The sequence below is a fragment of the Melanotaenia boesemani genome, chromosome 1, assembly GCF_017639745.1.
Source record: "Melanotaenia boesemani isolate fMelBoe1 chromosome 1, fMelBoe1.pri, whole genome shotgun sequence".
Classification (NCBI taxonomy): domain Eukaryota; kingdom Metazoa; phylum Chordata; class Actinopteri; order Atheriniformes; family Melanotaeniidae; genus Melanotaenia; species Melanotaenia boesemani.
In genome coordinates, this window is record NC_055682.1 from 2,394,511 (window position 1) to 2,536,972 (window position 142,462).

Here is a 142,462-nt window from a genome sequence, read left to right on the forward strand (position 1 = left end):
AGCATGTCCCTGAATGTCCCAGAATGTCCCTGAATGCCTCAGCATGTCCCTGAATGTCCCAGAATGTCCCTGAATGCATCAGCATGTCCCTGAATGTCCCAGAATGTCCCTGAATGTCCCAGAATGTCCCAGAATGTCCCTGAATGCATCAGCATGTCCCAGGTTGTCCCAGGATCAGCTGACGGAGGTGAACATGGAGAAGTTTTTGGAAGAGACTGGTAGGAAGTTCTGGGTAACCCGCTCGCAGTGAGGATGTGAAACTTAAACACAAATCTAAAATATCCGAGTCAGCGTATAAAACTGATTCCCGTTTCACTTCCTGGTGTCTCTGCAGCCTTCTGTGACATCTGGACAGAAATGGAAGCTTGTTTTTCTGTTTATCTTCCAAATGAAGCTTCACCTCTTCTAACTGGAATCATGAAACGTCTACACGACCTCTTTAAAACTTCACCGTTCCAGTAAACATATAATTATTATTATTATTAAAACACGGCATCAGTTTTCATCTTCATCAGGAACAGCAACTAAATATTACACCAGAATATAAAACTGGTTCTAAATGATTTAAATCCTTATTAAACAAATGAAAGGAAATAAAATGATTCAGAAACGTCGTCTGTGACCAGAATTACATCTAACAATCAAACAATGTGTTAAAGTAAAGACCACTGGACTCCTGTCTGCAGGCTGGTTCAGATCGCGGTCTGGCAGCACGCGTGCATAAACTTATTAAATCACAGCTTTAATAAACATTCGTCCCAACAGATTTTTATATGTTTATGAGTCTGCAGGCCTCACACTGGCCGGTCTCACGCCCTCCACATCAGGTGCACGGTGTAGAAACTTATAGCTGACACATTCAGTTATATTTAGCACATTTCTCTCCAGTTATGCTATAGGCATCTCCGTCCTGGTAAACGTTCTGTACTTTTATATTTACCCAAAGTGCTTTACATCACATTCACACACTCATTCACACACTGATGGTGGAAGGATCAACCACGACCCATCAGGAGCAATTAGGGGTTCGTTGTCTTGCTCAAGGACATGAGATCCCAGCCAGGAGAGAAATAAGCTCTCCTGGTTGGGATTGAACCGGCAACCCTCGGGCAACAGGACGACCACCCACTGAGCCCCATAAAGGTCACAGAGGTAACGCTGCTTTAACACACCTGAATGAAACCACTTGCTCGTTAATGGGCTGCAAAGAGCTTGATAAGGAGGGTCATTCATCTGAACCAGGTGTGTTAGAGTAGGATCAGGTCTAAGACAGGTAGGGCAGGGGTCCTGAGGACCTGGACTGAGAAACGCTGCTTTAAACAGCTGTAGCCACAGATTTACAGCTCAAACATAACCTGAGATCTAAATCTGAAACCTGATCTCGCTCTAAACACTTGACATTAAATGTAAATAAACCTGAATGTTTGAATCTAAAGACTATAACAGCTGAGTTCCTATTCTCCACAGCGACGGACCGGCGCGACGTCTCAGCTCTGCTGCACGTTCGGCTCCATGGCCGGTTTATCTCTTCATCACATTCATGGACAAGACAAGTCAAAGAGCTTCAGTCTGGAGTTTAGGTTACATGTCTTTGAGGTTCGAAGGCTTTTAGAAGAACTTCCTCTACAGAGAAAATGTGATGTTTTTAACAAGTTTTCTCTGAAGGCAGAAAAACCCTGAATGAGAGAGAAAAGAGAAGCAGCAGCGGAGGAGGAAGAGGAGGAAGCAGTTGTTTCTTAGAACTGGACTCAGTGTGAACGAGATGATGTGGAGCTGTGAGCTGTATATAAACCCAGCAGGTCAGACCAGTCCTGCACACTTCAGACCATCATCATCCATCCATCAGAAACCATGAAGACTCTGGTGATTCTCGGGCTCTTGACCTTCATCTGCCTCCTGGGTGGCAGCTCTGCCAGTAAGTGAATCATCTGGTTTCATCCGTCAGGAAGCGTGAGTCCAAGCTGTGTGTGCTGAGCTGTGTGTGCTGAGCTGTGTGTGCTGAGCTGTGTGTGCTGAGGTGTGTTTTCATCCACAGGTCCACTCGGTCCGCAGCTGATGTTCAGGGAAGGATGCTGCAACACATTCAAACGCATACCAGTTCCTCGGGACAATGTGAAGCACGTGGCCACATCACCGAGCGACTGCAGACACAAAGCAATCATGTGAGTCCACACAGGAGGCCGCACACACACACGTTGCATCCACACAGAAAATATCACCATAGCAACCTGAGAAATCTTCCATCATGGCTGCCCCATCAGCTCTGCATGGTCTCAGACAGAACCGATCCAGCAGGAGCATTAATGAGAGCTTCTGGAGGTCTTACCTTCTACGTTGTTTGTTTTCTGCAGAATCACGGCTGTTAGCGGCAGGAAGTTCTGCACTGATCCCACCTGGAGCTGGGCCACGAAACTACTGGAAGACTTCCAGAAACCTTCACACCCCTCAAACACTGAAGTCCCAGAGCTTCACAGAAACCAGACCAGAAACCTTCCATAGAAAAGATGTTGTATTGACTTTAATGAGAACGAATGATGGAAATGTTTCTTCTTCTTGCCTCAGTGTGTTGGTGAGAAACATGTTGCTGTAATATTTCAGACAACCATCATTCCTCTTTGTCCTCGTGTGCTGTACAGTTCCCACTTTCTGAATAAAAACTCTATTTTTCTACTTCTTGTTTTGGACTATATTTATGTTGACAATAAAGTTCTGATATTTAAAAATGCTTTGAACTCGTTTACATTTTGTGCCACTGATTGAAAGTTTTATGCTCCCGTCTGCTGCCAATAACCCAAAATGAGAAAATAAAACTAGCAAACAGCAGAGCAGCATCTCCAGGTGGAAACATGACAAATACTGGTCAGGAAAAAAGTCTCCAAACGGTGGAAGAGTTATTAACCCTTTAAGTGCCAGAGTTTTTAAGGTTTTTAAGGTAAACTGCCAGTAAGAAAAAAATATGAAAGTTTCATGGCAGTAAAATCTCTCTCTCTCTCTATATATATATAAAATCATTGCCCAGCACTAATATATATATATATATATATATATATATATATATATATATATATATATATATATATATATATATATATATATATATATATATATATATATTAGTGCTGGGCAATGATTAAAATTTTTTTATCGCGATTAATCGCATTGTTACGTGCAAAATGTCTCTTTCCTTTAAAAGAAGGCCTACAGTTATATAAAGGAAATGCAGTAAATTATGGTTTACTAACACGACATCAAGGGTCTGTAACCTGCGACTCTGGACCTTCCACAATGCCTCTAAATACGTGGCTAAATATATTTTTTAAATCAATCTTGTCATTCGGTTAGAAACCAGAGACTTTTTTTTTTCTTTTAAATCATTTTCCACAAATATCTACATCCCTTGGAAGAAAGTCTGTCTATCCTCTTTTTATAAATGTTTTATGTTTTTCTTTATTTTAAAACCTTAAAAACAGAAATAAAAATGTGGTTCTTTAAAAAAAATTACAAACATCCTTTGGTGGCTCTTTATTAAAAATATATATTAAGTTTCCTTTTTGAAAAGTCTGGTAACATCTGCGTCTCTAAAGGAGTTTTATTTAGCTGGCTGAGGGAAAAATGGCTCTTTGGATTGGAAAGGCTGCAGACCCCTGCACTAAACACATAAACAGGTTTAGCAGCAGTTTTCTCTTTAAACACTAACAGTTAAAATATTTCTTCATATATAAAACCACATATTTATGAGAAGGAAGAATGAAATGTTCAGGATTTACTAACTAAAAAGGTAAAAAGTCAGCAGGATGGATTTAAAGCTGTGAAGCTGCTTCCTTCTAAACACAGAAGGAACAATATGTGATGAATATCAGCATCAGGTGAACAGACAGAAAGCAGGATGAGAATCTCACAGCTTCTAGATGGTGAGGAGAGAGAAATATTCACAATATGCACAATAACTTCCATCCATGCACCTTCACTGCTTCATTATCCACATTTCTGGCCTATAAGTGTAATGGTTTCTCCTGAAGACCCGGAAATTCAGCCTCACACAGATCTTAGTTTGAACAGAGTATGGTTTATTAAACCAGGAGGAGTCATAGAGAGAGACTGGAGCAGTCTGATGGAATATGGCAAGAGGATCTGGGCAGACTGTGTGTTGCCGTATTCTGAAAGAACTCCAGGCGTTACAGCATGCATCCAATATCCAAAAACATGGTCAAGAGGGCAGGCAATGGTCATACACAAAAAGGCAGATATCAGGCTACTTATCGAAGGGGGCAGGCAAAAACTCCGTGGTCATTCCAAGCAGGGGGTGAATATCCAGGCAGGCAACCAGCAGGGAGAACAATCCGACGTGGGCAGGACAGGAGCAAAATCCAGGAACGTGACCGGGTCAAAAAAGGGGAGGTCTGCAAATACAGGGAAGCTCAAGAACAAGACAAGGTTAGATGACCATCTGGCAGGGAAGCAGAGACTGGAGTGTGTTTAAGTAAGGTGGGGAGCAGGTGTGGAGAATGGGCAATCAGGGCAGGTGGAGCAGATGAGCTTGATTGCAGTGCTGCAGCAGAGCAGCAAACATGACAATAAGTTCTCTAAACTTTCATTCTTAGCTTGACTGTTTAGCTTCACCTCTGCACCTGCAGCCTCCGCTACCGGGAGTTAAGGGTTAACATCTCGTTTCCGGGTGTAGCATCAGGTCTGTAGATGTAACTATAAACATGTGTGGTATCCACAGAAAGTCCAGAATCTCAGCTACCAGGGTTAGGGTTATATCTCATGTATTTATATTAAAATAAGTGAACGTGTAGTTAAGATATGTTTTGCTGCCATTTATATTTATATTTATAAGTACTTTATTGGGTCTTTATTAACCATAATGAACTTTAGATAAAGGGGGTACGGCTCTGTAGGTTTGACTCCACACAGAGGAACCTGGAAAGAATAGAAATGAGTTGTTGGAAATCAAACTTAGAAATAAACTGCAGAACTTTTATTTTCTTGTCCTTTGCGGTGCTGCAGCATCTGTCCCAGTAGGGGTGCAGTTTGGATCCTGAACGGGTTCCAGATGGGAAGGGTTCATCTCGCTGGGTTGCCAGTGAAACCAGAGGGGTTGAGTTGTCATGGAGATGTGGTCAGACTGTTGCCCCAGGATGCCAGTAACACAGCTGAACACCGGACGGAGCGAGGCCTCTGTGGGATTTACTGTTTAACAAGGCTGGTTTATGGTCACTGGAGAAATCTGGTTTCATCCTGTCTAGTCCAGGACGGAGGCAGGACCAGACAAGGCGGGAACCTGGAGATCTGCTCTTCGCTGGACACTCATACAGCGCAGCAAGGTTAAAGAGCTGCTCTTCAAAATGACGCATAAATATTGTAACGTCCTGCTGGACGTGTAAAGGACAGGTGGAAATTTCTCCGAGAATGACAGCTTTATTGCTCTGAATAACGGTTACTGTTGGCCGTAACCATGCCGTACACCCAAAACCCAGAGAGAGAAAAAAAAAGAAAACTACTCCCCCTCCTTTTCCCCTCAAACATTCTAACACCTGTAACATTAGCTAGAACCATGGGCAAATAACACTGCTCTTAACATTAGTGGGATCACTATGGGACCGCTACACTGCCTCCCCTCTAGAAAGCCCCTCGCCCCGGGGGGGTCACGTAAAAAAGTCTCTCAGTGTCCTGGGGGTGTCCTCCGTCTTCTAGGCCGTCTCGGAGAGGACGCCGATGGCTGTGGGTGCAGAGCGGCCGGTTGCTGAATTGGGGATGAGATGGGGGTTGGGAGAATATGAGGGGTCCCTGCATGGTTAGCAGTTGGTGACTCCTGGCGTGCATACACCTCCGAAAGCTGGAGCCGCAACGCAAAGCCCGGGCGCTGACTCTGCCGGGCAACGCCCCTATATGGGGCCAATCTGTCCCTGTGGAGAACCACTCGCCTCCCCCCAGCTGACAGCTGAACTCTGTACACCACCTCGCCAAGCTTCTCTAAAATCTCACAGGGCCCTAGCCAGTGGCAGTCCAACTTAGGGCATCGGCCCTTCTTCTACTTTGGGCTATACACCCACACTAGGTCTCCAGCTTTGAAGTCCTTCCCTCTGGCCCTCACATCGTAGTTTCTTTTCTGTCTCATGCCAGCTTTCTGCAGCTGACCACGGGCGAAGGCATGTGCTGTTTCCATACCTGGCATTCTCAGCTCCCGTCCTAACATGAGAAGGGCAGGCGTACATGCCGTAGAATCCTGCACCGCTGATCTGTACGCCAGCAGGATAAGGGGAAGGTGACTGTCCCAGTCCTGCTGGTGCTCCATGCTGAGGATGGCAAGCTGCTTTGCCAGCATCCTGTTGAACCGTTTAATGAGCCCGTCACTCTGGGGGTGAAAAGGTGTGGTCCGGGTCTTTTGCATGCCCATACGTTCACACATGGCAGTAAACACTAGGGATGCACGATATATCGGCATTAATATCGGTATCGGCCGATGTTAGTCATTTTTTAACATATGCATATGCATATGCAAGAAGCAATTTCAGCTGTGTGGTAATTTTTCATGGTGTAAAAAGAAGGTACTCGAAAAGCAGTATGCAATATCCGCAAAGTCGAAGTAATGCGAGGAGGATGCCGTGTCAACTCGTTCAGCACCACAAATTTGATATGTCATCCAAAAAACTGCCATCCAGAACTTCACAAACAATGGTGGGAAGCTAACACCCCTAATGTTTGCTTTATTTTCACTTTGTACAGAATTTGATAATCTTAAATCTTTTAAAACAAAATATATGTATCGACATCGGTAAATATTGGTTATCGGCCATAACAACAATGTTAATATCGGATATCGGTATCTGCCAAAATTTTCATATCGGTGCATCCCTAGTAAACACTCTCGACTCAAAATTTCTGCCTTGGTCGCTATGGATGGTCTCCGCCGCTCCGAATCTGGAAAACATGCCCTCCACCAGGGCATCTGCAATAGTCTCGGCCTCCTGGTTTGGTATAGCGTAGGCTTCCGGCCATTTAGTGAAGTAATCCATGGCGGCTAGCACGTAGCGGTTCCCCTTGTTTGTACACGGGAATGGACCCATTGTGTCCACAGCCACCTTTCCATCAGGGCCCCCACCGGCAGTTGTTGGAGTTGGCCGCGAGACTGATCCGGGGGCCCTTTGTGAGCGGTGCAGAAGTCATCTCTCCAGAGCTGCCCCCAATAAAAGCTTTGCCGGAGGCACCGAAGTGTTTTTGAGACACCGAAATGTCCTGCCCCGGTAGCCCCGTGTGCGGTTTTTAACACTGCTTCTCTCATTGTTTTGGGGACCACTACCTGCCACCTTTTTTCGCCAGTAGCTGGTTCCTTCCAGGCTCGCTGCAGTTCTCCATCCTCCACCCGCAGGGTCTCAAATTTTGCAACCAGTCCCTTAGTGACAGGAGAATGCCCAGTGGCTTCGTTCCATTGCGGCTTATGTGTTGACTCCACCCACCGTAGCACTGGTCCTATGTCAGCATCCTGCTCCTGCTGTGCTCTCCAACCGGGTGAGTCCATAACCTGCACTCCTTTGCAGACCAGTCCCTATCCCTCTCTGCGGAGCTTCTTCTCCCGGAGCTCCGGGATCGCACAGGTGGTATTTAAAGTGGCTGATCGCTCTCACTATCACTAGAAGCTCCCTGCGTTTCACACGATAACGGCGCTCAGTCTTATTGAGAGTCTTACTGAAATACGCCACCACTTTTTCCCCTTCCGGACTGACCTGGCTGAGCACTGCTTCCATGCCAACGTCGCTCGCATCTGTGTCAAAGATGAACGGCAGCTTGGGGTTTAGTGGGGCAAGAACCAGGGACTCTGTCAGAGCCGCCTTTAAAGTGTCAAAGGCCCGCTCGCACTCAGGTGTCCACACAAAAGCACTGTCTCTGCGCTGAGGGTGGAACAATGGCACAGCTATACAAGAAAAGCCACGCACAAACCACCTGTAGTAGGAGGCCAGCCCGATGAAGCTCTTTAGCTCCCGTAGATTGGTGGCGACAGGCCAGTCCCTCACGGCCCGCACCTTTTCCTCCAACGTGCTGATGCCCCCCCAACCCCACACTGTGCCCCAGAAAGTCCAGTTCTTTTCTCAAGAAACAGCGCTTATCAGGGTGGAGCTTGAGGCCAGCTGCTGCGATTCTCTGCGGGACCCTCCGCAGGGCCCCCAACGCTGCCTCAAAAGAGTCCCCGTGGACCAGGATGTCATCCAAGTATACCAAACATTCCTGTCGGGGGATGTCAGCTAGCACCTTTTCCATCAGCCATTCGAAAGTGGCCGGGGCATTGCACAGTCCAAAACAGAGGACACGAAACTGCCACAGCCCCCTGCCAGTGCACAACCCAGTCTTCGGTCTAGCTTCTGGGCTAAGGGGCACCTGCCAATACCTGCTGCCCAGATCCAAGGAGGAGAACCAGGACAACCCAGACACCAAGTCCAGGGACTCGTCGATGCGGGGTAGGGGGTACTCATCTTTCTTGGTCACGCTGTTCAGCGGTCTGTAATCCACACAAAATATTATCTTTTGGCTGTTTTTCTTGTTGGCCATCACAACCCCGGAGGCCCAGGGGCTGTCAGAGGGCTCGATGATGCCACACTCCAACATCTCCTCGACTGCGTTGTCAACAGCCCCCTGATGTGCCAGGGGGAGACGCCGGGGGCGCAACTTAATGGGCTGCGCATCCCTCGTGTCGATTTCATGCTGCACCAGGTACGTCAGACCCACTTCACCTTCTGTGAGAGCAAAAACATCTTTAAATTCCACCAACAACCGCCATAGCGCTTCTTGTTGTGCAGGTTCCAAGTTATCACAGCTACGTTTCCACATCTCTCTGATCGGCACCAGCCTGTCCACCCCTGTTGTCGTGGGCTGCTGGACTGGTGCCGGCGACTGCACATCCACCGTAGCCTGCAGCGAGGGGGGTAAAGTGGGAGGGGCCAGCTCTTGGAGCGGGGAGTCAGTTCCATGTTTAGTGACTGTGGTCCTCAAGGTTAGTAAACTTGAGGCCTGTGAAGGGTGCACCATTTTGACTGCTTGACCACAACGCAAGACCAGCGTGTTCCCCCCCAGGTCCAGTACACACTGGGAAGCCTGCAGGAAGTCCAGCCCTAGTATACAGGGGTCCTGCACCGCTACAACCCACACTATGAAATTTATCAACAACCCCCCCACCCCAATGGTCACCTCTCCCCTACCAAGCATAGGGGCTAACTCCCCAGTCACTGTTCGTAGCTTTACCTCAGTCGGTTCCAACCGGACTACTCATCAGGGTGGCGGTGGAGCCAGTGTCGACAAGTGCGGTGCAGGAAGCCCCCTCCAGGGTGATAGGCACATGACAGAAGTCTTCCACATGAGTCCAGCCAACTACTCCCATTGTCTCCGTCTCTGATGAAAGCGGGGCACTGAGTCTCTTATTGCACGGCTGAGCCCCATCTACTGAAACTACTGCAGCGTGGGACACTGGAGCAGGGGCCTGTGTTGTCCCATTTACACAGATCCCGGGGCGTTTCCCTGCGTGCTAGCACACTTGGGGCACCAAACGCTAATATGGCCAACCTGCCCACATGGCTAGCACATTGGGGGGCCTTCCCGAGGACGGGCGTTGCCGCGTGAAGGCTGCAGTGAAATGGCACGAATCAATTCGGTTATTTCTGCGGCCCATGCCTGCCTATCCTGGCCCATGTGTTCCTGTGTTACAGCCCTCACAACAGGGCTGTCATCCATGTGAGTGCTGACTGTGTTTCCAGCTCCTACCACCTCACGTTCCACAGCCAGCTCCAGTGCATCTTTCAGCATACGAGGACGCTGCAGGCCTGTCACGTGATGCAGCCGCAGGGGTTTCTGGGTAAAACAGCTGCTGGGGAGGAAGAGGTCCAGCATCAGAGTCGCGGTTCATTAAAGTTCAGCTTCAGCTGTTAAACTGAGAGAAAGTTTCACTTCAGCTTTAAAGTATTTTATAGTTGCGTAAAATTTTATTATTGTTGGATTTTTATTGTCATGAATAATAAAAATATTTATTGAAAGTTTTAATATAAAATATTAAAATGAATAAAATAAAATAAAATAAATAAATTAAATATTATTTAGTGAATTTTTTCATTAGCACTAAAAATAATATAATTTAGTACATGTTTAAAATTTAAAATATGTGAATAATTTAATTATTCATTATTTGATTGATTATTATTTGATTTATTAATGATAATAAATATAAAAATAATAGTAGCAATAATAATCATCTTAATAAATATTCAATAGTCACAAAATCTCAATCAATCAATCAATCAATTAATCAATCAATCAATCAATCAATCAATCATCTCCTTCCACGATGTTTCCAGAGCTTGTTTGAAACTAGAGGAGAGAAACATGAACTTAGAGGAAAATGCTTCTTTAGGAAATTCAGAGTCAGGATGGAGGTAAAACATGTTTATCTGTTGGAGACGTGGAGTCTATCCCAGCAGTTAGCAGCTACACCTGGACCGCTACACCTGGACCGCTACACCTGGACCGCTACACCTGGACCGCTACACCTGGACAGCTACATCTGGACCGCTACACCTGGACAGCTACGCCTGGACAGCTACATCTGGACCGCTACACCTGGACCGCTACACCTGGACAGCTACACCTGTTGCTACACCTGGACAGCTACACCTGGACTGCTACACCTGGACCGCTACACCTGGACAGCTACACCTGGACCGCTACACCTAGACCGCTACACCTGGACCGCTACACCTGGACAGTTATACCTGGACAGCTACACCTGTTGCTACACCTGGACAGCTATACCTTGACCACTACACCTGTTGCTACACCTGGACAGCTACACCTGGACAGCTACACCTGGACCGCTACACCTGGACAGCTACACCTGGACCGCTACACCTGTTGCTACACCTGGACAGCTACACCTGGACCGCTACACCTGGACAGCTACACCTGGACCGCTACACCTAGACCGCTACACCTGGACCGCTACACCTGGACAGCTATACCTGGACCGCTACACCTGTTGCTACACCTGGACAGCTACACCTGGACCGCTACACCTGGACAGCTACACCTGGACATGTACATGAATGTCCCTGAATGTCCCTGAATGTCTCAGGATGTCCCTGAATGTCCCAGGATGTCCCTGAATGCCTATAGCATAACTGGAGAGAAATGTGCTAAATATAACTGAATGTGTCAGCTATAAGTTTCTACACCGTGCACCTGATGTGGAGGGCGTGAGACCGGCCAGTGTGAGGCCTGCAGACTCATAAACATATAAAAATCTGTTGGGACGAATGTTTATTAAAGCTGTGATTTAATAAGTTTATGCACGCGTGCTGCCAGACCGCGATCTGAACCAGCCTGCAGACAGGAGTCCAGTGGTCTTTACTTTAACACATTGTTTGATTGTTAGATGTAATTCTGGTCACAGACGACGTTTCTGAATCATTTTATTTCCTTTCATTTGTTTAATAAGGATTTAAATCATTTAGAACCAGTTTTATATTCTGGTGTAATATTTAGTTGCTGTTCCTGATGAAGATGAAAACTGATGCCGTGTTTTAATAATAATAATAATTATATGTTTACTGGAACGGTGAAGTTTTAAAGAGGTCGTGTAGACGTTTCATGATTCCAGTTAGAAGAGGTGAAGCTTCATTTGGAAGATAAACAGAAAAACAAGCTTCCATTTCTGTCCAGATGTCACAGAAGGCTGCAGAGACACCAGGAAGTGAAACGGGAATCAGTTTTATACGCTGACTCGGATATTTTAGATTTGTGTTTAAGTTTCACATCCTCACTGCGAGCGGGTTACCCAGAACTTCCTACCAGTCTCTTCCAAAAACTTCTCCATGTTCACCTCCGTCAGCTGATCCTGGGACAACCTGGGACATGCTGATGCATTCAGGGACATTCTGGGACATTCTGGGACATTCAGGGACATTCTGGGACATTCAGGGACATGCTGATGCATTCAGGGACATTCTGGGACATTCAGGGACATGCTGAGGCATTCAGGGACATTCTGGGACATTCAGGGACATGCTGAGGCATTCAGGGACATTCTGGGACATTCAGGGACATGCTGAGGCATTCAGGGACATTCTGGGACATTCAGGGACATGCTGAGGCATTCAGGGACATTCTGGGACATTTAGAGAAATTCAGGGACATTCATGTACATGTCCGGGTGTAGCTGTCCAGGTGTAGCGGTCCAGGTGTAGCTGTCCAGGTGTAGCTGTCCAGGTTTAGCGGTCCAGGTGTAGCTGTCCAGGTGTAGCTGCTAACTGCTGGGATAGACTCCACGTCTCCAACAGATAAACATGTTTTACCTCCATCCTGACTCTGAATTTCCTAAAGAAGCATTTTCCTCTAAGTTCATGTTTCTCTCCTCTAGTTTCAAACAAGCTCTGGAAACATCATGGAAGGAGATGATTGATTGATTGATTGATTGATTGATTGATTGATTGATTGAGATTTTGTGACTATTGAATATTTATTAAGATGATTATTATTATTGCTACTATTATTTTTATATTTATTATCATTAATAAATCAAATAATAATCAATCAAATAATGAATAATTAAATTATTCACATATTTTAAATTTTAAACATGTACTAAATTATATTATTATTAGTGCTAATGAAATAATCACTAAATAATATTTAATTTATTTATTTTATTTTATTTTATTTTATTTATTTTAATATTTTATATTAAAACTTTCAATAAATATTTTTATTATTCATGACAATAAAAATCCAACAATAATAAAATTTTACGCAACCATAAAATACTTTAAAGCTGAAGTGAAACTTTCTCTCAGTTTAACAGCTGAAGCTGAACTTTAATGAACCGCGACTCTGATGCTGGACCTCTTCCTCCCCAGCAGCTGTTTTACCCAGAAACCCCTGCGGCTGCATCACGTGACAGGCCTGCAGCGCCGAGCCAACATGGCGGCTGCAGATCAGCAGCGTTAACACTGCAGAGGAAAATGATTCAAAACAAACAAAGAGCAGCACGAGATGCAAAGAGAACAGACTGAAGACAAAAAAATAAAGAAAAGAAGCAAGAAGCTCAGAAAGTAAACGAGCAGGAAACAAGAAAAATAACGATGAAGAAATAAAAAACTTTATTGTCCCTCCTGAGATGTTCTGCTTCATGTTTCAGAATCCATTCAGACTTTAGGTTCAGGAGATGATGATGATGATGATGATGCTGCTCATGAAAAGTCAGAGGCTCAGTGTCGCCACCTGCTGGACACAAAACTTCACTGTTGAACTCGTCATAAAGACTTGGGTGTAATTTTTTTCTTTCCTTTATTGAGTGTTTCCAAACAGAATGTTTACAATTTAAAACAAGTACAACATGCAAAATATAATCACACAACGATCAGAAACAAGAACATAGAAACAGAAAGAGAAAATGAACAGAACAGAGCTCAATGAGATATTTAGAAAGTTTGCAGATGAGCGGTTTCAGGCAGCTTTAAGTTATTTCAACGCTCAGACTTTTTAAAGGGAGAAAAAGAGGATTTCATTTCATGTGTGTAAAACTTTCATTAAGTCATCAGTAAGTTGATGTTAAATGATTCCTTCTTAGTGGAGTCAGAGTTTCTAAATCTAAGGTCAGACTCAGAAACCCTCCCTCAGATGTTTCTTCAGATCTATCTGAAAGTCGGAGCAGAAGTCAGACACATGCACACATCAGACGTTCCACACTTTCAGTCATTTAGGAAAAAATTGCACTTTTCACTTAAACCAGGATGTATTTATAAATGAGACAGTTAAGAGAATATTGTAGCGGTTCCATAGTGGTTATGTTAAGAGCAGTGTTATTTGCCCATGGTTCTAGCTAATGTTACAGGTGTTAGAATGTTTGAGGGGAAAAGGAGGGGGAGTAGTTTTCTTTTTTTTTCTCTCTCTGGGTTTTGGGTGTACGGCATGGTTACGGCCAACAGTAACCGTTATTCAGAGCAATAAAGCTGTCATTCTCGGAGAAATTTCCACCTGTCCTTTACACGTCCAGCAGGACGTTACAATATTTATGCGTCATTTTGAAGAGCAGCTCTTTAACCTTGCTGCGCTGTATGAGTGTCCAGCGAAGAGCAGATCTCCAGGTTCCCGCCTTGTCTGGTCCTGCCTCCGTCCTGGACTAGACAGGATGAAACCAGATTTCTCCAGTGACCATAAACCAGCCTTGTTAAACAGTAAATCCCACAGAGGCCTCGCTCCGTCCGGTGTTCAGCTGTGTTACTGGCATCCTGGGGCAACAGTCTGACCACGTCTCCATGACAACTCAACCCCTCTGGTTTCACTGGCAACCCAGCGAGATGAACCCTTCCCATCTGGAACCCGTTCAGGATCCAAACTGCACCCCTACTGGGACAGATGCTGCAGCACCGCAAAGGACAAGAAAATAAAAGTTCTGCAGTTTATTTCTAAGTTTGATTTCCAACAACTCATTTCTATTCTTTCCAGGTTCCTCTGTGTGGAGTCAAACCTACAGAGCCGTACCCCCTTTATCTAAAGTTCATTATGGTTAATAAAGACCCAATAAAGTACTTATAAATATAAATATAAATGGCAGCAAAACATATCTTAACTACACATTCACTTATTTTAATATAAATACATGAGATATAACCCTAACCCTGGTAGCTGAGATTCTGGACTTTCTGTGGATACCACACATGTTTATAGTTACATCTACAGACCTGATGCTACACCCGGAAACCAGATGTTAACCCTTAACTCCCGGTAGCGGAGGCTGCAGGTGCAGAGGTGAAGCTAAACAGTCAAGCTAAGAATGAAAGTTTAGAGAATTTATATCCAGAAATGTGGATAATGAAGCAGTGAAGCTGCATGGATGGAAGTTATTGTGCATATTGTGAATATTTCTCTCTCCTCACCATCTAGAAGCTGTGAGATTCTCATCCTGCTTTCTGTCTGTTCACCTGATGCTGATATTCATCACATATTGTTCCTTCTGTGTTTAGAAGGAAGCAGCTTCACAGCTTTAAATCCATCCTGCTGACTTTTTACCTTTTTAGTTAGTAAATCCTGAACATTTCTTCTTTCTCATAAATATGTGGTTTTATACATGAAGAAATATTTTAACTGTTAGCGTTTAAAGAGAAAACTGCTGCTAAACCTGTTTATGTGTTTAGTGCAGGGGTCTGCAGCCTTTCCAATCCAAAGAGACATTTTTCCCTCAGCCAGCTAAATAAAACTCCTTTAGAGACGCAGATGTTACCAGACTTTTCAAAAAGGAAACTTAATATATATTTTTAATAAAGAGCCACCAAAGGATGTTTGTAATTTTTTAAAGAACCACATTTTTATTTCTGTTTTTAAGGTAAAGCAGGATGAATTTAAAGCTGTGAAGCTGCTTCCTTCTAAACACAGAAGGAACAATATGTGATGAATATCAGCATCAGGTGAACAGACAGAAAGCAGGATGAGAATCTCACAGCTTCTAGATGGTGAGGAGAGAGAAATATTCACAATATGCACAATAACTTCCATCCATGCACCTTCACTGCTTCATTATCCACATTTCTGGATATAAATTCTCTAAACTTTCATTCTTAGCTTGACTGTTTAGCTTCACCTCTGCACCTGCAGCCTCCGCTACCGGGAGTTAAGGGTTAACATCTCGTTTCCGGGTGTAGCGTCAGGTCTGTAGATGTAACTATAAACATGTGTGGTATCCACAGAAAGTCCAGAATCTCAGCTACCAGCTCAGTAAAACCATTTCTATCACCAACAAACACAGTTAGGACAACAATAATTAACACGAAAACACATGTAAACACAGATGAATACGAACAAACGGCTCCTCTACTGAAAGCTCACATCTCACAGATTCCACAGCTGGAAGTTTCATCTTAATATGACCAAGATTCACCGAACCAGAGGCAGAAGAAGACCCGGTTTATGCTGCACATTTGTAAAAGTCAGAAAACATGTCTTACCTTTGCTGTCTTGCCTAAATTAAAACCGCATTTATTAAAAAACAAACAAATAAATTAAAAGTTTCTCTTTGTGTTTTGGGAGCAGTTTCGCTTCCAAAAATCACGATGTTCAGCTATCTGCATTTTGACAAAGAGAAACTTTGGTTCTTCTTTTTTTGAGACCAGACAGACAGAAATCGTCTCTTCATGTTAATAAACCTGCTCTCTCCTGGTTATATCAGACGCAGATACATGTATATATATGTATATATATATATATACATATATATATATATATATATATATATATATATATATATATATATTCTCTCTTGCTATTACTGGACATTTTCATTTTTCAAATGAGGAAATTATAGCTGTGTCCCAATTCAGGGTCTACACACTTCGAAGTCTGCTTAACGTTGGTGAAATGGGACAGCCTACCTAGTCTACAAGAATTTCCCATAGCAACAACACAGGACGTTGAATCACTTAAACCTCAGAAATTACTCGTAGGAAACGTCAGTAGACGCTGAACACGGAGCGGCAACACCAACAGTAAAAAAAAAAAAAAAAACGGTTTGAGGCTCTGTTGTTTTCCAGCCGGTACACACTTCATTAATCCCTTAAAAGTAACTGAATATCAAATATTACCGAATTGTAATGTCACCATTTAACAAACATGCTTTAAATGTACTTGGTTTTGTAACGTTTATACTAAAGTGTAGTTAAAAAAAACGAACTTTTTTTTTTAAATAAAACTTTATTTAAACTTAATACGACTCTTCTGAGGTTGCTGATTCGCCACCGTCCTGTGCGCAACGAATTGTGGGAGAAAAGAGGCCGCGAAGGATGCATCACCAGCAGCCTTCGTTTGGGGCCAAACAAAGTGTGGATTTGAAGGGTGGATTCGGAGGGTCCTTCAAATTCTGTGAAATGGGACAGTACTTCGCGCACCGCGATGACGTATGTGGCCGACGAATCCGCACTTCGAAGTGTGCAGACCGAGAGGCGCGCAAGATGGCGCTGTGAGCAGAGGTGTTTTTGCGTAGCTGAGGACGGGCATGAGGAAATCTCGAAAACTCTTAATTCTTTAATCACCGTTGCACAGCAAAACAAAGGTAAATGATATTCAGATGAACATTTATATAACTTAAATTATTAACGGATCGTCCCTGGCCAAAAAACTCAACTCTTCAACTGCTATCAAGTTTTCATCGGCGCTGCTAGCTAAAATGTTTTCACAAGATATGCTTGCTGCTGTGGAAGACATGGAGTCAGACCTCGCAAAAGAAAAGAGAAGAATCAATGAAACTCATTCATACGCTTGTAAAGCGACAAACGGAGGAGATTGTGAGTCTTATCCGAACACTCCCAGTAAAAATCAAAGCGCTAAGAAAATGAAAAGTTCATGTGCAAACACCTGCTCTCCCGCCATTAAAGAGCCGAGCCTGAGTGAGGTGCAAAACAACATCGTACAGATCCTCTCTGGAAAAATCAACGAAAGGGCTGATCAGCTTGAAAAGATGGTTATGAAAAACTCAGCCGAAATTAAAAACATAAGCGAAGCTCTTCATTCAATCCATAATGAAGTTATGGAACTGAAGAAAGACAACGATGCGCTGAAAAAAGAAAACATGGAAATAAAAAAGAAGACAGAAGATTTAGAATCAAAAGTTAATGAACAGGAAAGATACAGCCGAAGATGGTGCCTACGCCTACACGGAGTAGCTGAAAACTCAATGGAGAACGTAAGAGTCAAAGTCAGAGAAATCTGCAATGCAGTGGTCCCAGAAGCGGAGAGGAGCGAGGTGACTGCAGCAGTGGACATCGCTCACCGGCTTGGTCGTCTTAAGATGGGAGAAGGAAGAATCACAAATCCACGGCCGATCATCATCAGATTTATATCGAGAGCAGCCAGAGATCTTACATGGAAACACTCAAAACAAAATGACTTTTTGAAGAGCCGTGGTTACTACCTCAAGGAAGATCTCACCGCCAGTGATAAAGCAGCAAGAAGCCTCCTATGGCCAACAGTGGAGAAGGCGAGAAAGGAAGGAAAGTCTGCTTTCTTCAGCGGTGCAAGAGCTTTTATCGATGGCAAAGAGGTGCAACCTGGCCAGAAGTAAATGTATAAAAGTACAAAACATGTTTCGTTTAAATCACAGCAGTTAGAAATTCCGTTAAATATGCTGTGCAATTGTTATTGTTAAACATACAATTGGCGAGATCCTTATTGCCCTTACAGTAAGATTACTCTTTATCCTAACAAACCCGATTCATATTACTTTTTCCTCTTCGTTCTTTAATGTCTCTTTCTATGTGTTCTATTAATGCCAGGGGTTTACAAAACTTAATTAAAAGAAAAGCAGTTTTTCTCTATTGTAAAGGAAAAAACGCAGACTTTTATTTTATTTAGGAAACACATGCAGATTCAAAGGATGAATCTTTTTGGAGAAATCAGTGGGGTAATGAAATATGGTTCTCTAATAGCAGTAATCGATCAGCAGGGGTCGCCATCCTCAAGGATAGATTTAAAGGTCAGATTTTACACAGTATGAAAGATACATCAGGAAGATGGATTATCTTAGTGGTTGATCTTGAGCATAGCCAGTTTATTTTGATCAACATTTATGCCACCAACATACAAACACAATACTTTTTCAAGATATAGAGTCAAAAGTTAATCAGCTGTACTCAATCTATCCATCAGCTAAAATAATTTGGGGAGGAGATTTTAATACTGTCTTGGATGAAGGTGCAGACAGAAAGAACACAAACACAGACGGTGCCCTCAACCATTCATGTTTACGAATGGGGCTTGTGGACATTTGGAGAAAGAAAGACCCTCAGCAAAACATATACACTTGGAACAATAAGAGCTTCTCCTCACAATCACGGATTGACTTTTGGCTTATTTCTAAGGACCTTAATGATCTGATCACAGATGTTTTGATAGAACCAGCTGTTTTAACAGATCATAAAGCTATCTCTATCAAACTTGGCCTTACAACAAATTGTAGAGTCAAATATAACACTGGTTATTGGAAACTCAACAACTCATTACTGAAAAATGAAGATCTTAAATTAGAATTAAGCAGTATTATAGACAAATATTGGAGTCTAGCTTATAATTCAGGTTCTTATGGCCACTTTTGGGAGCTAATGAAATATGAAATTTGTGTAACTACTATTAGAAAAGGTAAACAGTTGGCAAAATTAAAAAGAGAGAAGGAAGATAAAGTTATCAAAACAATTGTAAAACTACAAATGGAATCAAATGGAGCTTTGACTAATCAAGAAATATTAAACATGAATTTATTACAAAATCAATTAGATAAAATTTATGAGGACAAAACTCGAGGGGCGTTTATTAGATCACGACGTAAATGGATTGAGCAAGGGGAAAAAACACAAAATACTTTTTTAATCTAGAGAAAAGAAACGCTGAATATACAACACTGGGCGGGTTACTAATTAATGGTATATTAACGGATAACCCTAAATTAATTTCTCAGCATGTTGCACAATTTTATAAAAAATTACACTCTTCATCCCACGTCACTTCTCCCATTGAACCTTTCTTACAAAATATATCACCACATACTAATAAAATAGATGATACATTCAAAAAGTCCTGTGATAAACTTATATCTTTACCTGAAATACTTGATTGTATTAGCAGTCTTAAAGAAAATAAATCCCCCGGAAATGATGGTTTGACAGGTGAATTTTATAAAACCTTTTCTTCCAAACTTAGCCCTTTCTTATTAAACATGTTTAAAGAATCAATTGAAAAGGGTGAATTTCCAAACACACTAAAGCAAGGTGTAATTACATTAATCCCAAAACCAAACAAAGACAGATTACACATAGAAAACTGGAGACCTATTAGTTTGCTTAACAATGATGCCAAACTATTTGCCTTAATTTTTGCTAAAAGATTAAAACAAGACTTACATCAAATAATAGATGAAGAACAATCTGGTTTCATGCAGAAAAGACATATTAGTAATAATATTCGTCTGATACTGGATATGATGGATTATAATAACTTAATACCCGATAAAAGCTTTATTTTGTTTATTGACTTTTACAAGGCTTTTGACACAATTGAACATCATTTCATCCATAAAGCCATCTCTTTTTTTGGGTTTGGAAATTATTTCCAAAAAGCTATTCAAACACTATATAACAACTGTAGTAGTTCAGTTAAGTTAATGCATGGTACATCAGAAAGATTTAATATACGACGTGGTATTAGACAAGGCTGCCCAGTGTCCCCTTTCTTATTTCTGTTAGTTACCCAAATAATGGCTTCTCATATTAAACAGTCTCCTTTATTAGGAATTAAGGCCGTCGGTAAAGAATTCAAAATTTGTCAACTGGCAGATGATACTGCAATTTTTCTGAGGGATAAAAATCAGATTTCCAAAGCCATAACAATTATAAATGAATTTACTAATGTTTCAGGTTTAAAAATGAATTTAGACAAATCTGTTTTATTTCCAGTTAAATCTTGCAATCTGTCTGTTTATTGTGGGATCCCAGTTAAAGAAAAAATTACTTATCTAGGTGTTGTTATTTGCAAAGATATAAAACAGCGACACATGCTTAATTTTAATCCCATTATTGATAAAACAAAGCAGAAATTAAATTCGTGGTTGAGGAGAGATGTCTCTATATATGGTAGGGTGTTACTATCTAAAGCTGAGGGTATTTCTAGATCTGTTTATATCTCACTATCACTATGTGTCCCAACACAGGTTATTAAAGAGTTAGACAAGATACTATACAATTATATTTGGAGGAAAAAGCCCCATTACCTTAAAAAAGAAGTTATCAGAGGGAACAGAGATCAGGGTGGACTGGAGGTCCTAGACTTTAATATATGGAACAACACATTCAAAATTAAATGGATTATACAGCTCTTAAAGAACCCCAATAGCGTCTGGAATGCTTTTCCTATATATTTATTTAACTCAGTTGGTGGCATTAACTTCTTGTTGAAATGTAATTTTTGCATGGACAAAATCCCCATTAAATTAGCTGACTTTCATAGACAGGCTCTCTTAGCTTGGTCTTTGTTATACAAACATAACTTTAGCCCCCTCAGGTATTATATATGGAACAACAAAGATATATTGTACAAAAATAAATCACTATTTAATCACTCGTGGCTTAACAATGGAATTTTGCTGGTAGGTCAACTTGTGAATAAAAATGGCTTGTTGCTATCGTACTCAGAATTTCTGGATAAGTTTAGGATACCAACCACACCAAAGGAATATGCTATTACTTTTGATGCTATTCCCACTGGTGCCCTTCAGTTTTTTAGAAACTGTAATATCACAGACATTAATGTTAGACAAACCAATCAAATTTTTATTGTAGATGTTGACATTATTTCTAAACAATGTAGCAACAGACTAATAAGAAATTCTTTGAACTGTTATACACTTTCCGCAGCAAAATTCTTTTGGTCTTCCATTGTTAATGAATTATATTGGGAAAAAGCTTGTGGTATTCTTAACAATAAATATGTATTAACAATAAAGTGAAAGAAGTATGTTTTAAAATTTTACATCGAATTTACCCTGTCAAAGAAGTTTTAGAAAGATTTAAATTAAATATAGATTATACGTGTGATCTCTGCAAACTAAACAAAGAAACCATTTTCCACCTTTTTTTCCATTGTACACATTCTCTCTATTTTTGGTATAACATGCAATCCTTTATAAATAAAAAATTAAATATTAATGTACTATTTAATGTATTTGATGTATTACTATACTATGTAAATGATAATCTTGACAAAAATGCCATCCATGCAATACAGATTCTCATAATTCTTGGAAAATACCATATTCACAAATCTAAGTGGTCTGGATCAAAATCCTCCTTTGAACATTTCACCTCTGAACTGTATCAATACGGACTCATTCTGAGAGACGTGGAGAACCGAAAAGCAGCAAGGACTTTTAACATCCTAAAAGAACTCACCTGTATATAAACTGTTTAAACTGTATATCTTCCCCCTGACAGTTATGTTATGTTCAATGTATTGTACGATATGTTAAATCATAATAAAAAAAAAATAAATAAAAAAAAAAGTGTGTAGACCCTGGATTGTGACACACCTAGTGTTTGCCTGTATAAAATGTTTTCACTTGTAATAACTCTGAAAAAGGAAAAATGCACAAAGAGCCATAACAGACTTTTATTTCTTATTTATTTAATGATTAGTAGGCAAAAACAAAAAGGTTTTGTTAGTTCATCCATCCATTCTCTTAGTCCATTTTGGCTGGAGCCTATCCCATTTTTAACAGGTGAGAGGCAGGTACACCTGGACAAGTCACCAGTCCATCACAGGGCCAACACAAAATGAGACACACACACACACAGACAAAGCTAGGGAGAATTTAGAGTGACCAGTTAACCTAACATCATGTCTTTGTATGGTGGGAGGAAGCTGGAGAACCCTCGCATGCACGGGGAGAACATGCAACCTCCACACAGAAAGGCCACCACCCTCCAGGTTCAAACCGCCCCCCAGCCGAGGCTCGAACCAGCAACCTTCTTGCTGAGAGGCTGTGTTGCTAACCAATGAGGTCATTTAAACAAGTTTTTAATAAACTTTGAACCAGGCCGGCCCTCAACTTGTTCCAGTTTTTTCATTTTAGCCTGCCGTGTGTGTGGTTTGACCCCCTGCCCTATTGTTTATAGTAGCTGGACATAATTTAGCTTAGTTAGCTCTGATGACCTGGGGGAAACGTTTATAGCTAAATATCTAATGTTTCCAGACTGCGTGGTAAAACTGGGTGTGTTTTCGAAGTCACAGTTAAGTAAGGAATAATGCCCGACGAGGTGTCCATGATCATAAATTAATGGACGACGCGGAGGCGTGAACCGTCCAACTGTTCAATTTTTTCTTTGATCGCTGGTTTCAGAGACAAAAACAGCCTGAACAACATCATTAAAACATTTTCCAGGATTATTGGTGTCCAGCTGAAAGATTTAGAAGCTCTGCATTGAACTAATGAACAAATGCATCATTGGTCAGCGTGATCATATTCTGTCACCGGGTTTTATGACACACAGCAGAGTTAAACGTGGTAAATGACACATTTTTATGGCTGTTTATTTCACATTTATAAACTCCAGTTATAAGTTTTGGGAAACTTTCCCATTAAATCCGTTGGGAAAGTTGACATAAAGTTTCATCTTTCTTGGAACTACAATTATAAATCTCACAAATACTGAACATTAATTAATTTTTTCCATTTGGACGTTTATCAGCTGCAGACCTCAGACTGACCCGTCCTGATGTCCTCGGAGCGCTCAGCAGGATCGTTCATGAGAATAAAGCAGGAAGTGAAAGTAGACGTCATTCACTAACTTCCTCCACAACCAGCAGAATCCCAGATCTGCTTCCATGTGCTCTGCTCTGGAACTGAACGAGGGAGTTTCTTGGTCTCTGTGCTCCAGTGGTTTTGCTTTCAGACTTGGTCCAGTTCCAGCAGAAAGATTTCAGATCATCTCCGTAACATCAGAGTCTCTGAAGGTGACGCTGCTCCTGAAGCCAGGCAGCAATTCCCAGCTGGAAAGAAGGAAAATCTGTTGGTATCTGACTCACTTCATCCAGACACACCATGAATATCTCTCACCATGAAGTCCATTGTGGTCACATGACCCTCCACCAGCTGTCCATGGCTGCCTGAATCAAATTCTCGGTGCCCAAGGGTTGCTGGTTCGATCCCGGCCCGGAGAGCTCATGTCGAGGTGTCCCTGAGCAAGACACCAAAGCCCTAATTGCTCCTGGTGGGTTGTGGTTAGCGCCTTGTACGGCAGCTTCCACCATCAGTGTGTGAATGTGTGACTGTGACATACATGTAAAGAGCTATATGAATACACACCTTTTACCATTCAGGTCCCTGATGCTGCGTTTCTTTGAGGTTCGAAGGCTTTTAGAAGAACTTCCTCTACAGAGAAAATGTGATGTTTTTAACAAGTTTTCTCTGAAGGCAGAAAAACCCTGAATGAGAGAGAAAAGAGAAGCAGCAGCGGAGGAGGAAGAGGAGGAGGAAGAGGAGGAGGAAGCAGTTGTTTCTTAGAACTGGACTCAGTGTGAATGAGATGATGTGGAGCTGTGAGCTGTATATAAACCCAGCAGGTCAGACCAGTCCTGCACACTTCAGACCATCATTATCCATCCATCAGAAACCATGAAGACTCTGGTGATTCTCGGGCTCTTGACCTTCATCTGCCTCCTGGGTGGCAGCTCTGCCGGTGAGTGAATCATCTGGTTTCATCCGTCAGGAAGCGTGAGTCCAAGCTGTGTGTGCTGAGCTGTGTGTGCTGAGCTGTGTGTGCTGAGGTGTGTTTTCATCCACAGCTCCACCCGGTCTGCAGCTGATGTTCAGGGAAGGATGCTGCAACACATTCAAACGCATACCAGTTCCTCGGGACAATGTGAAGCACGTGGCCACATCACCGAGCGACTGCAGACACAAAGCAATCATGTGAGTCCACACAGGAGGCCGCACACACACACGTTGCATCCACACAGAAAATATCACCATAGCAACCTGAGAAATCTTCCATCATGGCTGCCCCATCAGCTCTGCATGGTCTCAGACAGAACCGATCCAGCAGGAGCATTAATGAGAGCTTCTGGAGGTCTTACCTTCTACGTTGTTTGTTTTCTGCAGAATCACGGCTGTTAGCGGCAGGAAGTTCTGCACTGATCCCACCTGGAGCTGGGCCACGAAACTACTGGAAGACTTCCAGAAACCTTCACACCCCTCAAACACTGAAGTCCCAGAGCTTCACAGAAACCAGACCAGAAACCTTCCATAGAAAAGATGTTGTATTGACTTTAATGAGAACGAATGATGGAAATGTTTCTTCTTCTTGCCTCAGTGTGTTGGTGAGAAACATGTTGCTGTAATATTTCAGACAACCATCATTCCTCTTTGTCCTCATGTGCTTTACAGTTCCCACTTTCTGAATAAAAACTCTATTTTTCTACTTCTTGTTTTGGACTATATTTATGTTGACAATAAAGTTCTGATATTTAAAAATGCTTTGAACTCGTTTACATTTTGTGCCACTGATTGAAAGTTTAATGCTCCCGTCTGCTGCCAATAACCCAAAATGAGAAAATTAAAAGGTTCACATAAACTTTAAAGCAACACGATATAATTTTCTGACCTTAAAAAGGTGTTTCTGACTCATTGTGATGGGACAGTGACATTTATTATGTAACTGGTACATATTAAGGGAGGTTTGTTGTTTATCTGGTGAGAAGTTTGACCTGAAACCAGCAGGACTTCAGACAATTACAATGAAAGCATCTCTGAAGGCTCCTGACTCTCATCCAGATATGAATAAATTTCTGACGCCCGAGCTGCTGTCATTCCTTCATGCTGCTGCAGGTGAATATACAGAGAACGTCTCCACAGCGGAGCAGCATCTCCAGGCTCAGTGGAAACCGCATGTTGGCACACATCACCAGCAGAGGGCGCTGAAACTCCACCACATGGAGGGGTTTCATCTCAGACCTTCAGTTCATATATGGGGTGTAAAATGTAAACATTTAGATTTAAATTTATCATATAAAGCCTTTAGTTCAGTTCAGTTCAGTTTATTTGCCATTTGCAGTATTAGAAAAAAACCACATTGGAAAACAGTTGCAAGAAGCTCAAGCATTTTCCACATATAAACAGACAAAACATAAAACACAAGCCTAAATAGACACACATAGCTTGATCATAAGAACACATAGATGCCAGTAATATAATAAAACAACAAAAAACTGAATAAATAAGTAGCAATAAAAAGGCAATAAAAGCAATACAATAAGGTGCTTGTTCGAGGTATTCAAGGTGCATTGTTCAAAGCCTCCACAGCTTGTGGAAAAAAGCTGTTAGCATGGCGAGATGTAGTGCATTTAACAGAGGGGAGGAGGTTAAACATCTCGGAAGCAGGGTGGCCAGAGGGATCCCTGATGATCTGCAAAGCCCTGGTTAAAAGTCTGAACTTGTAGGAGACCTCTAGGACTGGTAGGTCACAGCCAATTGTCCTGCGAGCAGAGCGAACCACTTTGTTTAAAATTTTCTTCTCTTTCACAGTGAGATTACCGAACCACACAGTAATAGAGCTGGTAAGAAGACTCTCAATACCACACCGATAAAAGTTTAAAAGAATAGTTTTGTTTGGAGTAAACTCCCTTAGTTTCCGTAAAAAGAAAAGACGCTGGCGAGCCTTTTTAGCAATGTTAGCGGTGTTTGAATGCCAGCTTAGATCCCTGGAGAGAGTCACACCCAAAAACTTACATTTCTCAACCATTTCTACCTCCGAATCATAGATGACAATGGGCAAATTGTTTTTGCCAAGACTGAAATCAATAACCAGTTCACAGGTTTTTTAAATGTTCAGAACAAGGTTATTTTCTTCACTCCAACGAACAATGTTTTCTACCTCTGCACGGTAATGTGATTCATCATTAGAATTAATAAGTCCAATAAAAGTGGTGTCATCTGCATATTTAACAATCAGATTGTTGGGGTGGGTAGCAGTACAGTCGTATGTATACAGAGTAAAAAGCAAGGGACTTAAAATACAACCCTGAGGAGAGCCAGTGCTCACACAAAGTTTTTCAGAGACACAGTCATTGATTCTGACCTTCTGTGGTCTACAAGTTAAAAAGTTTAAAATCCATTTACACATGGCATCGCCCAGTCCGAGAAATTTCAATTTGTGAATGAGCTTCACAGGAACAAGAGAATTAAAAGCAGAACTGTAATCTATAAAAAGCTTTCTCGCATAAGATTTTCCTTTATCCAAATGATCATAAACGGAGTTCAAAGCAAAAGAAATAGCGTCTTCAACGCTCCTGTTTTGTCTGTATGTAAACTGGAATGGATCCACAGACACAGGAATCTGACCTTTAACGTAGTCCAACACCAGACGCTCGAAGGTTTTCATTAAGACGGAGGTTAGGGCCACAGGCCGATAGTCATTAAGGCTTGTCACAGGTGTCTTCTTAGGCACAGGTATTATCACAGACTTCTTAAAACTGTGTGGCACTGTGCAGTACCTGAGTGACATGTTAAAAAGACGAGTTAAGACAGGAGCAAGTTGCTCTGAGCACAGCTCAAGAACACGAGGAAGGATGCCGTCCGGGCCAGGGGCTTTCCTCACCTTGGTCCTGGACAAGACTCTCACAACATCCTGCTGAACAACAGTAAAACAATTCTGCTCAAAGCAGAGAGAGGAAAGGACAGCACACTCATTATTTTCAGTTTCAAATCTGCAATAAAACTGAATTAGTTCATTTGGGAGAGAGGGGTCAGAAGCAGTACTGTTCCCTCCTTTTGTTTTCCAGGAGGTGATGGTGTTCAGACCCATCCACATGCGGCGAGGGTCGTCCTCTTTAAAGTATCCCTCTATCTTGTCCCCATAAGTACGTTTTGCAGCTTTGATTGACCGCTCCAATGAATATCTGGCCTGCCTGTAGGCAGCAACATCACCAGATTTAAAGGCCACAGCTCGTTCCTTTAGTTTCGTTTTCACATCATGGTTAATCCAGGGTTTTTGACTGGAATGTTTTTTAATAACCTTCTGTGAGATACAACAGTCTGTACAAAAGTTTATATATCCAGTCAAGACATCACAGTATTCATCCAGGTCTTCTGACTGGAAGACAGACCAATCTGTGGCATCAAAACAACCTTGTAGTTGAATTTCACTCTCTGTAGTCCAGCACTGTACAGTACTTGTTGTTGGCTTTATTTGTCTGCTCCTCTGGATGTATGTAGGAAGGAGAAGAACAGAAGAGTGATCAGATTTGCCAAACGCTGGTCTGAGAGTGGAATGATAAGCTGACAGTGATCTAAAATCCGTGATCCTCTGGTAGGGTATTTCACATGCTGGTAATATATGGGGAAGACATTCTTAAAATTACTGTTATTAAAATCACCCGCTACTACAACCGCTGCATTAGGATGAGAGCTCTCATATCTGTGTAAGATGTCACTTAAGTCATTGAGAGCAGTTGAAGTGTCAGCCCGTGGATGTATGTATACCGCACATAAAATCAACAATGAAAACTCTCGAGAGAGGTAAAAGGGGCGGCCGAACCTGACAGGGAGATAGAGGAAGAGAGAGAGAGAGAAAAAAAAAAAAAAAAAAAAAAAAGGGAGAAAAGGACAGGATTAAAATGTGGAAATAACAGTTGTCTATGCTGCCCAGAACATATCACAAAAAAAAAAACAACAACATAAACTACCACAGTACTACATGATACCGAAAGAAAGATAGAATGATGATAATATAAAAAATTACAATAGTCATCAAACGTACCTGCAGATGAAGGTACCAACACACAAACATCAGCTACATCTAGTGAGAAGCGGATGGAGAGACGAGCACGTTTGTGAGCATGCACGTGTTAATATGCATGTGTGGCCATACAACAAGGAGGAAATGTGTACCCGCAAGGGGGCCGCGATCACGCCGCACCCCGAAGCATCAGCGGGGGACAGGGGGAGCCCGAGGCCCCAAAGGCCAAGCAGATCCACAGAGTACCAAGCCCGGGACAGCCAAAGCAGACAGAGCAGCGGCCCACCCGGACCAGAGCAGAGGGGTCCCCAGACCGGAACCCCCGGCGCGACGGGGCAGGGGCACCGGGCAGCCCAGGGCGATGGCGAGCAGGCCCAGCGGGCGCCGGGCACTGTGGAGCGGGCCGCACGGAGGGCAGGCGCCCCACAGGCCCAAGGGCCACCCTTTCCCCCCAGCAAAGCCCCACCCAGGAACCCGACGGGGCCCGACCACCCCAGGCAAAACCACCGTGGGCCACGCCAACCCAACACCAAGGCTAGGCACCCCAGGGACAAGAACATGTCCGCAGGTCCCCCCCCCCCCCCCCCCCCCCCCCCCAAATAAAAAAATAAAATAAAAAAAATAAAAAAATAACCCTCTTTACCCCAACCCTTACCTATTCACTACCCCCCCCGCCCCCACCAGGGGCACCCCAGGGAGTCTGGTGGGCCCCAGACCCGACCCTCTCCACATACACACACCCACACAACCACATACATTCTCCCCGGGGTCTCACCAGCCCCCCGATGCGGCACCGAGGGCAGCCCCCAGGGCAGATGGTGCCCAGCAGCACCCCACACAGGACTCCAGGCAGGCACCGAACCTCCACCCCCCGCAGCCCCGAGTGCATCCCGGGATACGAGGGCGTAGGAAGACCCCGGCCCCCCTGCCCCCCAGCCTGAGTTGTGTGTGCATGAGTATGGGCTATTTATAATGCAATTAAAAACTGGAAGGAGCCATAAGATGGTGATGGGTCCCACTGCTGCCAGGCAGCAGGACCCCCTCAGGACTCCCTCAGTGTGTGTGAGTGTGTGTTATGTGTGTAGTGCAGTACTGTTAAATGTGGTAGTGTCTAACATGTAAATAAAATCGGGGGGAGAGAGGTCACAAAGGGAGGGGATGGAGGAAGGGCCACCTCGGTGGCTCCTTTCCGCCCATCCACAGCCCATGTGCCCATCCCCCCGAGGCCCTAAATGTATATTGATGTCTAGGTTGTGATTAAAATCTAGTGGGGCGGGCAGTCACAGGGGTCCACCGGGGGATCCCGCAATGGGGACCCCCCAGCCAAACCCACCGCTTCCACCCGCCCCACAGTGCCCTATGTGTAGTGTGTGTGATGTGGGGTGGCGGGGGAGGAGAGGGGCTCGGGGAGGGGCACAACTGGGAGAGAGATCCCCGTCCCAGGCAGCCAACTCCCCAGCTGGCCGCTGTAGGCGCCCCCGCCCCCCCAAGACCACCCGAAGGAAGAGGGGCAAAGTACCCGGCCCCGCCAAGAGCCCAGAGCATGAGCGCCCCGGACGCCCACCCACCCCCGGCAGCCCACGCCACCACACCAGGGGACCAGAGAGCCCCAGGCCGCACACACGCATCCTGGTTGGGTCCAAGGCACAGCGCCCCCATCCTCCCCGAAGGAGCCCCCGGCGGGAGGGGAGAGAGCGAGAAGGAGAGCAGACTCCATCCCCACTGCCCACCAGGACTCCCGCCGCCCCCCTTCCCCCTACCCCCTACCCCTCCCTTAGACCCAACGGACACATTGTAATCCCAAGGGTACCTGCCCGGCATCGGATCAGCCCAACCCCGATGGCATGCCCAGGGCGACCAAGCCCCCCCCGAGGCCCAGGAAGGGCCCACTGAGCTGGAGGGAGGCAGCCCCCAGACCCAGAGTTAACTGATTGGTGTTTAATGGATGCCGATACAGACTCTAGACTGATGTGATCCAACAGGAGATTTCTGTACTGGTTAATATTTAGATTGTTTTTAGACTTCCAGTTCACTAGAATAGTTTTCTTTGCGATACATAAGGCTGTGAGGACCATATGTGCTTTGTTAGTGTCTATATTAATGTCACTTAGGTCACCCAGTAAACAAAGTTTTGGACATGCCGGAATGTTACATCTAACCCATGTTGATAAATCCTCACAGACCTTATTCCAGAACTTCTGGACAGGTGCACAAAGCCATAAAGCGTGTAAGTAATCATCTGCTGTGTTACCTGTGCACTGTGTGCAGATATCGGAGTGATTAAGACCCATCTTGAACATCCTTTGTCCTGTATAATGCGTTCTATGGAGGACTTTGTATTGTATAAGTTGTAAATTTGGGCTGTCTGTCATATTAAAGGCATTAAGACATATTTGTAACCAAAATGGTTGACTAGGATTGATGGATAAATCTATCTCCCATTTTGAAGTAGGTAGGGAATTTGAGTCATCTATTTTTAACATTAATCTGTATATTTTTGAAAGTAATTTGGGGGTACAGAGGTCCATAAAATCTGCTACTATTGGAGGAAGTTCCAGGTCTGTTCGATGAAGGGGGAATTTTGTGTGTATTACGGTTTTGAGCTGTTGATATTCTAAGAATCTGTTGCTGTTAATCCCATATTGTGATGAGAGTGTATTAAAAGATAAAATGTTTCTGTTATGGATAATATGTTCAAAGTATTTAATTCCTTGGTTAATCCATTGGTTAAAGTTTAGCATATTTTTGTTTAGTAGAATATCAGGATTGTTCCAGATGGGTGTGAGTTTACATGGTATTATTGAGGAGTTGGTTTTATTGAGAAATTCCCACCAGGCTGTCAGAGAAGTGCTGATGTTGACACTTTTAAAGCACTTTTGCTTTTTTATACTTAAACTGAAAAAAGGAAGATCAGAAATTTCCAAATTGTCACAAAATGTTTGTTCTATGTCTATCCACAGGTCATCTAGTGGACTAGGTTTGAGCCATTTTAGGACATATTGCAATCTATTAGCTAGGAAGTAATGTTGAAAGTTAGGCAAGTCTAATCCTCCTCTATCTTTCGGCTTCTGTAAAGTTTTTAAACTGATCCGGGGTGGTTTATTTTTCCAGAGAAATCGGGAGATGTGTGATTCTAGCGATTTAAACCAGGTAGAGGGGGGTTTCATAGGAATCATAGAAAACAAATAGTTGATTTTGGGTAGAACCATCATTTTTATGGTGGCGACTCTCCCCATGAGTGAAATGGGTAGAGATTTCCAGCAAGCAAGATCATCTTCTATAGTCTTGAGAAGGTGAGTGTGATTAAGTTTTGTTAGTTCTGAGAGCCTGGAGGGAATATTTACACCTAGGTATCTAATGTTACCTGATTTTAAGGTGATGCTGGGTAGATTTTGAAAGCTACAGTTGATGGGTAGAACTGTACTCTTAGACCAGTTAACGGAGTAGTCCGACAGTGATGAGAATTTATTAATTAGTGAGATTGTTTCAGATAGAGAGGTTTGTGAGTTCTGGAGGAATAGTAAAACGTCATCAGCATAAAGACTTATTTTATGAAATATATTTTTGGACTGAATGCCTTTAATAGCTTTATTTTGTCTAATTGCAGCGGCTAGCGGTTCAATAAATATAGCAAAAAGTGAGGGAGATAGTGGACAACCTTGTCTGGTACCCCTTTGTAGATTAAAACTTGGAGAGGTCTGGTCATTTGTTCTAACACTGGCATTAGGAGAACTGTATAAGATTTTAATCCAGTTAATGAAAGATGGGCCAAAGCCCAATCTGTTTAGAGTAGCTAGTAAATATTTCCAGTTAACACGATCAAAAGCTTTCTCTGCATCTAAAGAAACTATTATTGTTTCCAGGTTATTGATGGTAGAATAATCTATTATATTAATTAGTCTCCGCATGTTAACAGTGGAATATCTGCCCTTTATAAAGCCTGTTTGATCAGGGTGTATAATGAGAGGAGTTACTTTCTCTAACCTTCCAGCTAATGCTTTGCAAATTATTTTAAGGTCTGCATTTATCAGTGATATGGGTCTGTAGCTAGATGGTATTGTGGGGTCTTTACCTGGTTTTAATAGTACAGTAATGGTGGCAGAGTTTATGTTTGGGGGTAAGTAACCATTTTCCTTTATTTGTGTCACCATTTTGAAAAATGTTGGGGCCAGTATTGACCAGAATTCTTTATAGAACTCTGCTGGGAAGCCATCCGGACCTGGGGCTTTTTTACAGGGCATATGTTTAAGGGCTTCATGTAGCTCCTCCACTGTGAGGGGGGAATCTAAGGCCGCGACTTGTTCCTGCTGTAAACCTGGAAGATCTATGTTGTTAAGAAAATGATGGATATCATTGTCTGATGGATCTAAGTGTGATATATACAGAGTTTTATAGAAATCTCTAAAGATGTTGTTTATTGCATCTGGGTCATGCGTAATATTACCTATTGAATCTTTAACAGCCGATATGGTAGATTTTTCCTTATTTATTTTTAACTGGTTAGCTAAAAATCTTCCGGATTTATTACTGTGTTCAAATGTCTCCAAGCGTAATCTTTGCACCAGAAATTCTGTTCTCTTGTTGATTATTTCATTTAATTCCAGTCTAGCCTTCCTTATTTGGTTCATCGTTGGTTCATCTGGTGAAGCACTGTAGGCGTCCTCTAATGATTTAATTCTTATTTCTAATTCTAATATTTTTGAGTTTTCGTTCTTTTTTTTATGTGACGCAAAAGAGATGATTTTGCCTCGCATTACCGCTTTCCCTGCTTCCCACAGAACACATGCTGAGACTCCTGGTTTGTCATTGTTTTCTAAGTATATAGCCCATTCTTTTGTGAAGTAGCTGATAAAGTCGGGATCTTTAAGCAACGCTGTATTAAATCTCCAGCTTTTAGTCGGTAGTGTGATTCTCGTGTTCCTCAAAGTAAAGGAAACTGGGGCATGGTCGCTGATAGTGATGGGGTGAATCTGGGTCTCTGAAATCTCACTCACCAAAGAGCTGCTAACCAGAAAATAATCTAGCCTAGAGTATGAATGGTGAACTGAGGAAAAGAAGGTGTACTCTCTGATTTTAGGGTGATAAGATCGCCATATATCGCAAAGTCCAAAATCTTCCATATATTGTTTTACAGTGTTTGTGGATTGCCAGTTTCGATGATTTACAGTGTTACTAGATCTATCAGCTGAGCCCAGAACCATGTTAAAATCCCCTCCTGCGATCAGTGTGCTATCTGTGTGTTCAGAAAGTGATGTGAAGAAACAGTGAAAGAAGGAGGGATCGTCAATATTTGGGCCATATAAGTTAGCTAAGCATAACTTCATATTTTGAATAGATAATTTTACTATGATGAATCTCCCTTCTGGAGACGCTTAACATTTAAATTTAGGCTCAAAATATGTTTCCTCTTTAACCTCCTATTCTCTTAGCCAACCGGCTCTGTTGACAGCATGATTCTCAACATAGTTCCTCCTTACAAGCTCCATCACTACTGAAAAGTACATGGAGGCTTTAGAGCAACATCTGCTCCCATCCAGACAACGTCTCTTTCAGGGAAGACCTTGCAGATTTCAGCAAGACAATGCTGAACCACATCCTGCATCCATCACAGCAGCATGGCTTCACAGAAGAAGAGTCCAGCTGCTGAACTGGCCTGCCTGCAGTCCAGACCTTTCACCAGTACACAACATCTGGAGCATCATGGAAGCAGAAATCCAGCAACCAAGGTCCAGGACTGTTGACCAGCTAGAATCCTGCATCAGACCAGAATGGGACAACATTCCTCTCCTAAAACTCCAGCAACTGGTCTCCTCACTTCCCAGATGTTTCCAGACATGTTAGAAGAAGAGATACTACACCATGCTGAACACCTCCCTGGAACTACTTTTTACACCATGCTGAACATCACCCTGGAACTACTTTTTACACCATGCTGAACATCACCCTGGAACTACTTTTTACACCATGCTGAACACCACCCTGGAACTACTTTTTCCACCGTGCTGAACACCACCCTGGAACTACTTTTTACACCGTGCTGAACATCACCCTGGAACTACTTTTTACACCATGCCGAACATCACCCTGGAACTGCTTTTTACACCATGCCGAACATCACCCTGGAACTACTATTTACACCATGCCGAACATCACCCTGGAACTACTATTTACACCATGCCGAACATCACCCTGGAACTACTATTTACACCGTGACGAACGTCACCCTGGAACTACTTTTTACACCGTGCCGAACATCACCCTGGAACTACTTTTTACACCGTGCCGAACATCACCCTGGAACTACTTTTTACATCGTGCCGAACATCACCCTGGAACTACTTTTTACACAGTGCCGAACATCACCCTGGAACTACTTTTTACAACGTGCCGAACATCACCCTGGAACTACTTTTTACACAGTGCCGAACATCACCCTGGAACTACTTTTTACACCGTGCCGAACATCACCCTGGAACTACTTTTTACACCGTGCCAAACATCACCCTGGAACTACTTTTTACACCGTGCCAAACATCACCCTGGAACTACTTTTTACACCATGCTGAACATCACCCTGAGCCGCCACCTTATCGTGGTGGAGGAGTTTGTGCATCCTGACGATCCTAGCAGCTATGTTGTCGGGGGCTCATGTCCCTGGTAGGGTCACCCATGGCAAACAGGTGTTTAGGGGAGGGACCAGACGAAGTGTAGCTCAAATCATCGCTATGATGAGGAGAAAACAAGGACCAAGGTTTCCCTTGCCCAGACGCTGGTCACCGGGGCCCCCTCTGGAGCCAGGCCTGGAGGTGGGGAATGGAGGCGAGCGCTTGGTAGCCGGGCCTTTGGCCATGGGGCCCGATCGGGCTCAGCCCGAAAGGGTGACATGGGCCTCCCCTCTTATGGGCTCACCACCTGCAGGAGGGGCCATAGGTGTTGGGTGCAGTGTGAGCTGGGTGGCTGCCAGAGACGGAGACCCTGGCGGTCTGATCCTCGGCTGCAAAAGCTAGCTCTAGAGACGTGGAATGTCACCTCTCTGGTGGGGAAGGAGCCTGAGCTGGTGCGTGAGGTTGAATAGCTCCGGCTAGATATAGTTGGACTCACCTTGACGCACGGCTTGGGCTCTGCAACCACTGTCCTTGAGAGGGGCTGGACCCTCTTCCATTCTGGAGTTGATCCAGGTGAGAGGCACAGAGCAGGTGTGAGCACGCTTATATATGATATGTGATATAGGAATAGCTGACATTTCTGATCATAATGCTATATATTTGACTGTACGCCTACATAATAAAAACAGACGAACATTATGGAAAATGAATGTTAGCATTCTTAACAAAGAAACAGTGGTGCAAGAAATCAAAAAAGAAATTAATGATTGCATCGTTAATAATAAGGATAATCAGATAGAACCAATAATAATATGGCATTCTGTCAAAGCAGTAATGCGAGGAAACCTGATATCAAGGACGTCCTACCTTAATAGAAAACAGAAAATACAAAATTAGAACAACAGTTGAGAGGGCTAGAAAAACAGCAACACGCGGACAGGAGTGACGACTTAGCAGAAACTATTAAAGAGGTTAAAAAACAACTATCTAAATTGTCAACTGAGGAGATCGAAAAGAAACTAAGATTCACAAAACAAACCTTTTGTGAATCTGGCCCCAAAACAACTAAAATCTTAGCAAAACATCTAAGGTCGCAACAAATGAGGACCTCAATTCACAAAATTAGGGATCTAACAAATAAAAATACAAATTATGAACCCGAGAAAATCCAAAAAATATTTCTAGACTACTACAAGAACTTGTACAACCAGTCCACATCGGTAGAGGAAAAAGAAATTGAAGATAATCTGGTTAAATTAGACCTCCCCTCCATAGGAACCATTCAAAATGACTCCTTAACTTGACCAATCAATAAGAAAGCATTTGATAAGGCTATTAGTAGACTGAAAACCAACAAAAGCCCAGGGAGCGACGGTTATCCAAATGAATGGTACAAGTTCTTCAGAGTAGAGCTAGCTCCCCTATTATTGGATTCATTCAACTGGACACTTAAAAATGCTAAAAGCCGACCATCATGGAAAGAGGCCATTATATCGGTCTTGCCAAAAGAAGGCAAAAATAAGGAATATTCAAATCAAATCAAATCAAACTTTATTTATATAGCACCTTTCATACATAGAAATAGCAACTCAAGGTGCTTTACAGAGAGTAAAATCCCCCAGAATCCCAACCCAATAGCAGCAAGCCCACCCCCCACCCCTTCCCATCAAACACACACACATCACAGAGGATAAAAGCAAGTTAAAAGGACCAAGGAATATTGCGAATCCTATCGGCCTATCTCTATCTTAAACGTTGACTATAAATTATTCACATCAATATTGGCTAAGAGATTGGAACTCTTCCTTCCTGACCTGATAGACGAAGACCAGACAGGATTTATAAAGCGTCAACAGACACAGGATTACATAAGACCCACATAAATGAAGTCAACAAACATAGCATTCCTACAGCCTTCGTAAGCCTAGATGCAGAGAAGGCTTTCGATAGAGTCTGCTGGAGCTTCCTCTTTGCAGCTCTGAAGAGAATGGGTTTCAGCGAAATGTTTATTAAATGTGTACAAGCATTGTATAACAGGCCAGTGGCCAGAATTAAAATAAACGGAAACTTAACAGATAGCTTTGAGCTCTTCAGAGGAACACGACAGGGATGCTGCTTGAGTCCTTCTCTTTTTGCGTTATTTATTGAACCTATTGAATTGACTGGGCGAAAAAATGTGTGCACATTTAAGGGGTCTAAATCCCATTGTTGCAGAAACAATAAAGATCTGGTGTGACATTGTAAATTAATACAAAATGGAAGGAGACTGTAAAATGCTGATTTGGCCCTCACACTCTCCAAGATTCAGAGTTGGTCAGCTGGATAGCACATTTACGAAATGGAGCGACAAGGGAACCACCGCAGTGTGTAGATTAACAGATGGAAAAGTGTTTAAAACCTTTGAGAAGCTCAAAGAGCAGTTTGAGCTGGACAATTCTGATCTGTTCAGGTATTTGCAATTGAGACACTTTTATAATACAGAGATTAAAAGCTATCTTTCCCAGGAGGGCAGTGAGTTATTAGAAATGTTGACTGGAGCATACAAGAAGTTACCTTCAAACGTGGTCTCAAAAATGTACAAATGTTTGCAAAAATGCAACAGACATAATTCACTGTATGTAAAGCAAAAGTGGGAATCAGAATTACAACTTAAACTGTCAGAGGATGATTGGCACTCGATCTGCCTGTTACAACACACCTCCTCTTGCTCTAGACAATGGAGAGAATTTGGCTGGAAGAATTTGACAAGATTTTTTATCACACCCCATATTAAAAGTAAACAGTTGGGAATCCCACAGCAATGCTGGAGACTCTGTGGACATATCCCACATTTTTTGGTCATGTGGAAAAGTTCGTCCCTTTTGGGAAATTATTGCTAAGAAGATAGAGAACATTTTAAGCAATAAAATACCTAATGATCCACGGTTTTTGTATTTGTGCCTATTGCCTGCAGAAGTGATTCATGTGGAGGACATTTATCTGTTCAAAGTGATGATATTGGCCAGCAAGAAAGTCATAACAAGAAACTGGTTGAAAATGATCTTCTGAGACTGGAGCAATGGTGAGACATCATGGAGGAAATTTTCTCGATGGAGAAAATGACTTATTGTTTAAGACTCAAAGCACAAAAATTTGAACAACGATGGAAGAAATGGAATATTTATAATGCTTGTTTAAATGTAAACCTTCCTTTGTGATATGTCTGTAGTACCCCACAAGTTGTGTTCCTTATATGTTATTTTATTTACTAAACATTTTTGTTTGTTATTGTTATTGATATCTATGTTTGAGAAAAAGCTTAAATAAAAAGTTAAAAAAATGTATACTTTTTTAATGAGCACCACAGTAATTATTAAAGTTTGCATCCACACATAACTGAGATCATGAAAGACTGGTTCTGTGTTATCTAAATGTAAACAACACAAGATGTATAACAGTCATTCATTTCTTCATGGGGAGGAACTTTGCCTGCTTGGACTGGGGGTTGTTGCCGTGGTGATCGCCCTTGTCCCATTGGCTGGGGGTTCTGCACTGCAGTCCTACAGCTGTGATGTGGACTCTGGCCCACCCTGATCTGGGTGGTTGCTGTGCTGGTCTCTGTGGAAATGGGTGGGCTGACTCTTGGTGTGATCAGATCCCCAAGATATTTCCTCACAGCAGTTTCAAGACAGGTGTTTATTACTTTTATTATTTTTTGTACAAAGAAACATGTTTGTGTATAATGGAGGGAGGGGGGACGGCTCTGTTTGTACATGTATGTGGACGTCTGTGTGACTATGAAACACAATGATGGGTGTGTTTTTAAATTGCTATGTCATATACTTTGGTGTGTGAAGGCTTGTTTTGCTTTAATATGCATACATTTTTTTCATCATGTAAAGCACTTTGTGTTGCCTTTGACAACAAAAGCACTTTATAAATAAAGTTTGATGTGAACTGATTAGCAGCTGCACTTTAATTAACCACTGAACAGCCACTGAGAGAACAAGACAAACCCATTTTCAATGCGTAAGCATGTGCTAGGAAGAGTGGGAGTATGGAAGATCATAGGTGAGTAGATGGGGTGTGGAGGGATGACATGACCCTGTGGGGGGGCCTGGGTGGGCCTGGGGGTGGTGCGCCGTGGATCTGGGCTCTCCCTCTGACCTCCTCCCTGTCCTCTCAATGGGGGTGGGTACCTTCTGAGGTCAGTGGCGGCTCATTGGCTGCGGTCCCTGTATGGCCCGGTTGTGGGGGGCTGCCTCTCCTGGCCTGTCTTGCCCTGGGGGACCTCCCAGGGAGAGAGGGTGCCTAATGCCACTATAGGCTCAACATCCAGAGGGAAGCGAACTTCCCTCTGGACTTATATCCCCAGACCCCTTTTCTTTCCCGCGCTCTCTGTCTCACACACACACACACACACACACACACACACACACACACACACACACACACACACACACACACACACACACACACACACACACACACACACACACGTAGGGATTTGGGAGGTGAGCATGCCATGTGGGGTGGAGTGAAGGGGCCATTCAGTGGTCTCCTCGGATGCACCCCGTGGTGGCTCACCTTTCAATTTTAATTGCACTTAGACACCAAAACACAAGAAACACAACACACAAACAAGTGAGCCCCAAGCCCCGCGGGGCTCCTCTGGTCCGCCTGGGGTGTCCCCCACGAGGCATGGTGAGTGAGTTATGTGTGACGTGACTGTGTGATGGTGAGTGCTTGTGGGTACAGCACAGGGGAGGGTGTGAGTGTGGAGCTATATGGGGTGCAGATTGGAGTAAGTGGAGGGTGGGGGGAGGGGGTCGATGGCGCCCTGGGGTGTGCGGCTGGAACATTGGGGTGTGTGCTGGCCTATGCCGGGTGGTTGTCTGGGGGGCCCTGGTTCTCCTGCTCATGGTGCTGGCCCTCTGCCTTTGGGGGGTGGGAGGGCAGCCTGACCAAAGGGCCCAGGGCCCCATTGTTTTGGGGGTTGGTAAATGGCCGGGAGTGACTGGTGGTTGCGGGTTCTTTGTGGTTTCCCGTGGTGCGGGACCTGGCTGCTCTGCGGTTGGGGCGGCTATGGGTCCGGCCCTGTGAGGGGTTGTGGGGGCAAGCAGTTGAAGTTGGCTTGTGGCGGGGGGTGAGGCCGCTGGTGGTGCCTGGGTCAGTGGGCATCAGCCCTGGGCCAGGCAATTCTGGGGCGGGGTTTCTGGGCTCTGGTGCCTGAGGGTGGTTCCTCCCTCACTCCGGGGTGGTGGGGTCCGTATGTGTCGGGGGTCTGGGCCTGCCCGGATGTGCTGCCATGGTCTGGGTTGGTGCATGCCCTGGTGTCTGGTTGCCGCCATGGGACCCAGGGTATGGCCTGGAGGCAGGAGGGGTGTAGAGGTTTGAAGGGGAGCTGAGTGGGATTCGAGGGATTATAGGGGGAGGTGCTGGGGTGTGAGACAGGGATGTTTATATGTTGTGTGTGTGTCTATGCTGTGGATGATGTGTGTGTGGGGGTATGTTTGTGTGTGCGTGTATGCATGTGCTAGGAAGAGTGGGAGTGTGCAAGATCATAGGTGAGTAGATGGGTTGTGGAGGGATGACATGACACTGTGGGGGGGGGGGGGGGGGGGGGGGGGGGGCTGGTTCTGCATGGTGCGGGCCCTCTGCCTTTGGGGGGTGGGAGGGCAGCCTCTGGGCCCCTGGGGCCCTGGGCCCTTTGGTCAGGCTGCCCTGCATGGCCGGTCCCTGGTGGGGCCAGCAGCTGCCGATCTTGGCCCACTGGGACCTATGCCCCAAGACCGCGGGGGGCTCTTGCTGGGGCTCTCCTCTGCTGCCCTTCGGGTGGGGCTGGAGTCGTCTTCGTGGTGGAGTGGCTTGGGTTAGTCCTCCAGGGGCCCGGGTCTCTGGGCTGCCCTGGTCTGACTCTGACCTCCGTAGAGGCACGGTCGCATTTACGTGATCTTACCACTCTTCATCACTTATCACTCCTCTTAATCATGCTCTACATGCTGACACAATCACTGAGTTGTCCAGTGGGTTTTTATACTAAGAGATAATTTCTGTTATTGTTGTGCTACTTTCATGATATGACTTTTTGATTCGGTTATAATTTAAAAACTCTTAATGACTAGCAGCTCTGTTTTTTCTGTTTTTGTAAAAGTTGTAGGAAATTTTCTGGTGTGTTCATGTACAGGTGTAACAGTTTGTTGTCTGGTGATGGTGTGGATTGAAGGGTCTTTCCTTCTGTCTGTGATCTTTTTGTCTCCTTTTTCCTTTCCCTTTTGCTCTGTTTTCTATTTTCCATCTTTTTCTGTCCCCTCCGGTCAGGTCCAGCAAGATTACATAGATTACGTGATTCAAAGTAAATAAATAAATAAATGAATCAGATTATCAAGAGGAGCCTTACCCATAGGCCTCCCCTTGGCAGAGCAAATTTGTTCAGCACGATACAGCAACCAGATTATCATTTTGCTGCTATGATGCTGGACAGGACAAGTTAAAAGAAAAACTTTCAATCAGTGGCACAAAATGTAAACGAGTTCAAAGCATTTTTAAATATCAGAACTTTATTGTCAACATAAATATAGTCCAAAACAAGAAGTAGAAAAATAGAGTTTTTATTCAGAAAGTGGGAACTGTACAGCACACGAGGACAAAGAGGAATGATGGTTGTCTGAAATATTACAGCAACATGTTTCTCACCAACACACTGAGGCAAGAAGAAGAAACATTTCCATCATTCGTTCTCATTAAAGTCAATACAACATCTTTTCTATGGAAGGTTTCTGGTCTGGTTTCTGTGAAGCTCTGGGACTTCAGTGTTTGAGGGGTGTGAAGGTTTCTGGAAGTCTTCCAGTAGTTTCGTGGCCCAGCTCCAGGTGGGATCAGTGCAGAACTTCCTGCCGCTAACAGCCGTGATTCTGCAGAAAACAAACAACGTAGAAGGTAAGACCTCCAGAAGCTCTCATTAATGCTCCTGCTGGATCGGTTCTGTCTGAGACCATGCAGAGCTGATGGGGCAGCCATGATGGAAGATTTCTCAGGTTGCTATGGTGATATTTTCTGTGTGGATGCAACGTGTGTGTGTGCGGCCTCCTGTGTGGACTCACATGATTGCTTTGTGTCTGCAGTCGCTCGGTGATGTGGCCACGTGCTTCACCCTGTCCCGAGGAACTGGTATGCGTTTGAATGTGTTGCAGCATCCTTCCCTGAACATCAGCTGCAGACCGGGTGGAGCTGTGGATGAAAACACACCTCAGCACACACAGCTCAGCACACACAGCTTGGACTCACGCTTCCTGACGGATGAAACCAGATGATTCACTCACCGGCAGAGCTGCCACCCAGGAGGCAGATGAAGGTCAAGAGCCCGAGAATCACCAGAGTCTTCATGGTTTCTGATGGATGGATGATGATGGTCTGAAGTGTGCAGGACTGGTCTGACCTGCTGGGTTTATATACAGCTCACAGCTCCACATCATCTCATTCACACTGAGTCCAGTTCTAAGAAACAACTGCTTCCTCCTCCTCTTCCTCCTCCTCTTCCTCCTCCGCTGCTGCTTCTCTTTTCTCTCTCATTCAGGGTTTTTCTGCCTTCAGAGAAAACTTGTTAAAAACATCACATTTCTCTGTAGAGGAAGTTCTTCTAAAAGCCTTCGAACCTCAAAGAAACGCAGCATCAGGGACCTGAATGGTAAAAGGTGTGTATTCATATAGCTCTTTACATGTATGTCACAGTCACACATTCACACACTGATGGTGGAAGCTGCCGTACAAGGCGCTAACCACAACCCACCAGGAGCAATTAGGGCTTTGGTGTCTTGCTCAGGGACACCTCGACATGAGCTCTCCGGGCCGGGATCGAACCAGCAACCCTTGGGCACCGAGAATTTGATTCAGGCAGTCATGGACAGCTGGTGGAGGGTCATGTGACCACAATGGACTTCATGGTGAGAGATATTCATGGTGTGTCTGGATGAAGTGAGTCAGATACCAACAGATTTTCCTTCTTTCCAGCTGGGAATTGCTGCCTGGCTTCAGGAGCAGCGTCACCTTCAGAGACTCTGATGTTACGGAGATGATCTGAAATCTTTCTGCTGGAACTGGACCAAGTCTGAAAGCAAAACCACTGGAGCACAGAGACCAAGAAACTCCCTTGTTCAGTTCCAGAGCAGAGCACATGGAAGCAGATCTGGGATTCTGCTGGTTGTGGAGGAAGTTAGTGAATGACGTCTACTTTCACTTCCTGCTTTATTCTCATGAACGATCCTGCTGAGCGCTCCGAGGACATCAGGACGGGTCAGTCTGAGGTCTGCAGCTGATAAACGTCCAAATGGAAAAAATTAATTAATGTTCAGTATTTGTGAGATTTATAATTGTAGTTCCAAGAAAGATGAAACTTTATGTCAACTTTCCCAACGGATTTAATGGGAAAGTTTCCCAAAACTTATAACTGGAGTTTATAAATGTGAAATAAACAGCCATAAAAATGTGTCATTTACCACGTTTAACTCTGCTGTGTGTCATAAAACCCGGTGACAGAATATGATCACGCTGACCAATGATGCATTTGTTCATTAGTTCAATGCAGAGCTTCTAAATCTTTCAGCTGGACACCAATAATCCTGGAAAATGTTTTAATGATGTTGTTCAGGCTGTTTTTGTCTCTGAAACCAGCAATTAAAGAAAAAGTTGAACAGTTGGACGGTTCACGCCTCCGCGTCGTCCATTAATTTATGATCATGGACACCTCGTCGGGCATTATTCCTTACTTAACTGTGACTTCGAAAACACACCCAGTTTTACCACGCAGTCTGGAAACATTAGATATTTAGCTATAAACGTTTCCCCCAGGTCATCAGAGCTAACTAAGCTAAATTATGTCCAGCTACTATAAACAATAGGGCAGGGGGTCAAACCACACACACGGCAGGCTAAAATGAAAAAACTGGAACAAGTTGAGGGCCGGCCTGGTTCAAAGTTTATTAAAAACTTGTTTAAATGACCTCATTGGTTAGCAACACAGCCTCTCAGCAAGAAGGTTGCTGGTTCGAGCCTCGGCTGGGGGGCGGTTTGAACCTGGAGGGTGGTGGCCTTTCTGTGTGGAGGTTGCATGTTCTCCCCGTGCATGCGAGGGTTCTCCAGCTTCCTCCCACCGTACAAAGACATGATTTTAGGTTAACTGGTCACTCTAAATTCTCCCTAGCTTTGTCTGTGTGTGTGTGTGTCACAGACACCAAAGCCCTAATTGCTCCTGGTGGGTTGTGGTTAGCGCCTTGCACGGCAGCTTCCGCCATCAGTGTGTGAATGTGTGACTGTGACATACATGTAAAGAGCTATATGAATACACACCTTTTACCATTCAGGTCCCTGATGCTGCGTTTCTTTGAGGTTCGAAGGCTTTTAGAAGAACTTCCTCTACAGAGAAAATGTGATGTTTTTAACAAGTTTTCTCTGAAGGCAGAAAAACCCTGAATGAGAGAGAAAAGAGAAGCAGCAGCGGAGGAGGAAGAGGAGGAGGAAGCAGTTGTTTCTTAGAACTGGACTCAGTGTGAATGAGATGATGTGGAGCTGTGAGCTGTATATAAACCCAGCAGGTCAGACCAGTCCTGCACACTTCAGACCATCATTATCCATCCATCAGAAACCATGAAGACTCTGGTGATTCTCGGGCTCCTGACCTTCATCTGCCTCCTGGGTGGCAGCTCTGCCGGTGAGTGAATCATCTGATTTCATCCGTCAGGAAGCGTGAGTCCAAGCTGTGTGTGCTGAGCTGTGTGTGCTGAGCTGTGTGTGCTGAGGTGTGTTTTCATCCACAGGTCCACTCGGTCCGCAACTGATGTTCAGGGAAGGATGCTGCAACACATTCAAACGCATACCAGTTCCTCGGGACAGGGTGAAGCACGTGGCCACATCACCGAGCGACTGTAGACACAAAGCAATCATGTGAGTCCACACAGGAGGCCGCACACACACACGTTGCATCCACACAGAAAATATCACCATAGCAACCTGAGAAATCTTCCATCATGGCTGCCCCATCAGCTCTGCATGGTCTCAGACAGAACCGATCCAGCAGGAGCATTAATGAGAGCTTCTGGAGGTCTTACCTTCTACGTTGTTTGTTTTCTGCAGAATCACGGCTGTTAGCGGCAGGAAGTTCTGCACTGATCCCACCTGGAGCTGGGCCACGAAACTACTGGAAGACTTCCAGAAACCTTCACACCCCTCAAACACTGAAGTCCCAGAGCTTCACAGAAACCAGACCAGAAACCTTCCATAGAAAAGATGTTGTATTGACTTTAATGAGAACGAATGATGGAAATGTTTCTTCTTCTTGCCTCAGTGTGTTGGTGAGAAACATGTTGCTGTAATATTTCAGACAACCATCATTCCTCTTTGTCCTCGTGTGCTGTACAGTTCCCACTTTCTGAATAAAAACTCTATTTTTCTACTTCTTGTTTTGGACTATATTTATGTTGACAATAAAGTTCTGATATTTAAAAATGCTTTGAACTCGTTTACATTTTGTGCCACTGATTGAAAGTTTTTCTTTTAACTTGTCCTGTCCAGCATCATAGCAGCAAAATGATAATCTGGTTGCTGTATCGTGCTGAACAAATTTGCTCTGCCAAGGGGAGGCCTATGGGTAAGGCTCCTCTTGATAATCTGATTCATTTATTTATTTATTTACTTTGAATCACGTAATCTATGTAATCTTGCTGGACCTGACCGGAGGGGACAGAAAAAGATGGAAAATAGAAAACAGAGCAAAAGGGAAAGGAAAAAGGAGACAAAAAGATCACAGACAGAAGGAAAGACCCTTCAATCCACACCATCACCAGACAACAAACTGTTACACCTGTACATGAACACACCAGAAAATTTCCTACAACTTTTACAAAAAAACAGAGCTGCTAGTCATTAAGAGTTTTTAAATTATAACCGAATCAAAAAGTCATATCATGAAAGTAGCACAACAATAACAGAAATTATCTCTTAGTATAAAAACCCACTGGACAACTCAGTGATTGTGTCAGCATGTAGAGCATGATTAAGAGGAGTGATAAGTGATGAAGAGTGGTGAGATCACGTAAATGCGACCGTGCCTCTACGGAGGTCAGAGTCAGACCAGGACAGCCCAGAGACCCGGGCCCTCAGCAGCAGTCCCAAAACAGAGGAGAGCCCCAGCAAGAGGCCCCCGTGGTCTTGGGGCACAGGTCCCCGTGGGCCAAGATTGGCAGCTGCTGGCCCCACCAGGGACCGGCCATGCAGGGCAGCCTGACCAAAGGGCCCAGGGCCCCAGGGGCCCAGAGGCTGCCCTCCCACCCCCCAAAGGCAGAGGGCCCGCACCATGCAGAACCAGCCCCCCCCCCCCCCCCACAGTGTCATGTCATCCCTCCACAACCCATCTACTCACGTATGATCTTGCACACTCCCACTCTTCCTAGCACATGCATACACGCACACACAAACATACCCCCACACACACATCATCCACAGCATAGACACACACACAACATATAAACATCCCTGTCTCACACCCCAGCACCTCCCCCTATAATCCCTCGAATCCCACTCAGCTCCCCTTCAAACCTCTACACCCCTCCTGCCTCCAGGCCATACCCTGGGTCCCATGGCGGCAACCAGACACCAGGGCATGCACCAACCCAGACCATGGCAGCACATCCGGGCAGGCCCAGACCCCCGACACATACGGACCCCACCACCCCGGAGTGAGGGAGGAACCACCCTCAGGCACCAGAGCCCAGAAACCCCGCCCCAGAATTGCCTGGCCCAGGGCTGATGCCCACTGACCCAGGCACCACCAGCGGCCTCACCCCCCGCCACAAGCCAACTTCAACTGCTTGCCCCCACAACCCCTCACAGGGCCGGACCCATAGCCGCCCCAACCGCAGAGCAGCCGGGTCCCGCACCATGGGAAACCACAAAGAACCCGCAACCACCAGTCACTCCCGGCCATTTACCAACCCCCAAAACAATGAGGTCACAGTGCTCCACCTACACTAAGTGATGGAGCTAAGCACAGGGGACCAGAGGGAAGGAGATTCAGCTATATGGTTCTTTGAGGAGGCAGACATTGTCTCACTACTGATGTGGTCAACTAAGAGATTCCTAAACTGCTGAATACACAGATTATTTTTGGTTTTCCAGTTCACAAGGATAGTTTTCTTTACAATGCATAACGCTGTGTGTATCATGTGTGCAGAGTTAATTGCCATATTAATGTCACCCAAGTCACCTAGTAGACATAGTGCGGGGTTTGCAGGAATATTACATTTAAACCATGTTGACATGTCCACACATACCTGAAGCCAGAACCTGCGGACAGGTGTGCAGGACCACAAGGCATGGAGGTAGTTATCAGGTGTGTTTTCATTGCAGTGTGTGCAGATGTTTGATTGTGACAGACCCATCCTGAACATCCTTTGTCCTGTATAATGACTCTATGCAGAATTTTGAATTGTATTAGTTGCATATTTGAATTCTTAGTCATTTTAAAGGTGTTTAAACATATTTGTGACCATTTATCTTTATTAAAGTTACTGGATAAGTCACCCTCCCATTTTGAAGTTGGAAGACAGATTGAGTCTTCTAGTTTAGATAATAGTCTATATGTTTTTGATAATAGCTTTGGGGCATTGAGATTCATGAATTCTGCCACCCTAATAGGTAGCTGTAAGTTTAATTGATTAATGGTATATTTTTTACATATAATAGATTTAAGCTGGTGATATTCTAAAAATGTTTTGCTACTGATTCCATATTGTGAAGTGAGAATATTAAATGATAAGAAGTTTCCATTTTCTATTATGTGTTCTAACTGTTTTATTCCTTTATTTTTCCATTGAGTAAAATTAATCAGCTTTTTATTTTGCAGGATGTCAGGGTTGTTCCAGAGGGGTGTAAACTTACATGGAAAAAGTGAGGATTTGGTTATTTTTAGAAAATCCCACCAAGCCACTAAAGAGGAACTGATGTTGATGCTTTTAAAACACTTATGTGTTTTGATGGTTGAGCTGATGAATGGCAGGTCAGAGATAAACACATCCTCACACAATGCTTGCTCTACATCTAACCATGGTTCATCCAGACTGCTAGGTTTAAGCCATTTGGAGATATACTGCAGTTTGTTAGCTAAGAAAACATGATTAAAGTTGGGTAGCTCCAATCCGCCTCTATCTTTAGTCTGTTGTAAAGTTTTTAGACTGATACGTGATGGCTTATTTTTCCATAAAAATTTAGATATATGTGAGTCCAGTGACTTAAACCAGCTGGAGGATGGTTTAGTGGGTATCATTGAAAAGAGGTAGTTTACTTTAGATAGAACCATCATTTTAACTGTGGCAACCCTCCCTATGAGTGATATGGGTAAGCGCCTCCACCGTGAGAGATCATCCTCTATTGCTTTAAGTAGCTGGACATAATTTAGCTTTGTTAGTTCTGATAACCTGGGGGAAATGTTTATGCCTAGATATCTAATGTTTCCAGACTGTATTGTAGTATTGGGTGTGTTTTGTAGGTCACAGTTGATGGGCATAATAATAGTCTTAGACCAGTTAATAGAGTAGTCAGATATTGATGAGAATGTGTTAATAAGTGTGATTGTCTGGGGGAGAGACGTCGGTGAGTTCTGGAGGAAAAGTAATACGTCATCAGCATAAAGACTTATCTTGTGTTCTATATTTTTGGCATGGATTCCTTTAATCTCTTTATTTTGTCTTATGGCAGCAGCTAGGGGTTCAATAAAAATAGCAGAGTGATGGAGAAAGCGGGCAGCCCTGTCTGGTTCCTCTCTGCAAACAGAAGCTTGGAGAAGTTTGATCATTGGTCTTCACACATGCATTTGGGTTGTTATATAATATTTTTATCCAATCTATGAAAGATGACCCAAACCCAAATTTGTTTAACGTTGCAAATAAAAATTTCCAGTTTACTCGGTCAAATGCTTTTTCTGCGTCTAAAGAAATTACTGTAGATTCCAGATTATTTAGAGTAGAATAATCTATGATGTTAATTAATCTATGCATGTTAGTAGAGGGATGTCTACCTTTAATAAAGCCTGTTTGGTCAGGATGTACTGATTGAAAGTTTAATGCTCCCGTCTGCTGCCAATAACCCAAAATGAGAAAATTAAAAGGTTCACATAAACTTTAAAGCAACACGACATAATTTTCTGACCTTAAAAAGGTGTTTCTGACTCATTGTGATGGGACAGTGACATTTATTATGTAACTGGTACATATTAAGGGAGGTTTGTTGTTTATCTGGTGAGAAGTTTGACCTGAAACCAGCAGGACTTCAGACAATTACAATGAAAGCATCTCTGAAGGCTCCTGACTCTCATCAAGATATGAATAAATTTCTGACGCCCGAGCTGCTGTCATTCCTTCATGCTGCTGCAGGTGAATATACAGAGAATGTCTCCACAGCGGAGCAGCATCTCCAGGCTCAGTGGAAACCGCATATTTGCACACATCACCAGCAGAGGGCGCTGAAACTCCACCACATGGAGGGGTTTCATCTCAGACCTTCAGTTCATATATGGGGTGTAAAGTGTAAACATTTAGATTTAAATTTATCATATAAAGCCTTTAACACTTAAATTAGATAAAAAATTTAAATGTGACATTTAGATTTAACAAATAATTTTAACAGTAGGACGCATGCAGGGCTCTAACGTAGTTTATTATAAAACGTTTAGTGTGTTATGTTTACTTTGGACTTTCAGAAGTGACGCTTAACATTTAAATTTAGGCTCAAAATATGTTTCCTCTTTAACCTCCTATTTTCTTAGCCAACCGGCTCTGTTGACAGCATGATTCTCAACATAGTTCCTCTTTAAAAAAGCTGCATCTCTGATGGGATGGGGCTGCATTAGTGCCTATGGCGTGGGCAGCTTCCACATCTGTGAAGCTCCATCAATGCTGAAAAGTACATGGAGGTTTTAGAGCAACATCTGCTCCATCCAGACAACGTCTCTTTCAGGGAAGGCCTTGCAGATTTCAGCAAGATGATGCTGAACCACATCCTGCATCCTGCATCCATCCAGCATGGCTTCACAGAAGAAGAGTCCGGCTGCTGAACTGGCCTGCCTGCAGTCCAGACCTTTCACCAATACACAACATCTGGAGCATCATGGAAGCAGAAATCCAGCAACCAAGGTCCAGGACTGTAGAGCAGCTAGAATCCTGCATCAGACCAGAATGGGACAACATTCCTCTCCTAAAACTCCAGCAACTGGTCTCCTCACTTCCCAGATGTTTCCAGACATGTTAGAAGAAGAGATGCTTCACCATGCTGAACATCACCCTGGAACTACTTTTTACACCATGCTGAACATCACCCTGGAACCACTTTTTGCACCCTGGAACTACTTTTTACACCATGCCGAACATTACCCTGGAACTACTTTTTACACCATGCTGAATATCACATTTTGCATTTTATTTAAGCAGTTAATCTCGACAGTTTCTATCCCTGTTGCAGTGAGAAAACTCCCTCAGCTCCAGGTGACACCGTGTCCTTACTCACCTTCAGCTCTGCTTGATAAATGCTCTCTGTCTGAATTTGAGCTTCATAAATAGACCAGACAACACCACCATGTTGCAGCTAAACACTAGAAGATGGTTGGGTTGAGGAAGGATTAATTAAAATGCAGGAAAACAAAGTGCTTATTAAAAGATATCCTGGTATATGCTCCCCAGAGATCCACCTGCAGTGATACCTGAGCCATGTAATCCATCACAGGGAGGCTTCATCACCACACTGTCACTTCGTTTAGATAGATGCTGCATCCTGAACACAGCGGCGTGGAGGTGTCAAGTCCACCAAAGTCTGATCCAAATGAGCAGGAGGAGAAAACAATGAAGCTCCTTCATTCAGCTGTCTGAAGTTTAAAACTGTGATTCAGGAAAAGTGAGATTTTCTGCCACGTTGATGCTCTCCAGCAGTAAAAGGATGACGATGGTCCTCATCCGGCTCGAGGGTTGCTGGCCAATATCAGCACAATTCTCACTCACACAAGAAAGAAGTTTTACAGGAAACTTTTATTTCCTCTGTGATAGATTTCAGCCAGCTCTGCAGTGACGTGCCATCCTTCCTTTCACCTGGATTTGTCTTCATGCTCCTACTGCTTCACCTGGTTGGTGAACGCCACCTTCTGTTCGTTCACTTCAGTTTCCAACACATCACACGACAAAGGTCCTCTCCCAAAAACTGCTATAAAAACATCATTTTTTCCTTAAATCACTCAGTCAACTTCATAAATGAAAATAATAACCATGTAAATTATTTAACACATTAAACTTCATGGAAATAAAACCACACAAACTCTCATTCATAAAGGCAGCAGTCTTACACGTACTACAAATTAGTAAAAATACTGATATAGATCTTCAGATAAAATCACACAGAAAATAACTCATTTTGTTTTGTTTTTTTTTTCATTAAAATGGTGAAATCATGTCATTAACTTTACATTTAAAGGGTTAAAATAATCTGAAAAATGACATATTTGGTCATTTTGATCAGGGCTGAAACTGACTGAGTGATTTGAGCAAAAAAAAAAAGTGGAAAAAAGGATCACTCTGGAATGGTTTACGTCTGGTTCGGGGAGAGGAATTGTTTGACCTCTAATGTCCTGAAAGGGTAGGAAATTTGTTCCCGGTGTCCTGTTGACCTCTAAGAAAAGTTCTTCAAGAGAATTATTTTCTCAGGAAAGTCAGCCCATATGAGGAAACCCGACCAGAACGGAGGCCAGAAAATGGAAAAATTTCCCGAAAGAACAAAAAGGTTCCTAATGAGTGACAAGGGTTAAACTACTTCATGATGAGCTGGGAGATGGAAAACATGCTTTCAGCTGTATTTTATCCAAAAGATTTTCTGAAATTTCTTTTATGAAAAGTATTTTGTATGGACAGAGTGAAACACCTAAAAACATCAGAAACAGGTTTGTAAGATGTGGTGGAAGTTTGGACATTTATAGGAAGAGTGTGTGACGTTTACTGACATCTGGTGGTCAAGTTGGAGATAGCAGCCATCTAAACACAACCTGTTAACCAGCTAATTCCATCAACATGCAGCAACCTCTTCATCAGGTCCACCTTCTAGTACCGGGTCGTCCTCTTCATCAGGTCCACCTTCTAGTACCGGGTCGTCCTCTTCATCAGGTCCGCCTTCTAGCACCGGGTCGTCCTCTTCATCAGGTCCACCTTCTAGTACCGGGTCGTCCTCTTCATCAGGTCCGCCTTCTAGTACCGGGTCGTCCTCTTCATCGGGTCCGCCTTCTAGCACCGGGTCATCCTCTTCATCGGTTCCGCCTTCTAGCACCGGGTCGTCCTCTTCATCGGGTCCACCTTCTAGTACCGGGTCGTCCTCTTCATCAGGTCCACCTTCTAGTACCGGGTCATCCTCTTCATCAGGTCCACCTTCTAGTACCGGGTCGTCCTCTTCATCAGGTCCCCCTTCTAGCACCGGGTCATCCTCTTCATCGGTTCCGCCTTCTAGTACCGGGTCATCCTCTTCATCGGTTCCGCCTTCTAGTACCGGGTCGTCCTCTTCATCAGGTCCACCTTCTAGTACCGGGTCATCCTCTTCATCGGTTCCGCCTTCTAGTACCGGGTCGTCCTCTTCATCAGGTCCACCTTCTAGTACCGGGTCGTCCTCTTCATCAGGTCCACCTTCTAGTACCGGGTCGTCCTCTTCATCAGGTCCACCTTCTAGTACTGGGTCGTCCTCTTCATCGGTTCCGCCTTCTAGTACCGGGTCGTCCTCTTCATCGGGTCCACCTTCTAGTACCGGGTCGTCCTCTTCATCAGGTCCACCTTCTAGTACCGGGTCGGACCTTTTTAATCCTGGTGTGATAGATGAAGCAGGTGGTGGAAACCTTCCTCAGAGGTTTTCTACATGTTGACATGACAGCATCACACAGTTGCTGCAGGTTTGTCGGCTGCATCCATGATGAGAATCTCCCGTTCCACCACATCCCAAAGCTGCTCTACTGGACTGAGATCTGGTGGCTGTGGAGGCCGTTGGAGTCCAGTGAACTCTTCGTCATGTTCTAGAAAGCAGGTGGAGATGATCTGAGCTTTGTGACATGGTGCATTATCCTGCTGGAAGTAGCATCAGAAGATGCTCCACTGTGGTCATAAAGGGATGGACATGGTCAGCAACAATACTCAGGTAGGCTGTGCTGGTTAAACCAGGACACGTTGGTAAATCTTCTTCTTCTATGCCTATTTTATGGTGGTTCTTTGTAGGAGGAGCAGCTGCTGAAATATATGGATTAATTAAGAAAATAAAAACAAAGATTTATTTTGTTTATTTTGCTTTAGATTCTAGAGTCTCATTTTTATCATCTGAGATTTTTGTTATTGTAACACACTACAACTAAAAGATGGTAAATGGTCTGTACTTATATATCGCTTTTCCAAAGCGCTTCACATGTACGTCACATTCACCCTTTCACACAGACATTCACACACTGATGGTGGAAGCTGCCATGCAAGGTGCTCAACTACGACCCATCAGGAGCAATAAGGGGTTCGGTGTCTTGCTCAGGGACACCTCCACTTGAGCTCGACAGACTGGGATCAAACCAGCAACCCTTGGGCTACAGGACAACCACTTTACCCACTGAGCCATGCCACCCAAAAGATAAACCATGATGTTTCCTCATCTAACCAGCTGGTTTAATTTGGTTTGACCTCCCCAGATTTAATCAGCTAATTAACCTCAGGTCTGCAGTGACGTTGTGGTATATAACTTTATCCACAGAGTTGGAATTAACAGAGAGAAACATTAAAGCAGGACTTTACAGCAGAAATGCAAAGCTTGGTGAGTCTGTAAGAGGTTTGGTGCTTCTCATGCTGATGTGTTCACACAGTGTTACAGTGTTTTTTACTAATTATTTTTATTGATTATTTTTACTTCTGTGAGATTTAGAAACAAGATTTATAGGTTTTTTAATTGTGGCTTCATGCTAGTACAACACTACACTATACTACACTCAATTATGTAACCCTCGTTCTGCTACTATTTACCTGCTATCCTCACTAAACCAACTCCAGCTCAGCTGCTTTGTGGCGCCACCGTGCATCAGAAACGTCTTCTTGGCTTTATTCCAGCCATAGAGGAGCATTATTTTTCTTCTTTTCACACACACATAGAACTTTCTGCTCACTGGTTGATCTTTGGCTGCTCCTGATTGGACGTTGCCGTCAATCTAAGCTCTCTGATTGGTGGAAAGTCTGACAGGAAGTGGCTTCATCATCATGTCCAGGTCTAAATAGAGGTCTCTTAGCAACATAGTAGTGATGGTGATGTTTTTATGATGAAATGTGATAAATAATGCTGTTATCATGGATCATGGTGGATTTACCAGATAGAGTCTCTGAATAAAACTACATTTAGTGGCTGGATTGTAAACCTGCTGGACGGGATAGAAATGCCTGGAAAATTTCCGTAGATCAGCTAAAGGGTAAAATATCCATCACATTTACCCCACAGAGCTACACACCTCCGCTCCTGGTGGAGGAGGAGGTGGACCTCGGGGAGATCTGCTGGAGGTTTAAGGGGTAAGAATATCATTACCTCCTAATGTTGTGAAGAACTATCTGATGGTTGGGGCTTAGGTTCATAAAGTCTTTCGTCTCAGTACTATTTGACTTTTATGTACCTTTATGTTAACCTATGACATGGTACCAGTTTAAATGTTTTGGAAAGATCTGTATGAAAATGTTGCTGAAGGTTAACTCTGGGGACAATAATTTGATGTCGATGTGAGACATGGATCCAGGTTTTTTAATGCCGGGGAAACACTCACTCTGCTCTTGTTCTAGCTAAATTTATTTGTCTCAGTAAAGATGCAAATCTACATTCGTGTATTCTTGTCACCATCTTGAAGAAGCAGACAGGAAGCTAAGCACTGTGGACGAGGTCAGCAGATGAACATGTTTTTCCATTACATGTGAAAGCCAAGTGAAAAAAGTCGTAGTAGCATCATCCAACCACTAGGGGGAGATGACAGCTGTCAGTGAGGCTGACACAATGTGTGTCATCAGCTGCACGTATTACAGTGTGAAAATGGAGAAATGAGCTCAACATTGGTGTGAGGATGACAGGTCAGTGTTTGTTCATGGTCGAGTAAAGGGTTACAGCTGCATGGAGAGGACGTTTTCACACCACGATAACAAACTTACACGAGGAAGGGCTCTTACACACCCAGTCAGCATCAAGAACCGGCTGCAGCTAAAGGTCCCTCTGTTGCTTGTCCTTGCATCACCTGTGCAAACACAAACATGGTGCAAAAACCACATCCATGTGCAAGTTTGGATGTATCCTCTAAACCTGCAGGGGTACAGAGCTCTCCTGATGTTGACCAATGCTCCAAATGCTCCTGACGGCTGATTGTAGGCTTCGTGTATGAGGATGTTAAGAAGACAAATAGACTGATGGAAGATATTAAAGGAAGACTCCAGAAGGTGGAACAAACATAAACTTAATCTTTCCAACACATGAGTGCGTTGGAAAGATTTTCACAATTCAGAAAGACTTTAAAGGTGCAGCATCGTGATGGATCTCTGTTAGAAAGCCGTCGCCGGAGGAGTGGATTAATGAGTCTTTCTTGACAAGACCTCATTGTTGTCCTCCTTGGACATAGGCTTAAACTCTGGTGAGTAATCAGCCTTGGACCAGCTCCCCTCGACCGTCCCCTGGTGTCGCTCCTGCTTCCATACTCGCTCGTACTCCTGCTTCAGCTCCTGGTAGGAGCGGGAGAAGGTATGAAAGATGGAGGTGGCCGGGAACGCCATGATGAGAATACCACTCAGGATGCTGATGAGCGCCACTACCTGTCCGGGGATGCTGCGTGGCACCATGTCGCCGTAGCCCACTGTTGTCATGGAGATGATGGCCCACCAGTAGGAGGCCGGGATGCTGCTGAATCTCTGGTGGGGGTGTGTGGCGGCAAACGGTGCCAGTTCGCTCTCGGCCAGATGGACCAGAGGTGAGAAGAGGGTGACGGCCACACAGACAAAGAGCAGCAGCAGGCCGAACTCCCTCATGCTGCGCTGCATGGTCAGCCCTAGCGTCTGCAGGCCCAGAGAGTGGCGCGCCAGCCGCATCACGTAGAGGATGCGCAGGGCCCGAAGTAGGCGCAGGATCAGACTCAGCTTGTCCAGGTAGCCTCTACTGGCCCCCATGATGACATCCTCCTGTGACTCATCACCAACATCCACCACCAAGGACACGTAATATGGCAGGATGGCGATGGCATCAATGATGTTGAGGGGGCCACGAGCAAAGGCCAGCTTGCTTTGGGCGTTGACAAATCGCAGCACGAACTCCAGAGTGAACCAAGCCACGCAGATGGACTCCACCACAAACATGTTGCGACACTTCTGAGAGCACTCGCCCTGCAGAGGTACAAACACACAGCAACTTACAACTCAACTCCAAAGTTAGAACGCTGTGTAAAGTGACAATAAAAACAGAATTCAATGATTTCTAAATCTCATCAACCCACATTTTCTTCCCAGTAGCAGCTCAACATCATACCAGATGATGAAACGGAGACGTTTCACCATGTGATGAAAATATGAGATGATAGTGAATCTGATGGAAGAAGTTGGAACAGGAGCAACAAAAGGCTGGAAAAGTACCTGGTACAAACCAGAAACACCTGGAGGAGCATTGGACAACTAACCAGGTTACCTGGCAACAGGTCAGTAACATGACTGGGTATAAAAGGAGCATTTCAGAGAGGCAGAGTCTCTCAGATGGAAAGATGGACAGAGCTTCACCAATCTGAGACAAACTGGATCTAAAACTATGAATCAGTTTTACAAAAATGTTCCTGAGACTTTAAAGATCCACCATCCGACATCATCCTGGAAGCCTACAGGGCATTTATGACATCCAGCTCTGGTTTCTTCTACAGTGTTCTCTGCAGGATGCTAGCAGCGGGACGTGTTGCAGGTGAAAACCTATTTGTCTTGGGTGTAATAAAGTTAATTAGTATTATAGGTAAGATACGTGCTTGTCTTTCCACTATCCTGACAATGTTTCATATTTATGGAAATGCAACACTGAATTGTTAGAGGAGCTGAAAAGCATAGAACAACCACCAGTTATTGTCATTAAAGCCACCGTCCTGCCCTCCATGCTGCCGTCACCGCTGTGGAGCCTGAGCAAAACACGGGACTGAAAAACACTTAAAAGCTGCAGAGCAGCTGCATTGATTTCTTCAGCGCTGAATGTTTGTGAGAAATCAAATCTTTCTTTGTTCCTGTGTGTGAACAACAAAGCCAGACTGTCTGCTGAGCAGTCACCACAAACACCACAGCAACACAGAAAGAGGTGAAAATGAGGACAGTAAATGCAGATTACTGCTCACGGTGAACGGCTTTGTCTGACCAGAGCAGCTGAATCCAGGACGCAGCGCTGAATTTGGCCTGAACTTTCTGCATCGCCATCATCTTCACGTCTCACTGCATCATTTCAGCTGCTTAGGTCTTTACAGTCCAGGTCAGCCATGATCTTCATGCAACCATCTTAACTTTTGTGGCAAGCTGTGCTATAATTATGTCATGGTGCCATGAAAACAATACCAAAGAAAGTCATATAGTGGACTGGCAATGATGGAAGAAGTAGAAGAAATCTCTGTGGAGTTTTAGAGGTTCTTCACAAGTAATGATGAACAGGGACTACATACTGTACCTTCAGGGTTTAGTTTCTGGTTGATTTCATAGAAAACACCACTGAGGTAACTCAGCTGTCAGCCAGCAGTTCAGAAATATCACCAGCAATATAACAGAAATTATCATTTATCAAGGACTTTGTCAAACCCAGAGAGATTTTGCTGAGAAAGAGGGAAAAGTGTGGGACTGACGCCAGTGAGAAGTGCTGCCTCCTGGTGGACAGGAAGACTAACACACCCTGGAAAAGTCCAACCTGCGATGTCCTGTGTCTTTTAGTGGACAGGAACTGGTTTTTGGAGTGAAACGAATGATTTGTGACACCTAATTGTTTTGTAAACTGTTGTATAAAAACCTCCCGAGACATTTGCTGCATTAAAAATGTGTAAATAACTATGTTGGCAAATTTTATGCACAAGTTTAAAACTAAAAATTAAAATTTTCATTCTAAGTTGTAAAATGGTTCATTAAACATGTTTGTGGTTTTCACACAAAAAAAACTTTTTCCTACTTTATGTTTTTGTGTGATTTTGGATCCAGTGTTTTAATACAGGAGGTCAGAATGAAAAAATAACTGTAAAATCACACGTGTGCGGTTGTGCTGAAAATGATAAAAACAAATTAGGCAGATAAACTGTTTTAAAGGAGAACTACAAGGTAAAAATAAAACTAGTCAGTTATACACTATTCATGCCAGGAAACAAGAACAAACACTGCAGTCCACCATTTTCCTCCTTTGTTTCTGTGTTCCTTGTAATTCAGGGAAGGTGTCACGCTACTATTACGTCCCGCCATTTCACAGCTGATGTAATAGCCTATCACTATCCAGTGTATACCCCATCTACCAGATCAGCAGCAGCTTCACAACATTAACATCAGCTCATCATGCAACACACCTGATTCAAATTAAACGGGTCTCTGAAAAGCTCTGCACAGGTCTGCTAATGAGCCATGAATTTGAATCAGGTGTGTTGCAGCAGGGACACATCTAAGGCCGGCGGGATAGTGGGCCTTGAGGACCAGGGTTGGGGGCCTCTGGGTTAGATTGTTTCCCCCAACGGAAGGGTCCCAAAAAGGTGGGTTGGGTCTGATATTAGGGTACCCTTGCAAGTTTTTGCATGTGGAAGCACAAAAAATGGTGGAAATTGGTGGAAACGGGGCTTAACATAACTGTTGCTTCATACGCACCCTGTTCTCCTCATCTCTGAGGTCCGGCATGGTGCTGATGCAGAGGCTGACGACAGTGACCAGCACCATGATGATAGAGAGGCAGGCAAATATCTTCCCGGCCAACCCTGAGTGAGGGTTTTCCATCACCTCCCGCAGCGTTGTGATCAGTCTGTGGTAGCCCTTCTCTGTTTGTGCTGTGCTTTTCTTTATAGTTAATCTTTTCTCCCTCCACTCTTCCTCTTTACGCTCTCGTTCCGCCACCTCCTCCACACGGGTGATCATGCGGCGACGGCAGCAGCGCTCCATGTGGCCTGGGTCCACACCCCAATAGTCCAGCTCATCATGCAGAGACACGGCGCACAGCTCCCGAAGCAGACGCAGTTTTCCTGCAGCCAGGAAGTTGAGAATCACCCGGAAGGCTGTTGGGTTCCGGTCAAAGAAATACTCCTGGCATGTCTCGTCATAGTCATCGCAGAGCCGCGCGATCTCTTCTGGGGTGGTACAGAACCGCAGACGACCCAGCCGGCTCTGGGGAAACTGCTCCAGCGTGCTCCAGGGGAAGGTGTAGCGGTTGCCCCCGACATTGATGAGAACCTGCAGTGTGTGGTCGACCACATACGAGGCCTTGGGGTCACGAAGCAGCTGGGCTCGCTGGAAGTAAACACCCTTGAGGGTCTCGGTTTCTGGGATCTCGGTGAAGAAGCGGTCGAGGCTGCTGTCGTCGGTGCTGATGGAGTAGGTGCTGAAGTCCTGGTTGGTGTTGCTGATGATGGGCATGCTGGCAGCAGGATGTGAGACGGGATGGAAGAAGTTTCTGAGAGTCCAGCTGATGGAGGCTTACGGGTCTGGTCTGCAGAGAGGGCAACGAAGAGATCAGTATAATTCATGATTTCAGCCTGAGAACATCCTTCTAACTCTACTTTCTGATGCAGAATTAAACATGACACCATCTCCTCCATCATCTGGGACATGAACACATACAGTGATTGCACAAGAAGACTAAACGCTGATCTGAAAATCCTTTTTTTTACCTACTGAACCTTTTCCAGAATCAAAGATCTACTTTTAGTGCAGCATCCAACATGTTCACACCTCCACTGTAGAGACACTGTGTGGTGTGAACAACTCAAAGAGGTTCGAATGTCTGAGATTCACCAGCCTGCAGAATCACACCAGCTCCTTTTAAATGACAGTTACTATCCGGTGCTACCAGTCCACTTAAACCAGTTTTAAACAGCTCATCCTCACTCCAAGGCATCATTCTCGCAGATTGTAGCCGTTACCGTCAGGTTTAATTCCTCTTACAGACATAAACCAAACAGAAAGTTCTGACCCTTAAAGCTGTCTAAACAACTTATGACAGTCTGAACAGTTCAAGTCGGATATTCAGGACAGCCTCAGCTGTCAGATTGGGATGTAAAATGATGTAAAATGAATGTATGAATAGATGTAGCAGCATAAAGGCCGACCAGAAGAAGAAAGCAGAATTTATTACTAACAGAACTTTGTAGAAACAACACAAAGATCAACAGTGACCAAGCCTTTTCTCATCTCATCGTTCTCTCAAGTCTTGGCTTTCAGGAGAAAAAATGTTGTTATTGACACAAACACACAACAGAAACTATTTCCATGTTTCCACTTTTTCCTCATTTCCAGTTATTCCTGCTACTATTTACCTGCTATCCTCACTAAACCAACTCCAGCTCAGCTGCTTTGTGGCGCCACCGTGCATCAGAAACGTCTTCTTGGCTTTATTCCAGCCATAGAGGAGCATTATTTTTCTTCTTTTCACACACACATAGAACTTTCTGCTCACTGGTTGATCTTTGGCTGCTCCTGATTGGACGTTACCGTCAATCTAAGCTCTCTGATTGGTGGAAAGTCTGACAGGAAGTGGCTTCATCATCATGTCCAGGTCTAAATAGAGGTCTCTTAGCAACATAGTAGTGATAGTGATCTTTTTATGATGAAATGTGATAAGTATCTGTATAAGTATCGGTGTTTTACACTTCTGCTGTTCATCGCTTGGTTGTCCACAAACTGATGAAGAGGCAGTGTGCACCTCTGTTATCTACAGCTCCAATCAGTTTGATAAGTTGCGACTCAAAGCCGCAGAAATACATGTTTATATTACCAATCGTGGATGACAATACATGTTCATGTATAAAAAAAAAACTTCCAGTTCAGCAGGTGATGAATGAAACTAATCCTATCAGTTATCGGTCCTGCAGTGCTCTCCCTGCATTTCCCAACAATGCTATTCCATGAAATAACATCCACCACCCACCCACCCATCAGCTGGTTTACCATCTACTGCTTGATCAAAGTGCAGCTGCATGAGGAGCAAAATTTAAATATGTATTAGGAAAAAAGAAACGTGCCGATGGTTGAGATATAAGATATGGCAAACAGCCTGTTCCAAAAAAGGAGGTTGAACTAACTCTGAATCTAGTCAGAAGCTCTGGATTAACTTAGTCTGAGTATGGTTAGAAACTCCGGATTAACTTGTCTGAGTATGGTCGGAAACTCCGGATTAAAAGAGTCTGAGTATGGTCAGAAGCTCAAGACTAACTTAGTCTGAGTATGGTCAGAAACTCCGGATTTACTTAGGCTGAGTTTGGTCAAACACTCCGGATTAACTTAGTCTAAGTATGGTCAGAAACTCTGGATTAACTTACTGTGAGTATGATCAGAAACTCTGGATTAACTCAGTCTGAGTATGGTCAGAAACTCTGGATTAACAGAGTCTGAGTATGGTCAAACACTCCGGATTAACTTAATCTGAGTATGGGCAGAAACTCTGGATTAACTTAGACCAAGTATCGTCAGAAAATCCGGATTAACTTAGTCTCAGTATGGTCAGAAATTCTGGATTAAATTAGTCTGATTATGGTCAGAAACTCTGGATTAACTTCGTCTGAGTAAGGTCAGAAAACTCTGGATTAACTCAGTCTGAGTATGGTCAGAAACTCTGGATTAACTTGTCTGAGTATGGTCGGAAACTCCGGATTAAAAGAGTCTGAGTATGGTCAGAAGCTCTGGACTAACTTAGTCTGAGTATGGTCAGAAACTCCGGATTTACTTAAGCTGAGTTTGGTCAAACACTCCGGATTAACTTAGTCTAAGTATGGTCAGAAACTCTGGATTAACTTACTGTGAGTATGATCAGAAACTTTGGATTAACTCAGTCTGAGTATGGTCAGAAACTCTGGATTAACAGAGTCTGAGTATGGTCAAAAACTCCGGATTAACTTAATCTGAGTATGGGCAGAAACTCTGGATTAACTTAGACCAAGTATCATCAGAAAATCCGGATTAACTTAGTCTCAGTATGGTTAGAAATTCTGGATTAACTTAGTCTGATTATGGTCAGAAACTCTGGATTAACTTCGTCTGAGTAAGGTCAGAAAACTCTGGATTAACTCAGTCTGAGTATGGTCAGAAACTCTGGATTATTTTAGTCTGAGTATGGTAAAACACTCGGGATTAACTTAGTCTGAGAATGGTCAGAAACTCCGAATTAACTCAGTCTGAGTATGGTCAAACACTCCGGATTACCTTAATCTGAGTATGGGCAGAAACGCTGGATTAACTTAGTCCGAGTATCATCAGAAAATCTGGATTAATTTAGTGTGAGTATGGTCTGAAACTCTGGATTAATTTAGTCTGAGTATGGTCAGAAATTCCGGATTTACTTAGGCTGAGTTTGGTCAAACACTCCGGATTAACTTAGTCTAAGTATGGTCAGAAACTCTGGATTAACTTACTGTGAGTATGATCAGAAACTCTGGATTAACTCAGTCTGAGTATGGTCAGAAACTCTGGATTAACAGAGTCTGAGTATGGTCAAACACTCCGGATTAACTTAATCTGAGTATGGGCAGAAACTCTGGATTAACTTAGACCAAGTATCGTCAGAAAATCCGGATTAACTTAGTCTCAGTATGGTCAGAAATTCTGGATTAAATTAGTCTGATTATGGTCAGAAACTCTGGATTAACTTCGTCTGAGTAAGGTCAGAAAACTCTGGATTAACTCAGTCTGAGTATGGTCAGAAACTCTGGATTAACTTGTCTGAGTATGGTCGGAAACTCCGGATTAAAAGAGTCTGAGTATGGTCAGAAGCTCTGGACTAACTTAGTCTGAGTATGGTCAGAAACTCCGGATTTACTTAAGCTGAGTTTGGTCAAACACTCCGGATTAACTTAGTCTAAGTATGGTCAGAAACTCTGGATTAACTTACTGTGAGTATGATCAGAAACTTTGGATTAACTCAGTCTGAGTATGGTCAGAAACTCTGGATTAACAGAGTCTGAGTATGGTCAAAAACTCCGGATTAACTTAATCTGAGTATGGGCAGAAACTCTGGATTAACTTAGACCAAGTATCATCAGAAAATCCGGATTAACTTAGTCTCAGTATGGTTAGAAATTCTGGATTAACTTAGTCTGATTATGGTCAGAAACTCTGGATTAACTTCGTCTGAGTAAGGTCAGAAAACTCTGGATTAACTCAGTCTGAGTATGGTCAGAAACTCTGGATTATTTTAGTCTGAGTATGGTAAAACACTCGGGATTAACTTAGTCTGAGAATGGTCAGAAACTCCGAATTAACTCAGTCTGAGTATGGTCAAACACTCCGGATTACCTTAATCTGAGTATGGGCAGAAACTCTGGATTAACTTAGTCCGAGTATCATCAGAAAATCTGGATTAATTTAGTGTGAGTATGGTCTGAAACTCTGGATTAATTTAGTCTGAGTATGGTCAGAAATTCCGGATTAACTTAGACTGAGTATGGTCATAAACTCAGGATTAACTCAGTCTGAGTATGGCCAGAAACTCCGGATTAACTTAGTCTGAGTATGGTCATAAACTCAGGATTAACTCAGTCTGAGTATGGGCAGAAACTCTGGATTAACTTAGACCAAGTATCGTCAGAAAATCCGGATTAACTTAGTCTCAGTATGGTTAGAAATTCTGGATTAACTTAGTCTGATTATGGTCAGAAACTCTGGATTAACTTCGTCTGAGTAAGGTCAGAAAACTCTGGATTAACTCAGTCTGAGTATGGTCAGAAACTCTGGATTATTTTAGTCTGAGTATGGTAAAACACTCGGGGTTAACTTAGTCTGAGAATGGTCAGAAACTCCGAATTAACACAGTCTGAGTATGGTCAAACACTCCGGATTACCTTACTCTGAGTATGGTCAGAAACTCTGGATTAACAGAGTCTGAGTATGGTCAAAAACTCCGGATTAACTTAATCTGAGTATGGGCAGAAACTCTGGATTAACTTAGGCCAAGTATCGTCAGAAAATCCGGATTAACTTAGTCTCAGTATGGTTAGAAATTCTGGATTAACTTAGTCTGATTATGGTCAGAAACTCTGGATTAACTTCGTCTGAGTATGGTAAAACACTCGGGATTAACTTAGTCTGAGAATGGTCAGAAACTCCGAAATAACTCAGTCTGAGTATGGTCAAACACTCCGGATTACCTTACTCTGAGTATGGTCAGAAACTCTGGATTAACAGAGTCTGAGTATGGTCAAAAACTCCGGATTAACTTAATCTGAGTATGGGCAGAAACTCTGGATTAACTTAGTCCGAGTATCATCAGAAAATCTGGATTAATTTAGTGTGAGTATGGTCAGAAACTCTGGATTAATTTAGTCTGAGTATGGTCAGAAATTCCGGATTAACTTAGACTGAGTATGGTCATAAACTCAGGATTAACTCAGTCTGAGTATGGCCAGAAACTCCGGATTAACTTAGTCTGAGTATGGTCATAAACTCAGGATTAACTCAGTCTGAGTATGGTCAGAAATTCCGGATTAACTTAGTCTGAGTAAGGTCAGAAAACTCTGGATTAACTTATATTAAGTATGGTCAGAAATTCCGGATTAACTCAGCCTGAGTAAGGTCAGAAAACTCTGGATTAACTTAGTTTAAGTATGGTCAGAAATTCCGGATTAACTTAGTCTGAGTATGGCCAGAAACTCCGGATTAACTTAGTCTGAGTATGGTCATAAACTCAGGATTAACTCAGTCTGAGTATGGTCAGAAATTCTGGATTAACTTAGTCTGAGTATGGCCAGAAACTCCGGATTAACTTAGTCTGAGTATGGTCAGAAACTCTGGATTAACTTAGTCTGAGTATGATCAAAGACTCCGGATTAACTTAGTCTGAGTAAGGTCATAATCTCCGGATTAACTTAGTCTGAGTATGGCCAGAAACTCCGGATTAACTTAGTGTGAGTATGGCCAGAAACTCTGGATTAACTTAGTCTGAGTATGATCAAAGACTCCGGATTAACTTAGTCTGGTATGGTCAAACACTCCAGATTAACTTAGTCTGAGTATGGTCATAAAACTCTGGATTAACTTAGTTTGAGTATGGTCAGAAATTCCGGATTAACTTACTCTGAGTAAGGTCAGAAGACTCTGGATTAACTTATATTAAGTATGGTCAGAAATTCCAGATTAACTCAGTCTGAGTAAGGTCAGAAAACTCCGGATTAACTTAGTTTGAGTATGGTCAGAAATTACGGATTGACTTCGTCTGAATATGGCCAGAAACTCCGGATTAACTTAGTCTGAGTATGGTCAGAAACTCTGGATTAATTTAGTCTGAGTATGGTCAAACACTCCGGTTTGACTTCGTCTGAGTATGGTCGTAATCTCCGGATTAACTTAATCTGAGTATGGTCAGAAACTCTGGAATAACTTAGTCTGAGTATGGTCAGAAATTCCGGATCAACTTAGTCTGAGTAAGGTCAGAAAACTCTAGATTAACTTACATTAAGTATGGCCAGAAACTCCGGATTAACATAGTCTGAGAATGGTCAGAAACTCTGGAATAATTTAGTCTGAGTATGGTCAGAAATTCAGGATTAACTCAGTCTGAGTATGGCCAGAAACTCCGGATTAATTTAGACTGAGTATGGTCATAAACTCAGGAGTAACTCAGTCTGAGTATGGTCAGAAATTCCGGATTAACTTAGTCTGAGTAAGGTCAGAAAACTCTGGATTAACTTATATTAAGTATGGTCAGAAATTCCGGATTAACTCAGTCTGAGTAAGGTCAGAAAACTCTGGATTAACTTAGTTTGAGTATGGTCAGAAATTCCGGATTAACTTAGTCTGAGTATGGTCAGAAAACTCTGGATTAACTTAGTTTGAGTATGGTCAGAAATTCCGGATTAACTTAGTCTGAGTAAGATCAGAAAACTCTGGATTAACTTATATTAAGTATGGTCAGAAATTCCGGATTAACTCAGTCTGAGTAAGGTCAGAAAACTCTGGATTAACTTAGTTTGAGTATGGTCAGAAATTCCGGATTAACTTAGTCTGAGTATGGTCAAACACTCCGGATTAACTTAGTCCAAGTATGGTCAGAACTTCCGGATTAACTTAGTCTGAATATGGCCAGAAACTCCGGATTAACTTAGTCTGAGTATGGTCAGAAACTCTGGATTAATTTAGTCTGAGTATGGTCAGAAATTCCGGATTAACTTAGATTAAGTATGGTCATAAACTCAGGATTAACTCAGTCTGAGTATGGTCAGAAATTCCGGATTAACTTAGTCTGAGTATGGCCAGAAACTCCGGATTAACTTAGTCTGAGTATGGTCATAAACTCAGGATTAACTCCTTCTGAGTATGGTCAGAAATTCCGGATTAACTTAGTCTGAGTATGGCCAGAAACTCCGGATTAACTTCGTCTGAGTATGGCCAGAAACTCTGGATTAACTTAGTCTGAGTATGATCAAAGACTCCGGATTAACTTAATCTGAGTATGGTCAGAAACTCTGGATTAACTTAGTCTGAGTATGGTCAAATACTCCGGATTAACTTAGTCTGGTATGGTCAAACACTCCAGATTAACTTATATTAAGTATGGTCAGAAATTCCAGATTAACTCAGTCTAAGGTCAGAAAACTCTGGATTAATTTAGTTTGAGTATGGTCAGAAATTCCGGATTAACTTAGTCTGAGTATGGTCAAACACTCCAGATTAACTTAGTTTGAGTATGGTCAAACACTCCAGATTAACTTAGTATCAGTATGGTCAGAAATTACGGATTGACTTAGTCTGAATATGGCCAGAAACTCCGGATTAACTTAGTCTGAGTATGGTCAGAAACTCTGGATTAATTTAGTCTGAGTATGGTCAAACACTCCGATTTGACTTCGTCTGAGTATGGTCATAATCTCTGGATTAACTTAATCTGAGTATGGTCAGAAACTCTGGATTAACTTAGTCTGAGTATGGTCAGAAATTCCGGATCAACTTAGTCTGAGTAAGGTCAGAAAACTCTGGATTAACTTACATTAAGTATGGCCAGAAATTCCGGATCAACTTAGTCTGAGTATGGTCAGAAACTCTGGAGTAATTCAGTCTGAGTATGGTCAGAAATTCAGGATTAACTTAGTCTGAGTATGGTCAGAAATTCCGGATTAACTTATATTAAGTATGGTCAGAAATTCCGGATTAACTTAGTCTGAGTAAGGTCAGAAAACTCTGGATTAACTTAGTTTAAGTATGCTCAGAAATTCCGGATTAACTCAGTCTGAGTAAGGTCAGAAAACTCTGGATTAACTTATATTAAGTATGGTCAGAAATTCCGGATTAACTCAGTCTGAGAATGGTCATAAACTCAGGATTAACTCCTTCTGAGTATGGTCATAAACTCAGGATTAACTCCTTCTGAGTAAGGTCAGAAAACTCTGGATTAACTTTGTCTGAGTATGGTCAGAAACTCCGGATTAACTTAGTCTGAGTATGGTCATAAACTCAGGATTAACTCCTTCTGAGTAAGGTCAGAAAACTCTGGATTAACTTTGTCTGAGTATGGTCAGAAATTCCGGATTAACTTAGTCTGAGTATGGCCAGAAACTCCGGATTAACTTAGTCTGAGTATGGCCAGAAACTCTGGATTAACTTAGTCTGGGTATGATCAAAAACTCCGGATTAACTTCGTCTGAGTATGTTCAGAAACTCCGGATTAATTTAATCTGAGTATGGTCAAACACTCCGGATTACCTTACTCTGAGTATGGTCAGAAACTCTGGATTAACAGAGTCTGAGTATGGTCAAAAACTCCGGATTAACTTAATCTGAGTATGGGCAGAAACTCTGGATTAACTTAGACCAAGTATCGTCAGAAAATCCGGATTAACTTAGTCTCAGTATGGTTAGAAATTCTGGATTAACTTAGTCTGATTATGGTCAGAAACTCTGGATTAACTTCGTCTGAGTATGGTAAAACACTCGGGATTAACTTAGTCTGAGAATGGTCAGAAACTCCGAAATAACTCAGTCTGAGTATGGTCAAACACTCCAGATTACCTTACTCTGAGTATGGTCAGAAACTCTGGATTAACAGAGTCTGAGTATGGTCAAAAACTCCGGATTAACTTAATCTGAGTATGGGCAGAAACTCTGGATTAACTTAGTCCGAGTATCATCAGAAAATCTGGATTAATTTAGTGTGAGTATGGTCAGAAACTCTGGATTAATTTAGTCTGAGTATGGTCAGAAATTCCGGATTAATTTAGACTGAGTATGGTCATAAACTCAGGATTAACTCAGTCTGAGTATGGCCAGAAACTCCGGATTAACGTAGTCTGAGTATGGTCATAAACTCAGGATTAACTCAGTCTGAGTAAGGTCAGAAAACTCTGGATTAACTTATATTAAGTATGGTCAGCAATTCCGGATTAACTCAGTCTGAGAATGGTCATAAACTCAGGATTAAGTCCTTCTGAGTAAGGTCAGAAAACTCTGGATTAACTTAGTCTGAGTATGGCCAGAAACTCCGGATTAACTTAGTCTGAGTATGGTCATAAACTCAGGATTAACTCCTTCTGAGTAAGGTCAGAAAACTCTGGATTAACTTAGTTTGAGTATGGTCAGAAATTCCGGATTAACTTAGTCTGAGTATGGTCAAACACTCCGGATTAACTTAGTCTGAGTATGGCCAGAAACTCTGGATTAACTTAGTCTGAGTATGGTCAAACACTCCGGATTACCTTACTCTGAGTATGGCCAGAAACTCTGGATTAACTTAGTCTGAGTATGATCAAAAACTCCGGATTAACTTTGTCTGAGTATGTTCAGAAACTCCGGATTAATTTAGTCTGAGTATGGTCAAACACTCCGGATTGACTTAGTCTGAGTATGGTCATAAACTCCAGATTAACTTAGTCTGAGTATGGTCATAATCTCCGGATTAACTTAGTCTGAGTATGGTCAAACACTCCAGATTAACTTAGTCTGAGTATGGCCAGAAACTCCGGATTAACTTAGTCTGAGTATGGCCAGAAACTCTGGATTAACTTAGTCTGGGTATGATCAAAAACTCCGGATTAACTTCGTCTGAGTATGTTCAGAAACTCCGGATTAATTTAATCTGAGTATGGTCAAACACTCCGGATTGACTTAGTCTGAGTATGGTCATAAACTCCAGATTAACTTAGTCTGAGTATGGTCATAATCCCCGGATTAACTTAGTCTGAGTATGGTCAAACACTCCAGATTAACTTAATCTGAGTATCGCCAGAAACTCCGGATTAACTTAGTCTGAGTATGGCCAGAAACTCTGGATTAACTTAGTCTGAGTATGTTCAGAAACTCCAGATTAATTTAGTCTGAGTATGGTCAAACACTCCGGATTGATTTAGTCTGAGTATGGTCATAAACTCCAGATTAACTTAGTCTGAGTATGGTTATAATCTCCGGATTAACTTAGTCCGAGTATCGTCAGAAACCCCGGATTAACTTAGTCTGAGTAAGGTCAGAATACTCTGGATTAACTTAGTTTAAGTATGGTTAGAAATTCCGGATTAACTCAGTCTGAGTATGGTCAGAAAACTCTGGATTAACTTAGTCTGAGTATGGTAGATGAACACATGAGTTTATTTATATGAAACTTGGAAATCTCAGTGTCATCATTGACCCTTCAATTTCTGTACATGTTTAAGACTCTCATGCTCTATTTCTTGCATGAGGTTGCTGGTCCATCCATCCATCCATCCATCCATCCAATAAAACATGTTTTTGTTTTATTTCCTGGGGATTCTGTCAGGAAAGACCCCTCATGCTCCATGAAGCACCTGGACCACCAGAACAGGGTCAGATGTTGGGTTTACTAAAAGAGCATTTTAATCTGAAACACAGGCAGAGCTGGGGTTTTATTTCACAGCTGCACCACCATATATTCCATAAAATGTTCCCTGGTAAAATGTTCTCTGGTTGTGTTTGTTAAATCCGTATCCCCGTTTCCTCCAGCAGGTGGATTCAGCTGGATTTCAGGTGCTTTGTTTGGCTGCTTTCTAAAAGAGGTGATGTTGATCTGATGCCATCATATGTTGATCTGCAGCTGGAATGAACTGAGAATGAGATCTAATTAGCTCAAAGCTTCTAATTAAACAGTTGCATGAGGAAAAAACCAGCCATGCACTTCAACTCTGAACCAGCAGTCCTGTGGTTTCAGGAGCAGGACCTCAACACGATGGAGATTTTCCTGCCTCTGAAAGCTCTTCTGTGATGAAGGTGGTGGGAACAGAGCAGGAACGAGGACAGACAGCAGCAGGTTAAAGTTACCCTGGACTCCATCTGTCGTCGTTTCCATGCATTAAAATGTAAAAGTTGGAAATCAAACAGAAGGCGAAGTTATTTCCTCACCTTTCAGAGCGCAGGTAGGCAAATGTAGCCGTGATGAAGCCGCTCCTCATCATAAATTAAGACCCGATCCCGACGCATAATTGCGCTTATTTCGATGGATCCACTGAAGTTTGCGGCTCGTCGTGCGTCCGCGCGGCGTCACGTCGCCTCTCCGGAGTTCCAGGAATTCTGATTATTTTTCTGTCCTCGGCTCCCGCTCCGCTCCCATCAGCCCCCGCCGCGCGCGAGGAGACGATAAATGCGATTATCTAACGGCGATCCTGAAACCTGCTGCTGTATTTTCATCTGTGTTTGACAGCAGGACCGTCCTCCTCCTCCTCCTCATCATCATCATCCTCCCGCTCTCCCCTCCCATCTCAGCTTTAACACACCGAGCAGAGAGGCTGCGATCACTCTGGTGGCCAAGTTTGGCCTTTATGTCATGTATAAAAAAATGAATAAACTCTTTATTCTCAGCTTTTACATATCAGGACACGAAATTACATTTTTGGTTTCAAAATTGGCTCAAGAGCCAAACAGCTGTGAAACTGATCAGCTTTCATGATCCTTAATGGTCGATTAACCCTTAATGTTCACACTAAGAAAATCAAGAGAAAAACATTTCTTTGCATTTTGGACAAAAATAAGAAGAATCGTTGTTTTTAAACTAATGGTTGAAATGACCATTTGGAATAATAACAGTGAAATGGTGAAAATTTAAACATTAATGTAAAAACACACAGACCCAAACCATGCAACACATTTCACTTGTGGTCATGTCCAGCAGGATCTGCTGTCATTACCATCAGGAGTCTGGAAAGCCTTAAATAACAGCTTTGGGATCTTTTTATTGTCTAAACAAAACTCTTCAGATTTTACAGAATATTACACACGGTATGAACTTTGAAAAAGGGCTAATTAGTATCGCAAACACAAATCCTTTGTCTCACTCAGGAAATAAAAGCTGTAAACGTTACACAGAGTTAACAAACAGGCAAACGATCGTCTGAATCTGTTCAGATGCTCTCATTCTTTGATTAATGTTCACTTTAGATCAGTGTGTTGGGATTCTGCCCTGCAGTCTGGTTAGCATTGCAGTAACTCTTCAAGACGGAAATATGACCACCAACACATGTTCGCCACATGTTTGTGTGTCAATAACATGTTTTCCTCTTTTATATGTTAAAGCTGACATTTCCAGAAAAGTCTGAGGACTACGGCTGAATACTACTCATGCTAGCCAGAAGCTTTGTGGTTCAGGCTTACTCTGTGATGAAAAGTTGATTTGTATGTGATTTCTGGAGCAGCATGCATGTATTTCTACAGTCATTTATCAGCTACAGTCATCAGCTAACTAAATACTAGACTAACTCATTAGGATTAATCCCAGGTGTTCTTATCTATTGTTGTACATCATCATAATAAATCTTTATTTGTATAGAACTTTTAAAAAACAAGGTTTACAAAGTGCTGAACAGCACACAGCAAAGTAAGGTATACAATCAACAATGAAAAGATACATGCACCAGTACGTTTTGAAAATAAAGTAAATAAAAATGTTATTAAAAAGCCAGTTGTTTAAAGTGTGTTTTAAGAAGTGACTTAAAAGATGAAACTGATGGTGCCAGCCTTTTCTCCTCAGGCAGGTCGTTCCAGGGTCGAGGGGCTCGGACGGAAAAAGCTCGGTCACCTCTGGTCTTGGGTTTCATGTAAGTGTGTAAACAGAACAATAGCAGTGTTATCTGATGTGCAAATAGTCAATGTATTTTTATTTGTTGATAGAAAAACAGATGCCCAAATTCCCCTCTGGAGTTCAGAGAAACCAGCTCACGTCTCATCATGTCCTCTGATTGCTTAAATCAGATTCCTGTGCACGATCGGCTGAGAGAGCATCCTGGCCTCAAGTAGCGTCTTGGCCGACACTCCAGGTTGAGAGCAGCGATAAACACATCTGTGCTTTTCCTGCAGCCTCCCAGAGAACACACACATGATTCAAGGCACACTGGCAGGTGGAACAGGAGATTCTCATCATGGATGTGTGATGCTACGGATGTCCGGAGCGAACGCTTCCACCACCTTGTTCAATCTGTCACACCAAGAATTAAAAAGATGGTCTGTCCCCGTTCTAGAAGGTGGACCTGATGAAGTGGACCTGCTCAGAGCTTTAGCTGCTGACCATCAGTTTTTAAGTCAGACTTGTGATTCTTCGTGTCTGAAAGCTTCTGTGAGGCTGGTTGAAGAAGTTTGAGCAGGCCGACATGGAAACTCAGAGCAGATTAATAAAACAGGCAGAAGATAAAACACAGAGCCTCAGGATGTCTGTCTGCTTCACACACACACACACACACACACACACGCACACACACACACACACACACACCATTATGTCATGGATGATTTGCGTTTCTGCTTTACAAGAAGCAGGTGGTTGCTTCAGCAGATCTAATAAGCAGAACATGATCAGCTGTGAAGGTGACATCCTGTGGAGTCATCACTGGACTCCAGTAAAGGACCTCAGAGCAGTTCTTTCCACCCTGAAGGCTGTATTTACCAGAACCAAAACCAGTTCACCATGCAGACACAGCTTCATCTCATACCGAGTCTAAGAGATCTGCAGGAGTCACAGCAGCCATGAAATCTGGTGAAATCTTATAATAATCATTTTTTACTTTATGACTGAGAAATCCAACTCTGCATTGAACCCATCTCCAGATGTACAAGAGAGCCATGAGCGGCCATGTTTCAGTGCCAGAGGAGCAGCTAGGAAAGGTAAAGGGCCTTGCTCAAGGGCCCACAGTGGTTCACCTCTGTTGGCACACCAGCCAGAAATCAGCATCTTGAGGAGGAAAGCCCAGACTTTCCTCCCCCCCGACCACCAGCCACCTCCAGCTCATCCAGGGGGTGGCATTCCCAGGCCTGCTGAGAAACATAGTCCTTCCAGCGTGTCCTAAGTCATACCTGGGGCCTCCACCCAGTGGGACGTACCTGGAAACCCTCTCCAGGGAGGCGTCCAGGAGGCATCCTGACCAGATGCCGGAGCCACCTCATCTGGCTCCTCTGGATGTGGAGGAGCAGCGACTCTACTCTGATCTCCACCTGGATGACTGAGCTTTTCACCTTCTCTGAGGGAGAATTCGTTGAATCACTTGAAATCATGATCTTGTTATTTTGGTCACTGGTGAGCACAGTGAGGGCAGTAACATACATAGACCAGTAAATCAAGAGCTTCACCTCTTGGCTCAGCTCCATCTTCACCACAGCAAACCGATGCAGAGTCATCATCCCTTCAGGTGCTGCGGTGCTATACATCGGAGGTCCCTAACCCTGGTCCTGCAGGTCCTAGATGTCTCCCTGCTGCAACGCACCTGTTTCAAATTAATGGCTCATTAGCAGACTTGTGCAGAGCTTGTCAGAGAGATGTTTAATTTGAATCATTTGCGTCGCAGCAGGGAAACATCTAAGACCTGCAGGATAGAGGGCTGTGAGGACCAGGGTTGGGGACTTCTGCTATACATGGAAATACCAGCACGCCTCCTGAGCCAGTCCATTATTCCAGACGACAGGGTCAGAGGATCAGGTTCCTACCTGACGTGCAGGTTGACATGATGGACCGCATGCCGATCTAACATAAAAGAAGCCACAACGCAGGCACAACATCCATCTGGGCTTCATGCCGCACAGAAACTGCTTCAATGAAGCTCACTGGAAACAAACGGAAACACACAAACTCCTGCAGACAGCCAGCTGAACACAGACGTGTGCTTAACGGTCAAGCCTACACATACAAAGAAATGCTTTAAACATCCAGACTGAGTTCATCTCATCATACTGATTGTTTTCTGAAGTGTTTTGTCTACAGCTGCTGGCCATCAATAGGACCTTTTGCATGAATCTCTCGTGGATGCTGCAACAGAGACAGAGATTCCCCTCAAAGGCTTCCTGCCTTCATACGTTCACTCGGTCCTGTCCTTTCATTTCTTCACCGGAGCAGAAGAAAATTCAGCTGGATCATTTTTCTTCTGCTCAGGAGAAAAATAATCATGTGTGAAGGGTAAAATACTAACTGCTCTCTTGAGACCAACATTCCTCTTAGTGATTTTAATCTTTGTCTCTTTTGTTTTGTTGAAAGTCTAATATCACAGACCAAATAAACCGGTCAAATACACAAAAACTAAAGTGGATTCATGATAAAATTCTTTCTGTTCACATTTTTCACCAAAAAGCAAAAAAACTCTGCACTGATTTCAAGTTTCAGTGGATGTGCATCAAATGGAAGCCAAGACATGAAGTAAAAAAGGTTTTATTCCACAAAACAGCAGAGATGAAAACCAGAAAAGGTTTGGAGGTGAAATGGCTGCAGCTGGAGGGACAGATGAAGGCCTGCATCATCCAGTTACTCCTCCTTCACCTCCTTCCAGATCAGTCCTGGAAAAAGGAGGAGGAGGACGTTGGCTCACTCAGAACCGACCTGATGAAGAAGCAGAGGTAATCCGGAGGTGCTGTTAAACATTACTGATATTGTTACAAACTTAGTGAACATTTTCTTACATTTTTTATTGGAAAAGTCCACAACGTTGGAAGCAACATCTCTGCCTCCCTCCTTTTAAAACGTCTGATCTCCGTCCAGCTCAGCCTGATTTCAGCAGGTTTTACCTGTTTCTTTGTCTGAGCTCTTCAGGTTAGTTTGGTCAGTAAAATCCTCGTCCTGCTCTCTCAATGTGTTTCCATCTACCCTCGTCAACGATGTCCTTCAGTCTACTGGTCTTGTGTCCTCACTCCTCCCTGGTGTCTGGCTATGTCCCGGTTTATTTCAAGAACGCTGTCATTCAGCCTCTTCGCTTGGTCCCTGTCTTTTAGCAGCTACAGACCCATTTCAAAACTACCTTTTTATTGCTCAAATTTTAGAAAAGGTTGTGTCCAAGCAGCCCACAGCAGTCCCTGAAGAAGGCAGCATCCTTGATAAGTTCCAGTCTGGTTTCCGCAGGGCTCATGTAACTCAAACAGCCCTTCTTGTCCAAAGACTTTGTGCTGCAGAGCGATGCTGGAGAGTGCTGTGTAACTGTTGTTATTTGACCTCAGCATTAGACACTGCTGATCACCACGTCACACTGGGTTGATGTACGAGGATCGGCTTTAAAATGGTTTTCCTCTTATTTATCTGGATGGTCATTTTCTGTGGCTGCTGCTAGTTTTAGACTGGCCCACTCGCCTCCTATATAAAAGCCTCAGTCAGGAACCTGGGGGTACCCCTTGACTCTGACTGACTTCAGACACCCATGTTAAATCACTGGTTAGCTCTTGTTTTATCATTAAGAAAAAGCTTCGCTAAGCCTTATTGTATGACGTTCTATAAATGATCACACATGCTTTTAAATCTTCACACCTGGACTGCTGTAACTCTGTTTGCACTTGCCTCAATAAGAAATCACTGGAACATCTGCAAGTTTTGCAGAACGCTGCTGCAAGGCTCCGAGCTAAATATTAAACACGTCACCGCGTTGTTAGCTCAGCTACACTGGCTGCCAGTCCGCTACAGAGCACGTTACAGAAAAAACTTGTCTTTTTAAACTTGTATTTTTTCAGTGTTTGTTTTATTTTCTTGTGAAGAACTTAGTGATTATCTTCAAAGCTTCAATATATGTATAAAGGTTTAATTACTTACTTTAAGTCCAAATTTTTACAGAAAAGAAGCTCAAATATCGTCCCAACCTGACTAAACTGCAGGGTTAAATTAAAACAGTTTCATAGAGTTCCCAAGGCACCTTTACAGACAAGGTTCAGTTCAGTCCAATTAAAGTAATTCCATCAGAGCCAGAACCAGGAAGAAAAACCTCCTTTACCACCAGAACCAGGAAGGAATAACTGAAGGTTCTGCTTCCTGGAGCCAAACTGGGAGCTGGTTCCACAGAGAGGGGTCTGATAACTGAAGGTTCTACTTTAAGAACCTCCAGGAACCACCATAACCCTGCAGCCTGAGCATGAAGCTCTTATGGGAACATCTGGAAGATCTTTAATTTCCAGAGGATCTTGGTCACTAAGAGTTTTATATGTGAGGAGAAGAATTTTAGATTCTATTCTGGATTCAGCAGGAAGAGAAGATATAAATGGAATTAATAATCATCCTCCTCACCTGCTGGTTTGGTCTCAGGTGAGTTCAGACTGGAAGAACAAAATGATCCCAGCTGTTGGCTGTGTTATGCCCCAGGACTCATTAACCTCACACAACAATGTGGTTCATCCAAACTCCAGAGGCATTGTAATAAGACAACCTCTGAACTCCCAGGATGATGAATAACGGGGATTACATGATAATCCACCGGCAGGAGGGAGGCGGAGGGAAGGCAAGCTGCAGAGCATGTGGGGACACAACACGGCTGCAGGCCGTGGCCACTCGAGAGGCTAACAGCAAATATTTGTTGGACTGTTCATGCACGTACTGCCATTTCTCCACGCCTGGATGTCATCAGTCCAGGAATTCAGTAAAAAGGAAGAAATTCTTCACAAACATTTGGAAACAGAGGAACTTCATTTGACGACCATCCTCTCCTCCGTTCAGGGCTGCTCATTTACATTTTTGCCATTTTTCTAAGTCCACAGAGAGCCTTTCATCTCATCTTGTTTGGAAACCTTAAGCTTATTTGGCAACTTAATTTTCTGATGCTGAGGGTTAACATGGTTCAGTGGAATCTCTCCAACAGAAGAAATTAAACCAAACTCCATGGGAATTGTTCTGCTCTCTCAATTTGTGCCAAATTGCCGGGGGACCTGTGCAGCAGGGCAACTGATAACTCACCCTTGACTCAGCACAAACACTCCTCGCCAACACTTGTTAATTAACTCCTGCCTTAAATCCCAGCTTTATCAGGCCTGCCTGGTCCACTTGCAAAAGCTAGCCCTGCTGCAAAATGCTGCTGAATTGTATTCTATTAATATGGCATGTTGACGTGAGCTTGTCTTCATTAAACTTTCAGACGTTGTTGTGCTGTCTTTGCTCAGTGTCTTGTTTCTCATAATGGAATAAAGACAAGGAGGAAGTCTGTGGGGTGTAGATGGAGTAAATCCACACACAGGAATCAGATTATGTAGGGCAGGTGTTGTATTACACCTATTGATGCACTTCCCTGAAAGTCCCCCCGACTCACTTTACATATCTGCTGATAGATCCTGAACAGAGCTCGGATCACAGGGAACGAGGTGAGAGAGCCTGCTGCTTGTATGTGATTTAAAATTCACACAGATATTTTTGTTTAATCTCAAAATTAGCCTGGCTTCACCTCAGTTTAAACTTTAGTGTTTGCTAGTTGTTTAGCTTAACTTTTCCACCGGATCCACTTCTTTTTTAGCTCGGTGCCATCTGCAGTCTTTATTTCCAGGTGGCTGGAAGCAGTTGCTGCTTGTTTGAAATATAGAAATGAAAACAATTCTTACTTTTTGAGCAAGCATGTTATATTATGAGATTAATATTCCTGGGGGTTTACATGGCTACAGTATATTTGCTTGTTCTTTCTATTGTGAGATTCGGGGCCATTCAGAAAAAAATCTGAGGTGCAGTTCTGGACGTTCAGGCCTCACAACACATCAGGTTTACTAATTAAATCTGATGTGTTTTTTGCAAAATAAAACACACATTCATTTATTAATTAAATAAAAAAAAATTTAGTCTAACAAATCAGAAATGACCATGAATTAACAGACGTGAAACAGTTGTGAGCGTTTCTGAGCTACACCAATTGTGAGAATAGAAATACACTCACATTATAACACAATAACCAACCAACATTTGTGGACAATAAGCTCCAAGCATTCATGTTTCTCAACAGCTCCCACAAACGAAAAGAACTCAGTATAAGCTCAGCTTTAGCTTTTTGTTAGTTAAGCATTTGCTCATTGTTAATTCAGCATTGGCTCTGTGTTAGCTCGGTGTTAGCTAAGCTTTAGATTAGCATTTGGTTGTTAACTGAACACTAGCTTAGTGTTAACTTAATTTGCTAAGCTTTTGTTTTTGTTATCTAACAAAAAAAAAACATTTGCTCATTGTTAACTTGGTATTGGCTTGGTGTTAGCTTAGCATTTGCTTTTTGTTAACTCAGTGTTAGCTTAGTGTTAGCTTAGTTTGGTCAGGTGAACATTGAATTTAGCTTAGCATTTACTAATTTCTAACTCAGCACTTGCTTCTGATCCCAGTCTATGATTAGCTGTGTCTCACAGATGGTCACTCAGTACAGTCAATACAAGATTTTTCCATCCGATATGTTACATGTTTTAACAATAAACTAACTTGATGGGGTTTGGGTGACGTCTCAACGCTTCTGTTCATACTGACCTGTATGACGCATTAAAAACTTGTTAAATACAATCTGTGTGTATTTTGACCAAATCATAAACTGAGGAAAACAGTCCACAAATCAAGACTGAAACATGCTTTCTCAGAAGCCACACCATTTAAAAACCAGAAAATGCTCGTACCACAAGCATACTGTCGGCAATTAGAAACTAATGTCATGAAGGACTTTTCTGGGACTAATGGTATGAAATGGTACATATTTCCCTTCTCCCATGTGGGTACATTTGAAATGCTGTAAGCCTTGTGTGGATGGATGATTGTAAGTCTGGATGTGTTGTATGATTTTATCAAGTAAATGGCTAATGAGAAAATGTAGAAGTGTCATGTGTGCACTGGTCTAATTGTAGTTTTCTCTGTGTTGCCAGATCAGATAGAGTTTTCTACTGAGACACAGACAACCCTTAAACAAAGTTTGTTTTCTGCTGCTTTATTTGTCTGGAAAATATTAATTTGGTTGGAGTTCCTAATGTTCACAACTTCCATTAGAATAGATGGACCCTGTACCTGACACCTGCTCTTAAAGAGGCGGGTCCATTCTGAAAACCGCATGCCGGTGTGGACATGGCCCATCCACTTTAACTGGTTGTCTTTCAGTGTTGATCAGCTCTGACCCAGTCGAATCTGACAGGAGTTTCAGAAAGCTGCCGTTCTGGGCAGAGCAATGTTATGGGGTTGCAACATTATTCTGAACTGCGGTTGGATTCATGCTGCACTACTGAAGCAAATCAGATCTTTTAAATAACATATTCCACTCCTTGCCAGAGGTGGCGCTGCATCAAGAATTACTGAAAGAGCAGAGGAGACCGACAACGAAGAAAACTGGCTCATCTCTTGGGCTGTGTCCAAATGTCCACCCTACTACCCAACCATTACTACTCCCTCACCCCTGCTTCACTACATAGTGACTCATTCTCTTGCAGATTCAGACACGAAACTGCCTTTTTTTTTTTTCGCCGCAAACCATGTGACTACCGCTGTCACGGCAACCACAACCCACGTCAAGATGTCATTCCAAATCCAATCCAAAGTTGTGTGTAAAAAAAAAAAAAAAAAAAAAAAAAAAAAAAACAAAGTTGTGTGTAAATATTTTTATTTTTATTCCTTATGTTGTATTTTATTCTTTGTTTGCTTATAGGTAATTTCACGCAGCTCAATTTTTTCGCCTCCTTGCACCATGTTGAGCTTCTGCCTGCAATGCATTGTGGTCTATATTGACCATCGATGCTCACTATTTTTCAAGATGCATTGTGGGTCATTTTGAGTGCCCTATTTTTTTCTCTCTGGACATTCGGACACTCCGACAAAATGGTGTGACCCCTGTATAGGGCACTATGTATGGCGTAGCATGCACATTCAGCTTCTCTACCACGTAACAGCCAAACATGGAGCTGCATCACACCCTAGCAGTCAGAACTTTTACTGATTTACCCATAATGCCATGCGCTGAACCCACAAAGCACTGTGCTTTGTAGATCACTTCCTGTATTTGGTCCCCTTCAAGCGGACCGAGGTTTGTAAGCAGATTGAGATCAAACAAAGTGGAATTTCCCTGAAACAGATTAGGATTCCAATCAAAAAGGTTGGTGTGATGCGTGCACAGTAAGTGGTTTGTAGATTAAACCAAATCCTGCAGCCGTACGGTGTCAGAGCAATTTTAGTGCCGCCTCATCTGGGTCCTGTCGATGTGGAGCCCCAGTGACCCAACGTCTAGGCCAGGGAAACCTGGATCCATTGTTTTTATTCATCATAGAGGTCTGTTGAGCTGTGCTTTGACTGGTCCCTCCCCTAGAGCCCTGTTTGCCATGGGTGACCCTACCAGGGCCACAAAGCTCCCGACAACAAAGCTCCTAGGATCTTCAGGACGTGCAAACTCCTCCACCGCAGTAAGGTGGCGGTCACAAAGCTCAGATCATCTCCACCTGCTTTCTAGAACATGACGATGAGTTCACTGGACTCCAACGGCCTCCACAGCCACCAGATCTCAGTCCAGTAGAGCAGCTTTGGGATGTGGTGGAACGGGAGATTCTCATCATGGATGCAGCCGACAAACCTGCAGCAACTGTGTGATGCTGTCATGTTAATATGGAGAAAACCTCTGAGGAAGGTTTCCACCACCTGCTTCATCTATCACACCAGGATTAAAAAGGTCCGACCCGGTACTAGAAGGTGGACCTGATGAAGAGGATGACCCGGTACTAGAAGGCAGTCCTGATGAAGAGGATGACTCGGTACTAGAAGGCAGTCCTGATGAAGAGGATGACTCGGTACTAGAAGGTGGACCCGATGAAGAGGACGACCCGGTACTAGAAGGCAGACATGATAAAGGGGACGACCGGTTACTAGAAGGTGGACCTGATGAAGAGGACGACCGGTTACTAGAAGGCGGACCCGATGAAGAGGACGACCCGGTACCAGAAGGCGGACCCGATGAAGAGGACGACCCGGTACCAGAAGGCGGACCCGATGAAGAGGACGACCCGGTACCAGAAGGCGGACCCGATAAAGGGGACGACCCGGTACTAGAAGGTGATCCTGATGAAGAGGATGACCCGGTACTAGAAGGTGGACCCGATGAAGAGGACGACCCGGTACCAGAAGGCGGACCCGATGAAGAGGACGACCCGGTACTAGAAGGTGATCCTGATGAAGAGGATGACCCGGTACTAGAAGGTGGACCCGATGAAGAGGACGACCCGGTACTAGAAGGTGGACCCGATGAAGAGGACGACCCGGTACTAGAAGGTGGACCCGATGAAGAGGACGACCCTGTACTAGACGGCGGACCTGATAGTTTAGTGTGTTTTATTTTTTTGTTGTCTGGATGAGCAGGAAGCACACACTCAGCTCTCAGCCACACAAACACCACTGATTCAGTCCATCGGATCAGGAAGACAAAGGCAGCCTTGCTGAAACCGGTTAAGAAGAACATCTCTGGACATCGCTGCTATCTTCAGGGAAGAGTTGCATGATGGGATAGAGGTGATCCTTTGGGACGGCAGAGCTGTCAGAGATAAATGGAGCTGAGTCATGCTCGGAAAAACACTGGAACAAGGACAGAATGTTTTAAAGAATAATGCAGCTCATTTAAAGTCTGAACACTGTTTATATTCCTTGCAGCTGATGGAACTCTTCCCCAGACATTTGAAACGGGAAGTAACACAAACTTTATTCCACAAACACGGGGATTGAAAATGATATAAACAGAGTTCATCATCATGTTTACTACGTCACAGTTTCTAACGAGTCAGGAAATATGTCTGTATTTTAAAAAATGGGCTCAAACTCCACGAAGCTCTCCAACATATGCCCAACAATAAAGCCCCGGGTCCAGATGGTTACTCAGCAGAATTTTACAAGGAATTCTGGACAACGCTAGCTCCTACATTTTATAATATGTTGTTAGAAATACAGGAAAAACAAAAAATACCGCAAAATATGAACTTAGCTAATATAACACTATTGCTAAAACCAGGCAAAGACCCCACACTTCCATGCAGTTACCGTCCCATATGTTTAATAAATGTAGACCTGAAAATAATTAGTAAAGCTCTTGCCAGAAGGATAGAAAAAATAACCCCTCTTATAATACATCCGGACCAGACAGGTTTTATAAAAGGTCGACATTCATCTACTAACACGCGTAGACTAATTAACCTCATAGATTACTCTACTTTACATAATCTAGAATCCACAATCATTTCTCTAGATGCAGAAAAAGCCTTCGACAGGGTAAACTGGAAGTTTCTATTTGCAACACTAGACAAATTTGGGTTTGGACCTGCTTTCATAGAGTGGATTAAAATATTATATAATAACCCAAATGCATGTGTGAAAACCAACGATCAAACTTCTCCAAGCTTCCGCTTACAGAGAGGCACCAGACAGGGCTGCCCACTCTCCCCCTCACTTTTTGCCATTTTCATAGAGCCGTTAGCAGCTGCTATTAGACAAAATATAGAAATTAAAGGAATCCAGGGCAAAAATATAGAACATAAAATAAGTCTTTATGCAGATGATGTATTACTCTTCCTTCAGAACTCACAAACATCACTCTCTGAGACAATCACAGTTATTAATAAGTTCTCATAAATATCTGATTATTCTATTAACTGGTCTAAGACTACAGCCATGTCCATCAACTGTGACCTACAAAACATCCCTAATATCAAAATACAGACAGGAAACATTAGATATTTAGGTATAAATATTTCCCCCAGCTTATCAGATTTAACAAAATTAAACTATGTTCAGCTACTAAAAACAATAGAAGATGATCTCTTACGGTGGAGGCGCTTACCCATCTCACTAATGGGGAGAGTTGCCACCATTAAGATGATGATTCTACCTAAAGTTAATTATTTATTTTCAATGATACCCACTAAACCCTCCACCAGTTGGTTTAAATCTCTGGACTCTTTCATATCTAAGTTTCTTTGGAAAAACAAGCCATCACGTATCAGTCTTAAAACCTTACAGCAGACTAAAGATAGAGGAGGACTGGACCTACCAAACTTTAATCACTACTTTATAGCTAACAGGCTGCAGTACATCTCAAAGTGGCTCAAACCCAGTTATCTGGATGAGCCGTGGCTAGATGTGGAGCAGGCTTTGTGTGAGGACTTAGTCATCTCTGACCTGCCGTTCATCAGCTCAACCATTAAACCATATAAGTGCTTTAAAAGCCTTAACATCAGTTTTTCCTTAATGGCTTGGTGGGAATTCTGTAAGATAACCAGATCTTCCCTCTTTCCATGTAGACTTACACCCATCTGGAACAACCCTGACATCCTGCAGAACAAAAAGATGATAAACTTCACTCAATGGAAGACTAAAGGAATACAACAGTTAGGACAGATAATAGAAAATGGAAACTTTGTATCTTTCAACACAATTGTCTCACAGTATGGAATCAACAGCAATAAATTCTTAGAGTACCACCAACTAAAATCAATTATATGTAAGAAGTATACCCCTGTACAGTTAGACTTGCAGCTTCCTGTCAGAATAGCAGAATTCTTGAATCTTAATACTCCAAAATTATTATCAAAAATATATAGATTACTTGCAAAGCTAGAAGACAGGATATCTCTCCCAACTTCAAAATGGGAAGATGATTTATCTAATAACTTTGATAAGAAAAGATGGTCACAAATATGTTTAAACACGTTTAAAATGACTCAGAATTCAAATATACAACTAATACAATTCAAAATTCTCCATAGAACTCATTATACAGGACACAGGATGTTCAGGATGGGCCTTTCACCATCAGATATCTGCCCACACTGCTCTGAGAACACTTCTGATAGCTACATCCATGCGCTGTGGTCCTGCACACCTGTCCAAAGGTTCTGGATTAAGGTGTGTGAAGATCTCTCAAAATGGTTTAAAACCAGTTTTTCTGCAAACCCCACACTTTGCCTACTGGGCGACCTGGGTGACACTAACATAGGAATACACTCCATAAACTTGGTCCTCGCAGTCTTATGCATCGCAAAGAAAACTATTCTTGTGAACTGGAAAGATAAGAATAATTTGTCTATCCAGCAGTTTAGAAATCTCCTGTTAGATCACATCAGCATTGAGACAATGTCTGCCTCCTCCAGGAACCAATCAGATGACTTTCATTCCCTCTGGTCCCCTGTGACTGGCTACATCACCTAATGTAGGTGGAGGATTGCGGCTTCGCTGGGATGGGGGTGGATATGGGTGGGGGGTCCCTGGTGGCTTCGGGTCTCCGGTTGTCTCCTGGGTGGGGATCTCGGCTGCTCCGCTGCTGGGTCGGCTGGGGGTTCCGGTCTGGGCGGGCGGCATTGGGTGGGCCCCGGGGTGGGGCTGCCTCGTGGCGGTGGGGGGTGGCTGCCGGGGTGCCTGGGTCGGTGTCCGTCGGCCCCTGGCCGGGTGGCCGGTCGGGCCCGAGGTGGGCCGGGTGGGGGCCCCGGGCTCTGGGGTGTCGGGTCTCCCCCCTCTCCTGGGGGTGGGGGGTCTGCCGCTGCTGGGGGGGGCTGGGCCCGTCCGGATGTGCCGTGCCGGGGGTTGGTCCGTGCCCTGGTGCTTGGTCGCAGCCCCGGAACCTGGGTGGGGGTGTGTTTGTATATAGGTGGGTGTGTATGTGTGTGTGTCTGTAGGTATGCTGGTGTGTGGGTGGGTGTAGAGGGATGTGTGTGCTGTATGTGTGTGTGGGTGTGTATGAAGGTCTAGGTGTGTGCGTGTATGTGTGTGTGAGTGGTGTGCGGGTGTGTGTGTGGAGGTCTATGTGGGATGTGTGTGTGGGTGTGTGTGAAGGTGTGTATATATGAGTGTGTGCACGTGGAGGTCGAGGTGTGTGTGGAGGAGTGAAGGAGTGGGTGGAGGCGTGAGTATGTATGGAGGTGCTTGTGTGTATATGCAGGTATGTATGTGAGTGCGTGTGTAGTGGTGTATGTGTATGGAGGGGTATGAGAGTGTGTGTGTATGTGGGCACCGGTGTGTGTGTTTATAGGTATGTGCGTGAAGTGTGTGTGTGGAGGTATGGGCACGTATTGAGGTGTTGGTGTATAGAGGTGTGTGTGAGAGGGTGTGTGAGTGGCTGGGGGAAAAAAAAAAAAAAAAAAAAAAAAAAAGAGTGTGTGTGCGTTTGCAGGGGGTTAGGACGTGTCCTCTGGGGGGCGCCCTGGCCGGGTGTTGGGGGCGTGGGCCTGGGGTTCCCTTCCTTTGCCTCGCCCCCCTCCCACTCAGAAAAAGGAAAGTGGCCCCTTGGGCTGGTGGCTGGCCCCTGGGGGGGTTCGTGGCATGCCTGGGTTGGGGTGCCTGCTCCGGGCCTGTGACGCCCTTCGGGGCCGGCGGGGGACGGGGGCGCCCTAGGCCACTGGCGGGTCGTCTTCCAGGGGGGAGGCTTACTCCCCTCTGGACCTACATCTCCTGACCCCTCCCCTCCCCCACTCTTCACTACATACACAGGTAGGGCTGTGGGAGGTGTGCTTGTTGCACTGGGCGGGGCAGGGGGGTCATCATAGTGGCCCTGTTGCTTTGCCGAGCGGCAGCATGCCTCCCAGCTTTTAATTCCACTTAGTCACTGAGCACAAATAACATTTGCAACATACAAACACGTTTTGGGGGGTGGAACATGCGAGGTCAGGTGGGTGGGACTGCTCAGGTGGCCCCGCCCCCTCCTCAATGCAGTTACTGCCCCCCAATTTTAACCCTCTTTTTTTAATTGCAAACAGCACATAATATATTCCATCACTAGTGGGGGAGGGAGGGGGGATGGGGTCTTCGAGCGCCCCTGTCTCCATGGATGGCCCGGGGGCGGGGCGGGCCGGGTGGCCTGTCGCGTTGGCCCGGGGCGTAGGCGGGCTGTCCCGGGGGGTTTTGGCTGCTGGCCCTGGGGGGAAGGTGCTGTTTTGGGGGTGGGGATTCGGGGGCGGGGTGGGGGGGTGGGGGCCTGGCTCGTGTCTCCTCGCCTCCTGGCTGGGGCTGTCCCCCCGCGGCGTGGGGTGGCGGGAGGATGGTGGTGGGGGGATGGTGTTTGTGTGTGTGTGTGTTGGGGGGGGGGGGGTTGGTGTGTGGGTGGGAGAGGGGTGTGGGTGTGGGGGGATGGGTGGTGGAGGGATGGTGTGTGGGAGGGTGGGGTGTGTGGAGGTGGATGCGTGGTGTGTGGGAGGGGGGGTGGTGTGGGTGTGGGAGGATGAATGGTGGAGGGATGATGTATGTGTGGGAGGATGGGGTATGTATGGGAGAATGTATGGTGCAGGGATGGGGGAGTGTGTGGGAGGATGGATGGTGGAAGGATGGTGTGTGTGCGGGAGGATGGATGGTGTATGGGAGGGAGGATGGTGTGTGTGTGGGGGAGTGGTGTATGTTTGGGAGAGTGGGTGATGGAGGGGTGGTGTGTGTGTGTGGGAGGATGGGGTACGTGAAGGTGGATGTTTGGTGTAGGAGAGGGAGGACGGTGTATGTGTAGGAGAATGATGTATGTGTGGGAGGATGGGTAGTGGAAGGATGGTGTGTGTGTGTGTGTGTGGGAGGTGTGAAGGTGGATGAATGGTGTATGAGAGGGAGGATGGTGTATGTGTGGGAGGATGAGTGGTGGAGGGATGATGTGTGTGTGGGAGGATGGGGTAGGTGTGGGAGAGTGTATGGTGGAAGGATGGTGAGTGTGTGGGAGGAAGGATGGTGTGTGTGTGGAAGGATGGATGGTGGAAGGATGGTGTGTGTGTGTGGGAGGACAGAGTATGTGAGGGTTGAATGGTGTATGCGTGGGAGGATGAATGGAGGAGTGGAAGGAGAGTGTGTGTGTTTGTGTGTGTGTGTGTTGGTCTGGGGGGGGGCAGGACTGGTTCTCGGGGTGTGCGGCTGGGCGCTGGGGTGTGGGGCTGGCCTCTGGTGGTGGCCGTCTGGGCGGGCCGGGTCCCCCCGGGTGGCGTGCTGGCCCTCGGCCTGTGGGGGAGGGGGGTGTCCCTGCGCTCCTGGGCCCGGGCCCTCTGCCCCGTCTGTCCCGGGCGGCCGGTGCCCGGGGGGGTCGGGGACTGCTGGCCTCGGCCCGCCGGGGCCGGTGCCCTGTGTCCGCGGGGCGGCTCCTGCTGGGGTCTCCTGCTGCTGCCTTCCTGGGCGGGCGAGTGGTCGTCTCTGTGGACCGGTCGGGATCTGTTGCCTGCGGGGGGGCTGGTGGCCTGGGTCTCGGGACCGCTGGCCTGACTCTGGCCTCTGTTCAAGTGAGGTGGCATCTGCATGATCACTCTGCATGGTCACTCCTTCCTGAACGTCTACACACAGTCTTTGCGTCGCCGTGTGGCCGAGTTCTCCAACACATCCACACAGGTTTCTCTGCGCGTGTTCTTGAATACAGCAGTTTCACTTATATCTATTATCATATTTTTTTTTCTTTTTTTTATTATTTCTGTTCTTATTATTATTATTACTCTTACTCTTATTATTATTATTGTTACTATTATCAACTAGTTGTGTAATGACCTACTGGCTAGGATGATCTTAGCTATATATGTTGTAAGTAGTATGGATTACATGGTCTTCTGTATGATGTTTCAAGTCCCCACCCGCACTCCCCACACCCTTTCTGTCCCTCTCTCTCCCCTCCCTCTTCTCTCTACTTTCTTTTCTCTCTCTCTCTCTCTCTGTCCCCTCCGGTCGAGTCCAGCATTAAGAGTCTGATTTAATAAAGTTTCTCATGTCATCAAGAGGGACTTTATACATGTAGTATAAATCCCTGCTTGATAGAGTAAAATTGCCCAGCACCAGACGGCAGCCAGACAATCATTCTGTTTGCAACGATGCTGGACAAGACAGGTTAAAAAAAAAAAAAAAAAAAAAAATGGGCTCAAACACAGAGAAAGTTTCCTTTCAGTGAAGGTGATAAATACTTGTCACGTTGTTTTCAAGGTTACAGAAGCAGATACCTCAGGTAGCAGACCCTCTCTACCTTCAGATCATCTTCAAACTTTCCTTCCTCATAAATCTTATAGCAGGTCTGTCTTGGTGACCCTGATCCATCCTTTAGTCCTGCTGCTATAGGCCGAGGCTGCTGGGTGATCTCCCATGATGCACTGGGTTCCTCTCGGCTCTCTTTACTCTCCATGTAGAAACATCTGACGTTGTTGTCATTCATTTGTAGTAGTAGTATTCTTTATTGCGGACTCATGGTCCATAGTAAAAAAAGAAACAACAGACAGACAAACAAATAACATGTACAACATGGGCATAATACGATAAAAGGTTCCTCAATCTTTTAAAAGGCAATTATACCAGTGTCTCCACAGATCAGAGAAATAGCGGATGGCACTGTATTTAATATTTGTCAACAATAGAATAATCATATTTTCTGATGCATTCAATCGACACATAAATTTAAACATTAGGTTCCTTAGAAGGGCTTGTAGAGTGTTCACTCTGTGAGTCACAAACAGTTCGCTAGCACTAGTCCATCTGGGCTTTTTTAACAGAAGCCTCAGGGCATCATTATAGGCAACTTTCAGTCTTTGTAGGCTAGATTTTTTAAAGTTCACCCACAGATGAGCTGTGTATAGTGGGGTACAGTAAGCTCTAAACAAAGTTACTTTCACTCCAACAGAACAAGAGCCAAACCTACGAGACAAAACATTGGCCTGTGCATACAACATTCTGCACTGCCGATACATGTCCTCATCGTCTGATAAAGAATCAGACATAATATGTCCAAGATATTTTACTGTATTAACAACAGTGAGAATATTTCCAGACAATTTAAAGTGAGGGAACACAAGATCTCTGTCCTCCTTTGTGCGACATATCATGATGACACTTTTAGCAGTGTTGTATTTTACATCATTTTGTTCACCATATACAGAACACACATTAAGCAGTTCCTGAAGACCAGCTGAGCTAGGGCTAAAGACCACCAGGTCATCTGCATACATAAGGTGATTGACCACAGTCTCTCCAGCCATGCACCCAGTTCTGCACTTGCTCAGATCTTTAGACAAGTCAGTCATATAAAAATTGAACAGAATTGGGGACAGCAAACTACCTTGTCTCACTCCATTACTAATGAGAAAGGGCTCAGACACACAGTTGTCCCATTTGACATGCAGGGTCTGATTTGCGTACCAATAGGACAAACAGCGAATAAGATATTTTGGTACATTGGCTTGACTCAGTTTGTGAAATAGCATTTTGTGGTTTACACGATCAAAAGCCTTAGAGGCATCTAAAAAACACATGAATACAGTAGAGTGCTTATTTTTGTATTTGCTAAGTAGCTCTTTTAAAGCATAAATACACATGTCAGTGCCATGCTTGGGTTTAAAGCCAAACTGATTATCTGTAGATTCTATGTGATGATTAAACCTCCTCAATAAGATATGTTCAAATACTTTTGATAGTACACTGGCAAGAGCGATGGGTCTATAGTTTTCAGAGCTGCCCACTTTCCCTGCTTTGTCCTTTTGCACAGGTACTAACTCCACTCTCATCATTGAGTCTGGAATGAAACCATGCACCACAGAGGCAGTAAGACATAGTGCAAGGAGGGGAGACAATCTTACACTAGAGTATTTGAGATGCTCTGCAGAAATTTGATCCATTCCTGTGGATTTGTTTAGTGATAGACCTTGAATTGCTTCATGTACTTCATGTGTTGTGATGGGCGCAGCAGAGTCAACATTATGTACAATATAAGGTGCACTAGGGACACAATTAAAGAGTTTGGAATAGTGCTTCCTCCACATCTCTACAATCATATGAGATCCAGAGACTCCATCTACTGTATGCGGAAAAGAGGGTTTACAATTATTAATATGTTTCACCTCTTTCCAGAACGCCTTTGTGTCCTTATCTAAAAGATTTTTAGCCATAGAATCAGCTCTAATAGTTTGCTCAGTTTTACTGATATATCTTATTGCATATTTATATTTTGCGTTTGCACATTTTTTTTGATCAAATAAAGGCCCCTGTCTGGGTTTTCCTGCTATTGCCCAGGACCTAGTGGCATCACGAGCTTCTGACTGTATTTCAGATACATAAATGCTCCATCCAGGCCTTATTTTTCTTTTTGTCTTCCCCTCATAGTATGGTTCACTGGCTTTAATCAATGCAGATACAATGTCAGAATACATAGAAGCAATATCTTTCTTGTGTACTTCATTAGCACAATTGTAATCTGTGCACATTAAAGCTTCTTTCAGCACTGTAACATCATTTAGCAATGCATCAGTACGAGCACAATAATCGCCTTTATCTTCACACGAAAGAGTGGACCAATCTAAGTGTTGGTGTTTAGTACTCTTTACAATCTGCATAAGAGGTATGTGCTCCAGTCTAATGGACATAAATACAGGAATGTGATCAGAGATAGACATTTCATAAAGAATTTTTATGCCTGTCAATGCGGCATGAGCATCATCTGTAGTAATGCAGTGGTCCAGCCACGATGTAGTGTGCCATGCTTCGCTTATGTAGGTGTAACTCTGGTTTGGCAGGAGGACTCTACTAGATAGGGTTAGCTTATTATCAACACAAAAATCATTTAAATACTTTGCAAAAAAGGAACCTTTGTCTAAAATATTTGCATTCATATCCCCGATCACATACACATTAGAAGACCTTTCATTCTCTATAAATGCACCAATAAAAGCAAGCTTATTTAAGTACTCCTCTTCATTTTGTTTACATTCATATGGAGCATAAACATTTAAAATCACAATTTCTTTGTTTTGCTGTGACAGTCGTATGGCAATACACCAGTCAACACCAAGTCTGATGACTTCTGTCATAGCATCCAGTCTCTTATTCCACAAAATAGCCACACCTCCTGCTATCCTCCCCCTCTTAATTCCAAGGCTAAAGTCAGTTGTAGACTCACCAGCCCCAAGAAATGCATCATTAATAGAATTAAGACCTTTAAGGTCCTGCTGGGCAAGAAACGTTTCTTGCAGACATAAAATGTCACATAAATCCAACAGCTGGTCAATAACTATACGGCGGGCTTTATCGTCCGCACTATGACTCAAACGCAGGCCACGGCAATTATATGACACAACGTTGATATCCATAACAGTTAAGAACTCGCATCAACATTAGATGCGCTCCTTACTCCAGTTGAAGTGGCAGTGTTAGCACCAGAGACAACTTTACGCGGTTCGTAATAGCGCCTCACAAATGTTCCATCTGGCCAGAGCTCCGGATTATACATCACATCTACTTCATTACACTCTGCAGCTACTTTGAAGGAAGAATATCTGGTATTTGAAGTAGCAATTTTGTGACAGCTTACGTCATGTCCAAGTTTGTCCCTGAGGTAAATACGTAAAGTTTCCGCTTCTAGATCTGGGGAGAATTTTGTAGCAAAGACACTCACCAGTTTAGTTTTGATCATCTTAATGTTTGCTGCAGCGCCAGTGCCCACCACCGTTTTACCACCTTTCCTCTGGCCAGGTGGATGTGGTCTAGCCGCAGGTTTAGTAGCGAGCGCAGGCTGCCTTAGCTGCTGCCGTTGTCCTCGTTTAACAACCTTGCTCCACTGTGGTGATTCGGGTAAATGTGGCATCGATCCACCGAAATCCTCCACAGATCTTTCCATCCGTGGAAACGAATACTCCTCGGCTTCTTCAACGCTGCAGCCCAGATTCATTGAGTTTGTTTGGCCCTCCGCTTTGTTAGCGTTGTTAGATCCCGCCGCTCCCAGGGGATACTCCATTAGAGGCCGGTTGCCAACTTCTTGGCCCGTGTGTAATTCCAGGGCACACACCCTGTTGCTCACATTCTCAGTGATAGCCCGAAGACCTTCACTGGCTTCGGATTGCAGGTTCAGAGCATGCTGCATGGCAGACACTTTAGCATGGAGTTGTTCCATTTTGCGAAGTAGGCCACACACGTCCATGCTGGTAAACGTTACAGGTGGCAGCTCATCCAAGTAGTGGGACACGAATCTTGGGATGTTGTCCCCACATTCATTTAATACTTTAAGACACGTCTTGATGTTATTCACATCTTTGTTGGCTCCTTTGTGTGAGACATTACGCTGCGTAGTGGCACAAATCTCAAACAGCGTCTTCTTTGACGTTTCAACCCACTCAGAGTCAAAAGTGTTTGCTGCCAACAAGATAATTTCGTCCTGGCTTAGAGTCTTTAGTTTTATAGAAAGAAAGTGCAGGAACTCATCCTCAACTATAATTTTGCCATCAACAGTTCGATAGATCTCTGGTTTTAATCGAACTTTGACAAACCCAGGAGCTCCAGTCGTGCGTGTGTCCGCCTCGTCAGCCATTTTTTTGTGTTTCTCTTCTTCGTTCTCAGCAGGAATCCCTGGATCAGAGTTCTGCTGCTTCTTCACCCCTCTTTCCCGTCCTCTCCACCCCCAACCGGTCCAGGAAGATGGCCATCCTTCCGGGTTGGGCATCAGATAGAGGTTTTCTTTCTGGGTTCTGGTTCTGATGGAGGTTTTCTTTCTTTCCTACTGTAGTTTTACTTTGTGGGATATTTTTCTTTCAACTGATGAAGATGGAAATGTAAATAGACATGCAGCTGAGGTCAGATGGAGGTCCAGCTGTCTGATTCACATTCATTTGGTGGTTTTATTGGCAGCAGTGGGTTTTGTGGATGACTGCACTGTGGTGATGGTGGTTTTTCTGAACCGGCAGCACCTTGGAGGTGTTAAACAGTACCTAGATTTTATCTGCTGTAAGGAAACTTCCTGAACTCAGATGAGTTTGAGGACAAGCAGAGGTGTTCGTCATGCTGCCTGCTCTGACTTTACGGCTGGTTAGTCGTCCCTGTTGACTCGTGTTTACTCAGGTAGAAAATATCAACTGGATGATGCTGCCAACTCATCAGAGACAAAAACTGCTTTGAATCTGGATGAGCTGCATCAGTGGGGCCTTCATCACTGGGCAGCACCATCATTTCATCATGAACTTATTACCTTTCAGTCTGCACGCTGCTCCTCATCTTGTTTCCAATATTTCTGCTGATATCTGAGCATGTTAATGTCCAGCTGGATAACTCGTACTGCTGTTTCTTCTTTTCCTTTTTAGCCCAATTTCATTACTTTCCCACGTCCATTATTTAATTATTTAACTGTAATTACTCATCAAAGAAAGATAAAAATGAGATAATAGCTGAAAATAAATTCATAAAGGCTTAAATAAACAACCGACAATAACCAAAGTTGCACTGAAACAGGGAATAATTAACGTGACTCAAACCAACAATGAAACCAGTAAAACCAGTACAGTTACTGTTCAGGCTGACGTGCACCTTGTTGTCCAGGATGTTTACCTCAAGGAAACTTTACTGACATGTTCCAGTAATAATCCAGCTGAAACAAATCCATTATACCATCCAGATTAGTCCATTTTACAGCTGTTCTTATGAACCAGTTCATATAAATAAAGAGCTAGATGATAAAACCCACCAGTTTTCTTTTGATTCAGTCCTCCGTCAGAACCGGATCCAGCAAGGAAACCCTCCATCAGAACCAGAACCAGGAAGGAAAACCTCCATCAGAACCAGAACCAGGACCAGGAAGGACAACCATCTGTCTGGACCGGTTAGGGTGGAGAGGACGGGAAAGAGTGATTAATAAGCAGCATAACTCTAAGTCAGGGATACGAAGAGCTTCATATGCGAAAAGAATTTTAAATTCTCTTCTGGGTTTAACTGGGAGTCGATATTCTTACAAGCCACAATAATAACAGCATTAAACTGAACAGATAATAATTCAGTTGTTTATTGCTAACATGTATGACCGCTGTCTACTAAACGTTCATGATCATGATGACCTGACTGAAACCAATCAGAGTCCTCCTCACAAAGATCTACCAGCACACACACCCAGCTGGACAGCTCATCAGTGAAACTGGGAGGATTGATCTGATTTCTTCTCTTCCGTCTCCTGCTTGACCTTTTCCTCGTGTTTTACAATCAACACTTACAATTTCCTCTTATCGACTTTCTTGACTCTGCTGCAGCCGAGGACTCGCGCCTCAGTGCACATCTCGCCTCCGCCAGCTGCTTTCAACAAGGAGGACAAATCGTCTCTGGATTTGGTCTGTAATGGTTTCACTCCCTGAACCCGTTGGCCAATACTTCCATCTGACTGGGTTTGTTAGAACTTTAATCTTCACTGCATTTAGTACACAGCATAGTTCTGATTAGAGTCATTTAGCATCTGTTCATGAAACCACATCACACTAGTTTAAGCTTTATTTAACACACATTTCTCATCTAAACAGATTCACGGGTTTGCATGCTCACATTTTACATGTTAAAATAACAGCATATAAAACAACATGTGATGCAATAATTCACGTGTTCTCTACATGTACAAATCTACATGGATTGCATATGCAACACCATTGCTTTCACATGGGATTCATGTCCATTAAAATGCTCCAAAACCACGTTTCCCATGTGCAAAACACATATTTCACATATGTTTTAGATATGTCTCACAAAGTTTCACAGGTTCAAAACCACAAGTAGCACATGTAATCCTACAGGTTTCACATCATATGGGTTCTACATGGGCATTTACATGGGTTTAGCATGTTGTTCCATGGAAATGTTCCCAGATTACGTTTCACATGTGCATGTTTCACATAAGAAAATTCACATGGATTGCATATATAATGGCATGGGTTTAACATGGGTGTCTGACTACTGCCATGAAAATGTTCCAAAACCACACATGTCCCATGTACAAAACATGTGTTTTACACACATGTGCGAGGCCACATGGGTTGCACATGTAATCCCATGGGACTGTCGGATTGACTGGTTATTAGGGTTTTACATGTGTTATTACTGCCAAAATGTTACAAAACCACATTTTTCATATGCAAGATATGTGTTTCACGTGTCTTTTACATGTGCAAAACTACATGGGATCAAATGTGAAACATGGTCTTTTCAGTGAAATGGTCTTAAATCAATTCATTATTTAAAGTGTCATCCTGACATGAAGTCACATGAAATACAGAAGATTTTTCTTGGGAAACAACCAAATATGCAAAATGATCTGGAAAGAAATCACAAAATATTTCCATCTGACTGGAACTGGGTTTAGGTCCCTATGAGGACTACTAGTCCCAACAAGATCACTTACCTCACCAGAAATGTCCAAAAACACACATTTACACGTGTTCTGGTCACATGGAGCATTTCTTCACACTAACCCCAAACCGATTCAGACCATGAAAACAGGTTTTTACCTCACAAACACTGACATGGTCACAGCCTTGTTTCCACACAGCCTGGACTCTGTTGAGTTCTCTGTTCTGATCTAGTTTACATGTCATGAATCAGTCACTCCCTTGTGGAGGGACACTAAAAATGAGCAGCGGCCGGGTTATTCATAACCATGTCTGACTTCTGTCCCTGCTGATGCCATCTATCAAAAATCTGCATCTCTGTTTAATATTCATCAGAGCTCAGAAGCAGAACCCGAAGGCATGGCGGCCTTTATTTATTCTCAGATTTGTTTCATCTGATTCCATCATCATCCTCACACTGCTCCTCAGAATAAAAGAAAAGCTGAGCATCTGGCTTTTCTGCAGGATGAAAACTTTATAATCGCGTCTTATAAGAGGCTTTTTGTCCAGCTTCCGAGCCTGCTATCACAGATGCTGTCAGACCTGTTAGTTCCTGTAAACGCTGAGGATTTCTGAAAACACATATAAAGCCGGCCTTTTGTAGTGGGAGTTGTGAAATTCTGACCATCCTCACAGATTTTGGTGATGCATATTAAACAGGCCGGCAGTGATGATCTCTGCCTCTCACCCACTTACTCCCTCTTGTGTTCTGTAGCTATTCCTGTAGAGCAGCTCTGACTCAAAAAGTCCTTCAGGACCCGAACAGGAAAACACAGCTACAACACACAGCTCTTTGATGATGACGAAGACCTGCGCTGCTCCATGATGCTTTTATACACAGCAGCGGCCCCGGGGCCCATCATCTGCTGCACGGGATGCTCATCCTCTCTGCACCCACCTGCAGCTCCGACCTTGTTTCAGTTCACAAAGCAGGTGAGAACATTTCCAAACGCTCAGCATCCATTAAAACATCCAACACAGCTCTCCGGATGACAGCAGTTTTTATAACACCGGTCCAGTGATGTTCTCACTCTCACTGCAAAAACCATGTTTAACATGTGCAAAATATCTGTTTCACATGTATAACATACGTCTCACATGTGCAAAACCACATGGGTTGCACATGTAATCCCACAAATTTCAAATATACACATGATGAGCAGGAGGTGTGTGCAGAACCAGAGGCTGCAGCAGAATCCGTCCTGCTCTTTTACACAAACCTCCGTTTTACTGCGTTAAATACTTCGGACGACCTAATAAAAGTCGACTGGACTTAAAGAAACGCTCCATTGCTTATTTGGAACATTTAAAACCTGGGCCCTTTTCCAGGACTCTGCTTCTGCAGAGGACCAGTAGCTCATTAACAATTTGCCTCTGAGTTGTGGGCGGAGTCAGCGCTGCTCAGTGCCCTCCTCTGTTGGCGCCGAGCATCACCCCCCCCTCTCTCTCCTTGCTATGTACTGGCTCTGCATGCTAGCACATCAACTGATCTTTGGAGGTGCAAAAAAAAAAGTCGTGTAACACAGGAGCTGCTGACCCATGTCTGTGCTGACTGAAAACCAACGTGTGGTTTGTTATGCTGACTGAGAAACCTCATCCATCGCTCTGTCACTGCAAAGTTTTCGCTAAATAATGAAAGCTAACGTGATTAGCAACCCGCTCCGGCACATATGTGTCGATCCGCCATCGCTTCATCCGCAGAGTCAGAACGGGCAGAGAGGGCGGGGCAGGAGCTTGTGGCCCCGCCCAGTGGGTTTATGACGTGTAAATGAGGGTGTGTCTGAGGGCATCTTTTTCCGCCGCATGGATTTACAATGATTTAAATCCAGAAATACTCGGAAAAGCCATTTTGATCCAATTTTTCACAAGTTATGTTCTCTAGCGTCAGATGCCACATGGACATGAACATGAAAAACATGATTTTCATCCACATTTGTAAACCCGTTGTTCACATGTACTAACAAAATTCTTGTGGAACATTTTCATGTGATCCTCATGTAAAGATCATATGATCTATATATGAACCACATGTAAATTATATGTGAATCACATGTGGGTTCACATGTCAGCCTGCAGTGTCTGGTTCTGCAGGAACTGGACCAGCTGACTTTGCTTCCTGCAGAGGTCGGTTGTAGGTTGTAGATAAAGATTCTGATGTCATAGAAGGTACTTAAAGTTGTTTATTTACATTATTTTGTCTTTAGCTGCTGCAGGTGAGCGCATGGTCGGAGAAAGACGTTTGGCTCTGAACTCAAACAGCTGCACTGAACAACCTTTATTATTTAAACATTTAGTTTCACTCCTTTACAAAAAGCAGATCTTTATCCACTTTGACTTGAACCTTTTCATCAGCAAAGCAAAGCTAAACAAACAACAGCGCGCCAACACGGCAGATTTATGATTACTGCCCCCAAGTGGCAGCAAAATGCAACAACATGGAGGCTGCAGGACCAGATCCAGCGATTAGGAAGATGTTTACCTTTAAGCAAATGCATAAAGATTATGGAAGCGTAAAGCTGTCACCCAAATAAAACATGGGACCTTATTACATTATAATATATAGGTCATTGTAAAATCGTAAATCATATCATTTATAAGTGATAAATTTTATTGTAAGAACATGAATCAAGGTAGCTACAGATGTTGTTGCAATCCTAGAAATACTGGAGCAAAAGATATTTATTGGAAAATATGATATTTATATCATATATATATACTGTATATATATTCATCTTTAATAGTGGTCCTGATGCTCACTAGTCCTCGGCCTCCCTCTTTGTGCTTAGCGTAGAGCCTCTGGACACTGGATTTGGGGTGGAAACCTTCATGCATGGTGAACAGCGTCTGTGTTTTAACATCTCTGGCCTGAACTTCCTCCTTTGGCCAGCTTATTATCCCAGCAGGGTATCTGATCACTGGCAGGACGGAGCTGTTAGTTACTCGAATCTTGTTCTTGCCATTGAGCTGACGTCTCAGGACCTTCCTTACTCTTTGCAGATATTTGGCTGTGGCAGTTTTCCTTGTGGCTTCTTCATGGTTGCTATCTGCTTGTGGTATGCCAAGGTTTCTGTAGCTCTCCTCAGCATCTGCTATTCCGCCCTCTGGGAGTGCAAAGTCCTCTTCGTGGACCTTCCCTCTCTTCGTTACCATTCAGCCACCGTTCCGCTGTAGATCCTGGTGGTGTGGATCAGTAGGTAAATGTGTCGCTCACGCTTAGCGTACAGCTGGATGTCATCTATGTAGAGGAGATGACTGACTTTATTTACCCTTCCTGAGTCGGTAGCCATAGCCAGTCTTGTTGAATAATTGACTGTGGGGGTTCAGCCCTATATATATATAAAATTCCCCTGTGGCGTAAAAGTGAAAAAATATAAAGAACACAAAGAAATCATACACCGCCCTCATCAAGAGATTTTTATAAGTATCTTTATTCATTTTTTTGTTTATTTACTAGCTCAAGAGGAAATGTTGGACATAATATTTGTTATAGATGTATGAAGTTCATACCGTTAATACACGGTCATTTTGTGGCTCAAATCTACAAATACAAGTAATGTATTAAACTGAAAACATATACGTTCTTCTAAAGATGAAAACGTATGTGCATGGATGTACTGCACAAACCCATTATTTATTTATTTATTTAACTCATTTCTTTATTTATGTATTTAATAATTCAATCATTTAATAGATTCATGTAGTGGGATATCATGGGAAAATAAAATCCTTTTCATCCATTTCTGCTGCTGGGTTTTTACGTCTTTAGAACTGTTTATTTGTTTACATGTTGGCCAAAGGAGATTATTTACACATTAATTTCATGTTTTGTAGTCATTGATATGATTTTATTCGAATTCTTTAAAAGTTTCTATTTTTTGTAGATTTCTTTTTTAATGATAATGATATTTTATAAGATAAGTAGTTTTTTTCTATGTAGCACAAGGGCTTTTTGTTTAGTTTTTGTTTTTATTGATTTTTGTGAGTGAAATAAATGTAACACTTTGTGCGTGTTTATTTGTTGTTGCTTCAACATCCAAATTCACGAGCTAAATAAATATAAAATTTTGTTTTGCAGTTGTTGTTTTAAAAGTTTCAGTTTAATAGCTGAACAGTTTTTCAATATTTGTGTGTTTTTAGAATCTTTTAAATTCTATGTTTATTTATTTGTGTAACATTTGGTTAAAAATCCATCTGATATGAAAATCATAAAGGCATAAACATGTTTCTTTGGACTCATATATTCTCTAAAGGACAGCATGGTCGATGTCTTCTAGACTCTTATTTTGACTGTAATTATTTTATCAACCTTTTCTGTGTATGTACAACCAGAGCGCTCCAATCTTATTAAATATGTACAACATCCAAACATCTGTTCATCCCATAACTTACTACGCGGAACACATGAAAACGTCACAACGGGAACTAAGAGCCAACCTCTCGCGACATTTGGCGAGGTTTATATATTCCTCCGCGGCCTTCCTTCGGCCTTTCTTTACCCCTTTAGCGGTGAAGGTGTAACAGTTATCGGTCGTCCCCGAACCGGGTTCATCCGACACCCTCACCAATCAAGCTGAACTGAGCTCAACCTCCACAGCAGCAACATGCCTCCCAAATTCGACCCCAACGAGATTAAAATCGGTATGTTTTGTGGGTCAGCGGGTAATAACAGCAGAAGCTGGTTCACAGCTGAGGCGGAGCCGCTGTATCCCGGCTCCCTCCGCGCCTGTCGGCCTCTGGGTCGAGCACACACAACGGTAAAGATCGGAGACGAAACCCAAACCAGAAGGACGAATTTGGCTTGCTTGTTTTTCAGTGTGGTAAAGAGTGAGATGAGACGGGTCTGAGGCGTGAAATTGGGGGTGTGAAGAGGAGCGGGTACGGTTCCACGTGCGTGAAATACTGTAGCTGCTATGGCTAATGTTGCTAACGTTAGCGTTGGTCCACAGCCTCAGAGGAGCAGAACGTGGTTAGAAAGTTAGGTCCAGATAAATTGAATCCAGGCTGAAATATTTTTTCTTTAAACGCTCGATTGGTTTAAAATGGAAAAGGGCACTGGCAGGTTATTTATTTATTTTTTTTGTAAGCTCTTAAACATAAAACCTGCCAGATACTGGATGTGCTAATCTGTTCTAGTAGCCTGGATTTCTACTGTTTTACTATCACCTGTTCTTTTTGGCACTCATCTGGATCAGATTGGTGGTAACTAATGTGATGACACATTTTAACTCTAAAATGTACCTGTCGGATCGTCTTAATCTACTTTTCCAGCTGATACGATTATTTTGTACCAGGTGAACGTTTGAGTGGTCATATTTGGTGATGGATCCAAAACTAACTAAATTCAGAGTCTCACGTTTAGACTACATTGCAGATCAGCTGACTGAGTGTTTTTAGTGGATGAAACCTTTAATCCACACCGTGCTGTCTTTCAGTGTACATGAGGTGCACAGGAGGGGAAGTTGGTGCCACCTCAGCTCTGGCTCCCAAAATCGGACCTCTGGGTCTGGTGAGTATCAGCATTTAAATGTGACTTAAAACAGCCTCCCGCCACTATGCCGGTCCTCTGTGACGTAGCGTATTCCAGTGGAGGCTCAGAGTGACCCAGCTTTAGGAAACAGGGCTGCCCACGTGAATGGACACCCCTGTGCCGAAAAGTCTGGAACACAAGCCGAGGCCAGAATGTTCTTTGACCCGTATGTTCTGATGTGAACCGGTTTATCTGATCGCTGGTTCATTTACAGTCTCCCAAGAAAGTTGGTGACGACATTGCCAAGGCCACCGGTGACTGGAAGGGCCTGAGGATCACCGTGAAGCTGACCATCCAGAACAGGCAGGCAGCGGTGCGTAACCTAGACTGGATCATGTTTGATAAGAAATGCCACCTGAAACACAGGTTGTAAATAATTTTGTGGTTTTATCTATTAAAAAGAAAATGTTTTGTTTCTGAACAGATTGAGGTGGTTCCATCTGCATCGGCTCTGATCATCAAGGCTCTGAAGGAGCCTCCCCGCGACAGGAAGAAGGTCAAGAACAGTAAGTGGTTCTGATCGTCAGGACTTCAGCAGATGTGTCTGCATGAGGTGGACCGGCTGCATTTAATGTCGTCTTTCCATCCTCCAGTTAAACACAGCGGCAGCGTGACCTTCGACGAGATCGTCGGCGTTGCTCGTGTCATGAGGCCTCGCTCCCTCGCCAGAGATCTTTCCGGTAAGAAACTTTGGATTGTGCTGAGACTTCTCAGCCTCCCGCCACTATGCCTGCCCTCCATGACAGAGCGTATTCCAGTGGAGGCTCAGAGTGACCCGGCTTCAGGAAACAGGGCTGCCCACGTGAATGGACACCTCTGTGCCGAAAAGTCTGGAACACAAACGGCAGACGCCCGCGCTGTCCTGAAGCAGTTTATCTGACCTGCTCTTTCTCACCAGGAACCATCAAGGAGATCCTGGGAACCGCTCAGTCTGTCGGATGCACCGTCGATGGCCGCCATCCCCACGACGTCATCGACGACATCAACAGCGGCAAAGTTGAGTGTCCGTCTGAGTAAACAGGAAGTGGTTTTTCAATAAAAATGTTAAACTAAGAAACTTGGTGTCTTGTATGTATCAAGGACTTCAGACGTGCCGGGGGGGGGGGGGCTGATGGCTGCAGGAAATCTTTGAGGTCTCGGTCCCGATGGCCCAGAACTTTTGGCTGAGGGAGGGACGGAGGGACGGGGTTAAAGCAGGACGCTGTAGGGCCATGCCAACGTGTTGCTGTTAGTTTCTGCTTTCATTGTTTTTGCCCCTAAAAGGAAAATCAGTGTAATAAATCTACTGCAAGGGCAACACAAAATATAGTCAAGTGCTCATAAAATTATATCTGACTGCATTAAAGGAGAAATTAAATCTTTTGTCCACTTCATTTAAAATCTAAACTTCAAATCTGATATCAAGATGTGCTCAAGAATAGTTTAACATCTACAGGCTGATGTGAACGAAATGTACCCGAGGATGGATTTTACAGGTACTTATTTCAAACTAAGATGACATCTAGCACAGTGGGATTCCTCATTCCCAGGATTACAGGCAAAAGCAAATGTAAAAAACTTTTATTCAAATTCTCAATGTTCATATACAAGTTCTACAAAAGTACAAATGGTTCCAAAACTCAGCAGAAAAACAAAAGCAGACGGGTTAACTAGTCAGATGTGGTAACTACCACTGGTTAACTAGTCAAATGTACTGATGGGTTCAACAGAAAAGCATCAATTTTTATTCAAACCAAAAAGCTTCAGATTATTTAAGTCCTTTGTTTTTAACTTCAGGTGTCGGTCGGGTGACGCAGACAGGTGATGAGTTCAGGTGTCGGGTCGTGTGATGAGTTCATGTGTCGGTCATGTGATGATTTCAGGTGTCGGTCGGGTGATGAGTTCAGGTGTCGGGTCATGTGATTAGTTCAGGTTCAGGTGTCGGGTCATGTGATGATTTCAGGTGTCGGGTCGTGTGATGAGTTCAGGTGTCGGTCAGGTGATGAGTTCAGGTGTCGGTCAGGTGATGATTTCAGGTGTCGGGTCATGTGGTGAGTTCAGGTTCAGGTGTCGGGTCATGTGGTGAGTTCAGGTTCAGGTGTCGGGTCATGTGGTGAGTTCAGGTTCAGGTGTCGGGTCATGTGATGAGTTCAGGTGTCGGTCAGGTGATGATTTCAGGTGTCGGTCAGGTGATGATTTCAGGTGTCGGGTCATGTGGTGAGTTCAGGTTCAGGTGTCGGGTCGTGTGATGAGTTCAGGTGTCGGGTCGTGTGATGATTTCAGGTGTCGGGTCGTGTGATGAGTTCAGGTGTCGGGTCGTGTGATGAGTTCAGGTGTCGGGTCGTGTGATGATTTCAGGTGTCGGGTCGTGTGATGATTTCAGGTGTCGGGTCGTGTGATGAGTTCAGGTGTCGGGTCGTGTGATGAGTTCAGGTGTCGGGTCGTGTGATGATTTCAGGTGTCGGGTCGTGTGATGAGTTCAGGTGTCGGGTCGTGTGATGAGTTCAGGTGTCGGGTCGTGTGATGAGTTCAGGTGTCGGGTCGTGTGATGATTTCAGGTGTCGGGTCGTGTGATGATTTCAGGTGTCGGGTCGTGTGATGAGTTCAGGTGTCGGGTCGTGTGATGATTTCAGGTGTCGGGTCGTGTGATGAGTTCAGGTGTCGGGTCGTGTGATGAGTTCAGGTGTCGGGTCGTGTGATGAGTTCAGGTGTCGGGTCGTGTGATGATTTCAGGTGTCGGGTCGTGTGATGATTTCAGGTGTCGGGTCGTGTGATGAGTTCAGGTGTCGGGTCGTGTGATGATTTCAGGTGTCGGGTCGTGTGATGAGTTCAGGTGTCGGGTCGTGTGATGAGTTCAGGTGTCGGGTCGTGTGATGAGTTCAGGTGTCGGGTCGTGTGATGAGTTCAGGTGTCGGGTCGTGTGATGAGTTCAGGTGTCGGGTCGTGTGATGATTTCAGGTGTCGGGTCGTGTGATGAGTTCAGGTGTCGGGTCGTGTGATGAGTTCAGGTGTCGGGTCATGTGACGTGTTGGATGAGTTTTTGTTTAACGTAAACAAACGCAGAGTGTTTACTGTTTGTATAAACATCGGGATGGTTTGTTAGTCGGGTTGGAAGACGGCAGCTTGCTGTCGGCACCCCTTCATCACCTCCTCTTCCTCATTTCGTCAGCCACTCCTCAGTTCTCCACCTCCTCTTCCTCCACTTCGTTCTCCACGTCTGGCTCCTCCTCCATGCGCTCTTCCTCCTCCCCCTCCTCTTCCTCCCTGCTCTTATCGTTCTCTGAGCCAGACTTCTTCTCCTTCTCTTTGCGTTTCTGCTCGGACACCTCCTTCTTCCCCTTCTGGCCCTTTTTGTACACTGTGGAGGAAACAGATGGTTAGCTGCAGCCTGCCGGCTCGGTTCTGCTGAACCAACTCGTTATTTAGACTCAAAAACACAAACAGAAGCTAAAACACGGAAACGTCCACAGCTCCTCGTCTGTCCAGCAGCTGGAACGTCCTGCAGCAAACTACCCACTCCAATTACTAAGTTTTTTAAGAGCAACTAAAACTTAAATCTGTCATTTAATTAGTTTGGTGTTTTTATTTAAAACAAACTCCAAAGAATTTATTGTCACCAGCTTCATATCTAGAATCTGGTGCAGCAACGCTCTGGAAAAGTTTCTGGAAAATTCTCCAGTCATTAACAAGTGAGGGTGTCAGGGTTGGGTATAAAAGCAGAATCCACCAAAGGTTTAGTCTTTCTAACAAGGAGGGTTGTGGCCTACCACTTTGGTCCAGGCTCCATCAGAGAATCATGAATAAGGGCTCCTTCACACCGACGGCATTCGGTTTAAACGAACCCTGGTCCCGTCCATAGGAAGTACGGTTTGTTTGGAGTAGTCTGAACGCTCATTCAACCTCTGGCGGAGACCAAACCAGCAAATCCGGGCTCACTGACAAATGAACCCTGGTGCAGTGCATTTACAGAGTGAAAGCAAACTGACCATCCAGTGAAATAATTATGTCATAACTACTAAATTCTGCAATTAATCACCGTATTAAATATTATGGTAAACTATTTGTAAATCCCTCAATATCCTGACTCTCCATGTGGGATCATGTGATCAGGAAGGTAAACACATGCATGTTACCGCTTCCATGTTTTCATGGGAACGTGTGGCAGAGGAAACTAACGGATGAAATCCTCCTGGTGGGATGAAACTTGAGGCAGGTGTGATGGTGGAGGACGTCCCAGCCTGGAAACAGGAACTCCGTCCAGCAGGAGAACCAGCAGCTCGCAGCACAAAGGGTTAAACCGACTGGGCCTGAGGTCTCTTACTGGTCAGCGTTCCGTCTGGAGAAGGAAGCGTACTAAATCCAGATATGTGGTCCAGGTTCTTTATTCCCACTGTTCCAGGTGATTTATGTGTCAAACAGCAGCTGGAAGTCAGAGCAGCCAGATGTTTTTCCTGCTTTCTAAACAAATGTTCACAAGCATTTTTATTACATAGTTTCCAGAAAGAAGCCTCCCAAGTCCAGGGAGTGGTCCTGGTCCAGGTAGAGGTCCTGGTAGAGGTCTTGGTCCTGGTAGAGGTCATGGTCCAAATAGTGGTCCTGGTCCCGGTAGAGGTCCAGGTCCTTGTGGAGGTCGTGGTCCTGGTAGAGGTTCTGGTCCAGGTAGAGGTCCTGATCCAGGTAGAGGTCCAAATGTTGGTCCTGGTCCTGGTAGAGGTCCAGGTAGAGGTCCGGGTCCTGGTAGAGGTCCTGGTCGAGGTCGGGGTCCTGGTAGAGGTCCAGGTAGAGGTCCCGGTCTAGGTAGATGTCCTGGTCCTGGTAGAGGTCCGGGTCCTGGTTGAGGTCCTGGTAGAGGTCCGGGTCCTGGTTGAGGTCCTGGTAGAGGTCTTGCAGCCTTCCATCTGTTTTCTCTGAGTTAAAATGTAGGATTGGTTTATTCTGCACACAGATTCATGTAGACGTCACCTTGTTTCTATGTTTTATGTTGGCATCAAAATACAGGAATAAATAAAACATAAAGACCTAAAAGCAGCGTTGATGTGATTTTACACATTGAAAGTGATGACGTAATTATTGTGGTTATTTCTCTAATAATAATCCTACCAAGAACATGTGGAACGGGGACATCTCTGGGGTGAACGCGCCCCCATCCAACAAATATTTCTCAATTACAGAAGAACTGTGGTTGTTCAGCATCTGCACAGCAGAATGCTGGGAAAAGATTCAGGGAATTTGGGGACGTCTCAGAGTGGACAAGGACAGAAAGCCCCGCTTCCACTGACGGAGAAACCACCATGACTCCACAGCCTGTCCACCTCTGGATCCAGATCCAGAGCCTGGAACTGGATTACACCAGGAGGAAGACAGACACCAGCTCATCTCAGATGGACAGAAAGACAGTGGACACGTTAAGCTGCTTTTAGGAAAAACAGGTGTCAGCATCACCTTCAGGACCTGTAACAATAGATGATCTATGAGCCGTCTCCATGGTGACCATGGACGTCCTCACCTTCCAGCGCCTCTCTGAGAGGCTCCAGGAACCGTTCGAACTCCATCTCCTCCATGGCCGCCAACACGTCTCCGGCGTTCAGAGTTTTCCGTTTGGCCTTCATGGCAAAATTATTGGCACTGGAAGCAGAAAGCAGCAAAAACATGAAAATATCAGTTCCAGGTGCCGCCGGCCTTCTCGCTGCGACTCAGAGGTCTGCTCACCAGGAGGTCGCGTACAGCACGAACACGCTGGCTGCCTGGGAGATGGCTCGCCGAGCTTCTTTGGACACGTTCACCCCGTCTGGGAGCTGTTAGAAGCAAATGGTGCGGAGGAGTTATTTCACAGCTTCAACACACTCACAAAACTGCTCTTTTTACTCCAACACTCACACATTGTAGTAGAAAACTCAACTTTAAATGTTCAGGAAACTTTTCTCAAACTTTCATTGATCTCCAGTAAGAGATTCATTCAGTCTCATTTTACATCTGACTTCACGTTAAAATAACACGTCAAAGAGCTGGAAGCTGCTGGTTGTCCATGATGAAGGGCAGAGAATCAGAAGGTTGAAAGAAACATTACAAAAAGTCCGAGGATCAGTTCGCTAAAACATCAATGCTGTTAAAATACAAAGACCGTAAAGAAGAGAAGTGAAAAAACTGCAAAATCAGTAGATCAGCAGTAGATTTCAGACAAAAGGAACAGTTGTTCCTCCTGGTTTTAGAAAGGCAGGTAGAGGTTCTGGGAACCAGGAGGAACCAGGACTTCTGCTGTGGTGATGTGGGACAATCCCGGTGAGCCGGTGTTCTGTCAGTTTAGCATACGCATCAGAGTAGCATACATTACGTTAATGCGCATGCGGGTTAAGGTTAGGGTTAGGGTTAGATGCAGTTATTTTGCACTATGCATATGCTGATCTGACAATGTATGCTAAACTGACAGAACACCGGCTCATTAACCCTCGGACGCAGGAAAGTTTAAGAAACACAGCGTTTCTTCTACAGACACGTCAGCTGACTTTGTTTTTATATGTTTTTCACTTTGTTTGGTCTTTTAAAACATGATAATAAGTAGAAATAATCTATAACTCAGCTGTTTCATGTTCTTTTCCAGTTATGTCTGAGGCAAAGTATGAAATTACAGTATGTACAAGTATGGTTGTATTTATACACATGGAGCCTGAAATACACACACATATACATGTATATATACATATGTGTGTGTGTGTGTGTGTGTGTGTGTGTGTGTGTGTGTGTGTGTGTATGACTATATATATATGACTGTAAAAGTTTAACCCGTAAGTTTTCCAGTTGTTTCTAAAGGCTGGTATCAGTGACATATCAGAACCTGTCAGTTCCTGTAGAAACGACCGGCAGGAAGCCGGTGCTAATCCCCCCTGAACCGGGCCGGGCCGGGCCGGGCCGGATCGGACCGGGCCACTCACCGCTTCCTTGATTATGCGGGTGATGACCGCGTTCGGAAGGTTCAAGTCCTCCGGCCTCTCCGCCATTGGTTCCGACCCGCTCGGGCTCAACACCGGGTGGCCGCCTCGTCTCCTCCGCGCTAAGCTAACTGCCTGCTTTCCCAACAATGAAGCTGCTGCTCGCTCGCGCGCTCAGCGAAGCTTGTCGGTGTCAGCACGTGCTCAGAAAGCGCTGCTCAACCACCGGCGCGTGGGTTCCGTTCAACTTCAAACCAGGACAGGAGCCGCCCGCGTGCCCATCGGCGCCGATTTGTTTTGGGACGTTTCCCGCGAACCTTCCAAGCACCACGAGCCCCAACGACGTCAACGATGAACTTCTACCTGTGACGCATGTGTGACGTATTTCCGCTAACGCATGATAAGGTAAAAACGTTTTTATAAAGGTCTCAATTAAATTATAACAAACGAAAAATCAGACGATTGTAGATTAAAAGTAAGTTTCAAAATTTCATATTTAAAATTCTGAGTAAATAAACACAATAAGATGATTTACTTGTGCTGTTTTTCTATTTAGTTTAAAAGAATCGATTAGTTCACGAACATCGCAGCTCTTCTAAACAGGAAACTGAGGCTACAATTTCACCAACACTGGACAATAGAAGATGGAGAAACGTTGCTGGTCTGATGAGTCTCCATTTCAGCTCCACATTCAGATGCTCGGCTCAGAATCTGCTGGAAACATCATGAAAACATGGATCCTGAAGGACAATGAGAGAATATTCATCCACTGCAGGAAATAGTCCCCAACAAATGCAACGTTTCCTCCTGTCTGAGTTCTGGTTTCATCTGTGGAATCGGTCAACAGAAGCATTGAAGGATAAAAAATCACTTCATTTCACTGGTGTCACTTCAAGATTACTTTTTACACCGTTTGTGGAGAAGTTGGAAAGTTCAGAGATCAGTTCTGCATCAGTTTGTTTGTTTGTTTGTTTGTCTACATGATGACACAGAAACTACCAGGCTGCAAACTTGAGTGCAGCTAAATGAAGAACAGTTGAGTTCTACGTCCATCCACTTCTCCTTCATTCAGACAGGAACATTTGGGACGTTTGCTTCAGATTTCTGAAGTGCACTAAAGTGCTTGGTGTCACTGAAGCTCCGTGTAAACCCTGCTGGGGGTTTACACGGAGCTTCATCCAAGCACTTCACAGTCAGAATGGAGGAGGTCGGGGGTATGTCGGAGGAACAGGTATTTAGGTGGTTTCCATGGCAGCTGGCCTCACACATGCAGCCCACACGCTGTAAGCCAACGAGACGTCGCCGCCCACCCAGTTCAGGATGGTGTGGCTGTTTTTGGGCAGCACTCCAGGGTAGTAAATCATCCTCAGTGATCCAAACCTTCTCATGTGATCCTCAAACACACCAACAGAGTAGCGCACATACATGTGTCAGAGCATGGGACGTTTTCTAGTGAATCACAAAAACCACTGACGTTTTCTCCTCCTTCCTTGTGATGTAAATGTACATGTCATGGATAAAGTGGGTTGAGATCAGGACTGTGGCCTACAAGGACCGGGGTTTGACATCCCTGGTTAGAAGATGGATGGACGACAGCACATCTGGTCTTCATCCTGATGCCTGCACCAGGTCGTGTACCTGAGAAAACAAGCTCAGTTCTGAGAAAATTCTTTCCATTCTTGTAGCATTTTGTTATTTGTGAGATCACAGCAGAAAAAACGACAGCTGAGGTATCGTAGATGGAGAGACTGAACCGTAACTAGGCTGCAGGTTCAGATGGTGTCATCTCACGTTGACTGTTATTGGCTTACCTCAAAGAGCAGGTGAACAGCTTTCAGGACCCATTCCAATTTGCTTATCGTAATGTTCTTGGGTTTGAAGATGCCATCATCTACCTGCTTCAGAGAGCCCTCTTTCATCTGGACCAATCAGGCAGCACTTTGAGGATCATGTTCTTTGATTTCCAAAGTGATTTTAATACAATTCAGCGGCTCCGTTATGTGAGAAGCTCCATAAATTCCAGGTGGAACCTCCACCAGCACCTGGATTTATGACTAGCTAACAAACAGACCACAGTTCGTGAGGCTGAAAGGTTGTTTGTCTGAGATGGTGGTCGGCAGACCTGGAGCTCCACAAGGGACTGAACTCTCACCACTTCTCTTCACACTGTACACCTCAGACCTTCAACCCAATTCTGAGTCCTGTCATCTGCAGAAATACTCTGATTACTCTGCAGCTGTGGCAAGTATCAGTGATGGACAAGAAGCTGAGTCCAGAGCAGAGAGTCCATGGCGTAATGAACTTACGGAAAATAATCACATCTGTGAGCCGTTTGTACAAAAACACCAACAGCAGGACTGAAACAAAATCAGGAAACATGAGTCACAAAGAAACTTTATATAGTTTTCAAGTATTCAAAACTGTTAAATAAGTACAAGATGTGTTCACGTGATTTACATATCGGACAATATATGCACTGCCCATTTTTAATTCTCTTTACATGTTTCCCACTACCCACGCAACAGGCTAAAATGTCCGCAATCTATTCACATTTCATTCCATTTTTCTCTGTTACATTTTGAATTTACTGGAAATTTTGACAGCTGTCTATTGAACAAACACAGACGGTGCACCTGGAAGAGTTTACAGTGTGTGATGGAGACGTCTGACAGAGGAGGAGTAGGGGGTCACAATGGTGATTAGCTGCTGGTGATGTGAACAGGAAACAACAAACGGGGTTAACATTCAGTCTCGGTTGATCCCTTGGTCTGTCAGACCAACGTACACAACAGAAAACAACATGACGGACTAAAGGAGTCGTCCAGGTGCTTCAGGAGGATGACGGACCAACATTTTCTTTCTTGGTTTCATCTTAAGATGTCAAGCAGCTCTTTAAGGCACCTAATGCTGCTGGAAGGTTTCATTTAAAGAGTTAACACACAGAGCAGTTACTGAGGAGGTGACCTGATCCCCAACAGGCAGGAACATGACGCAATTACATCCAAAAAAATCAAGAAAACGTGTCGCAACAAACGTCTGCGTTGAAACTTTATGTAAAAATTCTCTCCAAATCTGATAATACTTGGTGACTTCAACATTCATATGGACAAGGACAATAATCCTCTTTCCAGAGACTTTGGTTCCTGTCTAAACAGTTTTGGACAGCACCAATATATAAATTTCTCTACTCACTCCAAAAATCATATTCTGGACTTGGTTTGCTGCTGTGGTGTAATTCCCACAGATTCTATAGCCCATCACATTCCCTTCTCCGATCACAAATTAATCTCCTTTAAAATAAGTGTGTCTCTTTATAAAACCCACCCTCCCCGTTTAATTTCCTTCAGGAAATTTAAAGGTCCCATATTATACACTTTATTCCCAATCTGAGACCATTCATTAATATCTAAATGAAATATTTCCGCCATGGTATGGACAAATCGACCCTCAGTTTGAGTGCAGCGGCTTCTCTTCACCGCCCTCTTTTTAGCAGCTTCAGAAATGTGCCGTTTATGGTGGGCGGAACCCTGGTGGAGCAGCTCAGCTGTTGGCTCCGCCCATCGCATCGCCCGTCATGAGGTGATTGACAGGTCAATATATTTTCAAGCTATCAGACTAATAAGGCCGAAACGATAAAATAACTGCCAGCTCTTACCTCTCCAGCTGTGTCACGGACAGTTGGTATTGAACCTGGCTTCAGCTTCAAACGGTTGGCGAAGCCTGCTTTCCATGCCCCCATGTTGTGGAAACAGTCCTCTTTGAAATGCTGGCCACAGACATGCAAAACCTTTGGAAGTTTTCCGGGTACATTTCCTCCAAAAATAAAATTAATCCACTCAGTCCTCGTGGGTTCAGTGGATGGAAGTAAAAAAACGTTTTCGTGTTCATTTATGCAGCCACAAACAGAACAGTGCTTCTGTCGCTTAGCCATGTCCGCTAACGAGGGTTGCCGAAGAGGGAAAAACACTGGGCGCTAGGTGATTTTTAGAGGGCGGGCTTTGAGAGCCGGTAGACGGGTCCATCGCTCTGTGGGGAGTGGTTATTGTCCCTTATGACGTCATAACGTACACGCTTTCAAACAAGCTCATTTCAGCGCTTACTTCCCTAGAGGTGGAGCAGGGGGGAGAGAGAGCGCCTGAAAGAGTTTCACACTTACGGGTCTCCTACACATGCGGGGGGACCAGTATGACTGTTCCAAAACCATTAAAAAGTGAATTTTGCATAATATGGGACCTTTAAGGATATCAATCTTGACACACTGTCTTCTGCCATAAATAACCTCCCAACTCCCTGCAATGTTTCCACTCCTGATAATTTAGTTTCTCAATACAATGACAACCTCAAGAACCTTCTAAACATCTTTGCTCCACTGAAACACAGATGTGTCTCCTTCTCCCGCTCTGCTCCATGGTTCACTCCCGCCCTGCGCCAACTTAAAGCCGAAGGACGCCGGCTTGAACGCCTTGCCAAGAAAACTGGACTCACCATTCACAAGGACATGTACAATAGCCACATTCTTCTGTATAAGGACTGTATTGCTTCAGCAAAATCCACATACTATTCTGGTTTAATCTGTTCTAATGAAGGAAATTCCAAATCTCTCTTTTCACTGTTCAATAATATCACAAAACCTCCGGACATGTTCCCTCCTCATCTTTACTCAACTGACGTCTGCAGTTCCCTTTTGTCCTTCTTTACCTCTAAAATCTCTGACATCCATCAACAGCTTTCCACTGGAGGAGCTGCTGTCACCATCACAGACCCTCTACCTCCATTTCTTTCTATCCCACACCCGTTCTCAGATTTCACTCTTCCATCCCCATCTGATATTTCTGAACTGATTCTGAAATCCAAACCTTCCACCTGCCTGCTCGACCCTCTCCCTACAGTCCTAGTCAAAGCTTGTCTACCTTCATTGGTTCCTCACATCACTGCCGTCATTCATTCCTCCCTCAACACCGGATATGTTCCACTAGCCTTCAAGACTGCTGCTGTCACTCCGATCATCAAAAAACCTGGTGCTGATCCATCTGACTTCAATAACCTTCATCCCATTTCTAATCTTCCCTTTCTCTCCAAAATTCTGGAAAAGGTTGTCGCCTCTCAGCTCCACAAACACCTCACTAACAATAACCTTTACGAACAATTCCAGTCTGGCTTCCGTCCTTTTCACAGCACAGAATCTGCTCTGCTAAAAATCACCAACGACAAGCTGATGGCAGCTGACTCCGGTCTTCTCACAATCCTCATCCTCTTAGATCTCAGTGCAGCATTTGACACCATCTCACACAACATCCTCCTCAATAGACTGGCAACCCTCGGTGTTTCTCATACTCCTCTCACTTGGTTCTCCTCCTATCTCTCTAACCGCACACAGTTTATTCAACTCAAGACCCACACTTCAGAGTCACTCCCTGTCTCGGCCAGTGTACCCCAGGGATCAGTCTTGGGCCCTCTTCTGTTCATCACATATCTTCTCCCCCTTGGCTACATTTTCCGTAAACATAATATCAACTTCCATTCCTATGCAGACGACACCCAGCTCTACATCTCCTCCAAACCATACTCCTCTCTTCCTCCTTCCTCTCTCTCCGACTGCCTCCAGGAAATTAAAGCATGGTTCTCCTCCAATTTTCTCAAACTCAACAGCAGTAAAACTGAGGTTCTACTTGTCGGCCTCCACTCTAACCAAGTCTCACAGTTTCTCCATCAACATTGACAGTTCTACCATTTTCCCCTCCCCTCAGGTCAAGAGTCTCGGCGTCATTCTCGACAGCACCCTATCATTTCAAGCCCACATCAATAGCATTACTCGGTCTGCCTACTTCCACCTTCGTAATATCAACCGTCTACGCTCTTCACTCACTCCACATGCTGCTGCAATCCTTATCCATAGTCTTGCCACATCCCGCATCGACTACTGTAACTCACTCCTCTTCGGTCTTCCCAATAAATCACTTCAGAACCTGCAGCTTCTCCAGAACTCTGCTGCTCGTATCCTGACTCGCACCTCTTCCTTTCAACATATTTCCCCTGTCCTTCAACAACTCCACTGGCTCCCAATGAAATACAGAATTAACTATAAGTTACTGGTCCTCACTTTCAAAGGTATTCACCATCTGGCCCCTCCTTATCTGTCTGATCTCCTCCATATTGCCACTCCCTCCCGTGCTCTCAGGTCATCCTCCTCCGTTCACCTTACTGTTCCCTCTGCCCGTCTCTCTACCATGGGGAGCAGAGCCTTCAGTCGCTCCCCAGCTCTGGAACTCACTTCCATCCGAGATTAGGAACATCATCTCCCTTCCATCATTCACATCTGCACTCAAAACCCACCTGTTTAAACTGGCATACTCCCTATAACCCATGTATACTGACTGTTTTGTGTAATTTTTAAATCAATGTCCGTTATCTCTTTTAACTCTTATGTAATTTATATTTTTATTGTCTTTTTATTTATTTTTTCCTTTTGTGTACGGTGACCTTGGGTGTTTGAAAGGCGCCAAGAAATAAAATGCATTATTATTATTATTATTATTAAAACAAAACATATCAAGGACAGAAAAATTTGGTCTTCAGGATGTGCACAAACAAAATCCACAAGGCTGCCATGATAAACACACATACACATACTTAAAAGCAAAAGCTACTCATAAAGAATGAAAGTAATGCTTCTTTGCAAGAAGTATTACAAAGCTAACTGGTCCATTTTGTATTTCCTCTATAGGCCACATACATAAGATGGAAACAGTGGCTACGCCGGATAAGCGAAGCCTTTCAGTGTGGAAGCTGAGAGCTGAAGGTCAACCTCATAGTCCACTCGATGTCCACTGAGCAGTGAAGCAGACAGGAAATAGAATCATTATAAATAACACACAGGTTATTCCAGGGTTTGTTTAATAGAACAGCACCTTCAATCCAAGAGAGCAGGATGTTTTCCTGCCAGCAAAACTGGTACATTTTAAAGTCTCTTAAGTTTAATATCTGAAATATGAGGGTCTGGAAAACAGGGCATATGGCATCCAGGTCCAAAGTCATCCACAAAATCTGACCTATAGGATTGTCACACGACCAACCGCAATTCCCACCACAGCTTGATCACGCCTGGGTGTGTGTCCCGTGGTTAATTATTCACCCTAGCAGCCCAGGTGGTGTCATTCCTCTTCAGCCACAACCAATGGCTCATCCTCTCAGCAGTGTTAGCCAGCTCTTTGATTGCTTTTCTGTGAGCCTGTCCCTTGACCCCCACCTCCCTAAGGAGTTTAGATGTTTAGCTGGCAACAAAGCCCCTACACCCCACCTCCACCAGGCACACCCTTATCCTCCAGCCTCTGTCCTCTGCCTTAGCTGCCAAGTTGTAGTAGCGCAGCTTCTTCAGCTCATACACTTCTTCGATGGCTTCCTCCCAAGGGACTGTCAGTTCTATGATGTAGGCAAGCTGGCGGGACTTAGACCAGAGGACAAGGTCTGGTCACTGACTGGTTGTTGCAATCTCTGGAGGGAAGATGAGCCTCTGATCTTAGTAAACTTGCATCTGCCAGTCCTTGGCTACATTCAGTGGAGTCAGGTCAGGGTTTGATGGGCTGCCCTTTGGTTTGTCCCCTCCCAAACAAACAATGGTGGTCGTCGGCGCACATCCTGGTTGTTGTGGGGTTGGGCATTCATGGATACCCTTTTGCTCTCAAGTTTATCAGACAGACACCTGAGGACCTAGTTGTGTCTCCATGTATATCTGCCCTGAGTGAGGCTGGTTTTAAAGCCAACCAGGATGTGCTTGAGTGTTGCTGGGGTTGTGCACAGGGGGCAAGATGGGTCCTTACCAAGCCATAGTTGCAGATTTTTGGGAGAGGGCAGCACATCATAAGTAGCACGGATTATGCTAAGTCTGTCAGATTCCATGCCCCAGATTTCGCTCCATGTGAGTTTTACCCTCTCCACACCCTCCCACCTCATCCATCGGCCCTGTTTGGCTTGTGCTATGGCTTTGGGATGTCTGGCTTCTTCCACCTGTCGGCGCACCTCCTCTAATACTACCATGGTTCGCAGTTCGTTGCAGACGCTTTTTGCCAAGAAGGTGTTACAGCTCCAAGGCCAAAGCATCCTCTGCCTTGTTGGACATGGCCCACTACGTCACGTTGGAGAAGCGTGGATTTGGCCTGGAGTACAGCTGTGGCTGGGGTCCACTTCCTCCCTGTAACTAGAGCAGGAGTGGCACCTCTCACCACAGGGTCCCGAGAGTCAGTGAGGGTCATTTCCAGCCTCACCTTGGCACATTTGAACAGAAATCTCACCTAAAACCGAGGAGGGACATCTAGAGCCCATCTTGTTCCTCAGAACTGGCGTCACATGCAGAAGAATTTTAAACTGAACAGACGTCGTTAGAGAAGAGAAGGTGTCCGAATGTCTCCAGACTTCCTGCCTGATCCGATCAGTAAGTCTCTCTCCTGTGATCGCTATGTGTGCATCCATGCTGGTAACAAAACAATGGAATATCAAAGTAACCACAGCTGCCACTAATCACATTATCGAGAAGATTGTGAGAGTAAAAAGGTGAGTAGCTCCAGGGTTTAATGTCTGTCATGAAGAGCTGATGAACGTTTCTGAAAATGAATGTTTCCACCAAGACTCGTTTTCACTGTGGGTTTGTCTGCAGACGGGATGACAGATATGATGCTGTGATGAAAGGCGACATTATGGTTGCATGTGTCCAGAAACAAAGTTATAACTGGTGCTATTTGAAAAATCTGAATTTGGCCTATCTCAGTGAGAGAAGCTGATTTTAGGTCATTTGGGTGTCAGAATCCAGCAGAAACCGCTATCCTCCAAACTCTCTGAGGCCAGAGGTTCATCCTCCTCAGTTTTAGCATCACAGATGCTGTGTAACCTAACATTACACGCGAGTCCAACTCTTCTCTTGCATGTTTCTTTATTTTCCCCAGGAACATGTTAACCACTCACATGTTGTTTTAGGGTCCTACTGCCACATACACATACACTAGTTCTTAAAGGCTTACACATAAAACAATGCCAAAACACCACAGCTCCCCTTTCTAGAACCCATGGGTAGACTGCAGACCTTGAGGATTATTCTGCCTTGTGGTTAAAAGGTCTGCTCCTATTTTACCTGAGACAAAATAACAACATTGGTAAACAACTTTTATTTCATCCTCCAAACTTTAGAGGACCATGAACACGAATTCACACTTCTTTTAAAACTAATCTGAATATTCTCCCAACACTTAAGAACATTTTTCTTTCCTATAAGTCCAACCTGTCTGGTCTTACACAGCTCTCCCCAACCTAGTTCTGGGAGCGCGTGACAGGTCTAAAGAGTCCTGCACAGGTAAGTCTGTCGGGTTGCTGAGCTGCACCGCTTTCATTCCGCTCTGGCATGAACTTCATTTTTCTCCTCACAGTCCCATGAGATCCATCCACCGTGTAGGAGCATGGGGCTGCAAGGCGGCTGACCACAGAACTGCTTGCACCTCGATCTGTTATCCACACTTCTTGTCCTGGAGTAAGCTAGTTCACGTTTCAAGATTTAAGATAGTTCATTTGTCATATGCAGGTTCAACACAAGGTCAACAATGTAATGAAATGCTTAGGATGAAAAGAACCGTGGACTAAACTCGGGGTTTTCTGCCAGACATGAGTTCCAAAATATTCTCAACCACTTCTGTGTCAGCAGCGATACGTTTATTTCTTCCGTTCATTGTTCCAAAACACATCCAGACACTGGGTAAACGTTATTCTGACTAAAACAGTATTATGTATATTATGTGATTCCACGGTCAACAGAAATGTGACCACCACCGAGCTCACCCCACTTCTCCTACAGCTCTACGTGCCCAGCAGGTCCCTGAGATCGAGTCATCTAGATCTGCTGGTTGTTAAACCAACACGGCTGAGAACTAAGGGTGACAGAGCCTTTGCAGCAGTGGCCCCTGTCCTCTGGACCTCCCTTCCTCTAGGCCTGAGACCTGTGGACTCCATGACCTCTTTTAAAAAGCAGCTAAAAACACATCTATTTAAACTTGCTTTTACTTAGTTTTATTTGTTTTTATTCTCTCTGTATTACTGTTATTGGGTGTTTTATCTTGTTGTTAAGCACTTTGTGATTTTATCTTGAAAGGTGCTATATAAATAAACATTTACTCACTTACTTACTTACTTCCTCATCCATTCATCTAAAACACCTGTGAGTTGGTACCTTTCAAACTTCGTGACACACACACGCCCACAGCACCACACCCACCACTCGGATGCCGATGCTGCATGTCACCTGTGCCACCTCATAAATATGCAAATACTAATATGGCTCCTACATTCTGGCCCCTAATTATTTAACAATAATTATCCAATCACCAACATGGACACAAATCTACAGGAGACAAATCTAATGCAATATCATAATAAACAAACTCATACCAACTACTTGTGAGTCCAACACCCAACCCAAGTGATCTGTCAAGTAAACAAGTTTAACAATCAAAGTCAAAAGTCTTCAACATCCAGAAGAAAGAAGTCCACTTGGATGTTTACGGCTCCTCTGCTTCCTGGAGAAGGCACACTTTGGTAACAGATCTATTCAGAGTGCTAGTCTTAGTTTGAATCGAACTTGTCGCACAAGTCCTCCCTTATCAGGAACAGTCTCCACAACTCTACCAGTCAGCCATGAGTTGCGGGGTGCAGACTCATCCAAGATAATGACAATATCTCCTGGAACAAGATTCCTTCTGATGCTCTGCCATTTCTGCCGCTCCTGAAGCTGAGGCAAGTACTCCTTCAACCAGCGCTTCCAGAACAGATCAGCCATATACTGTACTTGTTTCCATCGTCGTCGAGCGTAGACGTCATCCCTGGTAAAAACTCCCGGTGGTAATGAGGGCTTGGACTTAGGGTTAGGGTTAGGGTTAGGTAGATAGATGGTTTGGAGTCAAAGCTTCTAAATCATGAACATCAGTGGAGGCTTTGGTTATGGGGTGACTGTTAATAATCGCTTCAGCTTCACATAAAACTGTATGAAGACCTTCCTCATCAAGACTCTGGGTCCTCAACACAGAGTTTAGAACCTTCCGTACAGACTTTATCAGACGCTCCCACACTCCACCATGATGAGATCCAGCAGGGGGATTGAAAATCCACTTGATTCCCTTCTGAAGCAGTGTGTCACTGATGTGAGCATGATTCCATTTGCTTACTCCTTGTCTGAGCTCACGTTCAGCTCGTTCAGCTCCAACAAAGTTGGTCCCATTATCTGAACGTAGTTCCAACACCTGCCCACGCCTGGAGATGAACCTTCGGAGTTCATTGATGAAAGAATCAGTGTCTAATGATGACAACACCTCCTGATGCACAGCTCTTGTTGCCAGAGCTCAGAGACTCCTTTGTCCCCCGAGCCATCAAACTGTACAACTCTGCATTAGGCAGGAGGGGGAGAGGGAGGGGGGAGAGGGAGGGGGAGAAGGAGGGGGGAGAGGGAGGTGTGAAGTCCGCCTGATACAACACATGCACAATAACCCATACAAACAGTTGCAATAACTTATACATGTAATAGTGAACTGGGAATCTGTACCACCTCTACTGTGTGCAATGCTTGTTTATATTGTTTTATTTAACTTATTGTTATTTATTGTATTCTATTTGTGCTTTTCTTGCACCTTGTTGCCTCTATTTTGCTTTGTACCTGTATATATTGTGTCTTGTGCTTGTCCTGCTTTACTGTTGGTGTTGTATTGCTGCTGGTACCAAAATTTCCCTGAGGACTCTCCAAAGGGATTAATAAAGTATTTCTATTCTATTCTATTCTATACTCTGTGTGTATAAGTCAGGTAATTCACAAAACAAGTCTTCATCTAGTCCAGCAATCTGCAGGTCTGGCACAATGTTACCAACCACCTTCTCCTGACCCATCGTTCGCAGAAGAATGCTAGTTCTTCTTCCAGTAATATTCAGCTTCCTCATGAGTTCTTCTGCACAAAATGATGCAGAGCTACCAGGGTCCAAGAATGCATAAGTTATTATTGTTCTTTGGCTCTTCTTGGACTTGACCCAACCTGGCAAAATCGACAAAGTACAATCAGGCTCACCGGCCCCAGTTAAACCACTGGATTGAACAGAAACTGAAGCCCTTGCACTTGTTGTCTCGCCTCCCTCCTTCTTCTCGATTGGACCAGTTTCCCTTTCCTTGGAGAAGACATGCAACATAGTGGGATGTTTCGAATCACACACTTTATAGTGAAGTCTTCTTCTGCAGTTTTTACTCATGTGCCCAATGCTAAAACAGCCAAAACAGACCCCTTTCTCTTTCAGAAATGTCATCTTCTCCACATGCGTCCTCCTTTCCAGTAAAGGACATACATCCAAACAATGTCCTGATCCACAAAAAAGACAGCTCTTAACAACAAGTGAGTCTGACTCTCTCCTAATCCCAGGGTCTACCTTCTTCTCCGTTGTTTCAACAGTGGTAGCAAAACTATTTCTTTTAATCTTTGAGCGTGACTGTGTCTTAGGAACTCCACTATTCCTCCTTGGTGAAGAAGAATCTTGAATATCACCAAACAGTGGGTCACTTGCTATCTTTACTAATATCATGAAGGATAGCTCTTCTGTGAAACTTCTCCTGTATAGCACAAACAACATTTCTCCATTTGTCTCTCAGTTTATATGGTAATTTCCTGATAATCATTTGCATATTGCCAGGAACATCCAACTCATACATAAACTCAGTGTCCTCCGTAACATTGCAGCATTCTCTAAGGAAAAAACTGTATGCTTGCAAAGTCTCTACATCTTCAGACTTTATAACTGGCCAGGATAAAACTTTATCCATGGAAGCAGAGATTATTTTCAGTGAGCTGCCAAAATGTTCTTGAAGTAACAATTTTGCTTTGACATATCCAGAATCATTGGGCATGTGAACACAACTTCTCACTAGCTCTCGAGGCTGACCTCTGGTGTATTGTTCCAGGAAATACAGACAATCCTTTTAGCTTCAATGCTATGTTGAAAGGCACTCATAAAGGTCTTGTACTAAAAGGGATCTCCATCAAATATTGGAATGTCCCTTCTTGGAAGAGAAAATAAGGACTGTTGATCAACCAATAAAGATGTAATTTCATTTTGTTTTTCCAACACTGTAATTAATTGCCTGTTTTCACCAACTGATGATAAATGTGTTTGATGTGTTAACTGGGAGCAAGACTGACTCATAGTTTGAACTCCATCTTGCTGCATCTTTGAGTTAACCTGCTTTGTAGATGTGGTTTGAGTCTGTTCATCAGCTTTCTTTACTTTAGGACGGGCGTCCAGATATGAATAAGACTGCCAAGCTGGAACACTGTCATAAGATTGTTGTCCGGTTAAAGGCACAAATGCTTTAGCATCAGCATTTAAAGTTTGAGATTTCCTTTGTTCTTTCTCAAGACAGGAATTAATTCCATCTGATCCATTTTGTGAAGCATCTGTTGCTTGAGAACAAACAGAGCCCTGCTGTAACACTTTCACTTTAGCCATTCATGCTGCTGTTTCCGTCTCTAAATTCAGTTCTTCTTTCTTTTTCCTGAGCTGTTCCGCTTGCTCTTCCAAAGCGTGCTTTTGTTTCAACATTTTCTGACGCGCCATCGATGCAGCCATGTCTGCTTCTGCCTTAATGTGTGCCGAAGATGTTGAAGATGAAGATGACCTGCTCTTAGATGATCGGCTTCCCCTTGTTCCTTTGCTTCCAACATTAGAAACACTGTCCTCTGGCTTTACATCATCAACAGTCACATTTTCATCAATACACTTTGAGTTCTGAGAAACACATGATTTAATTATACTTTTATCTGCAGAAGATTCAACACAAGATGGCTGAGACTGCTGTGGATGAGGGGTTTCCTGTACATTTGCAGCTCCATCATTGCATAAATGTCCATCTGCATTTGAAAGCCAACTTCCAACGTCATCCATAAATGCATTGTTAAATTTATGAATGCTTGAAAACCTTATTTTGTGTCTCCTTTTCATCTAACGGAAGCAGGGAAATGACAGATTCATGAATCTGGGTTACATCTTCTATTAACAGTTTTAAATGATCAAAATGAGACCGAACAATCTGGACATTTTCTTTGTTTTGCATAAATTCTTTGATAGTTTTTAATCACAGCTTTGATTTCATGAACCTTTCTTTGGTGATCAGCTTTGACTGTCTTTTCTCTTCTCTGTCTTTAACTCCAGAAATGGATTTGGATTCATTTGACTCCATTTTAATCCTTAGGCGTACAGCGTTAAATGTCCGTCTTCACGCACATGCATCTGTTGTGTGTGTGTCCATGCCTCAGATTCACGATTTTCTGAATGAACGTCGTACCAGGCTGTCGGTAAACATACGTAATAGGCCGCTTTGCACTCCAAGAGCGTCTCTATCATCCAGCAGCTTTTCTCCTCAGAAACAATTGCAATAAATCCAAGGCAATCCAGACGTGATATTTCCAAGGGACAAGGGACAATGTCTCTGACAGTCAGGCTTTCTGTTGGCAAAGTTGTTGCAGCAAAACGATAACGTTGTTTGAGGGCCGCTGTGGGCTAAACTCGGGGTTTTCTGCCAGATGCGAGTTCTGAAATATTCTCAACCACTTCTGTGTCAGCAGCGATACGTTTATTTCTTCCGTTCATTGTTCCCAAACACATCCAGACACTGAGTAAACGTTATTCTGACTGAAACAGTATTATGTGATTATACGGTCAACAGAAATGTGACCACCACCGAGCTCACCACACTTCCTCATCCATTCATCTAAAACACCTGTGAGTTGGTACCTTTCAAACTTCGTGACACACACACGCCCACAGCACCACACCCACCACTCGGATGCCGATGCTGCATGTCACCTGTGCCACCTCATAAATATGCAAACACTAATATGGCTCCTACAAGAAGTACTAGCAGCATGCAATACTACATGGTAAAAAGAGTTTGCAAAAATACAAGAAGAATAAGTAAACAATATAGTAAAAAATATAATAAAATATAATATAATAAAATACAAGGTGCGGGTAGGACTAAATAAGGTGTAAGTAGAGTATTTGACAGGTGGTAATTTTGCTTCAAGTGAATTCGAATTGTACATAGTATAGTATTGCATGTGGGCTGTGGAGCAGGTTATTGCACAGGTAATAAGTAGCATACATCATACATTCATATAGTGCAGCAGCAGTAAACATATTATGCATCACAAAAAGTAGTTTAGTGAAGTATTATCGAGAGTTCAGTAGTCTGACAGCTTGGGGACAGTAACTGTCTTTGAGTATTAGTATCGTCTACCAGAGGGTAGCAAACGGAAAAGTCCTTGTGCTTGTTGTAGAAAAATTACCAAGAGTCTGGAATGAGTAAAACTATATAAGGTTTATTTACAGGAGAAGTATTCAAGGATTCAAGGATTCAAGGAACTTTATTGTCATACCAGCTCACATTTACATGTTTATGGTACGAAATTAGAACTGAGGTCCCGGTTTGAGCCATAAGAAGGAGGGCAATAAGTGAAATAAAATAAGACATGAAAAAAAAAAAAAAAAAAAAAAATAGAAATATAGGCTAAATATAAATAGAATATAAGCTAAATACAATAGAATATAAACAGCACAATTTTAAATAAAATAAAAATAAAAATAACAGTAAACACTAAAGAGCCCAGTTTGCATGTGCAGCCTAGATAAATATGTGCAAGTATGTATGTGCATGAGGTAGTGGTAGTCCAAAGTATAACATTTCTGATATTAATATTAGTGATATTGCACTTATATGGACAGCAGGTAAACATGTAAACATATGGACAGGAACTCCCCTGTGGGGGGTAAAGTGTTTGCAGTGCAGGTCTGTTTGTCGGAGTGGGGGGGTGGATTCAGTTTAGGATGGGGATGGGGGCAGGGCAGCAGTGTTTGGGCTGGTGTTCAGAGGTGGGGAAGTAGGGTGGGGAAGGGTGGGGTAGGGTGGGGAGGAGTCTACAAGGCATGGCAAGAGTTCAGCAGTCTGACAGCTTCGGGGAAGAAGCTGTTCCTGAACCTGGTGGTCTTGCTCCTTATGCATCTCAGCCGCCTGCCTGAGGGGAGGGGTTGGAAAAGTCCATGTGCTGGATGGGTGGAGTCCTTCATGATGCGGAGGGCCCTCCCCCTGCATCGTGCTGTGTAGAGGTCTGAGGTGGTGGGAAGGCTGCTCCCCATAATCCTCTGTGCAGCCTTTACCACCCTCTGCAGAGCCCTCCTCTCAGCGGCGGTGCAGTTGCCGTGCCACACAGTGATGCAGGTGCAGAGGACGCTCTCCACCGCGCAGCGGTAGAAGCTCCTCAGGACAGCGCTCCCTAGTCCGGCTCGCCACAGCTTCCTAAGGAAGTAGAGGCGCTGGTGTGCTTTCCTGACCAGCTGGGAAGTGTTGGTGTTCCAGGTGAGGTCCTTGGTTATGTGCACACCCAGGTACCTGTAGCTGGAGACCACCTCCACAGCTACTCCTCCGATGTGCAGGGGAGGAGTAGGGCGCTTATCCTTCCTGAAGTCCACCACCATCTCCTTGGTCTTCTTCACATTGATGCAGAGGTTGTTTTCTCTGCACCACTGCACCAGGTGTTCCACCTCCTCTCTGTATTCCGACTCATCGTTGTTGTTGATGCGTCCCACAACCGCTGTATCATCTGCAAACTTCACTATATGACAGCTGGGATGTCTCGCCGAGCAGTCATATGTCAGCAGAGTGAACAGGAGGGGGCTCAGCACACAGCCCTGAGGAGAGCCGGTGCTGAGGGTGATGAACAAAGAATTACTTGCAAGTAAAGAGCGTGGTCGTCCCGACTCTTGTAAAGTCGGGAGAGGCTCTGATGATTCATCAGAGAGAAACAGTTTTATTCAGCTGGTCTGCAGCTGAAGGTCAAACAGTAAAATAATAAATGAGGAATAGAAGACTGAGTGGCGCCACTTTCTTCCAGTTTTCAGACAAAGCCCACATACCACAACAAGCTGATATCCCAAACAACTATTGCTATCTAGCAGGTGGAAAACCAGCCTCAACTCTGTCATATCAGAGCTCTGGAGAGAAAGTGGTCAGTCTGACCTCACACACACACACACACACACACACACACGCACACACACACACACACACACACACACAATGAAAAGTGTAACTTCAGTATTCTGTAGAATGAGAACACACAATATGAAAATGTAATTGTGAATGGATTAACAATATTAAATGAATAAAGAAAACTGAATATACATGTGATTATTATATGAGTGATTAAAATATGCAGCTAAATTTCTTTCACATGCTGGATGAGTATGGTCCTTAGTGATGCTGTGTGCTTTACGCAGACACCTGCTGTGATAAATGTCCTGGATGGAGGGGAGACTGCCGCCAGTGATGTCCTCTGCCACTCACACCAACCTCTGTAGTGCTTTTCGGCTCTGAGCGGTGCAGTTCCCATACCATGATGCAGCCTGTCAGCAGGCTCTCCATGGTGCACCTGTCGAAGTTTGTGAGGATGCTGGTATTCATACCAAACTTCCTCAACATACAGACACAGTGTCTGTATGTCGTGTCCAGGACAAATCCTCAGTGATGTGTACGCCGAAGAACTTGAAGCTGTTGACCTTCTCCACCTCAGCATTGTTGATGTGGATGGGGGGGTGCTGGTCTACACGCTGTCTCCTGAAGTCCACTACCACCTCCTTAGTTTTGCTGACGTTTAGAGAGAGGTTATTTTCCTGACACCAGCTGGTTAGTGATTTCACCTCATCTCTCGTCGTTGTTGGTGATGAGGCCTAGGATGGTGGTGTCATCGGCAAACTTGAGGATGCTGTTGGAGCTGTGCCTGGTGGTACAGTCATGGGTGAACAGGGAGTCCAGGAGTGGGCTGAGAACACAGCCCTGTGGTGTACCAGTGCTGAGGGCGAGTGTGGAGGAGAGCTGACTGCCGATTCTCACTGCCTGTGGTCTGTTGGTTAGGAAGTCCCATAACCAGCAGCAGATGGACTTCTCCAGGCCCATGGCGGTGAGCTTTGAGACCAGTTTGGAGGAGATTATGGTGTCGAATGCTGAGCTGTAGTCAATGTAGTCAGTTGAGAGGCTGTGTTCAATGATGCAGATTGTCCTGCTGTGCATCTCTCACCCCTTTCTACAGCATCCACATCAGGAAGAGCAGGATTCATCTGGGCTGGGAGTGTTGGCCCAGTGGTGCGAAACCTTCTCCCAATGAAAAGTTGAGCCGGGCTGTATCCGTTCTGCAGTGGGGGGATCTGTATGCAAGCAATGCCAGGTAGGGATCAGCAGCTTTGTTTAGGAGACCTTTCACTGTCTTTACCTCACGTTCAGCTTCACCATTACTTTGGGGATATTTGGGGCTTCTGGTGACATGGTGAAAGCCATGTGACTCTACAAATGCAGCAAAGGTAGCCCCAGAAAACTGAGGTCATTCTCTATCTGGAGACCCCCCTTCAGCATGTGATGCCCCCTAGGCCACTGTCTACTGCCAAGAGCCGGCTCTGTATATATTTATTTATTTGTTTCTTTTTCTCTCTTATCTCAAGGGTCACAGTCCTGCAAGTTTTAGATGTTTCCTGTTTTAACACACATAACTCAAAACAAATGGATTCAACAGCTTGTTGTCCAATTCTGCAAAATGTCTCATTGTGTGTGTGTTGAAACAGGGAAACATCTAAAACTTGCAGGACAGTGACCCTTATGGGTTTGACAACAGAGGCTACAGCAGGAGTTCAGGTCCCTGCTCTCTCTGACCCCCTTTTCTGTTAGGCTACTGTCAAATAAAAACCACAAAAGCCCAAAAAATTATATCAACAACTTTGGGGGAAAAATCTTAAGTGAAATGAAACTATTGTAGTAATACTTTTTAGGGAAAGTGTGCTTAAACTGGTGAGTCAGATCTTTGCCTTTGTGATATCATGAAGGGAAATAACCACTGCCCCTGGTAGTGGATACTGTCACTGACAATGTTTGGGGTGAAACACGTTGAAAACAAATTTGTTGAACCTCTGACACCCATATGAAATTGTTGAAAAAAATGTATAATATGGGACCTTTAAGTAATATCTGTCAGAAAAGAAAATATCAGAAAAGAAGTCAGCGCATATTTTTCCTTTACTTCACAGTTTTGTGCTATCAAAAAATATTTAGTTAGTTTAAAAATCATTGGGTGTGTCCCACTTCTATACTTCGAACACTACATTTAAGTGCTTAGTGCGCTGACACAGAAATTTCAGTAAAAACTCAGTGCACTGAAAGTACCCGGATGCTGCCCTAAACTCGGCCAAAAATCTAGTACGAAACGATGGACACTACACGCACTAAACGGACGCCATCTTGCTGACGTAGCAGAAGGGGAGGGACTGTCAACCAGGTTTCCAGAGCCGAATAATGGATGCCGATGCAGGCGGAGGCTGTTTTCTACTGTTGTAAGTATGAAGATATTTGATCATAATTCTAATATAAACTGCAGCATGCTTCTTATCTCTTCTATCCCTGATGACAGTTATGGATCTGATCATTTGTTGGAGGCTGCAGTAGAGTTAGCAACGTAAATGTTAGCAGTTTTATAGACGATTTCGCGGATGTAGATGGGCTATAAGTGTTAAAAATGATTAATGCTATAGGTTCCGTATGTTTATTCATGATTGTTGAACCTCCAGATTAAGCACTGCGGGGTCTCTGGCGTAAACAAAATGGTCCTTGATCTGAAAACTGATTAGGAAACACCGCTGGTTTAGAGAACCGGCCCGTTTCCATGGTACCGCTGACGAAGCCATAGCTGATTGTACATCACTTTAGATAAGCGTCTGCAAAGTACCCATAAAGTACATATATATATAATAATGTTTGCTTTTATATAAACTGCCATTGTTCACCGTAGGTCACTGTGGCATCAAACCACCGAGCCAGCAGTGGCACTGAGGCTTTTACCACCTGCGGGCCAGGACGCTGCTGTGGAGAAGAGGAGGCGGCAAGAAAGAAATGTTTTAATAAAAAGTTTAAATAAAATGTTTTCTGCATCCCTGTTTTAGCGTCTTCGTTACTGCGTTTCATATTTTAAATGATGATTTCTAGTAAAATCGGTTTCCTGTTGCAGACGTGAAGGTATCAGTGTAAACACCAATGAAAACACATGTATAATGTAAAATACTTTAATTCAGTTAAGATATCTTTGCTTATTTAAAAGCTGTTTTATTAGTGTTTTAAATTGTACTTTATACTAACAAGTATGGGGGAGACATGCAAAGACATGAACGTGTGCTGATGGTTTCTATTGTTATCTACTGAGATAGATTAATACAGTGGAGGCCACGGTTCTTTGTTTCACTAACGAGGTCTTTTAAAAGGATTTAATAGCATAAAAGTACGATGACATGCAAACGTATGTTAACGTGATTTTGGATTTTGGAAGAACTTGGACGGATTGTCCTAAAAAAAGTACATTAACGGAGCGGCGCTGCTGTTAGGCAGCATGTAGGAGGTCATATACCTTAAAATAAATAAGCATACGTTCAAATTCATGAGCAGCCCGAGGAGGATCCTGCACTGGATGCGACAAAGTTTACAGGTGGGGTTAAGTAAGGAGTAAAAGTAAAATCAAGAGTTGTAAATTCATTCTGTAGGCAGCAGAAGAATCACCGTCAAAAGCTGGTACGTCACTACCGGTAAGTTCAGAACGTTAGAGCTCAGTTTGGATCAGCACTTACCCACGATAGAGTCACTGCAGAAGGTAGAGCTTAGTGCGCACTACACACTACCTTCCAGTGCACTCATGTAAGTGCACGGTTTGAGACACACTCATTGATTTACATACATAGTGCAAAGGTTCCCTGATAGCAGACGTGTTTGAGTCGAATCCGGGCTGGTTTTGGTACTTATTTCTACATCCACGTCATTCCGCTCTGCAGAAGCCTGGTAACAAGCCATTCGTTTGATTCAGGTGTGTTGGAAAAGGGACGCATCTAAAGCCTGGTACACACATAACAATTTTTTTAATCTTAGGAGATTTTTTATCGGCTCGAGACCTCACACGTGAAGATAAAAAATCTGGCATTAAACAGTTTTGATCATAATGTGTGTGGTGTGCGCCGATAATCTAATCACAGAATACCAATCTCATATTGATGCTGTCCCACAACTCATCTACAATCTAGTCCTCCGAGCCAGATAAACGTTGAAATGTAGAAGAAGAACCATGGCAACAACCGGCAAAAAAATGAAGAAGAAGAAACATAACAATCAGAAAACACAACACACAGCATGGAAGAGGATATACAGGATGAGGGAATGATGGTGGCCGTGGGACTACTGTTAACAGAAATATCCAGAACTAAAAAAAAAACAGACTGGAGAAGGTGTGAACACGGACTTTTTTCACTTCCTTGCCCCCCAGCCAGCTCGCTCTGTGATTGGCTACATTCTGTACCACGTCACCATCCACACAGTCACAATGCACGACGTCAGCGTTCCTCAGAAATCGGCTTTGAAATATTGAACATGTTCAATGTTCCTGATTGTCGGCTTTCGGAGCAGATTATCGTAAAACACCACAGACCAAACGATGATTGGATAGGGAAATCTCGGGAAGAGGCAAATTCGGGACAAAAACAGCCCAAAAATCGTTATGTGTGTACCAGGCTTAAGTTGCAGGATAGTAGATCCCGAGGACCAGACTTGGGCACCTCTGCTGTAGATGGAGGATCTTTAAAGTCTGAGGAACATTTTTCTGAAATTGTTCCACAGTTTTAGATCCAGTTTGTCTCAGATTGGTGAAGCTCTGTCCATCTTTCCATCTGAGAGACTCTGCCTCTCTGAAATGCTCCTTTTATACCAGTCATGTTACTGACCTGTTGCCAGGTAACCTGGTTAGTTGTCAAATGCTCCTCCAGGTGTTTCTGGTTTGTACCAGGTACTTTTCCAGCCTTTTGTTGCTCCTCTTCCAACTTTTTCCATCAGATTCACTATCAGCTCATATTTTCATCATGTCTCCGTTTCATCATCTGAGATGCTGTTTATGTTCTACTAGGAATAAAATTTGGATGTGTGTGTATATAAGGACACGCCACAGCAACATGGGTGTATTGGAGTTATTAGGTTCGGGTCTTGATGTGGCATTCTGGGTAATTGTGGTTTGGGTTGGAAATGAGTACAAAAAGACTGTATTTTTCTTGATATGATGCAGTGTGGATGTATGTATTGTGTGGAAGCATGGATGTACTTGTGTGTGTGGGTATGTATGTATATATATTTATAAATATGATTGATGTAACTGTGTAGGCATGTATATGCATGTAGGTGTATGTGTGTTAAGGGATGTTTGGGTGTGTATGGGGGCATGTGTGAATGTATGTGGATATAGATATGTGTGTGTGGATAGAGGAATGACTATGTATATCTGCTAGGATGGTGGGGAGTGATATCTGTGTGTGAACTTATGAATATGTACATGTATGTATGGGTTTGGGGTATGTATATGTATGTATGTAGGGTGGGTACATATATGTATATATGGGTGTATGGGTATGTATTTATGTATATATGTACACAAGTATAATTTCTCCCCTTCTTAAAACATAAGTAAGGAAGCAGGATGATTGTATAGGGTAACTATTAACTTTGGGTGAGGGGTAGGAATAAAAAAGTTTACTTCTACCCCTTTTCGGACATGTCGATTGGTATAAATGTACTGCTAGATGGCTACGTATGTTATTGGTAAAGAAGTGACCAGTCTGAAATAAACTGAACTGACTATGAGTATATATATATATATATATATAAGATTTTATAAGATAATATTTGTAAGTCATTACACTCTCTTTATATTTCACAGAGCATCACAACGTTTTCAGAACCAGAACTGTAAAATAAAATCCATCTGCTAGTTCCTTGGTTGTCCTCTTTTTGTGACAGAAACTTCCCATGAGGTGTTGATGTTCTGAAAACGTTTACAGTCTGAGCTGGCTTCTTAAATGGTTTTAATAAAATGTCATAGCACTCATTTTTTTTAAAAAAAAAAAAGGTGACAATAATAGTTGGTACTGTCATATCAAAGGATAACCCCCCTTCCCAGGCTATTTAATTTTTGTATATTAACCCAACAGAACTCAATGAGACCACGTGCTGTGAGATTAAAGAAGTCGCTGTTTGTTTTTGGCCTGAAGTTCAGTTATTCTGGCTGGGTTCTGCTGCGGTTCTCCAGAACACTGGCTTCCAAACCGGGTCTGCACCACCACCCTCTACCGCTGGATTCTTCAGGAAGCGTAAAGATGTTTGTTTATGCAGCACTACTTTTGTGCACATCCGAGAATTACTGACACATACTAACATAACAATTCGCCACATTGAATTTATTTAAAAATCAAAGAAAAGTAACACCGGTGACCACTTCTCAAGTTTCAGCTTTGCGATCCGTGTTTCATTTCGATCCTGATGAACGGAACGGGTGGCGTATTTGTTGGATCTATTTTATCTCGGATGGCTGTGCTACGACTTTCTCTGCCTCTCGCCTGTGCCAGGCCGCCATCTTGAATTTTAATGTTAATTTAAAAAAAAAAAGTGTTTCCTGTGATATTTTCGTTCAGGGTGTCGTGATAAATTTGGATTAGTTTGGAGGAGTACAATTTGTATCGTGGTTGTTTTACAAATACGCTTGTGAGTACTCTGTGTTTGTTTTAAATGTGTGTGTGTGTGTGTTGTGGACTCGGGACATTTAACGCGTGAAAAGCTCTCAGCGTGCTATTTACCTGCTAACATCCATCATGATAAATAACACTGCCTGCACTGGGCCCATCATACTCCGCCGTCTCTGGTAGCCACAGTAGATTCTGATTACACGGATGTTGGCACAGGAAGAATTATTTAGCCTGCTTGGAAACGGCAGCTTTAGCATGTTAAGCTGGCTACAGGCTCCAGACGGCTAACGCCGTGTTTGTTATCTGCGTTAGCCGCTGCACTCCACTGGTTGCTTGCTTTAGTTCGTTACTGGCATGCATATATGTGCTGCTAAATATCGTCTGTCTTTATCAAAGAATTGATTGTTGTTAATTCCCGTGAAGAAGGAAAAGCTGTGACTGCATCGTGTTCTTTTTGACGGGGAGGCTAAGTTAGCATCCTACTGAAGTTTGATGCTGCAACCTAACATGAAAGTACGTGTGTGTGGGACACTTTACATTCATGTTATTAACATTAATAGATTTATTTTGATGTTGGATTGTTTTCGGTTAGCGACTGCGGCTGGAGTGTTTAACTGTGTATATGTCGAAGCCGCTCGTGATGTGGACTCCGTGTATTATGCTGTCTGTCATTAAATGGCACCGTCACCATCTGCCTCCATCTCTGGGCTGGTCCCTGTGTTAAATTACTAATTACAGGTTGTGGTTGTTGTTTTGTTATTATTATTTTTAACAGCCGCAACATGTAGACGGTGTATGCTGCCAGGTAACCACCACTGCTGAATACCTGCCTGGCGTCGCCGCTGGTGGGGTTGGGGGGGTTAGCTTCATGCTAACAGAGCGAACGGGTGGCGTGACCACAGCGCCGAAGTTTGCTTATGATTCGATGGTCAATAAAGACGGGGACTTTTTTAATCGATTTTCAATTTATCATTTATTGTGTATTTGTGAAAGTGTTTAGAAGTGTATTTTTATTTTTAACTGTGTGTGGAGCACTTAACACCAGGTCCAAAGCTCCAAAAGGCCAGGTCCAGTCCAGATGTCCTAAATCTTACAGTAGTGTTCTTAAACTGTCGTTGGACCAACATAGAGTAGTACTGTTTTCCTCCCTAGACCCATAAACTGGTCCGTATGGGTTTTTTTTTTTTTTTTTTTTTTTTTTTGTTTTGTTTTTTGTTTGTTTTTTTTTAACTAAGTGACGAGTTTGAAGTGACGAAACGGAAGCCAACTTCAGGTCGTGGTTTCGGCAGTTAGCAAACAATACGACCCAAATCTGGAACTCCCGTCTCGGCCTGAGACGTCGGTCTGGCCTTCCGGGTTTCCAAAGACTCATCCCAATCTCTTCGGAATACCGGTTGATTGCTGCTAACGTTAGCTTCTCAGCTAATAACGCGAAGCAATGTTTACGTCGGTTAGACATGAAATTGTTCGTCTCATGGCGGTGCTCCGGAAGATGTAGTCATCTCTTGGTATGTCAGTGGACATTCGTGTGTGATTATAAGGTGATAGGATTGTAAGATCGCATGAAGGATAAAATAATAAGGCAGCGCTTTTGTGCTTTAGTGACAGCTCGGTGGGTTCAGATACAGCTGACAGTAAGCGGCTGCAGTACTCAGGGTGACCGCTGAGTGGCGCTGTGGGATCGGTTAAAACAACAGGCGCTGGTCAGAGTTGTCACAAACGTCAGTAGTTGAGTTTTTACAAGGACTTGTTTTCTCTGTGAACCGTTTTAAAGGTTATAATTAGTCAGTAAATTCTTATGAGGTCAACTGATAAACAATAGTTCCAAAAACTACCACAGTTTGCTGACGTGACAGAGAAAGCCATAATCATGTCAGGATCTGTCGCTCCAATTTCTTTTTATATTTTCAGGATAACTGGAAACATCTGCAATGATTTATAAAAAAAGTTTTAATATAAATATGAATCCAGTATACGAGTCAGAACCAGAGTTGATCCAGTTCAAAGGAGGTTAAAGGAAATATTTTTTTTATTCTTCATCTCAGTCTGAACAGTTTTAGACAAACGTTCTGTCATTTCTTTAAGTAGTCTTCAGGAATAGTTCTCCAGACTTCTTGAAGACTTTCCAGAGTTCTTCTTAAAATGTTTCAGCCTTTTGTTCCGTTTTCTGTCCAGATGATCCCACACTGCTTCAATAATGTTGAGGTCCGGGTTCAGGGGAGGATCCATCCCTCCACCGGACCTGTTGAGGTCCGGGTTCAGGGGAGGATCCATCCCCCCACCGGACCTGTTGAGGTCCGGGTTCAGGGGAGGATCCATCCCCCCACCGGACCTGTTGAGGTCCGGGTTCAGGGGAGGATCCATCCCTCCACCGGACCTGTTGAGGTCCGGGTTCAGGGGAGGATCCATCCCCCCACCGGACCTGTTGAGGTCCGGGTTCAGGGGAGGATCCATCCCCCCACCGGACCTGTTGAGGTCCGGGTTCAGGGGAGGATCCGTCCCTCCATCAGGCCTGTTTCCACTGATCTTCAATCCAGCTCTTGTGTCATGTGACCTACCTCAGCCTTTTCTCCCAGTTTTCCTTCCTTAAGAATGGCTTCTCGACAGCCACGTTTCCATGGAGACCATTTCTGATGGGGTTTGGCCAACAGCAGATGGATCAGCTAAAGGTCCAGATGCATCTCTCAGGTCCTGGTTCAGGACCTGAGAGATGGATTTGCTGGATTTGTTCCTGTTTCTTTAGGACTTTCAGATCCTGTTCATCTGCTGTAGATGGTTTTTAGTCCTGACTCTTCTTCTTTTGTCCTCCACGTGTCCAGTTTCGACCTCCATGCTGAGATAAGCCAAGTTTCCAGCTAAGTAGTGATGTTAGTCTGACACAAAAGCCCCAAAGCCTGCATCGAGTATGGGGACGTGTCCAAATGAAGCCTGAAGCGAAGTCTGTATTATTTTCCTGAACATCACGTGACCAAAGACAAACGAGACCCCGTTTTTTCTGATTTACGCGAGTGTCTCGTGTGATTCGGGCTGCGGAAAATGCAAGAAATGCTTTGCATAATTCCAGGTGACAGTGAGGTGATACAATACATGCAGCACTGACTAAAGCAGTAGACATCAGCAGTTTGGGAATGATGGATGGATGGATAGATATAACATTATTAATATATTTTTGTATATTTATAGATTTACAATACAGTTGCATCATTGTGTTCATATTTCCACCAATATGTAGTTTACAGGACTGCTGGACATCAAATGACCAGCAGATGTCAGTGCTACCAAATGAGCTCTGTACTGTTAACTAGGACTGTTCACAGTGTTGTATGTTGCAGATTCATGTGTTGTTTCTGTTCTTCCTCCAGCTTTCTAACTCCAGGCTCCAGTCTTCCCCACTTAAGAGTAACTCTTCATCTCAGAGACTAAATGCAACTGAACCAGGGGGCTTGTGGGCATGAAGTGGCTGGGCGAATCCAAGAACATGGTATTAAATGGCAGACGACACGGAAACAAGTTGACCGGCGAGCAACCTGTAAGCCAGACACGCTCTCAGCATCCACAGCGGGCGTCGCTGCGCCACAGCAAAAGCCACCCGAGAAGCCGAAGATGTAGCCGCAGTGAGTTCGGAGCGATGCTGCCGACAGACGTCTGGATTCTTTAGGAATCAGGTTTTCTTTAACGCCGGTCTGTGTGTGCTCCTTACAGGGTGTAACGGAGCCAGTCTGGAGGCGGAGAGGCGCTACGTGCCCTCCTCAGGAATGACGGCCAAGGAGCTGTGTGAGAACGATGATCTGACCACCAGCCTCATCCTGGATCCATATCTGGGCTTTCAGACTCATAAGATGAACACCAGGTGGGCTCACCCCCACCGAGAACAGGATGCTTTACGCTGACTTTACCTCAGACAGCTAACCTTTGTTCAAAAATGTTTCCCGACAGATTTCGACCAGTCAAGGGAAGACAAGAGGAGCTGAAGGAAATCATTGAGCGCTTCAAGAAGCATGACAACTTGGAGAAAGCTTTCAGAGCGCTGACATCTGGAGACTGGTGTCGAAGTCTTTTCCTCCACAAGTCCAAGGCTCAAGAAAAGCTCTTCAAACAACATGTAAACAGCTGGTTGTGGATCTGTTGTTTGTTCACAGCTGATCAGACGCTAACTATCCGTTTCTTTCAGGTGTTCGTTTATTTACGAATGTTCGCCACGGACAGCGGCTTCGAGATTCTTCCCTGTAACCGCTACTCGTCCGAGCAGAACGGCGCGAAGATCGTGGCCACGAAGGAGTGGTGAGAACTTCCTGCTGCGTTCATCCTGAACGGAGGCAGCAGATCCTGACGGAGGTCGCGCTAACGAACCTCTCTGCCGCTTTGACTCTGCAGGAAAAGAAACGATAAGATCGAGTACCTGGTGGGCTGCATCGCCGAGCTCTCGGAGAGCGAGGAGAACCTGCTGCTGCGGCACGGCGAGAACGACTTCAGCGTCATGTATTCCACACGCAAGAACTGCGCACAGCTGTGGCTCGGACCGGCGGCGTTCATCAACCACGGTATTAGTTTACCTCTGATCAGCTGGGACCGCGTATCGATCTGTATGAAACCGATTAAACACTAACTCGTTTTTTTTTGTTTGTTTTTTTTAGACTGTCGGCCAAACTGCAAGGTAGGCTGCTGCAAACGTTTGTGTGTTAAACCGGAAACTCTGAATTATCTAACAGGTTTAATGTGGTTTCAGTTTGTGTCGACGGGGCGGGACACGGCCTGCGTGAAAGTCCTGAGGGACATCGAACCAGGAGAAGAAATCTCCTGTTACTATGGAGATGGTTTCTTTGGGGAAAACAATGAATTTTGTGAATGCTACACGTGTGAGAGGTGAGTCAGCCATGAAGAATGTTTCATAATGTGATGCGGATGAGTGGCGTCAAACAACAAACAAAACTTCGTCGAGTTAAAACGTCTTTACACGGTTTTACTGAAATGAGGCTTTCTGACATTTATGGTGAAGTGGAGGTGAAGGTCTACAAAGCTGCTAGTTGATCTGTAGCTAGTCAAACATACCAGATGTATTTCCTCCTTTCGCTGTAACTTTTTTTGCGTCATACTTTACCGGCTTGAGAACCGTCCTCCACAGTGACACCTTGATCCTTTTCTCCGTAGCCAAAAATAGATTTCTTAATCCATTTGTTCGGAGGGAATAAACCTCCCATAGCCTCCTCACTCCGACACACCTCTTCTGCAACTGATAAGGAAGGAAAACAACACAAACAAAAACAGCTGGATGTTGTACTAAAGCATTGCTAAAACACTAATAAAATGCAGTTAAAATAAAGCTAATGTGTAGCTAAAAACTGCTAAAAACAGCAGCTAAAATGCAGCTGAAACACTTCTAAAATGCATTTAAAACGCTGTTAAAATACAGCTAAGCCACTAATAAAATGTGCTAAAACTTAGCTAAAAACAGCTAAAACAGCACTGCTAAAACGCAACAAGACCTCCGACTACAAACTACAAACTACCTTTTGAAATTACGTCAGTAGTGCAAATAGTTGTGGAGTTGTGGTCATTTGAATTGTTGGTGGGACTTTATAGATAGATAGATAGAAGTACTTTATTCATCCCAAGCTGGGAAATTTAGGTGTTGCAGCGGTACAGTCATTTATGTTGTCAGTGACGGCTTTCGACTCTAAAGTATTTATCTGAATTAAATTAGATTTAATTCAGTTAAATACTTTATTCAGACACAATATACGGTCCATATTTACACATGCACACAAAACGATTAATATGCCAGAGTCCATAGAATAGAAAAGTAACACACTGAACTCAGTCCGGGTTTGGTCAATGCAGCGACGATGCTGTGGACAGACAGCATACACACACCTGTACAGGTTGACTGTCGTGTTGCCAACCCTACAGCCCGTTCCAGTTATTTAAAAGTTTTGATAAATCATCCATATATACATTAAACACAAAGGGAGACAAAATACTGCCCGTCTCACTGCATTCGACACTAAATGGTGCAGATAAACTATTTCCCCATTTTACAAACAGACTGACCAATAGACCAGAATTCTCACCAAACATTTAGGGACACCTCTCCTGTATTCCTTAGAAAATAACTTATCATGATTTACATAAACTCCTTTGAGGCATCAGTAAAACATGAAAATGGTTGTATTGTGTCTTCTTTTTAAAACATAGATGCACATGTCTGTTCCATGTCTGGGTGTGAAGCCAAACTGGTTGTCAGAGGTCAGCAAAAGCTCCTCCATCTTTTTCCAAATAGCCTTCTCCAGCACCGTAGACAAAGTTCTGGCCAGAGCCGTCGGCCTATAGTTGTCTTCACTGTTCGTTTACCAGCTTTATCTTTTACAGTTGGAGCTAAAATGACAATAATGTGTCAGGTAAGACTACATGTATTAGAAATCCTGTAAAACAAATAGCAAGGGATACAATTTCCTGCTCGCATATTTGAGGTGCTCAGTAGTTATCTGGCCTGCTCCAGATGCCTTGTTGTTATCCAGCTTCATCACTACCTCATAGACGACTCTCAGCAGAGATAAGAAAAGAAGACGATGTCTCACTCTGTAGGTTTTTTTTTTTTTGTTTTTTTGTTTTTTCAGTCATGTAAAAGTAGTTGTCCTTAGGCAGAAGTCGAGAGACAGAGAGAGAGAGAGGCCATTATCTGAGCAGAAATGCTTTAATTGATGAGCAAACAGGACATCCGCATTCACATCTCCCACAATGAAGATGCTGCTAGATGCATTGTCCCGTTTATAAGCCATAATATAGGCCAGTCTGTTGAGGTACACAAATCCATTATCAGAGTATTCATATGGTGTATAACGGAACTCAAGACCAATAGCTCAGTCAGCATCCAGCCTGACCACTTGGACCAGCTGGTTATACTCTTTATGCCATAGCACCACAACAGCTCCAGGAACTCTGCCGCGAACTATCCGGGAACTCTGCCGCGGAGTATCCGGGAGCTCTGCCGCGGACTATCCGGGAGCTCTGCCGCGGACTATACGGGAACTCTGCCGCGGACTATCCGGGAGCTCTGCCGCGGACTATCCGGGAGCTCTGCCGCGGACTATACGGGAACTCTGCCGCGGACTATCCGGGAACTCTGCCGCGGACTTTCCTGGTACTACAGTCAGTGGTAGATTACCCTGCTCCACAGAAGTCCTCAAGTATGGACTTTATACTTTCCAAATACTGTTTAGCTCAGACAGTCTCCTGCACACACACTATATAACAGCTTTCTAGAAGTTTATTTACAACAAAGCGGCGAGCTTTATCGGCTTCGTCATGACCTGATATTAATATTCACACTAGTTCACGAGCGCTTGCCGCGCTAGTCGCCTCGAACGCTGCAGACACAGGAGTAAGACCAGGAACAGAGCTGCGTTCAGCCTCTCCTACCATCCCCCCCTCCGGCCAGAGCTGTGCGTCATACAGTTCGGCCACTTTGCGGTGTTCTGCTGTCATGAAACAAACCAAATTTTCTTAAAAGTCATCGGCTTGCCCAGTTTCTCAGAGAAACGCACAGTGTGTCGCCGTTTAGCTCCGGAGAAAACCTAGTGGTAAAAGCACTCAGCAGTTCGGTTTTGACCACTGGGAAGTTGCTCTCGGTTTTTCTTCGCTCGCCCCTTTTTGGACGGGTTTGCTGGTTTGGTGTTTTCCCCTCTTCATCACCGTACTCCACGCCGGGGACTGCGGTGTGGCGTTTGTGGTCACACTCTGTCCACGGCCCATCTCTCCCGGTAGTAAGCGAGCCGGTGCTGTCGCATCCTCCCCCCCTGTTGGTGGCACAGAGGCAGCTTCCCAGTCTTGTCCAGCGTCTCTGAGGGCCTGCCCTGGTAGTGCTTGCAGCCTTTCCAAAGCCTTCACTCGCAGCTCCGTAGTTGCTGCAGCCGCCCTCACGCTCACGTTTCCACTCGTCTGAGTTTCCAGAGTCGTTCTCAGACTGGACGCTTCTCGACTCAGCTGTTGAACTCTGCTGAGTAACGCAGATGCTCGCATCCAACGGGAGGGAGAACATCCAGATTGTGAGATAGAAATCTGGGGATGCCACCGCACTCGTTAAGCACTTTTAGACTGTTTTTTATGTTGCTGATATCCGTCTGAGTCACTTTGTGCTTTACGCTCAGTTGGGCACATTTCAAGCAGCTGCTTGGTCTCTTCAGTCGCTTCAGAAGAGAAATTGTTTGACACCAGTGAAACGTTTTCATCGAGGGGCAGTGTTCTCATTTCAACAACAGTAAAATTCATCAGCTCGTTTTCTACAATCAGTAGTTTTATACACACAGATCAGTTTTTGTTCATCCAGCTCCTCCAGCACGCAGCCGCCATCTTATTTCAGAGCTGTACTTCAAACTCATGAACAACAGAGTCAACATAACATGTAGCTTTTAGATTTTTAGTGGTTGAACAGACTTTTGCTTCTGGTTGTTGCAGACGGGGAACTGGTGCTTTCAAATCCAAAGCTGGACTTCCGGTGGAGGTGCCGGTGATCAACAGCAAGTACGGGCTGCGGGAGACGGACAAGCGGCTGAACCGGCTGAAGAAGCTCGGAGAAGGAAACCGGAGCTCGGACAGCCACTCCGTGGGCTCCCACACCGACGTGGACTCTCAGGAAATGCCAAAAACACACCAGTGTAAGAATCCTGAGTTTAATGCTGCTGCACATCCGTTCTAACATGTTAGACCTGAACTCAACACGTGATGAAGAGTCTGAGTCTTCCTCACCACCGAAAGTCATGATCACGTCATGTTTCATATGTCTGAAAATATGTGGAAGTGAAGGTTTTTGTTTTTTGTTTTTCTGCAGCTGCCAGAAAAAGAACATCATCTTCATCATCTTCATCACCTGGCCTGAAGTATAAAAACAGGACTCAAACCAGACAGACGTTGTCACGAGCCCTTTCTACCTCATGTTCAAAACAAGGTCGTCTAAACAATAACAGGGTACCAAAGAGACTAAAATCCCAATCCAAGCCTTCACTCAGTAAAGTCCAGTTGCGGAGTCACCGTAGGGGGGCGGAGCCACGGGCTTCGACCAAAGGAGAGAGTTGTCAGCTGGGTCTCAGGGACTCGAAGGTGTCGCAGTGTAAAGGCGTCACTATTAAGAAGGAGAAGGACGGACAGGAACTGATGCAGCTACCGCTGGGCCAGCGTGGCTGCCTCACCCGCCACGCCGCCAAGGAGAACAGCAACCTTCCAGCTGGGGCGAACGGCGATGGCAGCCAGGGCTCCACGTACAGAACTCGCAGGTCCACCAGGACCCTGGTAAAGACCCAGGAACCAGCTGCTGGTGTCAAGTTGGAACCGAGTGCAATGGACGGTTTGAGCCCAGTTCCTGGCGGCGTGGTCATCAAAACAGAGCCCGCCGACATGGAGGAGTACCTCCACCACGGAGCCGGACTGGAGCAGCCGGCGTTGGACGCCGGCTACGCCAGAAGAGGCTCGCACACGAGCCGGAAACGGCCGACGCGGCTCAGGACCGAGAGGACAATTAAAAGTGAGGGTTCGAACGGCGAGCCGTTCACGCCGGTGGCCGCAGGCCCCAACTTCTCAGACTGCAGTAACATGCTGCTGAGCTTCGCTGACAGACACAGAGACTACAATGGCGTCGCTAACGGCAACAAGTCCCTGCGCAGGGACAAGAGGAAGAGCGGCTGCCGCTCGCAGGACAAGGTGAAGAAGAAGCGTCGGATCACGCGATACGACGCTCAGCTGATCCTGGAGAACAACACGGGCATCCCTAAACTGACGCTCCGCCGGCGGAGGGACAGCAGCAGCAGCAAGACCAACGACCCCAACGACCACACAGGCTCCGCCCTCCCCGCCGCCAACTCCGCCTCTTCCAGCAAAATCAGCATCAAGTTCAGCAAGGACCACGACAAGGACAAGGGCAGCTCGTACATCGCCAAGCTCAACAACGGCTTCGCACCTGTCGTCCACGGCAACTCCACCAAGCTGAAGATCCAGCTGAAGAGGGAGGAAGATGCACGGAGAATATCCCACACCAAGATGGAGCAGATGTCCTACAATGGGGACATGGCTCCGAATCTGGAGACCAGGAACGGTGGGCATCGGACTCAGAAGGTCCTGGCAGAACCTTCGTCTGATGACGAAGAGGAGGAAGAGGATGATGATGACGACTACTTCGACAATGACTTCGAAGATGACTTCATTCCACTTCCCCCGGCGAAGCGGCTCCGACTCATCGTGGGTAAAGACTCCATAGACATCGATATCTCCTCCAGGAGGAGAGAGGATCAGTCTCTGAGGCTCAACGCATAAGCTGTGGACCTTCCTGTACATACCCCACCGCTGATCAACTGTTGTGTTGATGTAAAAGAAGTAATTTAAATACAAAAAAAACAAAAAGTGGAAAAATTGCAAACCTGAATGGAGGTGCTGTTAACCTAAAACAAATCTCTCCGTTTTTCACTCATCAGCTCAACATTTAGTTCTGATCAAGATCCATTAAACCTCACCGCAGTGAAAACAGAGAGTTTGTTATAGGTTCAACTATTCCTTTACGTGAATGCACTTATTTTCATACAGACATGGATATTGTAGAAAGTGTACAGTATGGTGACCCTCACCTTACCCCCTGTCTCTCGGGCAGGTTTTATTGAGCTTTTTTTTTTGGTCTCATTAGTGTGTAAGCTTGATGTGGACTGGTTGGTCCAGAGGCATTAGAGCATCAGTTAAATCCACCTTGTGCCATGTTTTCATCATGTTGCCACCTGCCAGCAGAAGGGCTTTTAATAAAGTTTAATCATGTGTGCTTAGAGTTCAGATCAGGAGTTCAGTCACCACAGCTTCATTCAGTCATACCAATGACTGCTGATTAAAAACTTCTCACTCATTAACATCTTTCAGCTGCCTGAACATGTATGGAATGCTGTTGGGGTCAAAAAGTTAATGCTTAAATCTGCTGTTGAAATTAAGACTGTGTACATCCAAATAAGTAGACGTATTTAGTCAATTTTCTTTTTCTCTCTGGAGAAATTAGATTTTCAAAAGCTTCCTTTATTTTTAT

General features: G+C 44.0%; 8 protein-coding genes, 1 long non-coding RNA gene and 2 other non-coding genes across 16 annotated transcripts in view; 7 read left to right on the forward strand and 4 right to left on the reverse strand.

Annotated features, from left to right (window-relative positions):
* Positions 1-1,765: 1,765 nt before the first annotated feature.
* LOC121645562 (C-C motif chemokine 22-like) lies at positions 1,766-2,725 on the forward strand. Of its 2 annotated transcripts, none has more exons than XM_041994061.1 (3): positions 1,766-1,907; positions 2,028-2,162; positions 2,352-2,725. In XM_041994061.1, exons 1-3 carry the CDS (start codon positions 1,852-1,854, stop codon positions 2,497-2,499), a joined length of 339 nt encoding a protein of 112 aa, XP_041849995.1. In that variant the 5' UTR covers positions 1,766-1,851; the 3' UTR covers positions 2,500-2,725. The 2 variants fall into 2 exon arrangements, with proteins under 2 accessions (XP_041849995.1, XP_041849989.1); XM_041994055.1 differs by having other exon boundaries at positions 1,817-1,915; positions 2,036-2,162.
* On the reverse strand, positions 2,427-45,173 carry LOC121645600. The gene is made up of 3 exons (XR_006011455.1): positions 45,100-45,173; positions 24,754-24,809; positions 2,427-2,490 (listed from the first exon to the last, which is right to left on the reverse strand). It is a non-coding gene; the product is annotated as an uncharacterized LOC121645600 (long non-coding RNA).
* On the forward strand, positions 24,158-25,044 carry LOC121645574 (C-C motif chemokine 22-like). The gene is made up of 3 exons (XM_041994074.1): positions 24,158-24,248; positions 24,355-24,481; positions 24,671-25,044. Exons 1-3 carry the CDS (start codon positions 24,185-24,187, stop codon positions 24,816-24,818), a joined length of 339 nt encoding a protein of 112 aa, XP_041850008.1. The 5' UTR covers positions 24,158-24,184; the 3' UTR covers positions 24,819-25,044.
* Positions 41,429-42,403, reverse strand: LOC121645582 (C-C motif chemokine 22-like). The gene is made up of 3 exons (XM_041994085.1): positions 42,211-42,403; positions 41,992-42,118; positions 41,429-41,802 (listed from the first exon to the last, which is right to left on the reverse strand). Exons 1-3 carry the CDS (start codon positions 42,272-42,274, stop codon positions 41,655-41,657), a joined length of 339 nt encoding a protein of 112 aa, XP_041850019.1. The 5' UTR covers positions 42,275-42,403; the 3' UTR covers positions 41,429-41,654.
* LOC121645586 (C-C motif chemokine 22-like) lies at positions 44,121-45,390 on the forward strand. Its single transcript, XM_041994099.1, has 3 exons — positions 44,121-44,594; positions 44,701-44,827; positions 45,017-45,390. Exons 1-3 carry the CDS (start codon positions 44,531-44,533, stop codon positions 45,162-45,164), a joined length of 339 nt encoding a protein of 112 aa, XP_041850033.1. The 5' UTR covers positions 44,121-44,530; the 3' UTR covers positions 45,165-45,390.
* Positions 45,391-54,505: 9,115 nt separating this feature from the next.
* LOC121645374 (potassium voltage-gated channel subfamily G member 4-like) lies at positions 54,506-70,722 on the reverse strand. Its single transcript, XM_041993794.1, has 3 exons — positions 70,459-70,722; positions 58,789-59,620; positions 54,506-56,319 (listed from the first exon to the last, which is right to left on the reverse strand). Exons 2-3 carry the CDS (start codon positions 59,545-59,547, stop codon positions 55,516-55,518), a joined length of 1,563 nt encoding a protein of 520 aa, XP_041849728.1. The 5' UTR covers positions 59,548-59,620; positions 70,459-70,722; the 3' UTR covers positions 54,506-55,515.
* Positions 70,723-99,821: 29,099 nt separating this feature from the next.
* rpl12 (ribosomal protein L12) lies at positions 99,822-101,927 on the forward strand. 2 transcript variants are annotated; one of them, XM_041993995.1, is made up of 6 exons: positions 99,822-99,981; positions 100,776-100,849; positions 101,085-101,183; positions 101,295-101,376; positions 101,464-101,550; positions 101,769-101,927. In XM_041993995.1, exons 1-6 carry the CDS (start codon positions 99,945-99,947, stop codon positions 101,885-101,887), a joined length of 498 nt encoding a protein of 165 aa, XP_041849929.1. In that variant the 5' UTR covers positions 99,822-99,944; the 3' UTR covers positions 101,888-101,927. The 2 variants fall into 2 exon arrangements, with proteins under 2 accessions (XP_041849929.1, XP_041849936.1); XM_041994002.1 differs by lacking the exon at positions 99,822-99,981 and adding an exon at positions 100,011-100,097.
* LOC121646139 lies at positions 100,887-101,010 on the forward strand. The gene has a single exon (XR_006011571.1). It is a non-coding gene; the product is annotated as a small nucleolar RNA SNORA65 (small nucleolar RNA).
* On the forward strand, positions 101,588-101,711 carry LOC121646155. Its single transcript, XR_006011573.1, has one exon. It is a non-coding gene; the product is annotated as a small nucleolar RNA SNORA65 (small nucleolar RNA).
* A 488-nt stretch (positions 101,928-102,415) lies between the features above and the next one.
* pole3 (polymerase (DNA directed), epsilon 3 (p17 subunit)) lies at positions 102,416-108,137 on the reverse strand. The gene is made up of 4 exons (XM_041994020.1): positions 107,779-108,137; positions 106,559-106,644; positions 106,356-106,474; positions 102,416-104,207 (listed from the first exon to the last, which is right to left on the reverse strand). Exons 1-4 carry the CDS (start codon positions 107,842-107,844, stop codon positions 104,026-104,028), a joined length of 453 nt encoding a protein of 150 aa, XP_041849954.1. The 5' UTR covers positions 107,845-108,137; the 3' UTR covers positions 102,416-104,025.
* Positions 108,138-131,024: 22,887 nt separating this feature from the next.
* kmt5b (lysine methyltransferase 5B) overlaps positions 131,025-142,462 on the forward strand; it is a 12,794-nt gene continuing 1,356 nt past the window's right edge. Inside the window, exons 1-10 of one of the 4 annotated variants that reach the window (XM_041993765.1) lie at positions 131,025-131,043; positions 134,778-135,029; positions 135,118-135,265; positions 135,352-135,517; positions 135,587-135,696; positions 135,790-135,956; positions 136,050-136,069; positions 136,142-136,278; positions 139,867-140,066; positions 140,240-142,462. The exon at positions 140,240-142,462 is cut by the window's right edge and continues 1,356 nt beyond it. In XM_041993765.1, coding sequence (XP_041849699.1) covers positions 134,867-135,029; positions 135,118-135,265; positions 135,352-135,517; positions 135,587-135,696; positions 135,790-135,956; positions 136,050-136,069; positions 136,142-136,278; positions 139,867-140,066; positions 140,240-141,714 — 2,586 coding nt within the window. In that variant the 5' untranslated portion in view covers positions 131,025-131,043; positions 134,778-134,866 and the 3' untranslated portion in view covers positions 141,715-142,462. Of the gene's footprint in view, positions 131,044-131,080; positions 131,435-131,497; positions 131,929-132,660; positions 132,924-134,777; positions 135,030-135,117; positions 135,266-135,351; positions 135,518-135,586; positions 135,697-135,789; positions 135,957-136,049; positions 136,070-136,141; positions 136,279-139,866; positions 140,067-140,239 lie in introns of those variants that run through there. The other 3 variants (XM_041993738.1, XM_041993748.1, XM_041993757.1) reach the window with 3 other exon arrangements.

Bases quoted from the DNA above. Each gene is read 5' to 3' on its own strand.
- LOC121645562 (XM_041994061.1), top strand. From the start codon at position 1,852: ATGAAGACTCTGGTGATTCTCGGGCTCTTGACCTTCATCTGCCTCCTG. The intron at 1,908-2,027 runs CTCTGCCAGTAA...AGGTGTGTTTTC, and splicing joins ATCTGCCTCCTGGGTGGCAG to ATCCACAGGTCCACTCGGTC. The intron at 2,163-2,351 runs GTGAGTCCACAC...TGTTTTCTGCAG, and splicing joins TGCAGACACAAAGCAATCAT to AATCACGGCTGTTAGCGGCA.
- LOC121645574 (XM_041994074.1), top strand. From the start codon at position 24,185: ATGAAGACTCTGGTGATTCTCGGGCTCTTGACCTTCATCTGCCTCCTG. The intron at 24,249-24,354 runs GTGAGTGAATCA...TTTCATCCACAG, and splicing joins CCTGGGTGGCAGCTCTGCCG to CTCCACCCGGTCTGCAGCTG. The intron at 24,482-24,670 runs GTGAGTCCACAC...TGTTTTCTGCAG, and splicing joins TGCAGACACAAAGCAATCAT to AATCACGGCTGTTAGCGGCA.
- LOC121645582 (XM_041994085.1), bottom strand. From the start codon at position 42,274: ATGAAGACTCTGGTGATTCTCGGGCTCTTGACCTTCATCTGCCTCCTG. The intron at 42,119-42,210 runs GTGAGTGAATCA...TTTCATCCACAG, and splicing joins CCTGGGTGGCAGCTCTGCCG to CTCCACCCGGTCTGCAGCTG. The intron at 41,803-41,991 runs GTGAGTCCACAC...TGTTTTCTGCAG, and splicing joins TGCAGACACAAAGCAATCAT to AATCACGGCTGTTAGCGGCA.
- LOC121645586 (XM_041994099.1), top strand. From the start codon at position 44,531: ATGAAGACTCTGGTGATTCTCGGGCTCCTGACCTTCATCTGCCTCCTG. The intron at 44,595-44,700 runs GTGAGTGAATCA...TTTCATCCACAG, and splicing joins CCTGGGTGGCAGCTCTGCCG to GTCCACTCGGTCCGCAACTG. The intron at 44,828-45,016 runs GTGAGTCCACAC...TGTTTTCTGCAG, and splicing joins TGTAGACACAAAGCAATCAT to AATCACGGCTGTTAGCGGCA.
- LOC121645374 (XM_041993794.1), bottom strand. From the start codon at position 59,547: ATGCCCATCATCAGCAACACCAACCAGGACTTCAGCACCTACTCCATC. The intron at 56,320-58,788 runs GTGCGTATGAAG...GTACCTCTGCAG, and splicing joins TCAGAGATGAGGAGAACAGG to GGCGAGTGCTCTCAGAAGTG.
- rpl12 (XM_041993995.1), top strand. From the start codon at position 99,945: ATGCCTCCCAAATTCGACCCCAACGAGATTAAAATCG. The intron at 99,982-100,775 runs GTATGTTTTGTG...GCTGTCTTTCAG, and splicing joins CCCCAACGAGATTAAAATCG to TGTACATGAGGTGCACAGGA. The intron at 101,184-101,294 runs GTGCGTAACCTA...GTTTCTGAACAG, and splicing joins TCCAGAACAGGCAGGCAGCG to ATTGAGGTGGTTCCATCTGC.
- pole3 (XM_041994020.1), bottom strand. From the start codon at position 107,844: ATGGCGGAGAGGCCGGAGGACTTGAACCTTCCGAACGCGGTCATCACC. The intron at 106,645-107,778 runs GTGAGTGGCCCG...TGCTTCTAACAG, and splicing joins CCCGCATAATCAAGGAAGCG to CTCCCAGACGGGGTGAACGT. The intron at 106,475-106,558 runs GTGAGCAGACCT...TTCTGCTTCCAG, and splicing joins GTGCTGTACGCGACCTCCTG to TGCCAATAATTTTGCCATGA.